The sequence below is a fragment of the Capricornis sumatraensis genome, chromosome 1 (assembly GCF_032405125.1).
Source record: "Capricornis sumatraensis isolate serow.1 chromosome 1, serow.2, whole genome shotgun sequence".
In the NCBI taxonomy this organism is placed as follows: Eukaryota; Metazoa; Chordata; class Mammalia; order Artiodactyla; family Bovidae; genus Capricornis; species Capricornis sumatraensis.
In genome coordinates, this window is record NC_091069.1 from 227,922,413 (window position 1) to 228,066,591 (window position 144,179).

The following is a 144,179-nucleotide window of genomic DNA, read 5'->3' on the forward strand; positions in this document are numbered from 1 at the left end:
GCATATGTATGACAAAGTAGCTCCACTGTGCACCTGAAACTATTACAAGATTGTTATAGTTATCAGCTATATGCCAATAAAAAACAAAATGTTTTTTAAAAAAAAAATGGGGCACAGTCTACAAAGATTTAAGAGGAAATCAAGAATTATCCAGGAAAGTTATATGCAGCCAATCTGCAATCTGTCAACCATGTGTAAAGACAACAACAAAAAAGATTTTTTTTTTCAGATACACATGAATGCAATGAATCCATGAGGCCTTACAACATATGGAGCCCCCCAAACATAGTAAAGTTGTAGCAAAGAACTTAAGGTAATTACTGAAAACTTTATATAGAGAACTGAGGCTAAATGTTAAGGTGTACTATAGAATATAACTTAAGAATTTCTTACATACACATGATCAATATATAAGTTTAGGCTTTATAGACTAGAAAAATAATCTATAAATTCCAAGTCAAGAGAGGAGAAGAAAGAGGGGTAGTATAGGAATATATAAGCAAACACGTTAAGTGAAATGAGGGGGTTTACCTGCAAATATCTTGAAGAAGAGAATTTCAGAGAGATGTTACTGAGCAAGGACTTACTGCCTGATTTCCATAGGAGCCAGTAATATGGTGCCAGCTTTTGAGAAAAGAAAGAACTTTATTTCAACTTTGACCAGCAAAGACTCAGAAGGCAAGGTTCTAAAATCTGTCTGGCGATCCAAGGTTAGGGATGAAATTTAAGAGCTTAGGGGGAATTTTAAACATGGAAGCTGATTGGCTAACATTGAATTAGTTTATATAAGCTATTTGTGATAATGAAAGCTAGATTTTCCTTAATGAAGACTTCTTACTTTGTAAAAGGGCTCTGGTGGCAACATTCATATTCTTTGAGTTTCACAGACTGAAGATTCTTGGCTTTGGGGTCACCCTGGAGACAGGGGTTCCCATCCTGTCCCTATGCAGTACTGCCTATGTAAAATAACTCAAGGTTTGTTTAATCAACAACCTATTTAAGGAAGCAAAACCAGTTTAAGATGGAACTGTTTCAATTTGGTTAATCAACAACTTATTTACACAAGCAAAAACAGTTTAGCCTGATGCTATTTCATAGAGGAAATAGTTAGAAAAAGCCCTAGGTGTAAGGATCCTGTGCATGACAGCAAGGAGACCAGCATGAGTAACATAGATCATGGGGAAGCGTATCGGAAGATGTGATAAGATATTACAGCTTCTATGGAGCTCATTCTAAAGATTGAAGAGCAGGATAATATGACCTAACTTATACTTTCAAAGTGTCATTCTTGCTATTGAATCAAGAACTAACTCTATGGGGTAAAGGTAGAAACAAGGTGTCTATTTATGAGATGATTGCAACAATCCAGGCATGAGATTATCATGGCTAGACTATGACAGAGGAGCCTGGTAGGCTGCAGTCCATGGGGTTGCTAAGAGTCGGACACAACTGAGCGACTTCACTTTCAATTTTCACTTTCATGCATTGGAGAAGGAAATGGCAACCCACTCCAGTGTTCTTGCCTGGAGAATCCCAGGGATGGGGGAGCCTGGTGGGCTGCCATCTATGGGGTCGCACAGAGTCAGACCCGACTGAAGCGACTTAGCAACAGCAGCAGCAGACTATGATGGAAGCAGTGAAAGTGAAAATAACTGGTGTGATTCTAGGTGTATTTTGAAGAAAGAACCAAAAAACTTCCTGTGTGAAACACAAGGTGTGAGATAAAGAGAGGAGTCAAGAATGACCCACAAGATTTGACCTAACTGGAAAGATAGGGTTGCCAAAGAATAGACAGGTAAAGCACATTAGGAGTTCAGTTTGTACATGTTTAGTTTGAGATGTTATTACATAAATAGTTAGACATACTGTAATCAAAATTTTTATTATATTTAAAGCTGTAAGACTAGAGACGATCACCAAAGAAGTGCATGTATAGGGAAAAAAAATGACTGGAGTGAGCAATGGAGTACTACAAAAATAAACCTTTGAAAGAAATGTCACCAGCAAAACAGCCTGAGAAAGACTGATGGTTAAGGATATGCTGAAACTTATTAAGAAAAGTGTATGAGCAAACGAACTTATCTACAAAACCGACTCACAGACATAGAGAAAAGACTTGTGGTTTCCAAGGACGAGGGGAAGTGAGGGACTGGGAGTTTGGGGTTAGCAGATGCAAACTATTAAATATACAATGGAAAAACAGTAAGATCCTACTGCATAGCACTGGGAACTATATTCAATATCCTAAAATAAACCATAATGGAAAACAACATGAAAAATATATATATATGTGTGTATAACAGAATCATTTTTGCTGTACAGCAGAAATTAACATCGTAAATCAACAATAAATCTTTAATAAATTTAAAAAAGGATCACCAGCAGTGCATAAGAGCTACCACTGCTCCATGTCCTTTCCACACTTAGTACGGTCAGTCCTTTTAATTTCTGCCATGTTAGTAAGTATATCACAGTATCTCATTTAATTTTTCTCTTTTTCTCACTGAAGTTGAGCACAGTACAGGTCTGTTTGTATAAGATTTGTATGTGTAGAAGTTTTTAATATATTAAATATATTCCCATGTTATACATACAAGCATTTTTTTTTAACCTAAAAACATACATATAAGAGTTAACAGTAATGACTTGGTGGTAGAGGGTGAGGAACTGGTGCAGGGGGAAAAGATAATCTTTTCATTTATGATTTTCAGTATAATTTTGATCTGTTTGCCCTAATCAATGTGTTGTTATTGTTCAGTCACTAAGTCATGTCCGACTCTTTGTGACCCCATGGACTGCAGCATGCCTGGAATTTGCTCAAACTCATGTCCATTGAGTTGATGATGCCATCCAACCATCTCATCCTCTGTTGCCCCCTTATCCTTTTGCCTTCCACACTTCTATTTTAAAAATATAAATTAAAATTGAAGTTCAAAATTATTTTAAAGCATATATTCTTAAACATGTAAGATTAACATACAACTTTTAATATGTCACCAGTTAACCCTTTTTCTGGATAAATATTCTAGAATTTCTATGTCCAACATAGTAGCCACTATCTACATGTGGTTATGGAGCACTTGAAAGCTGACTAATGCCACATGTTGGAAGTATAATATGTTTGAAATAGTTAAGTAAAATATATTATCTAAATTAATTTTACCTGTTTCTTTTAAAATTTTTAAGTGGCTTCCCAGGTGGTTCAGTGGTAAAGAGTCCGCCTGCTAATGCAGGAGATGCAAGAGTTGTAAGTTTGATCTCTGGGTTGAGAAGACCCTCTGGAGGAGGAAATGGCAACACACTCAGTATTCTAGCCTGGAGAATCCCATGGAGAGGAGCCTGGTGGGCTACAGTCCATGGGTCACAAAGAGTCAAACATGACTGAGCACACACACACCTAGAAAATTTTAAATTAAGTATGTGTCTTAAAATATATTCCTATTGACGATATTGTACTCGAATCTATTGCTAGAGAAAAACATGACTAAGGAGATTTCCAAAGAAAAATAATCATCTATACAAAGCATAAATACACTTCACTTTAAGCCAACGCAGTTATTTCTTGTTATGTCAGAAACGCAAAGCACACTTGTACACATCTTACTCAAATCACGACTGACTATAATTTGAAGTCAGGAGCAAGATGATAATTCTCATCAATTGTCACAGTTCATACATTTTCTTGTAGACGAAATAAAAAAAGAGAGAAGTCCCAAAGCAGAAACAACGTTTTTGGTAACATCTATTCAGTCATTCTTGGAGTCAATATTTCACAAATGCCTACAATGCGTCAGGACCTGCATGAGACAACAAGATCAAGGATGTGCAGCAATAACAAACACAGGCCTTCCTTTTCCACCCCCATTCAGTGAAGCAACATTCTCCATGGCTTATAGGATACGTGCCACTCTTTTCATTACCACTTTGCAAAGCATGCATTTAAATGCAGTAACATTTTCAGGGTGATCTAGCCTATAAACAGCACCAGACGAAAATACTAAACATGCACTGTTTGACATAAATTAACTCTAACATTTGTGTTGTTTATATGTTTAATGTATATTTGTTGTTAACAATTATCTCAATTTCTTGGGAAGGTAGTTCTTGGGGGAGGGGATGGTCCAAGCTTGGGGAAGGTGATTTTCCAGGCTGGAGATGTGAAGGCAAGGTGCTGCAGAAAACAATTGTCTCCTCTGGCTGGCACTGAGTCGCAGCTGCACGGGCTGTGCGTGATATGGCTGCTGTCAATGAAGGCAGTTGTATGCAGAGCACTGCTGGGCTGTCGGCTGCAGCTACCGAAGGGCTTGCCGCAGTATTTGGGTGATGTCTGAAGATGAAGGCAGATACTGGGAGGGCAGAACAACCACACTGAGCAAGGCACAAGGACCCAGGCACTCAGTAAGTATATTTAAAATAATGGGAGAAATAAAGAGATTTTCAAAATGGTAAAGCAGTTTTTGGTGGGAGCACTGGGGTTTGTGAAAATTTTTAATGTCTTAACTCTCCCTGTCAATCTACTTGGTAGCTCCAATTTCTTCTCTCTCTCTTCTAAGACACACACATAGACATACACCCTGAAAGACATCTCAATTAATAATTGCTGATTTGTCATATGTCTGCAGAGTATAGTTTTCTGATTATAATGCTCTTTTTTTCTACTAAGATAGCCTGGAATGAGCCAGAACCTTTCAAAATACTCCCATTACTTTTAGACTCTTTAAAGGATTTATTATTAACTGTTAAAAGTTTGCATTGTACACAACAAATCAGTCAAATGCCAGAAGACAAAGAACAACAAAGATGGGTTACTAGGGAATTCCATTTGACCTAACTTCATCTAACCTGAAGAAAATGTATAAGGCTAAAAATTAAAAAAGAACTTCTATACACAAACTAAACTTTTGTTTCTGCCTTGGACTTTACAATCTACTGATTATGGGATATGCCTTGTTCCAGGGAATATGTGTACAGGACTCTAAATTAGGAGTCTTTGTTATGTCATCTTGGTGCACCGGGTCCTCTCTAGATATATTTGTGTCAGAACCAGCTTATCTTAGTTTCACATAGATTCTTCCCTGTATCTAGGATTCTTTTCCATTTTTCTCTAGTCCTTTAAATCAGTATCTTTTTAAGTAGGCAAAAAGAGAGTAAGAAACCTCTTATTGGCAACCAAGAAGCATGATCCAGGATACTATTCTTTCATTATTCAAAAAAGAATAGTTGTTATTTTTCTGTTTTAAGCATCAGAGGAAAGTAAAATTAGACATGTACCTGTGAAACAAAGAATTGCTCATTTGAATGACACATTACTGATTCTGAAGAGCTTTGCTTTTCAGAGAGCAGACGAGTTGCATCATTTTATTCTCAAGAGGTAGTAACTGATTCTTTTGAAAAGTAAAAGGAATATTGCATCTCTATGTTGTGATCCTCCACTAAAATGAAGGCCATATCAGTGCATCTCAGTGGGCTCCATAATGCTATGCACATAGTAAAAAGTCAATGAATGATTATTAAAAGAATGAATGAAGCACTGTTTCAAAAGGGCAGATTGAAATAAGATACTAAAGAAATGCACTTTGAGAGGAATTTGGAAAGTGCGAATAATTTACTGCTGAAATAGGAGTTGCACATTCCTAGAGAAGAAACATCTAATTTACATTAAGAGTTTGGATAGCTTACATTTAACAGTGTAGTTTCCAATCAAATAACTCTGGAAAAAAAACATTTATACTAATGATATTTCTTCCCATATTTGCTTTTAACTAATTAATATACACCCTGCATTATTTCACAATGACCTTTAGTATGGGAAATTACAAAGCCAGAGATAAGATTAACGCATAGATCATGCATGCCTTAAGTGCTGCAAGGTTGTTAAAAGTGGATTCACAGTTTAGCAGATGATAACATGAGCCTCACTGAATGAAAGGAGTTATTTATCACTAAATTACAGTCCATATACACACCATTCCCCACCTGCAGCAGTTACTTTTATGACCAGCTATTCATAAAATTTGCTCTTATTCTTGTATGATATAGGATGATAAGAATAGCTGGAAACAAATATACACAATCATGTTTATATTTCTTACGTATAAAGTAATTAACATGTATAGATGATTCCTTTTCAGGAATCATTAATACTTAGGCGTTCCCTAGATATTCCCTGCTATGATGACCAGGCTGTGTTGGCAGGGACATGTGGATAGGGCAACTCTTATCCTTCACTGTTGGGAATGTAAATTTGTACAGGACTATTGGAGATCAATTCAGTGATACTTAGTAAAGATGAAGATCTACATATCCCATTAGCCAGCATTTTCACTTCTGGATACATGTGTCTTCAAAAGAACTGCTGTATGTGTATCTAAGAACCACTGTCTTATATAATGGAAACAACTAAATGTCTATTAAAATGGCAATGAGCAGAAATTATATTAATTATGTTCATAGAATGTAATGATATGCAGAGGCTGAAACAATGTGAAGCTATGCATTATCATTAAGTTTTAAAAACATAATTTTAGGCGACCAAAATGTGTTTTAGAATTATACCTAAAATAACATTCATATAAAAAAAGTAATTCTCTTTCATTTCAAATATATATATATTTAGTTACCAGTCAGTTCATTTCAGTTCAGTCTCTCAGTCGTGTCCGACTCTTTGTGACCCCATGAATTGCAGCACGCCAGGCCTCCCTGTCCTTCATCAACTTCCGGAGTTCACTTAGATTCACGTCCATCGAGTCAGTGATGCCATCCAGCCATCTCATCCTCTGTTGTCCTCTTCTCTTCCTGCCCCCAATCCCTCCCAGCATTAGAGTCGTTTCAAATGAGTCAACTCTTCACATGAGGTGGCCAAAGTACTGGAGCTTCAGCTTTAGCATCATTCCCTCCAAAGAAATCCCAGGGCTGATCTCCTTCAGAATGGACTGGTTGGATCTCCTTGCAGTCCAAGGGACTCTCAAGAGTCTTCTCCAACACCACAGTTCAAAAGCATCAATTCTTCAGTACTCAGCTTTTTCACAGTCCAACTCTCACATCCATACATGACCACTGGAAAAACCATAGCCTTGACTAGACAGACCTTTGTTGGCAAAGTAATGTCCCTGCTTTTGAATATGCTATCTAGGTTGGTCATAACTTTTCTTCCAAGGAGTAAGTGTCTTTTAATTTCATGGCTGCAGTCACCATCTGCCGTGATTTTGGAGCCCCCCAAAATAAAGTCTGACACTGTTTCTACTGTTTCCCCATCTATTTCCCATGAAGTGATGGGACCTGATGCCATGATCTTCGTTTTCTGAAGGTTGAGCTTTAAGCCAACTTTTTCACTCTCCTCTTTCACTTTCATCAAGAGGCTTTTCAGTTCCTCTTCACTTTCTGCATAAGAGTGGTGTTATCTGCATATCTGAGGTTATTGATATTTCTCCAGACAATCTTGATTCCAGCTTGTGCTTCTTCCAGACCAGCGTTTCTCATGATGTACTCTGCATAGAAGTTAAATAAGCAGGGTGACAAAATACAGCCTTGATGTACTCTTTTTCCTTATTTAGAACCAGTCTATTGTTCCATGTCCAGTTCTAACTGTTGCTTCCTGACTTGCATACAGATTTCTCAAGAGGCAGGTCAGGTGGTCTGGTATTCCCACCTCTTGAAGAATTTTCCATAGTTTATTGTGATCCACACAGTCAAAGGCTTTGGCATAGTCAATAGAGCAGAAATAGATGTTTTTCTTTAACTCTCTTGCTTTTTCGATGATCCATCAAATATTGGCAATTTGATCTCTGGTTCCTCTGCCTTTTCTAAACCCAGCTTGAACATCTGGAAGTTCATGGTTCGGTACTATTGAAGCCTGGCTTGGAGAATTTTGAGCATTACTTTACTATTGTGTGAGATGAGTGTAATTCTGCAGTAGTTTGAGCATTCTTTGGCATTGCCTTTCTTTGGGATTGGAATGAAAACTGACCTTTTCCTGTCCTGTGGCCACTGCTGAGTTTTCCTAATTTGCTGGCATATTCTGTGCAGCATTTCATAGCATCATCTGTTAGGATTTGAAATAGCTCCATTGGAATTCTATCACCTCCACTAGCCTTGTTTATAGTGATGCTTTTTAAGGCCCACTTGACTTTGCATCCCAGGATGTCTGGCTCTAGGTGAGGGATCATACCATTATAATTATCTTGGTCATGAAGATCTCATCTCTTCTATGTATTCTTACCACCTCTTCTTAATATCCTCTGCTTCTGTTAGGCCCATACCATTTCTGTCCTTTATTGTGTCCATCTTTGCATGAAATGCTCCCTTGGTATCTCTAATTTTTTTGAAGAGATCTCCAGTCTTCCCATTCTATTGTTTTCCTCTATTTCTTTGCACTGATCACTGAGGAAGGCTTTCTTATCTCTGCTTGCTATTCTTTGGAACTCTGCATTCAAATGGGTATATCTTTCTTTTTCCTTTGCCTTTCACTTCTCTTCTTTTCACAGCTGTTTGTAAGGCCTGCTCAGACAACCATTTTGCCTTTTTGCATTTCTTTTTCTTAGGGATGGTCTTGATCCCTGTCTCCTGTACAATGTCACGAACCTCCGCCCATAGTTGGTCAGGCTATGGATTAGATCACATCAGATCTAATCCTTTGAATCTATTTCTCAAGAAATAGATTTCCACTAGATTTTTTCCACTTTGTTTTAAAATTAGTGGTCTGTTCAAAGTCAAAATTAGCTGGTCCCTTATGACTATAATTTAAAATATCATGTTAGATAGTTCTAATAACTACTTACTTGCTTTTGATCAAAGTTTTTTCAGATGCCCATGGGAAACATTAAGAAATTTAGTAAACATAAAATGTAATTTAAAATTAATAGTCATATTTATATACCTTTTATTCAAAATGATAACTCAAATAACTCAAGTAGCTCATTTCAACCTCGAACACTTCAAAACAACAACAAAAAGAACCACCTCTTTGCCAAATAGGAAGATCCTACACTTTTGTTGCTCTACAACCTGTGAGCTGACTTTATGATTTTTCATAACTATCCATGCCTTCTCAGGCCACTTAATATTTTTAGAAGTAGACAGTGTGGCTGATAAAGTAGTAAATCCAACTAATTCAACCTCTCCAAATTATATTAACTAGGGCACTGACTTGGTGAGCAAAATCTCCATGGGCACTGAGAAATATGAGTTGGTTAGCCAAGGTTACAGTTATTTTTTTTCCAAGGGAAAAAAAATTTAAATGCAATGCAGTTAAATATTACCTCTATGTTTCATTTAACTTTAGATTATTAAAGGTTTGCATTTTCAAATTCCTCTCATTAATAAAATTCAAATAAAAATAAACTATACATATATTTATGTATATAAATAGCATAAAATAATTTTCTTGTTTGTTACAGGGAGACAGAGTGGGAAGAAATCCTGAGAAAACATATGACTGTCCAAACATTTACAAAATTAAAAAAATATCTTTAGAACTGTCAGAAACCTACATGTGATAGAATGTTTATCACAGATTCTGTTACAGGAGATTGCTAGAAATTAGAAAAACAAAATATTTCTGCTATAGCAGTGAGGGAAAAAATACATATTTCAAGAAATAATTTTTAAACATTAAGTGGAAATAAGGCCCATAAAAATAAGTATTGCATTATTTTCCTTTCTGGGTTTTTATTCTTTTCCCATTAGTCCTTCAGCCACCAAGTGGGATGATGGTTTGTGAGTAGTGTTTATTTTTGATGATAGCTTTGTCTCCCCCTGTTGTTCAAAATGATAAAACACAGCACTCCAGAAGCTACGAGGCTCTCCCTTGCTCTGGTGTTTGTAAGCTGACAAGAAGCAGACACCCTCTGAAGTTCTATGCCTGCTGTGTTTCTCTTTGCTGCAACAAGAAGAGCCTTTCTTTTAACCTGGCTGCCTTTGGATCAGTGACTCAGACATATTCATGGCCTCTAAAGGTAAGAGTAAATATAGGCAGCTAATAATATTTCCCTTATGACTGAAAATATAGGTTGTAAGGTTTTACAATCAGTGAGATTGATACTTTAAAACCTGTCATTTAGTTCTTTGGAACTTCGAAGTTTTTAACTTTCAATGCCAAAGAGCATGTTGCATTAAATAAATTAAAAAAAAAACAACCCACTCTACCTAAAAGAATCCAAAAGTTAAGATGTAAACAATATTTTTGTTATCATAAATATAAACCTAGTGACTTAATGAGAAAAGTTGCAGAGAAAAATTTAGAATGGAAATATTTAATGCCAAACACAAGTTGATATTTCCAGTTAAAAGAGATTGGTAGAAAACTTTTCACATATAAGTTAAAAGTGTTATAGTTCAATATTTTAAAATTTCCTATCTGCTATTTAAAACATGTGATACAGCCATTTATTATAGAGAATTAAATGTGTGTTCTCAGGAGATCCTAGTAAATTTAATGGACTAGAAGCAAATATTTCTGAACAATGAGGCAAAAGTCTTTGAAAATTTATTTGATGGTAAATTATATATAAAAGCTAAACAGAAACTAATTTAGGCAGACAGATTAGTTAAAGACTTTGGGAGGGGGGACTGGTAAATTCTCCTCACATCCCTGAAAATGTAAATCTCATTAGTGCTGTCTCCCTTAAAGAACTTTTCAGAGGAAAAGGGATATGCTGCTTTTGGGTAATGAGTTGCAATCTCACTAAAAACACTTGTGAAATGATATAAAAATGAAATTATAATGTGTTTTCATTCCATTATCAAAAGAAGCCATTAAACTCTAGGCTCTAATGAACAGTTTTACCATGAAGAATTGTGATCAGTATAATTGGTGGAAACCTTTTAACCTAATTACAAATAGGATTAACAGAGTCCACCGATTTAAAATATCCTAAATTAAATTAATGATCCACATCAGAGAAATATGTACACTTATTTGCTTCCTTTGTCAAAACACACTTAGGCTGCTTTTTAACTTGAAACAAAGGAAGTATTTTTTTTTCACTTTTTGTCACTGTACACTAGTCTCTGAGTATCACTGGGAAAGTTCAAGCAAATTGTAAAATATAGACATAAAACTTCAAAATCATGAATTTTAATATATGTGTCTCATTTTTATATTTGAAGACAAAATCTTGGCACTTTCTTTCCTTCATTTAAGACACTAAGACTCAGTCCAAAACATTTCATCACTTTATCAAGTAAGAGTTACAGCAACAACTGTAGCCTGTAAGGTAAAGAGTTGCAGAGGATGTGAAATATTTATAAGCTAGTTATACATTTTTAAAAGAGTAGATAGAAATTCAAAGCCAGATAGAAATTCAAAGGAGTTTCTTCTTCAACTGGTGGTCGTAGTCTTTGAAGAAACTTGTGACTAGAAAGCAATATTATGATCAAAATATGATTAATCTACCAAAAAAAGCAGTGATGTTCAGTAATGATAAGGGCTCAAGACTAAACTTTAGAGGTAAAATTTTAAGTAGAAAACTAACACTGTGTCTGCAACCCAGTCAAAATATTTAACAGATAAAGTGGGTAAAATATTTATGAGAAGACCCTATAGAACTTAAAAGAAGTGAAAAATGAAATTTCCTTTTGAATTAGGAATCTTGTTTCAGGGGGCAAGTCACTTTATCATATTTTTGTGGAGTTTTATTCAAATAGATTTAAAGACATTATTTATACTGTCATGATGTCCTCTGGCATATTAATCTGTATTGGCAGTTAGCATTTTCCCAGGGAATACAGGCATTCGCAGGCAGTTCCATCAGCACCACTAAATCAAAGGATAGTCTGGGCATTGGATGTCATTAGAACTGAAGAAATATTTCTGTGGTCTGAAGTCCCCTAGTCTAGCATAAACAGACACAATTTATGAACACGTTTGTCTCAAACTTAAAGTTTGAGAAAAACAGGCATTTCCAGGATGATCTAAACTGAACAGAAGCTTTTCAGTTTAGATCTTCAAAGGCTCTGCTGATCCAATGTAAGCCGAAATCCCAGGAGAGCAAGCAAGTGATCTCAGAATGGTGTTCTCAGCAGTGTCTGACTGAGCCTCTACTTGCTAATAAAGACTTTGGACGTGATCTGGGCCATGGTGCATTAACGCCTTGAAATCTAAAGACCTATGTGAGGAATGTTGAACCAGTTGCCAGACATTCAGTAACCCACCACATTCTGTCACAGCAAAATAATTTACAAGATAAAATTGGAGTAATTTGCTAATCTTTTTAACAGTAAAATTGACAAAAGATAATCTGATAAACTTTTATCAGTTGTTATTAGAAATTAATCCCTACATGCATATATATATATATATATATATATATATATATATTTTACCAATTGAAGGATAATGTGTGTACAGTTAAGTGCATAAAAGGCACCATACTTAAGCCCTGTGATTTTTAAAATCAGGATGCACTTGTGTAGCCACTACCCAAGATTAAAATATAAAATATTTCTGGCAGCTCATAAAGGTCCTTTACTATTCAATAGCCATATACTTCCATTTCTGAGATGAAACACTATTCTGAATTTTATTATTTTAAACTAGTGTTCCCCAGATCACAATTTTGTCTCTGTTCCTCTGAAAGTCAATAACAACAGTGCTTTGGGCACTACTGCCAATGAAAGGATGTGTGTACCCCTTTATTATTTTCCAGGTGCTATTGCTAGTGTGGCATTCGCTCTTCTCCCACTGACACAGGGTTACATAGTCTCCCTCTCAGTCTTCTCAGCTACTCACTCTTGAGAAGAGGTTCCCATTCAGGCCCCTTTCCCTAGAGCAAGAGGAATTCTGAAGCCTATATCCTTGGTGTCTATCCCAAATCTGAGAGAAGTTCAGGATGGGGCACGTTAGGGAAGCAAATTGCTATAATACTGTCAGTATGGGGGTCTATTTTCATGGGGCCAAATGACAAGTTTGTTTCCATTCAGTCACACCCCTAAAGCATGTCCAAATTCTAAATGTTACAGACTAGCATAATCTTAGAGATCCATTTTGTCTACTCTCACAACCTTATGGTTAAATAAATAATTGGACCATCTGGCAATTAATGTCCCTCATTAACATCAAATGTACACATGACCTTAATGAGCCAATTGTTCCTAGTAACAGTTTATGTTAGTTTCCAAAGGACCACACCTTGGAGCCTATATTCGTTCACCATTTTTTTTTTAATCTCTCTCAAGTGCTCATACAGGATATGTTTGGGAAACAATTAATGAAGAGGAATGAATACTATTCAAAAGAAAATCAGTCCTTTCTTCAAATTTACTCTTTAAAGGTTTAAAAGATTCAGAATAATACTGCCCCTCAACAGACACGCACACAAATTACATGGACTTGGGTGCCAGTACTTAAGAGAGACCATTTAAATCTACTGTTAATTATAAAGCTGTTACTCCGATTTTAGTATAAGTACAATGAATGCTCATCCAAATCCTTGTGCAGCTGTCATACATATCTTCCTCCTATTAATCCAGAACCAGTTTTCCTTGTCCTTCCCATTCATAGGTCTTCAAAACAGTCTGTTTGTTGTTCATTGTTGTTCAGTCGCTGAGTCTTGTCTGAGTCTTTACGACCCCGTGAACTGCAGCATGCCAGGCTTCCCTGCCCTTCACTATCTCCCAGAATTTGCTCAAACTCATGTTCACTGTGTTGATGATGCATCCCACCATCTCATCCACCAAGTTACTTTTCTTCATAATGGCTCCTCTCATATTTGAAAACACCTATCATGAACCTTGCTCTACACATACATACACTCAATCTAAAATAGCAACGTGTAAATGAAATGAATGCACATGTGAGATGTCTGACAATTTGACTTGATAAAGATGAGAAATGAGAACACAGAAAGTCTTGAAAAAATTAATGGTATCTAATGAGGAAGAGAGTCAAAGTGGTCATGTGAGAAGAAAAGGGAAAAATAATAGTAGAAAGGTAATAAAGTATATTTTTAATGAAAAAGAAGAATTTTGCATGTACCACTTATAGGTCATATACATAATATCACATGGGCTCCAGACTAATGCAGGATAAATAGTAAATTTCCAAATTTCAATCTAATAGATATCTACCTAAGAGACAATGAAAATAGTAACAATTTTACCTGGCAATAATATAGAAAACAGGTGATTATTTGAAAAATCAAAGCCAAACATTTTAGAATTTTCTAATTATTTTATCTTTTATAATGTTGGATGAGCTACAAAGGGATTTACACTGTCAAAAAAGATTTTGGATGCATATTGAGAAATCACAGCTAAATTTAGATATTACATTGCCTTTAAGAATCTCATAAATTAGTTTCAAACATTCTCATTAGTTCTCAATGTATATATTGTCAGTCCTGCAGCATTAGTTTACCTGGGAACTTACTAGAACCGCAAATTCTCAAGCTCCATCCCCACTCCATCCACTGAATCAGAAAGTCTGGAGTGAGCCCAGCAATGTGTGTTTTACTAAGCCCTCCAACATGGTTTATTGGTCTTCCCAGGTTACCCTAGAGGTAAAGAACAATGCAGAAGACATAAGAGACGCAGGTTCGATCCCTGGGTTGGGAAGGTCCCCTGGATAAGGAAATGGCAACCCACTCCCTTAACTGGCAAAACCCATGGACAGAGGAGACTGGTGGTCTATAGTCCATGGGATCACAAAGAGCTAGACACGACTGAAACAACTTAGAGGCAGGCCAGGTGGTTCTGCTGCAGGCTAAAGTACAAGAACCACTGAATTAAATCTATGCATAGTGGAATGACTGATGAAAAGAGACAAAATAATCTTGGATATTATGAGGCAACTTCATAATATTTGAGGAAAGGAGAATATACTCAAAAATCATTAAGTATGATTCAAAACCTATGTCTAAGGTCATCCTTTTATGAGTAGAGAATGCCTAGTTTCTTTGGTCATTGATTTTCCATTTGTAGTTTATAATCTTTCAGTTCTTTGAATAGAAGTTTCACTTGCTTTCAAAATGCATGTTTTCTAAAATGATTTATTTTGCCCAAATTATCCAACTTTTTCTCACCACTACATTCCTTTCTCTCTGGCTTCAAGATGAAGTGGTGGTGACAGTGAATATAGAAAATGAAGGAGGGGGCACTGAAGGGAGAGGCTAGGAGATACTGAGGTGAGAGGCTAAGTGGGAGGTACTCTACCTTGTGAATTAGGCAGGAGGAAATATTATAAGACAGACTAAATAAAATGGCCTACACTTACATATCGGCTGGAACTGTCATTCTCTTGCAGATGCACAGAACCAAAGAAGCAGAGGTCCGCCTGGCTTTCTTCCGGGAGCTTCAGACCCAGATCATGGTCTTCACATCTTACCTTCCAATCCAGGGGACCAAGTATGGCAGCGGGGTCCCCCTCCACCAGGGAATCTCCCTCCTGGTCTAGAATATTTAAGCCAGGTGCCTTTATCTCTATATTTCTACAAAGTTTTTTTCCCTTTAAGACAAATACAAACTTGGTTTGTTCCCCTCCAATCAAGACTAAAAACTTCAGCAAATAACTTATTGAAGCGAGAAAAGCATTATACAATCTGTCTTTTACTTATTTCTATTACTTGGCAAGAAACTTTCGCCTTCTTTTATAACCACTTCTATTTTCCTTATTTACCTGACGCTGAGAGAAGACTAAACATTTTTGATTGAGCTGTTTAGCATCTTATCCTTCTCCTCATTGCTCAAGGTGTCAGCAAATTTAAATCCTAGAGGAATTGTCTAATACTTCTAGTCACCTACAGTTATTTAATTAAAGGATATTAATTGAGTACCTTATAATTAATTAAGTGCCTTATAATCAAGGCACTTAATGGTATAAAACCTAGTTCCTCTCACCCAAACATTCTGCAACCTCTTTGGCAAAGACAAAAAATGTTGACAAAAAATGCAAGGCTGGGTAATAGAGCCAGAGAAACACATACATTTAATTTGGACAGGTGTACAGAGAAGAGAGGGTTTTCTTGGTGGCTCAGGGGTAAAGAATCCACCTGCAAGGCAGGAGACACAGGTTCAATCCCTGGATCAGGAAGATCCCCTGTGGAAGGACATGGCAACCCACTACAGTATTCTTGCCTGGGAAATCCCATGGACAGAGGAGCTGCCTGTGCTACAGTCCATGGGGTCGCAAACAGTTGGACAAGACTTAGTAACTAAACAATAAAAGAGCAGAGAAAGATTGCTAAAGATCAAAGTACTCAGGAGAGACTTTCTCAATGAGTTGAGAGCTTAACATCGTCAACTGAATCTCAAAAAGTGGATGGAAATCCAAGAGAAATCAAACTATCAAGTTAGCATTACTGTCTTCTGATACTGTTGTCATTTCTGAGCCAATTTGCTTGAAAGATCATATTACTATAGTCACTGTTCTAGTCATTGGAGGGTAAGCAGTGATTCAACCCTTATAATAAATCAGTCAAGAAATATCATCTGAATTTTATGGCACATAAGTTGCAATTGATACTTGTATATATTACTGATGCTTTTATATTTATCCTACACACGATTAGAAATACACTTACACTAATATTGAGATGTCAGCACATCTGCTGCAATTTTCAGCTTGTTTGGCACTCTTTCTAACTATAAAGTCTTTCTCCTTTATCAAAATCAAATCTCTGTGTTAATTCCCTTAAGGTGCAAGAGATTTCTGTTATGCCTGATAGGGTTTAAGCTGCACACAGCATATGTTCCTGGGAAAATGTTTATAATTGCAGATGCCTTCTCCAGAAACCCACTGGCAGACAAATGTACTTTAGAGACTGGAGAGCTCAGGGAGATATGTAAAAGAGCTGGAAAAGCTAACCTACCATCTTCCATCTGCAGAAAGGATCAGCTGTAATAGCTGACTAGAGTTGATTAACTGCTGCAAGCTGTTTGGGAATGTTGTCAGACAAGGTTTTGCCAAGTATAAAAGTGATATACCAGTGCCAGAGGGCTGGGGTTTGATGATCACATATGGCCATCACATATTCTTCTTCCATCCATGAACGATGACATACCCAGAGCCAGATGCTTGACATGAACACACTTTTTTTTTCATATTTGATAGAGATATGAGCCCACTGGCTTCAGTTCTAAAACAAAGTCAATTTTCCAAATGTATACCTTTGGTACTCTTTTTTCAGAAAACAAAAATATTTCACAAATTGGTAGGTATTTTCCTTCAAAGGGAATGGATTTTATAGTCTTTATACTAAAAGAACACATTTGCTTTAAAGCAGTGCATACAGAACAGGATGAATAAGCACTTAAAAAGTTTAATACTTCCAGTTTGAGAAACATAGATATATGAAGAATTTTGTGAGCTTTTATCTAAAAACCACAATAAAATTATGAATATTTGAAAATAGTGCATGCTTCAATAAACAAACAAAAAGTAAAAATGCTTCCAAATTAAAATCTCAATGTAAATATTTAAAAAATCACATACTCTTTTAATCATGATTATCCAGTAACCATTGATAATCATGTTTTCACTAACAAATTGAAAATAAACTCCCAGGTGGAAGGGGATATGTGTGTCTGTGTATATGTTTATATACACATACATATAAAAATATTTGTACAATGTATATATTTACATATGTATGTGTATACATATATGTTGTTCATGTATTATAGATTGTCCTAAGTCACATCAGTCATGTCTGACTCTTTGTGACCGCATGGAAAGTAGCCCGCCAGGTTCCTCTGTCCATGGAATTCTCCAGGCAAGAATACTGGAGTGGTTGCCATTTCCTTCTCCAGGGAATCTTCCCAACCCAGGGATCAAACTGTATTCATTCCAAGTTAAATTAACATATTCATAATAGTCAATAATATTTTATCCTATAAGCATCAAAGGATGACTTTTATTTAGTCACCTACAGATCAGAGTACTCAGTTAAAATTTATAAAGGCACATGTAAGATTCCATTATTTTGTAGAACTGGGTTGACCAAAAGTTTCTTATGGGTTTTTCTATAACATCTTACGGAAAAATCCAAAGGAACTTTTTGGCCAACCCAATACATATATTAAATGGAATCACTGATACCTGTCAACCTGATAAATTATACATATGGATTATACATACATTTCCAAGGCTGTCATTTGGTGTCCATTCTGAAGCTTTCTTACTGTAGGAATGCTCTGCTTGTCTAACACCTGAATACAGGATGTAATCTGTTTAAAGTTTCCACCAATTTCTGGTCCATCAATTAATAGCAAAAGATGAAAACGGCTCTTTTGGATCACAGTTTATAAGTGGCCCAGGGCACTTAAAGGAAACTAGAAGAACAACCAAAACCAGGACCCTCATATATAGGAGGTTTGTCCACAGAGAGAGATCACATTTGAGGTTATTAGAGAGAATGGGTGAGTATACGAGTAAATAGGGAGGAAAGGTACTCAGAAGTTCCACAGTGTCACTTAAGAATTGTTTCTCCCAGTCCCTAAGATTAGTTAAGTTATGCGGGTACAGCAGAGTAGAGAGCAAGCTGAAATCCATGGTATCACTGCCTGGGTTCATATCCCAGTCTAACCCACTTACAAGCTCTATGATCTTGAGCAAAACCACTTTCTTTCTCTGGGATTGTTTCCTCACATGTTACATGTAATGATAACCTGTTCTCTGATGTGTGTGAGGACTAAGTCAGACACTATGTCAAATATCTAGCACAGTGACTACCTCAAGGTAGTCATTAAATAAACAACCACTATTATTAGATGTTAGAGATGTACATTGATCCTTTTCAACCAATAGTCTCTAAAGTTCAGGGCTGAAACTTGATCCATGACATAAATAGTCAAAGTTCCTAAACTCAAACCTTACTTTCACACCCCAAAACTTCTTCTCCATCCCTAAGTTACGCCTACATAATGGGGGAAAAGAAAGTGTTAGTCACTTAGTCGTGTCCAACTCTTCAATACCCCATGAACTATAGCCCACCAGGCTACAGTCCATGGAATTCTCCAGGTAAGAATACTGAAATGCGTAGCCATTCCCTTCTCCAGGGGATCATCCCCACCCAGGGATCAAACCTGGGTGTCCCTCATTACAGGCAGATACTTTACCATCTGAGCCCACATTAATCCACTGCTAAATAATCGTGCATGTCCCTTCTCTTCTGTCAACCCGCCTTTTTCCTCCAAAGAGGAAAACAGAACTAACAACACTACATAACAAAGACAAACTCCTATTTCTTAAGGCTTTAGTCATAGTTGTTTAAATATGTTCTAGAATATCTTATATCATAAATTATTTTTTACAAAAATATGTCTGTGAATCTTGGAAAGGAGGGCATATGTACACTCTATCAATAATAAGAAGAAGTGATACTAGTTTTTACCTCTACCTCAGGATATACAAGAAGAATGAAGGAAATAAGATAATATTTTCAGGGTTTGTGATTGCCCAATCAATTCCAAATGTTAACAATTACTACATTTATTTGAAAGTTATCAGTGAGTTTGTTAATGTGAAAGGACAATAAAGTGAAAATTTTAAGGCAAAATAGAAAATGAAGCATTCAAAAAGGCAATAGTCAGCACTGTATTCAGTGTTCATGATTTTACCTTAGTGAATCTTTAAGTGCTGAATATGAAAATTAAAATATACACAGATAAAATTTATTCTAAGAACATATTTTAAATATTTCCTTTAAAAAACCATTTGTATTGTATTCTATTTAACACAGTCATGTCTCAGCTACCTGCGACTAATTTATCTCTGTAAATTAATTTCATTTCTAATTGCATAGGCAAGTTTTAATATGTCATGCATTTAGAAGCTAACTCTTTTCTGCTTAAACTGGTATTTTGTTGACAGGATTGATGGATTTTTTTCCCTTAGTTCAAATAAAAGTGTGACTGAAAAAAGAAATTAAAGAATAGCCTTTCTCAGCTTTAACAGACTTTTCATCCCAATCAGGAATGAGTTACTACACGGCAGAGTGAAAGTAGAGCTAGGGCTGAGAGGAGAGGCCAAGCGTGCAGACCATTACTGTTTGTATCCTCTGGGTTCATTTCTTTTAAAGAAAGAGAGAGTAAGAAGTTTAAAACCTTATAGGCATTCTTATTCAGCAACTGTTTAAAAATATTCTCAAGGGTATTGGTATAATTTCCAAGAGCTATCTTATTACCACAGGAAAAACACAGAGCTAACCACAGTTCCTATTCTTATTTAGAGCAATTTTGCTTTGAAATTTTCAAGGTTCTTGTAATTTTTACTTGAGTAAAAACCAAGTTAGCTTTTTTTTTTTCCCTTCATTATAAAATGTGAGTTGTTTTCCACCATTTCCGCAGAGAACATGAAAAACACCTAATTTCATGTAGTCCAGTAAACAGGTTAATAGTAATAGCTGGAAAGGTTTTCAAAGATCTGTGATGTAATACTTTTTATTTCCTTCATGTCATCTTTTAACAGTTAGACCTGATAATTATACACCAGCAGGTGGAGCTTCTTGGAAGTAAGTACATTCTGTAACTATTAAAATTGTTAAACTAAGTATTTTATAAAGTTAAATGTTTAGGATAGAATTAAATCAAAAAGAGCACTAGGTCTATTTTTTTTTCTGGGAAAGGTTTCTCTTTTTTTAATTTATTTTTTAATTGAAGGATAATTGCTTTACAGAATTGTGTTGTTTTTCTATCAAACACCAACATGAATCAGCCATAAGTATACATATGTCCCCTCCCTCTTGGACCTGTCTCCCACTGAAAGTAAAATTATTAGTCTGATATAGATAAGCCTAAAAGCATAAAACTCCCCAAGTCTTTGATGATATTGTCATTAGGAATGTAACATTATTTTTAATCTTGAAGTAATAAACACTATTTGGTCATTTCCATGGCTGCTAATAATTTAAATTTTCTTAACAATTTCAGACATGGAAATTGAGGCTGAGACCAACAAAAAACCATCAAAATAAAGTTCTATTGTTTTATCATACTGTCAGTGATTCATCAAAAACCAAATCATTTAACAGGGCACAAATTTATAATGATGAATACTCAAATTACTTGAGTATATTTGTCCTTAATATTATAGATAATGCCTAAAATATGTCAAAATTGAAATAAATAGATAGCATGAAGCTGTAGATATAGTACCAGATAGATTTTTAGACAGAATCATTAGTATCACTGTGAGTTGTCCCAGTAAATTCTATAACAATGACAGAATAATTTGAGTATGATCCTTCTTTAGAGCATTGCTTCCCTAGTTGAAAAGTACTACAAGTGTCCAAGTAGGTCATATAACTGGAATCAAAATTTATCAGTTGCACAGCTCTGTTCACAGAGTCTACTTTGATTTCTATGGCTAAATCCTCAAAATTTAGAGTACAGAAATAGATTTGTCTGAAGAAGATACCATGTACTTAATAACTAATCAATCATGCTGCTTTCTTCTAATAACACTATCATTTTTACTCATATAAAGTTTTGATAATAAGCAGTAGCATGATTTTAATAAAATTTTTTTTCTCCATCAGTGATACTAGGCACTGAGACCGCCAACAAATATGAGATTAAAAACAGCCTGGGACAAAGAATATACTTCGCAGCGGAGGAAAGCATCTGCTTCAACCGTACTTTCTGTTCCACTCTGCGATCATGCATTCTGAAGATCACCGATAACTCAGGTCAAGAGGTGATTACAGTCAACAGGCCCTTGAGGTGTAACAGCTGCTGGTGCCCTTGCTACCTACAAGAGGTTAGTCACTTACCTGGGTGTGCTTTTATTTTCCACAGTTGGAAAGGTTAGCAATTATTTCTTTAATAAATGACATTCAGCTGGTAATAAAAGGCCATTAACCTTTCAATTGGTTGGATTAGAATGCTGCTCCTTTAAGATCAGAACAGTTTAAGGATTTGGTGATTCACTAATTTTTTTTTTCCATTTCCAATGAAAAACTATAGTGGCTTCTGTGGTGTTAATTTGGAAAGACAGCTCATGCATCACATAAATGAGACACATCCTCCTGAATCTCTGTATTGGCTATGTAACATCTGTAAGTTCCACCACTAAGCAGATCTATTCTTCGTCTTCTCATTGGTACAAAGTTCAGGGAGTGCTGAGTGATACTAAACTCTCCTAAAGGAATCTCTTGGGTCAGTAATATTTTTAGAACAGAATCTCATGTTCCATTTACCCATTTATGACAAACTTCAAGGTTCAGCAAAGACTATGCTAGTCTTCTAGAGGGAATCATTTGATTATTATATTTTAATATATAATAGATTTTCATACCTTTTAGTAAATCTATAGTAATAACTTTTATGGACATGATGCAGTTAAGTTTATGTGGAATATATACTTTGATCTCTTTGATACCAGGAACCTCTAAGTGAGAAGAAATAGATTTTATTTTCTACATTTTGCAGTGGAGGAAACTGAGGCTTAGAGGTGCCTCACCTATGATCTCACATCTGGAATATATCATAAGAGGGATTTGATCCAGGTATTTGTTTTCAAACCCATTTCATTATTGAGGACCAGTGTATAAATACTCTACCATGGAAAGTAAATATTAATATGGAACTTTCCTTAAGTAGAGAAGTTTCTAACAATATATGTTGAAGCTAATTCTGCAACTCTTTATAGGCAATTATCTGGTCAAGTGATAGGATTGCTAAGGTACTCAAATTCTTGCAGCCCAAGAATTTTTATTCTTCTACTGGGGATATTCAATATCTAATATGCCCCAAGATGCTAAACTCAGTATAACCCAGAATATACACCCATTATAACATTTCTGACAGTTAATCCCATCACATAAATTAAACATAAGATGCATCCTAATACTGATTAGTATATTTTTAATTCAGTTGAAATCAAATCAATTACTTTAGAAGTGATCCTAGAACAAATCTATGTAATTCTAAGAAGTCTTGTTGAAAATACCTTTGTCTATCCAAAAACACTACAGACATGCACATAAAACTATGAACTTAACAAATAAGAAAAGACAAAAGGAAATCAGATGATGGAGACTTGGCTTGATTTAAAAGCAAACAATATTCATCATTTTCACCCACTTCCAGCATATTTTATTAATACAAAGTACTTGAATTGGCTAAATAAATATGTTGAAATACAGCATTATGGATAATTAAGAAATTAGGGGGATGAATGATAATGGGGCAAAATACTAGTCAGCTCTGAAAATGCAAATGATATTCTTTTAATGCTTTGGACAAAATGAAACAGAAATCACATTGGTGTGTAACAATTGTAACTCTGCAAGAAGCATTTGTTAGCACAGAGAAGCTGAAGTTGACAAATAGAAGAGGAAAAAAAATTATAAGAATCGAGAAACGAGGCTTAAAAATAGATGTGTGCTGTGACAACAACCAAGAGGGGATAAATATGAAGTATATCATAAGAAACAACTTCAATGCTTGGCCAACTATTGTACTTGGAACAAACATGGCAAAGAAGCCAGTATCCCAGGGTCAGAAGACAGGCCTGGGATAGGTTTTCCTTAGGGAATGAAGATCAAAGACATGGATTTTTAGTGGATCATGAGGAACACATATCTATACGGTGAATTTCGTTGTTTCTAAAAATTATTTTAAAAATCCAGTATAGCATAGAAGCAGATATTTAGAATCTTTTATATACTGTTTAGAAGTAAGCAGACATTATGATAAAATTAAAATACAATAACCTTAGGAAATTTTATTTTATTATTATCTCTTCCTACAGTTAGAAATCCAAGCCCCTCCTGGTTCTATAGTTGGTTATGTTGCACAGAAGTGGGACCCCTTTCTGCCTAAATTCACAATCCAAAATGCAAACAAAGAAGATATTTTGAAAATTGTTGGTCCTTGTGCAACATGTGGCTGTTTTGGCGATGTGGATTTTGAGGTACGATTGACAAATGAAGGACTATTTCACTTAGGTCCTGATTTTTTGCAACATAATTCAATTTTTTAAATGTACAAATCATGAAATATTTCTGAAATAAATTCAGAAAATAATATATTGGTGAAATAATGGAATAAGTAATATTGTACATGCCAAAAATAACTCATAAATCCAGAGACATAAGTTCAAGAATTTTTTTTAGAACATACTACAAAAATTTGATGTATGTGGAATTACAGCACCTATGGTATAAAGCAAATATATTTAGTTAGAATCACTGAAATTACATCTTCTTTCCTATATGCCTGGTGGTAACATATCCCAATTCTGATCTCAAGAGCACACTCCATTAAAATATCATTAATTTAAAAGCTATGTAAATAAGACTTGCTAACTTCATTTTGTAAAACAATCTATTCTCATATAAACATATGTGTGTAAATCAGAAAACAGTAAGTACTTGCAAATTCAGTGTGCAAGAATATGAAATATCTTAACAGCTTTGTTCAGTCGCTAGGTGGTGTCTGACGCTTTGCGACACCATGAACTGCAGCATGCCAGGCTTTCGTATCACCTTCGCGATCTCCCAGTTCAGTTCAGTTCGGTTCAGTCGCTCAGTCGTGTCCGACTCTTTGCCACCCCATGAATCACAGCACGCCAGGCCTCCCTGTTCATCACCATCTCCCGGAGTTCACTCAGACTCAGGTCCATCGAGTCCGTGATGCCATCCAGCCATCTCATCCTCGGTCGTCCCCTTCTCCTCCTGTCCCCAATCCCTCCCAGCATCAGAGTCTTTTCCAATGAGTCAATTCTTCGCATGAGGTGCCCAAAGTACTGGAGCTTCAGCTTTAGCATCATTCCTTCCAAAGAAATCCCAGGGTTGATCTCCTTCAGAATGGACTGGTTGAATCTCCTTGCAGTCCAAGGGCCTCTCAAGAGTCTTCTCCAACACCACAGTTCGAAAGCATCAATTCTTTGGCGCTCAGCCTTCTTCACAGTCCAACTCTCACATCCATACATGACCACAGGAAAAACCATAGCCTTGACTAGACGGACCTTTCTTGGCAAAGGAATGTCTCTGCTTTTGAATATATTATCTAGGTTGGTCATAACTTTTCTTCCAAGGAGTAAGCGTCTTTTAATTTCATGGCTGCAGTCACCATCTGCAGTGATTTTGGAGCACAAAAAAATTAGTCTGACACTGTTTCTACTGTTTCCCTATCTATTTCCCAAGAAGTGATGGGACCAGATGCCATGATCTTCGTTTTCTGAATGTTGAGCTTTAAGCCAACTTTTTCACTCTCCTCTTTCACTTTCATCAAGAGGTTTTTGAGTTCCTCTTCACTTTCTGCCATAAGGGTGGTGTCATCTGCATATCTGAGGTTATTGATATTTCTCCCAGCGATCTTGATTCCAGCTTGTGTTTGCTCAAATTCACATCCATTGAGTCTGTAATGCTATCTAACCATCTCATCCTCTGCTGCCCTCTTTTCCTTTTTCCTTAACGGTTTTTCCTAGAAATAAATCTTAGAGGAATAAAGTATGTATTTCTTTTTTGTTTATTCACTCTAGTCATTCATGTATATCTCATTTAGGACATTAAGTTTACAGGATTTCAGGGAACACAACTCACCTATAATACAATGTACATTTTACAAAATGGGCTGTCATAACTCCAAAAACTCTTGGCATAACTTTCCTAAGAGTAAAGAATAAAAATAAGCCCTATAATTGAGGAGTACTTAAGAGTTTTAATATTCATGGTATTGTTTTGTAGTTGCTAAGTCGTGTCCTCCTGTTTGGCAAAGAGACTCCTCTGTCCATGGGATTCTCCACTCAAGAATACTGGAGTGGGTTGCCATTTCCTTTTCCAGGGGATATTTTCGATCCAGGGATCAAACCACATTTCCTGCATTGGCAGGTGAATTCTTTACCACTGAGCCACCATAAATCCCATTTATGGTATAGAGATGACCTAAGTAACTTCCTTTATTTTCTATCTTCTACTTCCACAGAGAAAGTGAAAGTTTATATCACTTTAAACCTTTGAATGAGAAACAGGGCAAGCAAATGAATACTGGATAGTTTAATTCTAGATTCCTTCTAGTTGAAAAGAACTATAGACTTTTTCATGTCAAATTATTAGTCTGAATTTATGTGGTACATTAGTCAAGAGAAGTTTTTCAAATGAAAAATAGGACTTGTTAGTTATAAAGGAATGACCTTGTAAATGTCTGAGTATAACATAAAAATAAAATTAAGTAATAACTGATAATATCTTCAAGAGATGGGAATGCCAGACCACCTGACCTGCCTCCTGAGAAATCTGTGCAGGCCAAGAAGCAACAGTTAGAACTGAACATGGAACAACAGACTGGTTCCAAAGCAGGAAAGGAGCATCTCAAGGCTATATATTGTCACCCTGCTTATTTAAGTTCTATGCAGAGTACATCATGAGAAATGCTGGAATGGATGAAGCACAAGCTGGAATCCAGATTGCTGGGAGAAATATCAATAACCTCAGATACACAGATGACACCACACTTATGGCAGAAAGTGAAGAAGAACTAGAGCCTCTTAATGAAAGTGAAAGAGGAGTGAAAAAGTTGGCTTAAAACTCAACATTCAGAAAACGAAGATCATGGCATCTGGTCCTGTCACTTCATGGCAAATAGATGGGGAAACAATGGAAACAGTGGCAGACTTTATTTTTTGGGACTCCAAAATCACTGCAGATGGTGATTGCAGCCATGAAATTAAAAGATGCTTGCTCCTTGGAAATAAAAGTTATTACCAACCTAGACAGCATATTAAAAAGCAGAGACATTACTTTGCCAACAAAGGTCCATCTAGTCAAGGCTATGGCTTTTCCAGTAGTCATGTATGGATGTGAGAGTTGGACTATAAAGAAAGATAAGCACCAAAGAATCGGTGCTTTTGAACTGTAGTGTTGGAGAAGACTCTTGAGAATCCCTTGGACTGCAAGGAGATCCAACCAGTCAAATCAGTCCTGAACTATTCACTGGAAGGACTGATGCTGAAGCTGAAACTCCAATATTTTGGCCACCTCATGCGAAGAACTGATTCATTGGAAAAGATCCTGATGCTGGGAAAGACTTGAAGGCAGGAGGAGAAGGGGATGACAGAGGATGAGATGGTTGAATGGCATCACTAACTCAATGGACAAGAGTCTGAGTAAACTCTGGGAGTTAGTGATGGACAGGGAGACCTGGCATGCTGCAGTCCATGGAGTTGCAAAGAGTCAGACACAACTGAGTGACTGAAATGAACTGATAATATTTAAACAAATTATCAATTATAAAATCTTAGCAATAAAAAATAAATTATACTTGGAAATTTATTTTATCTAAAAAATTTCCTCTAAAATCTTTCTCAAAAATATTTTCTTTCTTTTTTTGCATGAAGAATTCAGATTTAAAATGCGGACCTCAGGTAGAAGGATTATCATCATGGTTAGACTATGTAATTGAAACTATGTACCTGCTGCCATCTTGTGGCAGTCCGGCCTTAATTACTTATTGAAGTTAAATTCTCAATCTGCATACAGAAAGGAGAATAAAAGAGATTATGATGGTTAAAAAAATGTCAGAAAAGCAAAATTCCTGAATAATAAACTTGAAAGTTAAATTTACAAACCTAAGATTATATAAAGGAATGATTGCCATTGAATTGTCATTTAAAGATGATGAATAAAATTATTCTTATATCTCATGAAGTAAACATGGAGAAATGTAAAATCATAGGTTTCACGTATACATTTACAGCCTCTTATTTTCTTTTCAAAGGTGAAGACCATTAATGAAAAACTTACAATTGGAAAGATTTCCAAGTACTGGTCAGGCTTCGTGAATGATGTTTTCACCAATGCTGACAACTTTGGGATTCATGTTCCTGCGGACCTCGATGTGACAGTCAAAGCAGCCATGATTGGTGCTTGCTTTCTCTTTGTAAGTGTGGTCTTAAAGACTGAGGTGGTTTATTTCTTGCCTTTTCACTTGTCAGTTATTATAGAGCCATCCTGTTTCACATAGTTTTTACCCCACGGAGTCAGTTTTATACACGAAAGGCTAGTTTGTGGCCAACAGTGTTTAGAAGTCAGAATGTAACAGCTTGCATTCATATTGGGTAGCCTTCCTCCAGTGGCCCTCAAACTCCCTCTTCTCAAGGATGGATTCCCTATCTACATCCTACTCATCATTTCTCAATATTTGAGTTAGCCTTCTCTTTTGACTTTTTCTTATTTTCACTTTCAGTGAAAAATATGTAAACACAAATAATCACATTATTTATCCTGGGTAAGGTTCAAGGTTGTTTAATTGCTTACCAAGGAGTCAGGTGACATTCAAAATGTGAAAAGTACAATTTTCTTGCCCTTCCAATAACTGCACAGGTACTTAAGTAAACAGAGATGAGTTAATATGTAGCAGTTTCTATTATTACAAAGGTATGATGTCTTTATCTTTTCTTCTCAATTCAACAATTTCATCAAAAACATTTTCTTCTAGATTGGTGATGAAAGAATAGAAGTCAAGTAATTCTTGTGCCAAACCCTGACCTGATTTTCTCTGTTCCCCACTTTCCTTCTAATTTTTCCCTCATTGCTTACATTTTTCAGGTTTTGCACTCAAAAAAGTTCATGGAATTTTAAAGTAAACCTTCATTCTTCCTCTCATGTTATTCTTCAAGGCTTTAGGCTCCTAAATCTTACAGTTATGTTAATACGTGCTACTGTGGGCAAAAAATGTAGTCCTATTTACTTAGGCTCTTCTAGAGACATTTGAGAGTTATATTAACTAAAAATAATTCTTTGGTGATGGCACTCATAGATACTTAGAGCTTAATCAAAAATAAATATAGTAGCATTTTTTCTGACAGCAGCTTTAGAGAAATTAGTTTAACTTATTGATTCCCTATCATGAGTAGAGGCAGAGTGAATATCAATACACAGAGTGCAAGGCTTTTATACTAAGCTGTCTCACTCTTAATTTCCGTTTTCATCTATAAATGTAACCAAGTTCAGTAGATCTTTCCTGTCACCACATACAATTTTCATTTTTCCATTCTCCTTATCTGTTTGCTGCTAAGTCACTTCAGTCATGTCCGACTCTGTGTGATACCATAGACGGCAGCCCACCAGGCTCCCCAGTCCCTGGGATTCTCCAGGCAAGAACACCGGAGTGGGTTGCCATTTCCTTCTCCAGTGCGTGAAAGTGAAAAGTGAAAGTGAAGTCGCTCAGTCGTGTCTGACTCTTAGCGACCCCATGGACTGCAGCCTACCAGGCTCCTCCGTCCATGGGATTTTCCAGGCAAGAGTACTGGAGTGGGGTGTCATTGCCTTCTCCAAGGCTTTTAATTTGTCACTTCCTACTCCCTTCTATTTTTTGACCATTCTGTATTTTGACACCAAACATACCAATGGCGACCCACTCCAGTAAGTACTCTTGCCTGGAAAATCCCATGGAGGGAGGAGTCTGGTGGGCTGCAGTCCATGGGGTTGCTAAGAGTCGGATACGACTGAGCGACTTCACTTTCACTTTTTACTTTCATGCATTGGAGAAGGAAATGGCAACCCACTCCAGTGTTCTTGCCTGGAGAATCCCAGGGACTGAGGAGCCAGGTGGGCTGCCGTCTCTGGGGTCACACAGAGTCGGACACGACTGAAGCGATTTAGCAGCAGCAGCGGCAGCATACCATGCACATAAACATACTCCACCCTTTTCCCAAAGCCTTAATTTGGCCTTCTGGTTAGTCTCCTTATTTAATGTTTATATTAAAAATATATCACCTTTAATCTGCCCTGCTGCTGCTGCTATTTTGTTGCTAAATTATGTCCAATTCTTTTGCATCCACCTGGGCTGTAGCCTGCCAGGCTCCTCTGTCCATGGGATTCCCAGGCAAGAATACTGGAGTGGGTTGCCATTTTCTTCTCCAGGGGATCTTCCTGACCAAAGAATCAAACTTGTGTCTCCTGCTTGGCAGGCGGGTTCTTTACCACACTGAGCCACCAGGGAAGCCTTTAATCTGCCCTACATATATATTTTATGTATTAATAACAAGCTGATGGCAAAAATGCCAACAATTCCTTATCACTGTAGCACTGATTGAAGTAACCCCAATTATCTGAAAAGATAACTTTTTCACTCCAGGGTCTGAGAGAGAAACATACTCACTGAGACTATCAGACAGCATTCCATCCATTGCTTTTCTTTTCCTTTTTACCATAATATTATAAAATATTTGCACTTTGCTCTTGGCCAATATTGAAGAAGAAAATGGCAATCCACTCCAGTATTCTTGCCTGAAGTCCATGGACAAAGGAGCCTGGCAGGCTACAGTCCATGGGGTCACAAAGAGTCAGACATAACTGAGTGACTATCACTCACCCTTGGCCAATATAGCTTTTAAAACAATTTGTCACCAACACTTATGTTCTTAATTTGTAAATGCTGTCTCCATTTTATTACCTTGTGGTCAGAAATCTTTAGAAAGTTGCTGGTGGGAGGATATTCCCTGATCCAAACAGCAAAATTCACAAGTATTCACAAGTAATTTGGTCTTTTGTTTGAGACTGCTGCTGCTGCTGCTGCTAAGTCGCTTCGGTCGTGTCCGACTCTGTGCAACCACATAGATGGCAGCCCACCAGGCTCCGCTGTCCCTGGGATTCTCCAGGCAACAACACTGGAGTGGGTTGCCATTTCCTTCTCCGTTCCAGGTTACTTAAACTCTGCTAATTAGATATGTGAGTGTCACGAAACTTAAACTTTCTGATTTTTCTCCTCCTGATAAATCACATGTTCCTGGAACACCACTGGGAAACATAATTGCCTTATATAATCAAAGCTTCCATGTAAGACTCTTGATCTTAATTGTTGGTTTTTTGTCAATTCACTCATATTCCATTTATGTATTTGTAGGATTTTATGTTCTTTGAACATTCACTGGCTGGATTATAACAAGCAAGATGACAAAAACAATAAAATATGCAGAATGTATTTCAGTAAGTAAAAGGCAAGTTTAAATGATCTCTTTCCCTTTGAAGAGGTCTATATTTGACGCTGTCTAATTCTTTTTCATTTTCTTTTAGAAATCCCCTGGGCTCTGGATTTCATTTCTGAATGGTTTGACTATTGGCTTTTTTCTCTTTTTGTAACAAAATGTTAATTACTATATTTATTAAAGCATAATGTAATGAAGCAATTATCTGCTTGCGAATGCATGATAACTAAAGACAAGATGACTGACCCTAGCACAGTGGTGCTTTGAGAGATTACCACTCTTTCTTTTTATCCTTTTGAAGTTATTGCATGGTAAGCATGAAAGATGAGAGCTAAGGCTTGCAGCATCACTGATGAAAATTCAATGTTTAGAGAGCACTTTGAAGTTTTTCTGATAGAAGGACTGGTTACTAATCAAAAGGACAGGGTTTCTAAAGTATTTTTTTATAAGCAGTCTTTTCTGCTTTGTTTATGAATCTTCTTATAGTAGTGAGACATTTTTACATTATACTGAAAAAGCTAAAAGTTGAGTAAACAATAGGTTTAAAGATGAGACAGCAGATGAAATCAATTTGTTCTAGTGGCAAAAGGCACAGTTACATTCCATAAAAAAGGTAATATTTACAAATCAAAGTATGCTTTACATACATGTACGTGCTAGGGATATAAATAAGCATATTAATAAACTTCTAAGCTAGTAAAAGCAATGGTACAGAGCAGGAACTTTATCTATTTGCAGTAAAAGCTCAGTCAAAAAAGGAATCTAAGGCTCTGAAAAATAAACAGCCTCAGGCCTCAAGAACAAGCAGACAAAAACTAACAAAGCCTTACTACATGAGGCAAATACGGAAGTCAGGAAACACAGCCAATGCAATTAATACCTTCCATTTTAATGTTTTTCAGAGTCTTCCAGACTTCTAGCCTAGTTGTCCATAAATTTCCAAAGCCCATAAAAAAGAGAAATTTTCTTTTTACGAATGTAACAGTCCTTCTCCCTTTCTCAAATTGAGGAACAATTTTGTGCTAAGCAAAACATCATGTAAACTCTACTTTAGAATTACACAAATATGATCCAAATTTCTATCTACATATAAAGATGTTTGGGGAAACTCTAGATAACACCCCACTTCGTAAAGAGATGTGTTCCAAGCATCTGTTACTAAGTTAGTTGTTTGGAATCTGTCATCTAGCTATACAATTGTATATGGTAGCTAAGTTCCCTAAATAGCCCACACATTATCTATTTAGTTCTGGGTTCTGGATTAAGAGCTTTAGGTTATGTAAGATGGAAAGAAAAAGAGTCTCTCCCATTTTCTGGTTCAGTTTCCTTTAGCATTCTTCATTCTTGTTGTTGTTCAGTCGTTCAGTCATGTCCAACGCTTTGTGACCCCATGCTACTTTGCACCTTACCTGAGTCTCCCTCCCAAACCCAAAGGGCATACAGGAACTATGTATTTGCCTCAAACAAGCACCAGTGACCAACTTGTGAGGAAGATCATCCAAAGTACATCATGAGAAAAGCTGGGCTAGAGGAAGCACAAGCTGAAATCAAGATTGCCGGGAAAAATATCAGTAACCTCAGACATGCAGATGACACCACCCTTATGGCAGAAAGTGAAGAAGAATTAAAGAGCTACTCAATGAAAGTGAAAGAGGAGAGTGAAAAAGTTGGCTTAAAGCTCAACATTCATAAAACTAGGATCACGGCATCTGGTCCTATCACTTCATGGCAAATAGATGGGGAAACAATGAGAGACTTAATTTTGGGGGGCTCCAAAATCATTGTTGATGGTGACTGCAGCCATGAAAATCTTTCATTTTCATGCTTGCTCCTTGGAAATAAAAATTATGACCAACCTAGACAGCATATTAAAAAGCAGAGACATTACTTTGCCAACAAAGGTCTGTCTAGTCAAGGCTATAGTTTTTACAGTGGTCATGTATGAATGTGAGAGTTGGACTATAAAGAAAGCTGATCGCAGAAGAATTGATGCTTTTGAACGGTGGTGTTGGAGAAGACTCTTGAGAGTCCCTTGGACTGCAAAGAGATCCAACCAGTCCATCCTAAAGGAGATCAGTCCTGGGTGTTCATTGGAAGGACTGATGCTGAAGCTGAAACTCCAATACTTTGGCCACCTGATGCGAAGAGCTGACTCATTTGAAAAGACCCTGGTGCTGGGAAAGATTGAGGGAAGGAGGAGAAGGGGACGACAGAGGATGAGATGGTTGGATGGCATCATCAACTTGATAGACATGGGTTTGTGTGGACTCTGGGAGCTGGTGATGGACAGGGAGGCCTGGCATGCTGCAGTTCATGGGGTCGCAAAGAGTCGGACACAACTGCGTGACGGAACTGAACCAAAGAATAAGCATGCTTCAAATCACACACAGCCTTCTGCCAGTCGTATCATTCACTCCTTCAGCAGAACTGGTGTCACCTTCATGTTGGGAGCAGTGTGGTTATGGTTATGGAGGGAACAGAAGTCCTGTGAGCTATGATAGATGTCACCTGAGTCTAGCTCTGCTGTGTGCTAGCCACACATCTGTGAACCTGGCATGCAGTCTTTCTGAACCTACTCAGTTTTCCGTTCTACTACCTTGCAGATCTCTGGTGACGGTAGAGAAGCATGGCATTTTCTCCAATTATCCTTTATCTATTTTAACTAATAGTTTTCCCTGGTGTCTTAGTGGTAAAGAATCGGCCAGCCAAGCAGGAGACATGGGTTTGATCCTTGGGTCAGGAAGATCCTCTGGAGAAGGAAATGGGATCCACTCCCTTTCCAAGGTGGCACCAATGGTAAAGAACCCATCTGCTAGTGCAGGAGACATAAGAGACATGGGTTCAATCTCTGGGTTGGGAAGATCCCCTGGAGGAGGGCATGGCAACCCACCCCAATATTCTTGCTTGGAGAATCCATTGGACAGAGGAGCCTGACAGGCTACAGTCCAAGGGGTCACAAAAAGATTTGGACACAACTTAGTGACTAAACAACAATGGAAATGGCAGCCTTCAAGCTGATGCTTAGTAACCAATAAAATGGAGAAGATGGCTACCATTTTCTGTTGGTTTATTCATGCCAGACACTATGCTTGCTCCGAATTACTGGTGGGGTAGGTAACAAAACAAAGTGAAACGAAGGGAAATCAGGCAGTATGTGGAAGACTGCCTGCGAACCTATCTTCCCTGCTCTCTACCCTGCCCTCCGTGTCTCAAAAGTTCTCCAGAAAGATGATGATGCTTTCATAGCTTCTTCTTGTCCTTTACTCTGATTTCCAAAGTGAAAGACATTTGTAACTGATGTCACCACAGTAGTGGTTGAGACTTTCACAGGAGAGAAAAACGAATGGGAAAAAGAAAACACAATCTGTAAATACTGCTTTTTAATATAACAAATTGTTTTAGTTTTTTTAAAAAAAATATTTAAATGAACCCTAAAACTAGTGAAAAGAGACACAATACTTACATCTAAGGGAGACTTCTCAATGATAAAAAAGCTGACCCTATTAAATAATAACCTTCTATAGTATTTACCTGGATTTGGCGTACTCCAACAAATTAGGACCCATCCTTTCTCTCCTTCATTAAAGATTAAAGATGAAATTGATCTTTAAATGTCTTCTATGTACCACCTCTCCCTTTGCCACCAAACTTCAGCCCATGAAAGACCAAGAAGACTCTTGTTTTGCTGTGAAAATTTAAATGAAAAGAATGAAGCTCTAAAATAAGGTTTTTGCTTTGTACATCATTGCCTTTTATTGGCCCATTAAGCTTCAGAATGCAGGCTCCAACTCTGTTTACTCTGAAATATACTTGGAAAGTCTTGACCAAGTTCAAATGCCCCCCATTCATTGATTGATTCATTCACTGATTCATTTGTCTGTTCTTTCATTAATTTAATAAAGACTTATTTACTGCCTCCTATATGCCAAAAATAAAGTCCCCTTCTTAGGAAGATTATAGTTTAAAGATATGGCTATTAATCCAACAATGACAAAAACAGAACTTAGATTTCCAACATGAGAAGAGTTCATAGGAGACAGACAAGGTTGTAAGTAAGGTAGAGGTATGTGACTTGATCAGGGAATGATGGTGGATTTAATATGTGAAGGATAAGTCAGAACAAGAGGAAGAATGTTGCAAAAATTGCAAAAGTTCTCTTATGGATGAGGTGAAGGCCATGATAATATCAAATGACTTGAAAAAAGCCAGTGACTAAAGTTCAGACAGTGAAGAGAAAGGTGGTAAAAGAAGAGAACAAATGGGGTCCGGAGGATATGTTGAAAATTTTAGACTGTGTCCTATTAGCAAAGCAACTGATGAGGGTTTATAAGGAGAGAGTAGAGTGATGAAAGATTAGAATGGTGAGAGGCCTGGAGAAGACACTCATGGACCAATCAGTGTTACTGAAGTAGTTCAGATGACAGCTAATGGTAGCTTGGACTAAGGTGGCACTCATGTAAAGGGAGAGAAGTCAGCAGATTCAGGATATATCTGGAAAGTAAAATCACCCTTACTTGATGCTGGATTGAAAAATAGAGGTTCAAGGGAGAGAGGGGAATTTCTGGCTTATAGTAACAGAGAGAACATTAGAAGAAGAATTGGTTTGGTGGTAGAAGAAGTACATGGGTTCAGCTTTAAGCACATTAAACCTTTAATATCTCTAAGTCTTCTAAAAGGCAATGTCAAATAGGCAGGTGAGCATCTTTTCATCTGGAATATTTTTGAAGAGAGAGATGAATTTATGAGAACTAAAGGGACCCACAGAGATCTGAGTAACCTCTAGTTTACTTCAAAGATATCCCTAACAATATTTTAAAACTTACATGGACAATGAATTCATTCATTCAATCATCTAAATAATATTTTATGGGATTATTTCTGTGAACTAGGTACTATATTAGGCAGTGGGAATATTATGCTAAGTGGCCATCATTTCTACTGTAAAGATGTAGTCAACAAATATTTGTGAAGTTCATACAGTGTGCTAGGCACCTATGTCAGCAATAAGTTGCAGCAGCAAACAAAGCAACAACGTTTGTGCCCTCTTAGAGCTTATATAGTAATACAGATAGAAAATAAACCAATGGATAACAAAAATATCATGTAATCACAGCTGAATGTGTTGCATGTTCAATAGGCAAGGGAGGACTGAGCTTATAAGATAGTTTATAAGCAAAGAAGAAAGCTTATAGGTTTGGGAAAGCATGGTGTTTATAAGCTGGAATTGTTGACTTCAGTTATGGAAACATGTTTACCAGAGTCAGACTTTTACTGACTGGCTGACTCTCAGAAATCTGTTCACTGGATCGAAGCTGCCACTGATTATCTGATTTTCAGCCTGATTTTAACATTTGATTGCAGGGGATGTTGCTGATGTCTTTTCAGAAATGTGTGCACTTTCACAATCCCTGATTGACTAAACAAGTTTAGTGCAAGCATACCTCATTTTATTGCAGTTCACTTTATTGCATATTTGACAAATTGAAGGTTAGTGGCGACCTCATGTTGAGCAAGTCTCTTAGTGTCATTTTTCCAATAGCATTGGCTCAGTTGATGTCTCTGTGTCAACATTTGCTCATTCTCATAATATTACAAACTTTTTCATTATTATTATATTTGCTGTGATGATCTGTGCCTAGTGATCTTTGATATTACTCTGGTAGTTGTTTGGGGCACCACAAACAGGGTCCGTACAAGATGACAAATTTAACTGATAAAGGTTGTTATGTTCTGACTGACCTGCCAACAAACTGTTCTCCCATCTCTCTCACTGTCTTCAGGTCTCCCTTTACCATGAGACACAACAATATTGAAATTATGCTAATTAATTACCCTTCAGTGGTATCTAAGTGTTTGATGAAAGGAAGAGTTGTACATCTCTCACTTTAAATCAAAAGCTAGAAGTGGTTAAGCTTAATGAGGAAGGCATGTGGAAAGCCAAGGTAGGTTGAAAGCTAGGCAGCTAACACCAGTTAGTAAAGCTGTGAATGCAAAGGAAAAGTTCTTCAAGGGAATTAAAAGTGCTGCTCCAGTAAACACATGAATGATAAGAAAGGAAAACAGCCATATCAATGGAGAAAGTTTTAGTGCTCTGGCTAAAAGAGTAAACCACCCATAACATTCCTTTAGGCCAAAGCAAAGGCCTTAGCTCTTGTTTAATTCTATGAAGCCTTACAGACGTGAGGGAGATGCAGAAGAAAAGTCTGAAGCTAGCAGAAGTTGGTTCATGAAATTTAAAGGAAGAAACTGTCTTCCTTCACAAGGTAAAGCAGCAAGTGCTGATGTAGAAGGTGCAACAAATTATCCAGAAAATCTGGCTACAAGCATTAGTGTTGATGAAACAGCCTTCTATTGGAAGAAGATGCCATCTAGGACTTTCACAATTAGAGAGTAGGAGTCTATGCCTGGCCCAAAGCTTCAAGGGACAGGCTGAATCTTGTTAGACACTAAAGCAACTGGTGACTTTAATTTGAAGCCAATGCTCAGTTAACGTTCTGAAAATTTCTATGTCTCTTAAGACTTATGCTAAATCAACTCACCCTGTGCTCTGTGAATGGAACAACAAAGCCTGGATGACAGAACATCTGTTTACAACATGGTTTACTAAATATTTTAAGCTCAGTTTTGAGACCTACTACTCAGAAAGAAAAAAAGATTCTTTTCAATACATTTTATTTCTTACTGACAATCCACCTCACCCAAGAGCTCTGATGGAGATGAATGTGTTCAGGCCTACTAACACACAACATCCATCCTGCGGCCAATGGATCAAGGAGGCATTTTAGTTTTCAAATTCTATTCTCTAAGAAACACATTTTAGAAGGCTACAGTTGCCACAGAAGGTGTAAGGATCTGGGCAAAGTAAATTGAAAATCTTCTGCAAAGCATTTACCATTCTAGAAGTCATTAAGGACATTCATGATTCATGGGAAGTGGTCAAAATATCAACATTAATAGGAATTTAGATGAAGTTGATTCCCACCCTCATGGATGACTTGGAGAGGTTCAAGATTTCGGTGGAACGATTAACTACAGATGTAGTGGAAATAGCAAGAGAACCAGAAATAGAAGTAGATAGAGCTTGAGACGTGATTGCACTGATCCAATATCATAATCAGACTTTAAGAGATGAGGAGCATAATGATGTTTCTCATGGATGAGCAAAGAAAATGGCTTCTTGAGATGGAATCTACTCTTGGTGAAGATGCTGTGAAGACTGTTAAAATGACAATAAGGCATTTAGAATATTACACCAACTTAGTCGATAAAGGAGCAGCAGCAGTAGAGTTTGAGAAGACTGACTCCAATGTTGAAAGCAGTTCTACTCTGGGTAAAATGTTATCAGATAATATGGCGTGCTACAAAGAAATCATTTGTAATAGGAAAAGCCAATTGATGTGGCAAACTTCATTGTTGCCCTATTTTAAGAAATTGTCACAGACACCCCAGCCTTCAGCAACCGCCACCCTGATCAATCCATAACATTTGACATTGAGGCAAGACCCTCCACCAGCAAAAGATTACTGCTCACTGAAGGCTCACATGATGGTTAGCCTTTTTTATTAAGCAATAATGCATTTTTATATCAAGGTATATACATTGTTGTATTAGGCATAATGCTGTTGCTTATTTATTAGGCTGTGATACACTATAAACATATATTTTATATGAACTGGGAAAACAAAAAATTTGTGTGACACACTTTACTGCTTTATTGCAGTGGTTGTGACTGAATCCAAAATATCTTTGAGGTATTCCTGCCCTAGTTCTGATTATCATCTTTTGCTATAATGAATAATCAGTTATTTCCTAAGAGGGTGAAAAATTCATATTTCCAAAACCATGAAAATAATTCAAGATAAAAAAAATAGAAATGAAACTGCTGTTACATTTGAACAGGGAAAGGAAATAAGGCAGAAATTCATATGAATATTTGGGGAAAGAGTTCCAGGTAGATGGAAAAGCAAGTGCAGGAGTTCTGAGTCAAGAGGCTGCTGGACAAATTTGAGAAACATAGGAAGTCAGAACAGCTGAAGTATAGTAAAGTAAAGGTGGGTGGGGGGCAGGGGAGGATTTGAGCTGCAGTAGGAAAAGTGGCCAAGGGTGGATCACACAGAGTCTTGTTAAGCAAGATATGGAAGAGAAATTGATAAACCCTGGAATTTGGTTGCATGCGGGATGTAAGGAATACTAAGAACTCAAGCATAAAGTCCCAGTTTTTATTGTGGCCATACCACTCATCAAAACAGGTACAATTTAGTTTCATGTGCTCAGCTGCATCTGACTCTTGCAACCCCATAGACTATAGCCCACTAGGCTCCCCTGTCTGTGGAATTTTCCAGGCAAGAATACTGGAGTGGGTAGCCATTTCCTTCTCCAGTTTCACAAGCACTATGCTCAAAGAATATACCTGAAAACGCAAAAATACAAATAATTAAATACATTTAGGGTGGGAGGTCAGAACCCCTAGTGAGTACATTACAACACCTAAGATGAGTGTGTGTCCTCCAGGCAGGTGTGGTAAAAGCCAGGAAGTGTATTGGCTGGGAGAACATTCCAAGCCAAGAACACAGCACAGAGGCACAGAAATGAGAAATGACATTCTCAGCACGGAGAGTAAAAATTGAAAAGCACCCAGCAGTTCAGCATGCACCTCGTAAGTTCAGAGCTTTCTTGGATGATCAGGCCACACTTCGCCCCTCAGCTCTCCTCCAAACTGTAGCACTAGCTCATCATTTAAAGAATAGCTTCTTCTCCTAGATATATGTTCTATCTCTATTCTTGACTAAAGCACCGTCTAAGGGCTGTGAAGAATTATCTAGATGCTAGATTGAACTCAGAAACTGAGTCTGAGTGAACCAACAGATATGAGGAAAAACAAAACAAATAGAATCCTTGAATATTCTTCCCTATTCATAATATCCTGCGGGAAAGAAAGTAAAACTCATCAGACAAATCATCTCTATTTCCCTACAAGATTTTGATAGGTAATCTGAAGAATGAGAGTGTAGCCCAGACAGCATGCAGTAGTTCACTGAAATTCCGATTCACTGGAACCTTAATTAGAGGTTCATATATTTTTATTTTAGATTTGGTGTATTTTTTAAATCAGAATAAGAATAACCTAGGAAACAACATAATATTTTAATACTTCATAATTTACTCTTATATTCTTCAGTTCTGTCATGATTTTGAATTATTAAAATTAGAGGGAAGAAATTCTTATTTACAATAATTTGAGTTCTCAAGTTCAGCAATTTTTCCTTTATATAAGTGATGATCCTGTCCTTTATCCTAAGATTTTGTTTTGGAATCTGCAGGTTAACTTAAAAAGAAAAAGGCTCTTTTTTTAAATAAAAATTTTCTAAATGCAAATGGATTTTGCCTATTTCTTATACTTTTGCCATGAAAACAAGTGAACATTGTCCATGGTGACATGTGTGATAGTTCATCCAGCTACCAGGTGTTAAATATAGATGTCACAGATTTAAATAGCTTAAGGAATCCATGATTTCTTTTTGAGAAAAAAATAATTAAAATCTCATTAAGAAAAGGAGCAAAATCAGATTATGTCTTGCTGACTGAGCCACTATTTTATGACCATCTGCTAATATATATTATCAAAATAATTGAAAATTCATTTTCCATTTAATTATAAATATTTGGTTTCAAAGTTCAGTTACAATAGAAATAGGAGATTTCAAATATGAAAGTATGGCATTTTGCCTAAAACAAAACATGAAACAATTTGTCTTATGAATATGTAAAAGCTAGTATTAATAGGCATGTTTCTTTCACACATTGTGCTAGATTTGTCACATATGAGTCTCACCTAATTTCAGTGCAATGCAGAAAGTGATTATTATAAACTCAGAAGCACAGAAGAAGAGAACAATGCTCAGGAAATTTAAGTAACTGGCCAAATTTTACAGATTTGTTAGCCTTCTCTCTACCTTCTATGATGAGAATATGAATGGACAAGAAATGACAAGAGGAGAAATTTTAAAATACACAGGATGAAGATTCAGAAACCTAGGACAGAAGTATTCTCATCCCATCAGGACCTGAACAAATAATATTCTCATCAACACCATGCACTATCTCTATTTGGAAAACAACATATAAACAACAACTTAAAATCTTTTATCCATTGACAACGTATCTCTGACGTTGTTTTTGTGGATGCCTCTGGTTACTATTCTAAGTGATAGATTAAGGGGGTAACAGGTAAACCTGAAAAAAAAAATCTCTTGAAAAAATGTTTAAGTTCTATGGAGGAATTTTCAAAACAAACTTTGTCAAACATAAGAGTCAGAAAATATTTCCTAGCATCAATACATCACAAAGAAATGAAGTGAAAGTCACTCACTTGAGTCCGATTCTTTGTGACCCCATGGACTGTAGTCTGCCAGGCTCCCATTCTATGGAATTCTCCAGGCAAGAATACTGGAGTGGGTTTCCATTTCCTTCTCTAGGGAGTCTTCCTGACCCAGAAATCAAACCCAGATCTCTTGCATTATAAAGCCCCAATACGTCATAAAGGCTATTTTAGTCTGCCATTTAATTGCTTTTTAAAAATTAATTTTAGCATAATCAAATAATAAATAAATCTCAGGAATCATTCTGGCACCTATACTGTATTCAACTTTGTAATGTAAAATATACTACATTTTTAAGTAATGGTGAAAGCTAGCATTGAAAATACATAGAAAGACTAATGGAGAAATTAAACAATTCTTACTTAAGTAAGCAAGTTCTTCAAAATCCAATTATATACACACAGGTAATACACACTTTTCGGAGAAGGCAATGGCACCTCACTCCAGTACTCTTGCCTGGAAAATCCCATGGATGGAGGAGCCTGGTAGGCTGCAGTCCATGGGGTCGCTAAGAGTCGGACACAACTGAGCGACTTCACTTTCACTTTTCACTTTCATGCATTGGAAAAGGAAATGGCAACCCACTCCAGTATTCTTCCTGGAGAATCCCAGGGACAAAGGAGCCTAGTGGGCTGCCGTCTATGGGGTCGCACAGAGTCCGACACTACTGAAGCGACTTAGCAGCAGCAGTAGCAGCAATACACACTTTTAATGTCTTTCAATCTGCAGGTGGCAGCAACACTTCACATTTTCAGCTCTGCTAAGCTACACCAGATTTATAGAAGCGCAAATATCTACTGAATATTCCCTCTCTTCATCCTGTGATCTGGAAAAGAAAATGTGCTTCTTTTGTATGTAGGAGGGTGAAATTTGATGTTATTCTTCCAATTAAACAAGAAACAGACTATTACGATTGCAGTATACACAACACAAACATTCAGTAATTACTATTTTTGATCACCAGACCAAATACAATTTCACAATTTCGACCAATTCTGTGAATGTACATAATCCTATTTTCTCAAGAAAACTGAGTAACAGTGCATTATCAAATAAATTATAGGCATCCTTAAAGATTAAGCATATAATTAAAAATAGATCCTCAAATCTGATTTGCTATTTCTCACTTAAGAGAACTAAAATTATTCAGAATCATTCAAGAAATCTCTTCCCTGTGGTCATTCGTATGTTGCACCTTGATCATCTTCACAGATAATATATAGGCAAAGCCACGGCACATACATGGAGTCAAACACTTCCAGAATTGCTGATTCCAGGTCATCAAGCAAGGGTGAGTAGTTCTGATCATGGAGAAGAACATCCCACCATTTAAAATAGGGTTTAAGATGATAAAATGACAGGAATTCAAAAACTGTAATTAATATTTTATAAAGAATGGTGACAGGAAGAAGAACAAAAGTAAGGGAAATAAAATGTAAAATATAGAGAACCAACTGTATCCTCTATCGGTCATTTTCAATTCAGGCTGAATGTTCAGTGTGGACAGATGTTTTAAAGTACCAATGCAGAGGCCTCATTTATAATCTATGAAGTCAAAATTCCTAGAAATGTCCCTTGGCCACTGTATTCTTTGTTACCAATATATCCAGTCATATAAATGCTCACCTATTACTGTAAACAATTTCATATTCAGTGCTGACAAAGATTTATTTTTAAGTCCAGATCCCAAATTTAGCATTCAAAATTTCAGTAATTTGGCTTTGATTTTCTTCATAAACTTCCTGGCAGTCTAAGCCCTTTATATTACAAGCCCACTCATGTCCCTTATGCAGACCCTCAGCCTACTATCCTTAACTCATGTTTCCAAAGTACCGACTGACTGCAAAATCATAATGACAATAGTGGTATCATCTATCCCTGGTGGCTCAGTGGTAAAGACTGACCCTACCAATGCAGCAGATGCATGTTTGAACCCCGGATTGGGAAGAAAATCGGAGGAGTAAATGGCAACCCACTCCAGTATTCTTGCCTGGGAAATCCCATGGACAGAGGAGCCTAGCGGGCTACAGTCCATGGGGTCACAAAGAGTCAGACACAACTTAGTGACTAAACAATAATAACACCTATACAGTTGTAGAATTTTTTAGAGCATTTTAAAGAACTTCCACAGAGAGCCTCAATAGAAAACCAAGAGTTTCAATTGTGTAATTTGTACATGACCAGGTACAACCTCCATACGTTGAAGTTATAGAAAGTGAGTAGAAAAATGACTTTTTTTCTACTTCATGTCAACAAGTCTTTTCATCATAGTTGACACAAAAAACTATTAATAAATATGTGAAATGTTCAATGATGATTAATAAACTAATAAATTATGTTTCACAATCACATAGTATTCTCTTTTCTTAAAATTAGATTGTAATTTAGATAAAAATAGAGAGAATACATAGATATATGATTAGACACAGGACTGGAATATGTCAGTTTTTATTCCAGTCCCAAAGAAAGACAATGCCAAAGAATGTTGAAATGACCACACAATTGTACTCATTTCACATGCTAGCAAGGTAATGCTCAAAATCCTCCAAGACAGGCTTCAATAGTATGTAAACTGAGAACTTCCATATGTGCAAGCTGGATTTAAAAAAGGCAGAGGAACCAGAGATCAAATTGCCACATCTGTTGGATCATAGAAAAGCAAGAGAATTTCAGAAAAATATCTACTTCCGGTTCACTGACTACACTAAAGCCTTTGACTGTGGATCACAACAAATTGTGGAAAATTCTTAAAGAGATGACAATACCAGACCACCTGACCTGGTTCCTGAGATACCTCTATGCAGATCAAAGAGCAACAGAACCGGACATGGAAAAAATGGACAGGTTCCAAATTGGTAAATGAGTATGTCAAGGCTGTATATTCTTATTTAACTTACATGCAAAGTACGTCATGAGAAACACTGGTCTGGAGGAAGCACAGCTGGAATCAAGATTGCTAGGAGAAGCATCAACAACGTCAGATAAGCAGATGAGACCACCCTGATGGCAGAAAGCAAAGGGGAACTAAAGAGCCTCTTGATGAAAGTGAAAGAGGAGAGTGAAAAATCTGGTTTAAAACACAACATTAAAAAACTAAGCGCATGGTATTTGGTCCCATAAGTTCATGGCAAATAGATGAGGAAACAATTAAAACAGCGACAGATTTTATTTTCCTGGACTCCCAAATCACTGCAGACAGCAACTGCAGCCACAAAATTAAAAGACACATGTTACCTGGAATAGTCGTGTCTAACTCTTTGCAAAAACCCCATGAATCATAGCACACCAGGCCTCCCTATTCATCACCAACTCCTGGAGTTCACGCAGACTCACGTCCATCGAGTCAGTGATGCCATCCAGCCATCTCATCCTCTGTCGTCCCCTTCTCCTCCTGACCCCAATCCCTCCCAGTATCAGAGTATTTTCCAATGAGTCAACTATTCACATGAGGTGGCCAAAGTACTGGAGTTTCAGCTTTAGCATCATTCCTTCCAAAGAAATCCCAGGGCTGATCTCCTTCAGAATGGACTGGTTGGATCTCCTTGCAGTCCAAGGGACTCTCAAGAGTCTTCTCCAACACCACAGTTCAAAAGCATCAATTCTTCGGCGCTCAGCCTTCTTCACAGTCCAACTCTGCCATCCATACATGACCACAGGAAAAACCATAGCCTTGACTAGACGGACCTTAGTCGGCAAAGTAATGTCTCTGCTTTTGAATATACTATCTAGGTTGGTCATAACTTTTCTTCCAAGGAGTAAGTGTCTTTTAATTTCATGGCTGCAGTCACCATCTGCCGTGATTTTGGAGCCCAGAAAAATAAAGTCTGACACTGTTTCTACTGTTTCCCCATCTATTTCCCAAGAAGAGATGGGACCAGATGCCATGATCTTTGTTTTCTGAATGTTGAGCTTTAAGCCAACTTTTTCACTCTACTCTTTCACTTTCATCAAGAGGCTTTTGAGTTCCTCTTCACTTTCTGCCATAAGGCTGGTGTCATCTGCATATCTAAGGTTATTGATATTTCTCCTGGCAATCTTGATTCCAGCTTGTGTTTCTTCCAGTCCAGAGTTTCTCATGATGTATTCTGCATATAAGTTAAATAAGCAGGGTACAATATACAGCCTTGACGTACTCCTTTTCCTATTTGGAACCAGTCTGTTGTTCCATGTCCAGTTCTACTTGTTGCTTCCTGACCTGCATACAGGTTTCTCAAGAGGCAGGTTAGGTGGTCTGGTATTCCCATCTCTTTCAGAATTTTCCACAGTTTCTTGTGATCCACAGTCAAAGGCTTTGGCATAGTCAATAAAGCAGAAATAGATGCTTTCTGGAACTCTCTTGCTTTTTCCATGATTCAGAGGATGTTGGCAATTTGATTTCTGGTTCCTTTGCGTTTTCTAAAACCAGCTTGAACATCAGGGAGTTCACGGTTCACATATTACTGAAGCCTGGCTTGGAGAATTTTGAGCATTACTTTACTAGCATGTGAGATGAGTGCAATTGTACGGTAGTTTGAGCATTCTTTTGCATTGCCTTTCTTTGGGATTGGAATGAAAACTGACCTTTTCCAGTCCTGTGGCCACTGCTGAGTTTTCCTAATATCCACAAGGCTATTGCAAACTCAGAGAAAGATCTTAAAAAGTTAGTGTGTACTCACAGCAGTTATACCCTTGGAGCAGAAGCAGCAATAAAAACACAATCACTCTTTTCAGAAAAGAGGCCTATTTTCATATGCTAATAGCTGTATCCCAAGAAACAGGCTTTTATTTTAACACACAGAAACAAGCTGTTTGCAAGACTCTCCAGAGACCAATTATCCAGTGTTATGAAGCTAGAAATAAATTACAAGAAGAAAATTCACAACTATGTGAAGATTAAACAACATGCTACTAAACAACCAATGTGTTAAACAAGAAATCAAGTGAGAAATCAAAAAATATCTTGAGACAAATGAAAAAGGAACTACAGCATTCTGAAACTTAGTGTTCAGCAAAAGCAGCTCTAAAAGGAAAGTTTAACCTACATTAATAAATGAGAAATATCTGGAATTAATAACACAACTGTACACCTTGAGAAACTAGAAAAAGTGGCACAAACTAAGTAAAAAGTTAGTAAAAGGAAGAAAATAAAAAAAATCAGAGTGGAAATAAATTATAGAGACTAAAAAAATAAAGTAAAAATGATAATTGAACAGCTGATTTTTGAAACAAAATACAAGGGAAACAAAACTTTGTCTAGACTTACCAAAAAACACAAGAGAGATCTCAAACAAAATTAGAACTCATAAGAAAATACTATGAACACATATATGCTAAAAAAATTATATCAGTTCAGTTCAGTTCAGTTGCTCAGTCGTGTCCAAGTCTTTGCAACTCCATGAACTGCTGCACGCCAGGCCTCCTTGTCCATCACCAACTCCCAGAGTTTACTCAAACTCATGTCCATTGAGTTGGTGATGCCATCCAACCATCTCATCCTCTATCATCCCCTTCTCCTACTGACCTCAATCTTTCCCAGCATCAGGGTCTTTTCAAATGAGTCAGCTCTTCGCATCAGGTGGCCAAAGTATTGGAGTTTCAGCTTCAGTATCAGTCCTACCAATGAATATTCAGGATCAATTTCCTTTAGGCTGGACTGGTTGGATCTCCTTGCAGTCCAAGGGACTCTCAAGAGTCTTCTCCAACACCACAGTTCAAAAGCATCAATTCTTCAGCACTCAGCTTTCTTTATAGTCCAACTCTGATATCCATACATGACCACTGGAAAAAACATAGCCTTGACTAGACAGATCTTTGTTGGCAAAGTAATGTCTCTGCTTTTGAATATGCTATCTAGGTTGGTCATAACTTTCCTTCCAAGGAGTAAGCGTCTTTTAATTTCATGGCTGCAATCACCACCTACAGTGATTTTGGAACCCCAAAAATAAAGTCTGCTACTGTTTCCCTACTGTATCTGCCATGAAGTGATGGGACCAGATGCCATGATCTTTGTTTTCTGAATGTTGAGCTTTAAGCCAACTTTTTCACTCTCCACTTTCACTTTCATCAAGAGGCTTTTTAGCTCCTCTTCACTTTCTGCCATAAGGGTGGTGTCATCTGCATATCTGAGGTTATTAATATACCTCCTGGCAATCTTGATTCCAGCTTGCCCTTCACCGCTGCGGGGGACCGCCCGTGAAGGGTTAAGTCTTGGGAGCTGCCCGGCAGGTATGCAGAGCCTTAGGCACGTTCCTAAGCTCCCTGTCCCGCCCCCCTTGAAGAATTTTTATAGCCCTTAAGGTCAGGATGTCTTGCAACATGTCATAGAAGATAGATTACTTAGTATACACTGTACACAATGGTAAGGGTCTAGTGATTGTATCCTGAGGTTAAAAAATAATCCTGTACATGTCTTAAGTCACGTACATTATCCTATAAATACTATAGCCTAATAAAGAAAGGCATCAGCCAATTGTGGTCTGATCCTCTCAACCCCATCTTTTGTCTCTCTCTTATTTTTCTTAGCGGGGACACTCCGTTCTCTCCCTGTGCAGGTGCAACTCTTGCTTGTGCTGGCTGCGGCAACCCAGCCAGGCATTTCTCATGATGTACACTGCATATGAGTTAAATAAGCATGGTGACAATACACAGCCTTGATGTACTCCTTTTCCTATTTGGAACCAATCTGTTGTTCCATGTCCAGTTCTACCTGTTGCTTCCTGGCCTGCATACAGGTTTCTCAAGAGGCAGGTCAAGTGGTCTGGTATTCCCATCTCTTTCAGAATTTTCCACAGTTTATTGTGATCCACACAGTCAAAGGCTTTGGCATAGTCAATAAAGCAGAAATAGATGTTTTTTCTGGAACTCTCTTGCTTTTTCCATGATCCAGCGGATGTTGGCAATTTGATGTCTGGTTCCTCTGCCTTTTCTAAAACCAGTTTGAACATGTGGAAGTTTATGTTTCACGTACTGCTGAAGCATGGCTTGGAGAATTTTGAGCATTACTTTGCCAGCCTGCATTGGCAGGCAGATGCTTTACAACTGAGCCTCCTTGGAAGCCTATAAAATTAACCTAATGATGTGTTATTTCCACCTAGAAAATCCACAAAGTCTTATACAGGACTGGCTACGTGCTGTTCTACTTTGTGTGCTTATATATTTGGGTTAGTAAGAAGAACTATGCAGAGAACAAGTTGATTTTTATATTAAAATAATTTTATTAGAAGAAGTAGGGCTTCCCAGGTGGCACTAGTGGTAAAAAAAAAAAAAAAGAAAAAAAAAATCTGCCTGCCAATTCAGGAGATGCAAGAGATGCAGGGTGGATCCCTGGGTCAGGAAGATCTGCTTGAGTAGGAAATGGCAACCTACTTCAGTACTTTTGCCTAGAAAATTCTATGGACAGAGGAGCCTGGTGGGATATAGTCCTTGGGGTTGCAAAGAGTTGAACATGACTGAGCACAACACAAAGAAATGACATCAGAGACAGCAGGATTCTACACAGCAGAAAGAAAGTGAGCTCAAATAATTCTTAATAAAGGTAAAGCCCATGTCATAGGCTCAGTCATTACACTAAAACTATTCATTTGAAGTTAACTTTTCATAAATTCTGTCTCAAACAAATAAATCACTTAAGGATGAAAGATTTCAAATAAGTTATTTTCCATCCTATATTTGACAAACATCATACTTAACCCAATTTTAGTCTCTACGTGTGACACCTAAATTTTCACCTAATTAGTTTAAATTTTCACCTAATTAAGCAATATCTACTATATATTAAATGATGTAGTAGAATTCTTGATAGCAAAAAAAAAAAGAAAAAAGAAAATCCACTCTGGATAGTTAAAGCATGAAATTAATGTATTAAAGGGTATTAGTTTGCAGGGTCTTGGGGATGGCTAGTGTGTCTGGCACCCAGAACGAAACAATGCCCTAATCCTTCAAGAAATTCTCCAGAATGCAGGAACAACTCCACAGGAGTTGTAGAAGAAAATCAGGAATGGAGAAATTAGAAATTCGTGAAGAAGATGAAAAAGTGTAGCAGATTTGTTAGAGAGGACACTCTGGCATCAACATATGGAAAATGCAAACTCTCACAATATTTTCTTCTTCCATATTTTTCATTCATAAACCTCAACCACCAGGGCTAGAACTTTGGAGAATCATTAATTTGAAAATAAAATGTGAGCATTCAACAGTTAAAGCAAAATGTGAAGAGAAGTCACAGCTCCAACAATGCAGATACAGCTAAACTGTGAGAGTATCTGAAGACTTCAAGTTTTAATTCAATAAAGTTAATTAGAAATGGCTATGAACACAGGGCCCATGAAACAAATTATGCTTGTTATAGGAGTTCAAATGATCCAAGTTACACAGAGACTGGAGAATTGCTGTCATTGTGACTGAGAGACTGATGCAGCCTACTGAGAACAAGTACTCAGGGCACGGGGTTTGAGATGCTTAGAATCACGCTGAGTAAATGCCTTAGTGATACAGATGATAAATAATATAAATGTTGTCACATAGCAACAAAGACAAGGGAAATTATATCATGATTACCTTTCATTATCAGTTTCCCAGTTTTCTCCAGAATCTATTTTAAAGATAAATCAATTTGAGGGTAAAGTTAAAATCCTAGCTTTTTGTTTTGTTCCACTAGAAACTCTTATTTGCTACATGATATTTGCTAAAAATTTGGATAAATTCCTTTTTATAGAGAGAAAACATCTTTCAAAAAACAACACTGACTCTCAAAACCTTGAGATTAGGCAGAGACTGAGAGAGAAAGAATAAATCAGAACATGATTTGCACTTTAATTTGGAAGAAAGCTGGAAATGCCAAATAAACTTTTTAATGTCCCAAAATAAATCTCTGTCCTTGTGTCCACCCAACACCCTTCATAACACAAAGTTATTAACTCTGTAGTTTAATCCTAACCGCAAAGAACACAAAACAGAAGAATATTATAATAACCATACTCGGGAGCTCTTTCAAGGAGCCTCACCTGTGAAGCATGCCAATTGTAGAGAGCCCTATTCTTACCTTTTTCTTTTTTCTGCAAAAAGCTTCATTTCTTCCCTTTGGTCCACAGCTTAGGCAGGGCTCCTGGGTGTTAGAAAAGCTACCTAGAGGCTGCAGAGAGAGTTTCAGGCAGAAACCCCTGGTTATAAGGCATGCAGAGCAGCCCCTCAAAGCTGCTTAGGTTCTGGAGGCTCTAGCCTCACTTGAGGGTGAGCCTTTGGAAGAGATCCTCGCCCCGCCCCAACTGGGGCTGCCAGCCTGGGCAGGGCAGTCATGGGATCACCATCTTCTTGGTGAGCTTCACCTGCTCATCTAGGACAGGGCTTGCCAATAAGTCACAGAAATAGGGGTCTATGCAGGAGGAACCCAGGGCATGCACATCCCAAACTGCCTGGTTCAAGTTCTTTTCCAGGGCCACTGTGGCTTCCATCATGTCCAGGGCTTTACCTCACTTATTATGGGGGTGGCTTCTGCCTGTCCTAAAAAGTAGCTGTGGCCTTTGCATTGGTTTTGCGTCTTCAGGAGATACTAGGCGCCCTGAGCTTCTCCTTGGTCAAGTTGAGGAAGTAGTGGCCCAAGCCCTCTGGAGCTGCAATATCTTGGTGGAATCGGAAGTGCTAAGAAGATTTGTGTTGATGAGGAATGGGCTGTGGCAGCTACTGTTAATGGCAGGCAACAAAGGCACAGCTCCACTCACCCATTTTGGCTGCTGAGTGTATTTCTTCATTAGTAAGCAGAAAGGAGTATCTACCACCTTTTTTTGTTGCAGCACAAGCCTCAACTTCCAGGACTGTGTATCCCTTAAAGCAGGGGTCCTCAACTCCCCCACCCCCACCTGCCATCATGGACCAGTACCAGTCTATGGCTTGTTAGGAACCTGGGAACCTCGAAGTGCAGCTGGAAGTGAGCAATAGATTGGCAGGTGAACAAACCTTCAGCTGTTTTTATAGCTGCTCCCCAGATGGGACATTCTAGTTGCAGGAAAACAAGCTCCGGGCTCCCACTGATTCTGCATTATGGTGAGTTGTGTAAATTCTTTATATATCACAATGTAATAATAATAGATATAAAGTACACATAAATTTAATGTGCATTAATCATCCTAAAACCAGCCCCCAACTCTCAGTCAGTGAAAAAAAAAAAAATGGTTTTCCATGAAACCAGTCCTTGGTGCCTAAAAGGTTAGGGACCACTGCCTTAAACAGAGTACCAGCACCCTCATCTCCCTTAACAAAGCTGTTGTGAAGGAAAGCAGAGTGCATGTCTGGCAGTGCAGCTTTGAAACAAGTCACAACATAGTCCCTCCCTCCACATAACGTATTGTTTATTTGATACACTGCCGGGAGCCTACAAGGGGAACCCTGCCCGTGGCAAAGGTCATGAGGAAGGGCCTGATAAACAAAGGCGGGATCAGGCGTCAGGTGCTGGGGTCCAGCCCCAGTGGATCCAGGGAATTCGAAGTGGGGACAGCGTTGGTGAGGGGAAAAACTTATTTATTTATTAATATAAGATTAGATTAGGAAGAAATAGTGTAGTAGGAAAATTTAGTGGAGAAAAGAGGCTGATTAACTTGGTTTACGTGGAAAACCAATAAAGTTCCAGACAAGGAACTTGCACCGTCTACGTTGGGCCACAGGCACCCACTTGAATATCAGAGGGTGCCCCGCCTTGGGCTCCCTCTCGCGTGGGTCTCAGCAGCCCAGGCAAGTAAGTAGACTCAGTGAGCCTCCACATTCCAAGGGATCAGCCTGAAAAGGAGAGGGAGGGAGCAAGAGAAAAGAATCGACAGGGGGAGGCCAGGTTCATGCAAAAACCCCCTCCAACTTTATTATTCAAAAGGTGTTTATATACCCTAAATTTTACATAATGGAAGATACAGAGTCACACAGGGGCAGCAGTCCTGACTCTTTCTGTATATCTTTTTGTATACAAAAGGTCTCAGGTGATTTACATTATCTTCTGGCCCAGAGGCTTGCTAACGCTTTCTTAATGAATGTTAATCTCGTTTCCCCTGAAGTGTTTTTCTTTAATCTGCATCTCCTTAAAGCACTAAAGTTACATCTCTAGAGAACAAAGGTGCAGTGGGTTATAACAAAGAAGGTACTTAACTCAAAGATCTAATGTTGCTAATACCAGGTCTACTACTTGTTTTTCTATATACCAACTATATCTAAAAATAAAGGATATGAAAATTTGGCAGCAAGTATTGGCTCAAGAAATGAAACCTTTAATCAGTCCTATTCTAATGATTTTGACTCCTCGGAAGTCCCTACATTCCTAGGATATTTTAAGCTTCCTGTGCCTCCTGCGGTCAGGAGGCCTCAAACAATCACATGTACAGCTGTTCGAGTCCTGCAGGCAGGCTAGAAAGCCATCAGAGGGGTTTTTGGATTGAAACACTCGTATTATGCCCAGGAGATATATTATCTAAAGCTCTAATTTTTTCCAGAAAAAGGTGGTGGGGGGACAGCCCCCTGCTAATGACAGAAGAGTAGGTGAAAAGCATAACACAGTAAAGCAGGCAGACTCTGGTCTTGAGGGGTAGATGCTCAGGAAATTCCAGGGGGAACCCCTGAAGTCTGATCACGTTCTTGCATTTTGTCAGGCTTCCTTCCACATGACATTGTCATGGGTGGGATTCCTCACGCTGGCCCCCGACACTCAGGGGTCCCCCTTGGACTTTCTTGAGCATCTACCCCCAAAAAACAGAGTCTGCCTGTCTTACTGCATTATACTTATCACTCACTCTTCTGACATTAACAGAGGCTATCCCCGACCACTTTTCTCCAGAAAAAGTTGACTTAGAGCTCCAGTTTACAGTCTCCTGCATATAAAAGGAGTGTCTCAGCTCAAACCCCCTCTGTTAACATTCTGGCTTGCTTGGCAGATCTATCCAGACTCTTGCAGCTACGCATGTGATTATTCACAGCCTCCCAACTGTGAGAGGCACGGGAAGCCTAAAACATAGAGCCTTTCAAAGAGTTAAAAGTTATTAGAATAGTGCTGGTGTAAGATTTCACTTTTGAGCCAATGCTTGTTGCTAAGTTCCCATATCTCTTGTCCACTGTGCACCTGGGAATGCATTAGTTAACATAGTGAGAATGTAAGAAAAACAAGTGAAGGCTTGAATTTAACCACATTAGATCTTTGAGCTAATTGGTTCTTTCTTGTAACTCACTACACCTTTACTCTGTGAAAAATGTAACTCTGTTTGGCATTTTCTGAAGCTGACATAGATTAGAAATATAAAGAAAAAACATTTTGAGGGAAAATAAGTTTTCTGGTTGAGCAGCCTTTATCAAAAGAAGGTCATAAGATGTTCACAGGCCTCCAAGGCCAGAAGATAATGTACATAACATCATTTGTGGGAAAGGTATGCAGAAAAAATCCTGGTTTTGATAAGGGCAAAACTGCTGGAATGTTTTGGCAGACTCTGTATGACCTTGCATCTTTCATTTCCCTCTATGTATAAGTAAAGGTATAAAAGATCCTTTTTAAAAAATAACAAATGGGCCTTGCTCAAAGAAGCTTGGTCAGCCCACATCAATCATTCTCCCTCCCTCTCTCTCTCTCTCTCTCTCTCTCCCCCTCTCCCTCTGTTTTTCAGGCTGATCCCTTGGAGCATGGAGGCTCCCTGCGTTCACTTATCTGCCCGGGTTTCTAAGACCTGAACGGGAAGACGTTCTGCATCTTCACTCCCTCAGGAGACCAGGAGGGCACCTGTGGCCTCCGTGAACAGGGCAAACTCCTTGTCTCAGAGTTTTATTGGTTTTCTATGTAAACCAAAGAATATCAGCCTCTTTCTCTCCTCTATTTTCTTATCTACAACATTCTTTCCTTCTCTCTCTCTAAACCAATCACTGACACCATTTCTCCTTTGAGTTTCCCTGGATCCTGCAGGGGCCGGACCCCGGTAATACACTCTAAAGTTTATATATAGGTATATATATGAAGTACATATTCATATATACAGTGTGAATATAATTGTATACATATACATATATAAAATATAATAGCTAGGACATGGAAGCAACCTAGATGTCCATTGGCAGATGAATGGATAGGAAAGCTGTGGTACATATACACAATGGAATATTATTCTGCTATTAAAAATGCATTTGAACCAGTTCTAATGAGGTGGATGAAACTGGAACCTATTACACAGAGTGAAGTAAGTCAGAAAGAAAAACACCAATACAGTATAATAACGCACATATATGGAATTTAGAAAGATGGTAATAATGACCCTACATGGCGAGACAGCAAAAGAGACACAAATGTAAAGAACAGACTTTTGGACTCTGTGGGAGAAGGCGAGGGTGGGATGATTTGAGAGAATAGCATTGAAACACATATATTACCATATGTGAAATAGATCGCCAGCCCACATTTGATGCATGAGACAGGGTGCTCAGGACTGATGCACATGGATGACCCTGAGGGATGGGATGGGAGGGAGGTGGGAGGGGGGTTCAGGATGGGGAACACATGTATACCCATGGCCGATTCATGTCAATGTATGGCCAAAACCACTACAATATGGTAAAGTAATTAGCCTCCAATTAAAATAAATTAATTAATTTTAAAAAAGAAAGAATAGTGAGGGAATACTATTATAGATATCAAAATATACTGTAAAGTTAAATCATTAAAACAGAGTACTACTGCACATGGTACTTGAGGAAAATGGTAAATAAAAACCAATGGATCAAACTAGAGAAGCCATGTACATATGAAATTACACATACAATAAAACTGGCATTGTCAAATACAAACTGGTATTTGCCAAGGGCATTTGCCATCTGGCTCTGTTGGAACTGAATTTCATGCTGCTGCAGCTGCTGCCCTTCACCACACCCTGAATGGAGTTCAGTGTGGAGAATGAGGCACTTTGTACTTCAGGGAAATTGGTGGAATGGTCTTTGGATAGATATTTTCAAGAACTTATTTCACGATCTCAATCCTTGTATCTCCTCATATCTAGAAAAGCACTAAATCCCTTCATGGTGACATCAGCTCCTCGAGACTAACAGAAAACCTTTTGCAAAATGAGTGCTTGTTTGCACTGAACTCCTCTTCACCAAAACCACATATATGACCGTCCCCCACCACCACCTCTTTGATTCCCCGGTGACTCAGCCAGTAAAGAATCCACCTGCAATGCAGGAGACCCTGGTTCAATTCCTGGGTAGGGAAGATCTGCTGGAGAAGGGATAGGCTACCCATTCCAGTATTCTTGGGCTTCCCTAGTGGCTCAGCTGGTAGAGAATCTGCTTGCAATGCAGGAGGCCTGGGTTCAATTCCTGGGTTGAACAGCTACCCACTCCAGTATTCTGGGCCTGGAGAATTCCATGGACTGCATAGTCCATGGGGTCTCAAAGAGTCAGACACGAATGAGTGACTATCACATTCACTACCTATTTGGAACTGTTTCTCAGAGCTATCTGAGGTGCTATCTCCAGGGCTGCAGTCCTCATTTTGCCCCAAAGAAAACAACTTGCAACCCTCACATTGTGAATCTATTTTAGCCAACAGCACCTTAAAGCAGTGGAGAAGAATTAGCTATTTTTAAAATGGTGATAGAATAATTTGAGAATATTTAGGGAAAAAAGGATCAGTTTATATGATATATATAAAAGCCATTATCAGATGAAAAATAAAATGCAAAAAACAAAAATATAAAAAGATTAGAATAACCAGAAGAGATCACTTTCAAAATCATGATTTGAGGACAGTGTTCCAGAGGAAAAAATCAGGAAAATATTTTCAAACTTTAACCAGCTCAAAATTTAGAATCCTCATATTGTTGGGGGTAAATGTCTTAAAAATTAAAAGTCTCAAAGAAAATATTAATATCAGTGGGCTATAAGTTTCTAGAAATCTATAAAAATTATATTCCATAAATTGATGGAAATCATATACAATATGAGCATCCAAGGTATCTATAAATATATATTTGTTCTCAATAGCAATCAAAATCATATAGATTACTAATTTTGTCACCTTGAAGTCAACATTAATGCATATTCATTATTTCAAATGATGTGTTAAAAGAGGTTATTTCTTTGAGAAGTTTCAGAAATGAAAGTTTTATATACTTATTCAAAAGTCTTAACTCTCCACTTTTGCAAAAATGCAATCATCTTTGAAAAAAAGATTAGATAACCTTAAAACTCAATTAAATCACAATACCTTTACACAATTTTAAACCTCTAAAGATATAGCTAAATTTCTCATGTTTAAAACACAAGAAACAAAATGAATTAACTTATTCACAGTTTTTAAGTTATTATAAGTTAAAAATGTTGATATACAGATTGTCAGCATAAGTATGAAACCTGTGTGTCCCTGCCCCTAAATTCTGCGTACTTTCAAGCAAGCTCAGTCTTCATCTGCTTCTGAATACTTATAAATTCTGATATATATATATTATCATATGTGAAACGAATCGCCAGTCCAGGTTCGATGCATGATACAGGATGCTCGGGGCTGGTGCACTGGGATGACCCAGAGGGATGGTACGGGGAGGGAGGTGGGAGGAGCGTTCAGGATGGGGAACGCAGGTACACCCGTGGTGGATTCATGTCAATGTATGGCAAAACCAATACAATATTGTAAAGTAATTAGCCTTCAATTAAAATAAATAAATTTATATTAAAAAATAAAAAATAAATTCTGATATTGTGATTTAACAAAGCTGCACCTATTAAACACTGTGGATATATATCAAACTAATTCTCCAGAACTCAGTTGAATATAAAGAGGCAATCTGGAGGATTCTAGGGGTTGTAAAAGAGTTGGACATGACTTAGCAACTAAATGACAACAACACAACAACTAGTAGTAAACATTAAGGAAATTTTGAAAGTTTTTTTTTGAAATTTTGTCATGGCCCATGGGACAATTAGCTCAGTGAATGTAGTTGCAAATATACATATATCCTCACATATATTTTACATGTGTGTGTATGAATGTGTGTGTGTATACCTATATACACATAAGGTTGTCAACTTAGATTTTTCTTTTAGAAAATGAGAAGCACTAATGATGTCATCTAGTTGCTGGGATCACAACAAAGATTAAGGCATCCACTGACTGATCTGCTCTCAGCTTTTCCTTTCCTTTGCCTGTGTCACATGCCCCATGTAGTAAAGGAAAGGGCAAAGTAGCTGTGCTGAGATGGTGGACATTTATCTCATGTAGAAATCATTTTCTCTGAGTGGCATGATGGAAAAGGACTTCTATTTTGTTTCAGAATGAGCCTTTCAAAGGAACACATCCTGAACCCAGTTAAATCCAAAATTTTATATGTGCAATCATGACTACAGTCCTTAATAAAAGAAGGGGAAAGTTCAACTGGTAAGTCTCATAAATAGATATATTTGATGTCATTTGAATGAAGAAGCAACATAGAATGTTTAAAATACTGACACTGGAGATAGAGTGACTGACTTCAATCCTATCAACTGTGGTCACATTTCTTAACTCTCTACAAATATCCATCATCTGTAAACTTGGGGAAAGTTTACCCTTAAGTATAGAGAATTAAATCTTAATTATAGCAAATTAAATAAGCATATATGTTTAACCTTAGAGAATTAAATAAGTATATATATATATTAAACTTAATTCACAATATAGTACTCAAACCAAAGCCTACTACATAATAAGTGCTCATTGCTGTTTTATTTATAAAAATATGTAGATTTGTCCATTTATGACATTTTAAATCTCTTAACGTTTGTGAGGGCTCTGATTGTTCCAGATCTAATCACCTACTACATATCTGGAAACTGACAAGAGTAAAACATTAGTAGAAAAATATGAAGTGGCATATTATCTCTATTTGTGTTTTTTATTAACATTTCAAGTATATCCTGAAGTAATTAAAGTTTCATCTTAAAAGAGAAACTGAATTTATATAATTTGATATCTAGTTTGATATCTAAGATTGAATATCATATATCTACAATTTAATTTTTACTAACACAATGGTACTGTGTTTTTTTCCATTTGGGGGCTTATAGAAAGGATATCTTCATCTATGAATTTTAATAGATATTTACATCAAAGAGCTCCTCAGAAATACTGCCTATTGGGAAACAGATTTGAAAGACTGTAAAATTAATCCAGTAGGTTCCCTATATCTCTTCTCTCTTCATATGCAATTTGCATACCAAAAATGATTATTAAATTCCACACAAATATCAAACATTTAACATAGCTGTAATTGTAATCCTGATTAAGTATCTCACATGATGCACAGTTCATAATGTTCATACATGTATAAACATATATACTCAATATGCAGTATAACACAAAAGAATAAGAGAATTCAAAAAATATCCAACAATTCTAAATCCAGATGAGATGGAGTAAGCACACTGCTCCCTGTGCTTAACACAGCTATAAAGCCCGGGTTGGCAAGAGATCTGCTATTTAAGGACTCCAAAAATTTAATAGTAAGTTGCAGATTAAGTGAAGACCCCAAAGAGCTTTCATTTATGCAGGTTTTTATCTCCTGATACTTACTGTATTAGAATTTAAAACTAAGAAATTGTTAAAACACAAGTTATATTCCATCAGAACTATGGAATATAGCTAATATTCCATAGCTATCAGATTAGTTATGTCAATACCACATATCACAGGCTTCTGGGAATGTTCACTGTTCATTCATATGAAGAGGAGTGAAAAGTGCAGGTAACATCTTAATGATACAGGAAACTATTTTTACCACACTTTGAGAACTGCTCTCTTGCATGTGATGGATAAAGAATACATATTATTTTGATACATACATACAATATTCATCTTAGTGAAACAAAGATTCACACATATTTTAAACACTAATTTCATACTAAAAATTAAAAAAGAATACTCTATGTAAAAGCTAAAAAAAAAAATGCTTAAAAAATGACATTTCTAAGTAATACAGACACATGTCATTTGATGTCTTTTCCCCAGTTCTGGTTCCCAGCATTCCTTTCTAAGGCTTTCCATTTACAGAGGATCATGGTAAAGTTAAGGAAGATATCAAACCCTTTTACAATTGGGATTACATTGCCACTGAGAAACAACTCACTTTAATCAGTTAGGTTGTTTATATATAAAAAATTCTGCATCAGGCTCCCCTAATTTAGGGACCAAATTCAATACTAACAGGGTCATGTCTCAGATGGTAGAGATGACTAAAATCAGTATTCAAATATCCTTGAACAGTCTTAAGTTTTCCAGAGTTTCAAAGAGAAAACTTGTCTGTTAAATTTCTTGTTATCCAATGGCTGTATTTTGGAAAAATACAAATGGTTCAGCATTTATTGAGGAACACCTGTGAGAAGATATCAGATATTATGTCTATTAAAAATTACAGACTTAAGATGATCTATCTAGAGCAATATTTTTGAAACCTGCTGGAAAGAATATTATGTAGATTACCTTTGATTTTTTTAAGGAAGCATTGATTTTTAATATTTTTTTTTAAAAATCAGTAAAAATCATTTTCCTCACTTGGCTTTAAAAATGTCAGGGACTAGGAATTTTCAATACTCAAATAACACTTTTGATTTTTTTCAAAGAAAATTTAACTTCAGCAGAAGATAAATTATACATACATACATGTATACAACCATTTTAGAATTTTAAACAATATAAACAAATATAGCATACATGATAACATAAGTGGGTTTGGAAAATGTTAAAATATAAATGTTAATTTATGACTTTAAAAGATCTTAAGATATTTTAGGCATGGTCATGGACTTTGGCATCAAGGGAAGGTATAATCTCTTCAATAAATGATGCTATAAAAATTGGATCTCCACATGGACCCTGATACTGTTCACAAAAATCAATATAAAATGGACTAAAGAGTTGAACAAAAGATCTGTAATCAGAAAACTAATAGAAAAAAACAAAGGCAAACTTCTTGAGGTTGGTCTTGGAATTCATTTCTTGGCTATGTCACCAAAAGTATAGGAAACAGCAGGAAAAATAAAAAAGTGGGACTTGTATCACACTAAAAACTTCTGCAAAGCAAAGAAGTAACAAAATGAAATGGCAACCTACAGAATGAGAGAAAATATTTGCAAAATATATGTCTCATAATGGTTAATTAATATTCAAAATATATTTTTAAATTACATAACTCAATTAAAAATAATCCAGTTTAAAAATGGGCACAGGAAATGAATAGCTATTTTTACAAAGAAAGCATACAATTAACAGGCATACAAAAAAGATGCTCAGTGTTACTAACATCAGGGAAATGCAATGAGGTATCTCACCTTACATCTGTTAGAATGGCTAATATGAAAAAGACAAAAGAGAACAAGTTTGGCAGGTTGTGAAGAAAAGGGAACACTTGTACACTGTCAGTTGAAATGTAAATTAATGCAACCACTATGAAAAACATTATGAAGACTCCTCAGAAAAATTAAAAATAGAAGTGTCATATGATCCAGCAATTCTACTTCCAAGTGTATACCAGAAGGAGTGAAATAAGGATCTCTAAAAGATATCTGCACCTCCATGTTCATTGCAGCATTATTCCCAATGGCCAAGAGATGGATGCAGCCTAATGTTTCTTGATGAACAAGATGATAGAGAAAACATGGCATATAAACATATGGAATATTATTTGCCTTTAAAAAAGAAGGATTTTTTGCCATTTGCAACAATATGGATGAATCTAGAGGACATACGCTAAGTGAAATTAGCCAGACACAGAGAGATAAACACTAGGTGATACCACTTACATGAGAAATCTAAATAGTCAAACCAATAAATGCAGAGTAGGTGCTGGCATAGAGGGGGAAATAGGGAGGTATTAGTCAAGGAGTACAAGTTTCAGTTATGTAAGATGAATTAAGTCCTAGAGGTCTACTGTAAAATATAATGTCTATAGTAAATAATACTGTAGTATATATTTAACAATTCACTGAAAGTAGTACTATATTAAGTGTTCTTATAAAAATTAATAATGATAAATAAAGAGGGCAGAGTGAGATATTGTAGGCAATGAATATGTTTATGATATTGATTTTGGTGGTTCTTTCACAAATGTATGGTTGTGGGCTAAGCTGCTTCAGTCGTGTCCTACTCTTTGGTGACCGCAAGGACTTCAGCTGCTAGGCTCTTCTGCCCATGGGACTCTCTAGGCAAGAATATTAGAGAGGGTTGCTATGCCCTCCTCCAGGGGATTCAGGTGAGATATTTCAGGTAATGAATATGTTTATGATATTGATTTGGATGGTCCTTTCACAAAGGTATATTCATGTATAAACTTAAACACTTGGATACATTAAATATGTACAGTTTTTTATATTCAAGTATACCTCAATAAAGCAGCTTAAAAAACATATTTTAACTGTCTAATTTTGTTTCTAATCAAACAGGTAAGTTATTGGTTCACTGTCATAAGGTCTAAATGATATGTACTCACTAATCTGATAATAATTCCAGAGGACAGGAAAAATCAAAACTGGTAGTATGACCATAGCCCTATTTTGCCAGATAAGTAGTAGAAATAGGGAAGAAAGGAATTAAAGTCCAAACACATTACATATCTTATCTTGGTTATCTTTGTTATCCTCAGTGAAGAGACTCATGTCACTTTTGGCAGGTTTTTTTGCAATTTGATAGTAATATTAAGTTTGCACAAAGTCAAACGCAGACCTTCCCAAAATATTTTCAGTTCAGTTCAGTCACTCAGTCGTGTCTGACTCTTTGTGACCCCATAAATTTCAGCATGCCAAGCCTCCCTGTCCATCAGCAACTCCTGGGTTTCACCCAAACTCATGTCTATCAAGTTGGTGATGCCATCCAGCCATCTCATCCTCTGTCATCCCCTTCTCCTCCTGCCCCCAATCCCTCCCAGCATCAGACTCTTTTCCAGTGAGTCAACTCTTTGCATGAGGTGGCCAAAGTATTGGAGCTTCAGCTTTAGCATCAGTCCTTCCAAAGAACACCCAGGACTGATCTCCTTTAGAATGGCCTGGTTGGATCTCCTTGCAGTCCAAGGGACTCTCAAGAGTCTTCTCCAACACCACAGTTCAAAAGCATCAATTCTTCGGCGCTCAGCTTTCTTCACAGTCCAACTCTGCCATCCATACATGACCACTGGAAAAGCCATAGCCTTGACTATGCCAAAGCCTTTGACTGTGTGGATCACAAGAAACTGTGGAAAATTCTGAGAGAGATGGGAATACCAGACCACCTGACCTGCCTCTTGAGAAATCTGTATGCAGGTCAGGAAGCAACAGTTAGAACTGGACATGGAACAGCAGACTGGTTCCAAATAGGAAAAGGAGTACGTCAAGTCTGTATATTGTCACCCTGCTTATTTAACTTATATGCAGAGTACATCATGAGAAACGCTAGACTGGAAGAAACACAAGCTGGAATCAAGATTCCTGGGAGAAATATCAATAACCTCAGATATGCAGATGACACCACCCTTATGGCAGAAAGTGAAGAGGAACTAAAAAGTCTCTTGATGAGGGTGAAAGAGGATAGCATATTCAAAAGCAGAGACATTACTTTGCCGACTAAGGTCCGTCTAGTCAAGGCTATGGTTTTTCCTGTGGTCATGTATGGATGTGAGAGTTGGACTGTGAAGAAGGCTGAGTGCTGAAGAATTGATGCTTTTGAACTGTGGTGTTGGAGAAGAGTCTTGAGAGTCCCTTGGACTGCAAGGAGATCCAACCAGTCCATTCTGAAGCAGATCAGCCCTGGGATTTCTTTGGAAGGAATGATGCTAAAACTGAAACTCCAGTATTTTGGCCACCTCATGCAAAGAGTTGACTTATTGGAAAAGACTTTGATGCTGGGAGGGATTGGGGGCAGGAGGAGAAGGGGACGACCCAGGATGAGATGGCTGGATGGCATCACGGACTCAATGGACGTGAATCTGGTTGAACTCCGGGAGTTGGTGATGGACAGGGAGGCCTGGCGTGCTGCGATTCATGGGGTCGCAAAGAGTTGGACACGACTGAGGAACTGAACTGAACTGACTAGACGGACCTTTGTTGGCAAAGTAATGTCTCTGCTTTTCAATATGCTATCTAGGTTGGTCATAACTTTCCTTCCAAGGAAGGAGTAAGCGTCTTTTAATTTCATGGCTGCAGTCACCATCTGCAGTGATTTTGAAACCCAGAAAAATAAGGTCAGCCACTGTTTCCCCATCTATTTCCCATGAAGTGATGGGATCAGATGCCATGATCTTAGTTTTCTGAATGTTGAGCTTTAAGCCAACTTTCCAACTCTCCACTTTCACTTTCATCAAGAGGCTTTTGAGTTCTTCACTTTCTGACATAAGGGTGGTGTCATCTGCATATCTGAGGTTATTGATATATCTCCTGGCAATCTTGATTCCTACTTGTGCTTCTTCCAGCCCAGTGTTTCTCATGATGCACTCTGCATAGAAGTTAAATAAGCGGGGTGACAATATACAACCTTGACATACTCCTTTTCCTATTTGGAACCAGTCTGTTGTTCCATGTCCAGTTCTACCTGTTGCTTCCTGACCTGCATATAGGTTTCTCAAGAGGCAGGTCAGGTGGTCTGGTATTCCCATCTCTTTCAGAATTTTCCACAGTTTATTGTGATCCACACAGTCAAAGTCTTTGTCATAGTCAATAAAGCAGAAATAGATGTTTTTCTGGAACTCTCTTGCTTTTTCCATGATCCAGTGGATGTTGGCAATTTGATCTCTGGTTCCTCTGCCTTTTCTAAAACCAGCTTGAACATCAGGAAGTTCGTGGTTCACGTTTTGCTGAAGCCTGGCTTGGAGAATTTTAAGCATAACTTTACTATTTAGCAGGTTGCAAACACTTTGAAGATTAACAGGGACCAATCTAGCTTGAGGCTGTTCAGTGAGAAAATCATTCCTGGAGAAACTGAATAGTCAAAGGGAAAAAACAAACAACTCTAGATTTTGGGGGTATCTGCAAAAAAAGTTCAGTTACAACGCATTAACACTACAGTGAGGCACACAGATCAACATAGCCTGTGGCTGAAATCTGCTACTTCACTGCATCTTAAATATATAAAATTAGGCTATCTAAGAATCACCAGATACTTCTCAGACAACAGAGACAAAAACAAGAGAAAAGCAAAATGTGGAAAAAATAGATGATAAAATGGAAAAAATTAAGTGGAAAAAATAGTTGATAAAATATTGGGGAAAAATAAAAACCCATAATTAATATCCTCTGAGACATAAAAAACTATTTATAAAACATGAATATAAAACTGTAAGAAAAAGTATTTGATGTGGTGGGCAGGAGTTGAAAACATAAATAGCAAAAATTTTAAATCAAGTTTAGGTATGAAAGAGAAATTGAGAAAAATCTCTGAAAAATGAAAAAAAAAAAAAAAAAAAAAAACCAAGAGGGGAAATAAGGAACAATAGGTATGAGAGGCTAGAGGGGAAGGAAGAGGGAGAGAATTTAAGAGAAAGGTGAATTTTGAACACTCTATTAAGAAGGAATAAAGGTTTGCTTTGGCTATTGTCAAAAGTTCAAAAATAAAAGAAATAAAACCAATTCATCACCAAAGTAGTAAAAGTTTTCTGTGCACACACTGGAAAGACAGTTTGAGAACTCGAAACACTCAAACACTGAATGAGGCTCTGGGTAAATGATTAAAGGCAATGACTATTTTTTGTTCACAGTGATTGGTTACAATCTTAGAGTTTTCTTAAGGAATAGAGAATAGGTTAGTGGCTACCTCATATCAATTTTGGGAAACACACTATGTTGTCCTTGTGATATCAAGACACATAAACAAGAAATTTAATGACCTAGACAACTATGATGGTGTGGTCACTCATCTAGAGCCAGACATTCTGGAGTATGAAGTTAGGTAGAGCCAGACATCCTGGAGTATGAAGTCAGGTGGGCCTTAGGAAGCATTACTACTAACAAAGCTAGTGGAAGAGACAGAATTCCAGCTGAGTTATTTATAATCTTAAATGATGATTCTGTTAAAGTACTGCAGTCAATATATCAGCAAATATGGGAAATTCAGCAGTGGCCACAGGACTGGAAAAGGTCAGTGTTCATTCCAATCCCGGAGAATGGCAATGCCAAAGAATGTTCAAACTACTGCACAATTGTGCTCATTTCATGTGCTAGCAAAGTTATGCTCAAAATCCTTCAAGTTAGGCTTCAGCCGTACATGAACCTAGAACTTCCAGGTGTACAAGCTGGGTTTCAAAGAGGTAGAGGAATCAGAGATCACATTGCCAACATTTGTTGGATCATGGAGAAAGCAAGGCAATTTCAGAAAATAAAAAACATCTACTTCTGCTCCATTGACTATGCTAAAGCCTTTGACTGTGTGTTTCAAAACAAACTGGAAAATTCTTAGAGAGATGGGAATACCAGGCAAACTTATCTGACTCCTGAGAAACCTCTATGCAGCTCAAAAAGCAACAGACCCAGACATGGAACAACTAAGTGGTTCAAAATTGGGAAATCAGTACGACAAGGCGGTATGTTGTCACCCTGCTTTTAACTCATATGCAGAGTACATTTGGGCTTCCCTGGTGGCTCAGTGGTAAAGAATTCATCTGCAATGTAGGAGATGCAGGAGATGGCAGTTTGATCTTTGGATGGGAAATATCCCCTGGAAGAGGAGATGGCAACGCACTCCAGTATTCTTGCCAGGGAAATCCCATGAACAGAGGCACCTGGTGGGCTACAGAATCATGGGGTCGCAAAGAGTCAAACAAGACTTAGTGAGTAAACAACAGCAACAAAGCAAGAAATGACCCGGGTCAAGTTAATATCATGAAACAAGCTAAATTAAGCTTTGTAAAACTAAACTACCTTTGTGCTCTGGAATTTTCAAGGCTGCTTTTCCATTTGTGCTTAATACCATTGAAAAAGAGACGTTATACATGCAGACAATGTTGGACTCACTAAACACCAAGGCCCCTATAGTCTAGAGGAAACTAACTTAGGTGGTTGTTATATATTTTCCAAGAATGGAGGAAGGATAAAGGGAAAGGGAAAAATGAAGCATGCCTACTGAATCTCTATGTTCAGTTTCACAGCTCATGAGTGCTAACCATCTCTTCTATGAAATACAGACATTTTTTTGAGAGAGTCCTGAAAGTATGATTTTCTAAGTTTGGCTCAGTTTTAATTACAAATGGAGATAATGCTCTTATTTTGAGAGACCACTCTGTATCCAAAATTAATCAACCCAACTCTTTGGTTATTCCAGGCCTCAAAACTTCTCTAAAGAATGGATTGTGAATTTTCAAACTCTAATCCAAAACAGCTAGTGCTGGGAAAGATTGAAGGCAGGAGGAGAAGGGGATGACAGACGATGAGCTGGTTGGATGGCATCACCAACTCAATGGACATGAGTTTGAGTAAGCTCCGGGAATTGGTGATGGATAGGGAAGCCTGGTGTGCTTCAGTCCATGGTTGCAAAGAGTTGGACACAACTGAGTGATTGAACTGAACTGAACTGAATTCAAAACAGGTCTCTCCATAATATACAGTATTGAAACATCTTGATATCATTTGAAGCTAAAGCAGACCTGTATATTTTTAAATTTTTTATGAGTCCAAGCTTCCATGCTCAGTTGCTTCAGTAGTGTCCAACTCTTTGAAACCCTATCGACTGTAGCCCGCCAGACTCCTCTGTCCGTGGAATTCTCCAGGCAAAAATACTAGAATGGGTAGGGTGTAGCCCCAAGAGACCACCAAATAAACAAGCAGCTTTCTTTCAAATCTCAAAGCTTAAAGTATTTTTTTTTTAAGGCACAAGAGATGATAAAGTTTAATTTGATTGCTCTCTGAGAATTTGGTCTCTCAATGAGGGAGTTAACCTTGCAGAACTGCTGGGAGGGTGCTATGGGGTGGGAGGTGATCAAGAATGGTTCACAAGATAAACTAGCTATGGCTACTAAATTTGGATCCCATTATGATAACCAACAGAGAAGGCAATGGCATCCCACTCCAGTATTCTTGCCTGGAAAATCCCAAGGACGGAGGAGCCTGGTAGGCTGCAGTCCATGGGGTCTCGAAGAGTCAGACATGATCGAGCGACTTCACTTTCACTTTTCACATTCTTGCATTGGAGAAGAAAATGGCAACCTACTCCAGTGTTCTTGCCTGGAGAGTCCCAGGGATGGGGGAGCCTGCTGGGCTGCCGTCTATGATGTCAAACAGAGTCAGACACGACTGAAGCGACTTAGCAGCAGCAGCAGCATGATAACCAACCATGGCAGAGGAATAAGTGGTGCTTCCTCAACCAAGATTATTGAGAAAAGAAATAGGGCTGACCACCAAGATTATGACACCTCTCACTGCTGTTAGCATTAGATTACATTCAGGAATGACAATCAAAAGTGTAACTGGTATGGCATGAGGCCAGTGTAATCAGAATAGATGCTAGAAATAGAAAGAATTCTAAAGATTTCTCCTCCAGTTGGCCCTAGTTGGCTAATCAAGCCCAAACACTTGTCTTGGTACTGCTATGAAAGTTATTAAGGTTACTAATTAGCTAAACTTAACATAGGGATATTTATAATCAAATAAAGCATAAACTGGGGCTTCCCTTGTGGCTCAGCTGGTAAAGAATCTGCCTGCAATGTGGGAGACCTGGGTTCAGTCCTTGGGTTGGGAAGATCCCCTGGAGAAGGGAAAGGCTATCCACTCCAGTATTCTGGCCTAGAGAATTCCAGGGACTGTATAGTCCATGGGGTCGCAAAGAGTCAGACACGACTGAGTGACTTTCACTTTTCATCACACTTTCCAAAGCATAAATACCTGAATATTCACAGTCCATGTAGATTGGTCCCATTTTGTACAGGTATTTAGTGGCAAGGGCCAATAATACTGATACATAATTCACTACATACCTAGGAGTCTAACACACCTAAAACATTCTAGACACTTGTATGTTTGATATAGGACCCTTCACAGCATTTTACATAATAAAAAGAATAAATAAAATATATCATGACACAATTATCATATGAAGTATTATACAACCCTCAAATAAATTTTTGAATGAAATAATTTCTATATGAAAGCAGGATACTAAATTATGCAGGATGCTAAATTATGTCAACTATCTGAGTCTAATTTTATTAAAATTACAAATACACATGGACATACTAGAAAGAAATATATTATGTTATAGTGTTCATTAATGTGTGGTAGGTTATTAGTAACTTTTACATATTTTATTTGTAGTATCTTATCAAAATCCTAAGTATTATTATTATTTCTCAATTTGATACTTTTTAGAAACACTGAACATTAATTTATACAATTAGTTTGCTATTTATACATATGGCACTAATTCTATATGTTACTTTGCCAAATTGACCTTTTAGTACATTGGTTCCCTCATCTTCAAACATCATTTGACTTAAAGGATCTAATATCTCTTTAAAAACAAAAATTCTCAGAATATCTAAATATAGAAGAGTCAAGAAAGCCCTAGGTTTATAATGTATTGCCCTAGAATCACTGCTTGGACTTGGCACTTTGCTATTTTGCACTCTGAACATAATCATGTCTTAAATCATAATAAGTGATCTTATTTTTCATCTTATCATTACATGAGTTTTGAACACAGCTAAGAAAGTACAAACAAGAGCACAAACTGTTGGGCAGTTGCTCTCTTAATTTTTCTTTATATTATTTTAAGTAATATTCTCATATAAAAGTCCATATTGTCAAAGCTATGATTTTTCCAGTAGTCATGTATGGATGTGAGAGCTGGACAATAAAGAAAACTAAGCACCAAAGAATTGATTCTTTTGAACTGTGGTACTGGTGAAGACTCTTGAGAGTCCCTTTGACGTCAAGAAGATCAAAGCAATCAGTCCTAAAGGAAATCAACCCTGAATATTCATTGGAAGAGCTGATGCTGATGCTGAAGCTCCAATACTTTGGCTACCTGATGCAAAGAGCTGACTCATTGGAAAAGACCTTGAGACTGGGAAAGACTGAGGACAGGAGGGGCGGGGGCAATAGAGGATGAGATGGTTGGATGGCATCACTGATTCAATGGACATGAACTTGGGCAAACTCCGAGAGATTGTGAGGGACATGGATGCGTGGCATGCTGCAGTCCATGGGGTCACAAAAAGTGGGACACAACTTAGTGACTGAACAACAACAACAAGTAATATTCTTATATAAATGACAACTATATGGAACTGTTTGACTTTCCTTTTCAAAATACTTATGCTCTCATCATTGATTTATATTTTAATATTCTGCATACCAAAGTAAGGTTTGTATATATGTTTGTAAGAAAGAGTTTTTAATTGAATTTATTATTTTTAAAATTACATATAGAGAATACACTTATCAAAGCTATTTTGTATGCTTAGAACAATATTTTAGCCATCTACCTTAAACCAATAACACCATGCATATATTTTCATTTTTTAAAATCTAATTTTCATGTAATTCATTCTATAAATAGAAGTATAAATAAATGCTTGCATGTGTGTTAAGTCACCTCAGTCATGTCCAACTCTTTGCGACCCTATGGACCATAGTCTGCCAGGCTCCTCTAATCCATGGGATTCTCCAGGCAAGAATACTGGAGGGGTTGCCATGCACTCCTCCAGGGGATCTTCCTGATCCAAGAATAGAACCCATGTCTCTTACATGTTGAAGCAAATTTGGTAAAATTATTTTGGAAAGCATTTAGGCCTGATATACAAAGGGAATTAAAATGATCAAGCACGTTGACATTAAAATCCACCTAGATTATATCTTTCGGAAATGAATCGAAATAAAGGATCAATGATAGATATTTACATCCATTTTAAAAACTTTCATTAAATTATGAGTTTAAAAAATGTATTAGCACCTATCATGAATTATTTGAATTTATCATCTATATAACCCAGATTAAATTTATTATTAATTTCTTTATGCAATAATTTGCATTATCCCTATGTCTAAAGAATGGATTTGAAATTTAGTACTCCATAAAGAAATAATTTGGAATCTATTTACCAGACTAATAAGTGCAAATGACATTCCTTCAAACATCACAATATTTGTTATTACATAGCTATTAAACTGGTCCTTAGGAAGTATCACTATGAACAAAGCTAGTGGAGGTGATGGAATTCCAGCTGAGCTGTTTCAAATCCTGAAAGATGATGCTGTGAAAGTGCTGCACTCACTATGCCAGCAAATTAGGAAAACTCAGCAGTGGCCACAGGACTGGACAAGGTCAGTTTTCATTCCAATCCCAAAGAAAGACAATGCAAAAGAATGGTCAAACTACCACACAATTGCACTCATCTCACATGCTAGTAGAGTAATGCTCAAAATTCTCCAAGCCAGGCTTCAGCAATGTGTGAACCATGAACTCCCTGATGTTCAAGCTGGTTTTAGAAAAGGCAGAGGAACCAGAGATCAAATTGCCAACATCTGCTGGATCATGGAAAAAGCAAGAGAGTTCTAGAAAAAACATCTATTTCTGCTTTATTGACCATGTCAAACCCTTTGACTGTATGGATCACAATAAACTGTGGAAAATAAACTGAAAGAGATGGGAATACTAGACCACCTGACCTGCCTCATGAGAAACCTGTATGCAGGTCAGAAAGGAACAGGTAGAACTGGACATGGAACAACAGACTGGTTCTAAATAGGAAAAGGAGTCCATCAAGGCTATATATTGTCACCCTGCTTATTTAACTTACATCCACAGTACATCATGAGAAATGCTGGGCTGGAAGAAACACAAGCTGGAATCAAGATTGCCGGGAGAAATATCAATAACCTCAGATATGCAGATGATACCACCCTTATGGCAGAAAGTGAAGACAAACTAAAGGGCCTCTTGATGAAAGTGAAAGAGGAGAGTGAAAAAGTTGGCTTAAAGCTCAACATTCTGAAAATGAAGATCCTGGCAACTGGTCCCGTCACTTCATGATAAATAGATGGGAAAACAGTGGAAACAGTGGCTGACCTTATTTTTCTGGGTTCCAAAATCACTGCAGATGGTGATTGCAGCCATGAAATTAAAAGACACTTACTCCTTGGAAGGAAAGTTATGACCAATCTAGATAGCATATTCAAAAGCAGAGACATTAGTTTGTCAACAAATGTCCGTCTAGTCAAGGTTATGGTTTTTCCAGTGGTCATATATGAATATGAGAGTTGGACTATAAAGCAAACTGAGCGCCAAAGAATTGATGCTTTTGAACTGTGGTGTTGGAGAAGACTCTTGAGAGTCCTTTGGACTGCAAGGAGATCCAACCAGTCCATCCTAAAGGAGATCAGTCCTGGGTGTTCATTGGTAGGACTGATATTGAAGCTGAAACTCCAATACTTTGGCCACCTGATGCAAAGAGCTGACTCATTTGAAAAGACCCTGAGGCTGGGAAAGATTAATGGCAGGAGGAGAAGGGGATGACAGAGGATGAGATGGTTGGATGACATCACTGACTCAATGGACAAGGGTTTGGGTGAACTCAGGGAGTTGGTGATGGACAGGAAGGCATGGCGTACTGTGGTTCATGGGTTGCAAAGAGTCGGACACAACTGAGCAAGTGAACTGAACTGAACCGATGAAACTTTTTTCTTCACCATTATCTTATTACAAATGAATATATTTGTGATCACGCTAATTCACTTCAGTTGTGTCTGACTCTGTGACCCCATGGACTGTCACCCATCAAGCTGCTCTGTCCATGGATTTCTCAGGCAAGAATAATGGAGTGTGATGCCATTTCCTCCTCCAGGGGATCTTCCTGACCCAGGGATAGAACCCACATCTCTTATGTCTCCTGTATTGGCAAGTGGGTTCTTTAGCACTAGTGCCACTAGCTTCATCAAAATTCTGGTGCAAGAGTTCCCATTTGTCAAAAGGCAGGCTGGTAGAGTACAATCTTCCCAGAAGAATAAAGGACCACACAAATAAATGCAACTCCTGATCTGGTATGATTTTAAATGATACTACTTTGCAAATGAATTCAGTTCACCATCTGAGTTTGCAAATATGTTTCTTTGCATATTTCTTCAATATCAAGCAGTTTCTTCTTTGTACCACAAAACAAAACAAAACAAACAGAACTAAGTTTACATCATTACTGGAAAGATTAACACTAAAGTTTTCTTTTTTTAAAAAAATGTACATAAAATGTCGAATTACCATGAACACTAAACTAATGAAAGTAAGGGTGACATCTAACAAAATCATAAGTAGCTGCCATATGTTATGTTTTCAATGATGAATTCATTGGTGACTTGACTGCAAGTGATAACAAGTAAGCAGTAAAGTGATCAGAGGAGAAAGCAAGGAAAGAGCAAACATGATAAAGTGTAATTAAGTAATTGAGACTTTTCTCTATTGACTTTATATGCTATCAGTAATGATCTCAGATTAACATGTGACATTCTTACTATAATGACTCATGAAGAAGAGGAAGGTATTATTGACCTTCTGTGGGGGTTTGTCTAGTGGTTTTCCCTGCTTTCTTCAATTTAAGTCTGAATTTGGTAATAAGGAGTTCATGATCTGAGCCACAGTCAGCTCCTGGTCTTGGTTTTGTTGACTGTACAGAGCTCCTCCATATTTTGCTGCAGAGAATATAATCAATCTGATTTTGGGTTCGTGACATTGTGCAGAAGACAGGGATCAAGACCATCCCCATGGAAAAGAAATGCAGAAGAGCAAAATGGCTGTCTGGGGAAGCCTTACAAATATCTGTGAAAAGAAGAGAAGCAAAACACCAAGGAGAAGAGGAAAGATATAAGCATCTGAATGCAGAGTTCCAAAGAACAGCACGAAGAGATAAGAAAGCCTTCTTCAGCGATCAATGCAAAAAAATAGAGGAAAACAACAGAATGGGAAAGACTAGAGATCTCTTCAAGAAAATTAGAGATATCAAGGGAACATTTCATGCAAAGATGGGCTTGATGAGGGACAGAAATGGTCTGGACCTAACAGAAGCAGAAGATATTAAGAAGAGATGGCAAGAATATACAGAAGAACTGTACAAAAAGGATCTTCACAACCTGGATAATCACGATGGTGTGATCACTCATTTAGAACCAGACATCTTGGAATGTGAAGTCAAGTGGGCCTTAGAAAGCATCACTACGAACAAAGCTAGTGGAGGTGATGGAATTCCAGTGGAGCTGTTTCAAATCCTGAAAGATGATGCTGTGAAAGTGCTGCACTCAATAGGCCAGCAATTTTGGAAAACTCAGCAGTGGCCACAGGACTGGACAAGGTCAGTTTTCATTCCAATCCCAAAGAAAGGCAATGCCAAAGAATGCTCAAACTACCACACAATTGCACTCATCTCACATGCTAGTAAAGTAATGCTCAAAATTCTCCAAGCCAGGCTTCAGCAATACGTGAACCATGAACTTCCTGATGTTCAAGCTGGTTTTAGAAAAGGCAGAGGAACCAGAGACCAAATTGCCAACATCTGGTGGATCATGGAAAAAGCAAGAGAGTTCCAGAAAAACATCTATTTCTGCTTTATTGACTATGCCAAAGCCTTTGACTGTGTGGATCACAATAAACTGTGGAAAATTCTGAAAGAGATGGGAATACCAGACCACCTGACCTGCCTCTTGAGAAATCTGTATGCAGGTCAGGAAGCAACAGTTAGAACTGGACATGGAACAACAGACTGGTTCCAAATAGGAAAAGGAGTCCATCAAGGCTGTATATTGTCACCCTGCTTATTTAACTTCTATGCAGAGTACATTATGAGAAACGCTGGGCTGGAAGAAACACAAGCTGGAATCAAGATTGCCGGGAGAAATATCAATAACCTCAGATATGCAGATGACACCACCCTTATGGCAGAAAGTGAAGAGGAACTAAAAAGCCTCTTGATGAAAGTAAAAGAGGAGAGTGAAAAAGTTGGCTTAAAGCTCAACATTCAGAGAATCCAGTCCCATCACTCCATGGGAAATAGATGGAGAAACAGTGGAAACAGTGTCAGACTTTATTTTTCTGGGTTCCAAAATCACTGCAGATGGTGACTGCAGCCATGAAATTAAAAGACGCTTACTCCTTGGAAGAAAAGTTATGACCAACCTAGACACCATATTCAAAAGCAGAGACATTACTTTGCTGACTGAGGTCCGTCTAGTCAAGGCTATGGTTTTTCCTGTGGTCATGTATGGATGTGAGAGTTGGACTGTGAAGAAGGCTGAGCGCCGAAGAATTGATGCTTTTGAACTGTGGTGTTGGAGAAGACTCTTGAGAGTCCCTTGGACTGCAAGGAGATCCAACCAGTCCATTCTGAAGGAGATCAGCCCTGGGATTTCTTTGGAAGGAATGATGCTGAAGCTGAAACTCCAATACTTTGGCCACCTCATGCGAAGAGCTGACTCACTGGAAAAGACTTTGATGCTGGGACAGATTGGGGGCAGGAGAAGAAGGGGACAACTGGGGATGAGATGGCTGGATGGCATCACTGACTCAATGGATGCGAGTCTGAGTTAACTCCCGGAGTTGGTGATGGACAGGGAGGCCTGGCACGCTGCAATTCATGGAATCCCAAAGAGTCAGACACGACTGAGTGACTAAAATGAACTGAACTGAACTGTGGGGGTTTATTTGTAATGAGTTACTTTATTTTGTTTAAATTTGGGATTCATAAAGGGGTATAACACTCAAACTCACCCTCTGACTCAGTAATCAAAAATTTGTTTCTCGTAAGCATGAGACCTTATAATCTGAATATGAAGTTCCTCCATTAACAGGGGTTCAAGTTGTTCTTAGAGTTTTATTAAAGTGTCTCTTCTCTTGTCTTTGCTTGTGATACATCCAAAAAAGTTAATGTTTTCTATTAAAAACTGTTAGTCCAATGAACTTGATTCTTTTTAGGGCTTTTCATTACATTGTTTTGGTTAGTAATCTTATAATTGCTTATGCTTACTTTTAAGTAAGCTTGATTAGTAGTCATTTTATTTACTTTTTAAAAAGTCCTATATTTGTCTATTTTTCATTACTTCCTTTTTATTCTGTAAACCATTGAAATATGGTGTCCATTCCTAGCATTCCAATAAAATTGTCCTTGCTAAGATTGGTAATGGGCTTTTTACTTATTAGACCCTCTGGAAACTGTTAAATATTTAACTGATAGCAAGAACAAATATATATTAAAATGTCTCTTGTGCTCAGATTTCCTGGATTTTCTTTGAAACCAAACAATTATCTCTTTAGTTAACTGTTTGATATTGGCTAAATAAGTAGAAATTTTATGGCCTAAATTTAACTCTTTTGTTGGTTTAGATATGGGATAAGTAAAAATTGTTTGACTTGTGTAAAGTGAAGAATCAAAACAGATAAGCTCATCAGATGGTGACTGATAAAGCTGTAGCTACAAGTTTAAACCTCAGGAAAAGATTTAGCCCTGTGCCTCCTCCCAGGGCGACAGTAGCCAGCAGCAGCCTGGTCACTCCCTTCCTGCTCACTGAAACAGAGCTCTGGAGCACTCCTTCTCTCTCTTTCTTGTCTACCCCTTGTCCCTCAACCCCCCCAAAAAGGGAACTACTATACCACAGGGTCCTGGAACCACATAGCGAAACACCACTTTATTTCCACTTAACTCATATCCACCTACTAGGCTTTGGGTTGTGGTTAAGATCATGGGATATATTTTCTGTTTAGTGACTTCCTTTCCCTTCTAGGATAGGGAAGTAGAGGGCATAATAAATTAGACATTGTATTGAACTTGAATGTCTGTGTAAGTACTCTTTTCCTTGTCATTAGATGCAAAAAATAAGACAGGATCTTATGACCTAAGTGCTATGTGCAAGACTCTGCTCCCAAACCACAATTTCTCATACCTCCTACAGTTGTGACACCACTGATCACTTCCTCATTAAAAGTCTCTCCCTCCTTAGTTTTAGAAATATTATACTTCTGTTATACATGGTGCTCTTTGTCCTTCCCCACTTTCAGTTTCACCAGTGTTTAATGAGCTCATTAAACACTGGGGTCTCTTATTTCCATGTTTGACCCACTCCTCATGCTCCAAACTCAATACTGTAAGTCTGTTTCAATATATTCAACTATTGTGCATATTTCAAGTTTCCTCAACAGGTATGTAGGATCCACTGTCTCAGGCTTGATACCCCCAGGCATCTCACACTTGCCTAATCTAACTAGACTTTACTCCTAATCTCACTCTGTGATGTCTATATGTATGCACTGTCATCTATCCAGTTTTTCAAAATGAAGCCATTCTTAAAATAATCCCCTCTTTTTTTCCTCCCCCAAATCTGCTGTCACCAAGCAATATCTATATTTTTACTTTTTCCTATCTCTGGAATGCATCTTCTCCTTTCCGATTCCACTAAACATGATCTCTCTCATTTTTCAGGAAAGTATTTTTGTCACTAAAATGACCTCCTTTCCCTTCCTATTCTACAAATCACTCTGTCACAATTTAGTCCTTCTTAAAGCAAGAAGTGACTTAGTATGTATGCAAAGCAAGAGCTTAATAGTGTCTTTTTCATACTTAAAATTGTATCATACTTCAGTCTCCAAGATCAAACCCAATCTCTTCAGCACAGTGTATGACCTTTAACTTGTGGTTCCTGCCCAACTTTTCCAGAATTGATTAGTCTGGATGCTGATAGGTACTGTAACAAATTGTAATGACTTTTCTCAATCCAACTTTCTTTATCTTTCCCATAACTGACAAGGTGAAAATTTCTAATCCATGGGCAGCTTTCATTCACACAGTGTTTTAGGGCCACAAAACCTCTGATTTGTAGTTCTGTCATCTCTTAGAGTCTCAGCATAAACCAATGGAAGAGAAACAGTATGGTGAAGGCTCACCTGCTACTTAAGATTCTTAGCTTGGAAGTAATAACATTTGTTTCTTCTCAAACTCTGTTGGCTGAAATTCAGTCATATGGCCACGTTAGTTGGCCAGTTCTCAGTAACAGTTCTATACCAAGGAAGAAGGAGCACAAACTTTGGTGAACGGTTTACTCTCTGCGTTAACACAGACCATCTTTCCATTCCGTGTCTTGCTCCCTCGTGCACTGCAGCCATACTTAACCCTCATAATCCTGAAACACACTATGTCTCTTGGCATATATTGCTGCCTTTTGCTCATGGCTATCTTCTACTCATCTTTAAAAACATAGCTGAGAAATCTTTTTGTGTAGAAAACCATTACAGAACTCTTATTTTTGGATTAACAACCTCCTTATGTATTCTACATTTTTTTGTTGCAATAGGTTCTTGGAAAATCTTGATAGATGCAGTTATGTACATCATAATTTCAAAAATGTCCATTTCTCTTCTCAGTGGGACCTGAAAAAATATGAGTATTAAAAATGAAGCCTGACTCATTTAGACCACTTCTTATTAAAAATTTTTGAAAATATTTTTTAGTAAAGTCAAATTTATGATTTTATAAGTAGCTTTTATTATACATCTGGCAATATACAGTTTGTTAAATAGGGGTATTTTGCTTATTTTTAATCATATGTAAAAAACCTGTAGAAGATGGTATAAAAATGATTTCCTTAGTAACTCATTACTTATCTTTCTGAAGAGACACAAGTGAGGCCATATAATTGAGTTCTGCACAAGGAAATGTAGACAGAAATATGTGTGTCAGTTTCAAACTTGGCCCGTAAAAACCTTTCATAGGTAACAACTTCTCCTTTCTTCTGCAGACTCAATGTCAAAGCTCAGAAAAATCTCAAAAACCATATATGAAATTTCCATGAGCCTGGGTCCTTGAGTGATGCTGTAAAACAGAGCCCCAAGTCCACCAATAGGGAACACTTCCATTTGGCTCTTGTGTCATGAAAAAACAAAACAAAACTATGTCATTGAAATTTTGAGGTTGATAATACCATCAGCATTATCCAAAATTATGCCCAGTGTTAATGACTAAAAAATTCATATATGGTGACCTCTTGGAAAATTAAAAATCTTTGTTTACATTAATAACTCAAAATAGAAAATTTTGTCTAATGGTGAGCCTTAGGTACCCATATGTCAAGACCTCCTCATGCTGTTTCCCAGGAAATCTATTATACCAACTTCACTTTGGGGCTGCGGCACTTTCTTGGAGCTACTGTTACAGCAGCTGGCCTAAACAGGAAAACAAAGAGCAAAAAAGAGGATTTTAGAATATGTTTAAGATTTTCAGTGGTACAATGCTAAGATTACTTTATATTAATGCTGTGCCGTGCTAAGTTGCTTCAGTCACGTCCAACTCTTTGTGACCCTAAGGACTGCAGCCCACCAGGCTCCTCTGTCCATGGGGTTCCTCAGGCAAGAATACTGGAGTGGGTTGCCATGCCCTCCTCCAGAGGATCTTCCTGACCCGGGGATTGAACCCATGTCTCTTAAGTTCTTTACCACTAGCATTGGCATTGGCAGATGGGTTCTTTACCACTAGCGCCATGTGGGAAGCCCACTTTTTATTAATAAATACTCTTAAATAGTTTAAACAGAAAGCAAGAATCATGAAGAGTTACAACCATGGTGTAAAATTATTAAGACATAAACCCCATCCAGGTAGAAGGGGATAGCAATATAGAAACTTGCTCATTTTGAGTAAGAAACCAGTTGAAAAACAAAATCAAATAGTCTTGGTGAATCTACAACCACAGGCCAGACTCCATAAAATAAAACATCTGGAACTATGTAAGTCAGGGTCAGTGCTACAACTCAAAGGGGTCATCAAGTTCTTGGGATCTTCCCACAAGTCCTATATATATGTGTATGTATGTGTGTATAAATAAGTGTGTATTCTCTGGAGGGAATGATGCTAAAGCTGAAGCTCTAGTACTTTGGCCACCTCATGCGAAGAGTTGACTCATTGGAAAAGACTCTGATGCTGGGAGGGATTGGGGGTAGGAGAAGAAGGGGACGATAGAGGATGAGATGGCTGGGTGGCATCACAGACTCGATGGACGTGAGTCTGAGTGAACTCCGGGAGATGGTGATGGACAGGGAGGCCTGGTGTGCTGCGATTCATGGGGTCGCAGAGTCAGACACGACTGAGCAACTGAACTGAACTGAACTGATATATGTATTTGTGTACGTATGTACAAGCTTCCCTGGTAGCTCAGCTCAGTTCAGGAGCTTAGTCATATCCAACTCTGTGACCGCACAGACTGTAGAATGCCAGGCTTCCCTGTCCTTCACCAACTCCTGGAGCTTGCTCAAACTCATGTCCATTGAGTCAGTGATGCCATCCAACCATCTCATCTTCTGTCGTCCCCTTCTCCTCCTGCCTTCAATCTCTCCCAGCATCTGGGTCTTTTCCAATGAGTCAGTTCTTCACATCAGGTGGCCAAAGTATTGGAGTTTCAGCACCAACATCAGTCCTTCCAATGAATATTCAGGACTGATTTCCTTTAGGATTGACTGGTTTGATCTCCCTGCAGTCCAAGGGACTCTCAAGAGTCTTCTGCAACACCACAGTTCAAAAGCATTGATTCTTCAGTTCTTGGCGTTCTTTATAGGCCAACTCTCACATCCATACATGACTACTGGAAAAACCGTAGCTTACTAGACGGAGCACATATATATATGTATGTGTGTATATATACATGTAAATATGTGCATACACACAATTATATTTAAAATTAGGTAGGAATGCTTTTATAGAAATCTTCAAGATTTTTCCTCAGCCAAATCTGAGAAATATGCCAACATATGCGCCAATAACAGGCAAAGGAGACAGGCTAGTGTCACCATGATTGCCCACCAATCAAAATTCATGCTTCAGACTAGGACCTTTGTTCCATGAATGCACTGCTCCCCAGTATCTGACCAAAATAGGATATCTTAACCAAGTGGTTCTTAAAGTGAGGTACATAGGATAACATTATCAACATCACATTTGAATTTACCAGAAAAGCACAGTCCAGGCCCCATCCCAAACTATAGACTGACTCAGAAAATTGAAGATAGTGCTTCACAAATTGAGCTTTAACAAGAATTTCAGCTGGTTCTGATGCACATTAAAGTTTGAGAACCACTACTTTACCCTATAAAAGCAGATGCTGAGTTTTGGGTAGGCAGCTAATAGTTTATGCTATGCTTAGACATTTTCTAATTAAAGATGTTTTCTAATTAAAAGTACTTTTCTTTAGAGATCATAATAAAATGAAAGCAGATGTAGTTAAAACAAAAACCAAAGCTATTAAAAGTACAAGAACAACAAGAAAATGTTAATGTACAGAGGGAAACAAAATCTTAACATGTTTGAGAAAATAGGAAGAAGCAGATGTAACTATTTTATAATAGGAAGTTATAGTGTGCAAAGAGGGGTGTAAGAAGAAAGAGATCCAACTTAGCACCACAGAATCTCAGCGAGACTGTCCTAAAAACTGAAGACTTCCTGATTTCAAACAAAAGGGTGAATAAAGCTGAAATTATAGATCAAAATAAGAAATGCTTGGAAGTCCATATTCAAGAGGCCGAAGCACCAACCCTCGTTCTCTATTGCCGTGGAGAGAATGTGGCAGTGGTATAAACCAACCGTAAGCAAGATGATGGAGACATAAACGGCAACCCACTCCATTATTCTTACCTAGAGATTCCACAGACAGAGCCTGGTGGGCTGCCGTCTACGGAGTCGCATAGAGTCGGACACAACTGAAGCAACTTAGCAGCAGCAGCAGCAGCAAGCAAGATGATTTCTTCTGTTAAGAGAAAACATAACGTCTAGAGATTCAAGAACAATAGTCATAGAAGAGGGGAGGTTGAAAAATAACATTATAATGCAACGTACTGGATCTCTACAGTTTTCCTATTCCTTCTGCAATAGATAATTAGCAATCAGAGAGCTAAAAGGCAAGGTACATCTCACTTCTTTTTTCCATATTCAGCTTTAATTGTTTAGAAGGTCATGTGTCACTTTGGTAAATGAAAGTGTGAATTGAAAAACAACAATGAATCTTTTATTTTAACAAATATTTTCTTAGTGTGCCTGTTTGCTAGTAGGAGCGCTGTAAACAGTAAACATTCTAAAGTGAGTGAGTGAAAAGTGAAGTCGCTCAGTCGTGTCTGACTCTTTGCGATCCCATGGACTGTAGCCTACCAGGCTCCTCCCTCCATGGGATTCTCCAGGCAAGAGTACTGGAATGGGTTGCCATTTCCTTCTCCAGGGGATCTTCCCGACCCAGGGATCAAACCCTGGTCTCCAGCATTCCAGGTAGACACTTTAACCTCTGAGCCACCAGGGAAGAGCTCTTCAAAGGAGTTAAACGTCATTTAGTGGAAAGAGAGAGACAGAGAGACAGGAGCAGAGAGAGCAGAGAGCAAAACAGAAAAAGGCTTGTTTAAAGAGAGAAACAATCTCAACTCGTTGCCCTGTGTACTCTTTAGTGCCTTCTGCTTCCTGGCTGGAAAGCCACGGGACTCTAAGGGAAGGAGGTCGGTCAAGGCAACGGTAAAGGAAACTCCGCACCCAGAGTCCGCCCGGAGGCGGCCACTCCCTGTTAATAACTTTGTAAGTTTCCAGCTGATTTCGACCTCCCAGTTACTCGCGGACCTGAACTCAAGACCCAAGTATTTGGAGCCGCTCTAGGGGCAAGGAAAGTAGTCTACAGCCTCTCCTCGCCGCACCGGGGCGTCGGTCCAACCCCCAGGTCTCGCGCAGAGACGCGGAAGCCCTGCCCAAGTGAGGAAGAGGGCGGGAAGCCCCTTTGTTACCCAGGATTTAGGAAACGAAACTAGAAACCACGGGTTTCGTCATCCACATCGCTCAGAAGCCTCGGTAACTCCAGCCAAGGTTGTGTGTAAGGAGCAGGCTCGATCGCCAAGCGTTGGAAGCAGAGCACAGGCCCCGCGCCCGGGTTCCCGCAGCTCCTCTCACCGCAGGTAGCGCCGGAGCAGCTGTGCCGACAGGTGGACGAGCACCCGGCGCGGGGCAGCGCGTGTTTCCAGGGTGGGCGGAGGGGCGCTGGGGCACTTGGGAGCGAGGGGCGCGAGGGCAGGCGGGTTGCGATTGCGCTGAGATTGGGGGTAGGGGGTGGAGGCTGGGGGCCTAGAAAAGCGACCGCCGAAGCTGAGCAGGGACTGAGCCCGGGGCCCGGGCGTCCCAGTCCCATCCTGGCCAGTCTCAGAATCTTTCCAAGGTCAAGGTATTTCCTGCCTGAAACCGCCTTGTAGGTTCGAATTAGTTTAGCCCATCTCTTAACGACGCGCAGCGGCGCTGGGTCGTGACCAGAACCTGGACTCAAGGGTTATCTGCCAGCATTTGAGGGATATCAAAGGGACGATTAATAGAGTCTGCTAGCTGCCTTTGAACAGAAGTATGAATTAGGATTGTGGATGGAGCCAAAACTATGCTAGGCACCCTGAAACACAGGAAGAATTGCCAAGACAGGTGGTTTATCACGTAGAAGGTAAAGTAGGAATCCACCTGCCTGACTTGAACGTGTCTGTACTACGTGATATCTGTGGAATCCTGGGCGCTTTCCTCCTACACATTCCTTTCTTGGCTCATATCTGAAATTGGGTAACGATCAAAAGTTACAAGAGTTAGAGTATAATGTAGAACTTCAGCACTGCAGAATATGCTCAGTAACGTTAGATTTATTACTTTTAATATCTGACCAAGCCCCTGCTTCTCCAGGCTCACTGTCTGGTTCCCATGTGGTTTATTTAGACAGCTCTTCCAGCAAGTCCTGGAACAGCCACTTCCCAGTTCCAGGAACAGGCAGGCAGTATTTCTGTTAGTTTAGCAGTCTGAGATGCATGGTTAATGTAGGTGCCACTTGCTTAGTGGGAAGTATCAGGCGACTCAGGAAACCCTTCTTCTTCCTGGAACTTTCTTGACAATAGAACTTTCTCTTAATAGCACACTGGCAAGTATTAGGATTGTAGGACATTGAACGCTGAACAAGCACAAAGAAATGGGGAAAATAAATGGGGGCTTTGAATGCTGAACAAGCACAAAGAAATGGAAAGGGAAATGAGTAGGTTTCTGCATTTGGGTAGAAATATCAGACAAGATGGCTGAATCACAGGTTAGCCAACCTTCACATCTGATTGGTAACTGTTCTTTCTGACTGAAGGGAGTGAAATAATACTGAACACACTGTTGAATCAATCAACAAGCACCAATTAAGTGTCTTGTCCTGACAATCCATGTGCTGGCTTTTGAGAGTTTAGAGAGACAGAAAACCTGTAAGAACTGCTCCCTGTCCACCTCTCCATTTTCTTGTCTAATGATCTCTTTCTTTGCTCTGCCACCCACAAATCTTCATAACCTTGAATGAGCCAAGCTCTCTCACTCCAGCCGTAGGATTTCTACCCCTACAGTTCCCCCTGCCTCAGTGCCTCACCACCCACCCCCCCACCCCAACACACACACACAAACACATACACACCTCCCTAGCCTGGTTGATTTTAAACTGCCTTTGGCACTCAGATCTCACTTTTTGACAACCCACCACCACCATCTAAATTAGTGCCCCCATAACTCTTTTTATAGAGCCATTATTTTTATTCATAACACTAGTATTTGTAATAATATATTGTTAATTGTCCATCATTTTGTCCTAATGATTGTTATAGTGCCTTCAAGCAATATTCCTGGAAAACAGGCACAAACTATACTGAGTGAATATTTACAGACGTATGTATACACATATATAATAACACATATTCCCATCCTGGGACTTGGAGAAAAATGTTAACTGGCTTGGTTTTAGGCAATTAAGAAGTGGATTTGGATAAGTAATCCAAATCTAGTTAATGCCTAGTTTATAGGCATAGTAGTTTCAGAATCTTTCAAAAATTAGGGATATTTGCTCTTTGAATTGCAGGTTATACTTTAATATTTCTTGATACAATAAGATAGAAACTTCAGAACCCCAAGAGATTGGTCAAAGGGTTTCCTGGAATATGAATTGTGGGAATATAAATGTATATGACCTGCACTATTTCTCCTTCTCCCTGGTGAAAGTGAAAGTGAAGTCGCTCAGTTGTGTCCAACCCTTCGTGACCCCATGGACTGCAGCCTACCAGGCTCCTCCATCCATGGGATTTTCCAGGCAAGAGTACTGGAGTGGGGTGCCATTGCCTTCTCCCTGGTAGGAGAGGTTTATGATTAATATCCCAGAGCACCAATAGAATAGTTCTGATAGAATAAATCTGACAGAGATATGCTTATATATGTATAGTATATGATGCTTTAATTTCCTCAGATGCTCTCATTTAACAGGTTAGGAGTGCGTAGTAATCCAATTATAATTTGAAGTTCTGTATTTGTCCTGAAGCAGTTATGATTCCAGTGGTACAGTATATACTATGATTTCATTAGAGATCTTTTTCTACTTCCAAGATTTTCTTGGAAGTCTTTCTGTGATTTGTTTCTTACTAGGAGCAGTGGAAGACATTATTTAAAAGTTATATTGAATTAATTAACTAATTAATTCATCCAGGACACACCACCCAGTCATTTCCAAAACTGAGTGATGTTATATCTTGTAATAGACCCATTAAGTTTAAGAAAACCAAAAGACCCTTAAAACAGCAAGGGAGACCAGACAGGGATGAACATGGGGGATGTCTTTAGTCCACAAATACGTTGTTCTAGCTGGCACACATACAGGTTCCACTGTTACTTCACATTTTGTACCAGAGCTTATAACATACCATTTTTCCTGCTTGAGATATTATGAAATTGTGAAAATTCTAAAACCTACAGAAAATTGAGGACACAGATTTTGTTCTGTCATTTTACCAATGGATACTCATCCTCACAAAGCTATACGTTAAGACTCAAAGTTCATTTCAGATGGATAGACTTGCCCTCCAGAAACAATGAATTTTTTTTTTTACTAATTCAGTGATTTTCTCATAAAAATAAATTATTTAATTCTAAAATTAATATCTCCAGGTATTATTTGAGATTTTTCCTTGAACTGAGTTTCCTTCTGGCCTTTTAGGAAAAGGAAGAATGACTGAAACAGTACTTCCTTAAAATTGCTTAGTTGATTAAAGAGCCATATAACATTTTTAAAAAACTAATCATACTTATAAAGTGATCCTATGAGAAACAATGGTAAAGTAAAAACTTGAGCTGTTTAGACTAGTGTGTTAATTAAGGGATACTACCCATTTCTACTCCAGAATTTATTAGGTTTTAAATTTTTATATATGTTAAGGAACTCTTAGTACATTTGAAGATAATGAGTATAAATTTTAATATATACTCTTTGATCACAGAAATGAGTGTTGACAAAAGTAATCATGGCTTATTGTATATAAGAATTTAGTCTTCTTTTTTAGTTCATGTGATAGAACATAAAACACTAATATGGCCTTTGAAAACTTTTGGCATACGTTTGTTACTTGTGTTTTTTAGTTTATTGTTCACTGTTCTAGAATAACTGCAGAAAAACATAAGATGTTAATTTTTTGTTCTTTTGGCCTGAGGAGGTCCATAGCACTTGGTTTCTGACCAGTTAATGCTAACAGGGGTTATTATTGTTCTAAAAAAATCCAAAAAGTCAACATTGCAACAAGAAACATATTTTTTTAATTTTTCCAAGGCTAAGAAAACCCATTACTGAACTTCTTGAGTATATATAATAAGAGGTGACTATAATTGGAATATATTTAAGAGCTTTGCTGTATTATAAAAATTTATGCTTATGACAGGCAATGACAAATCAATAATTTGGAAGAGAGGAAGGATGTGGTTTCTTCTCGGGAACACCAGATTTTAGTTAAGGATATGGAAGGATCAGTTGGCTTTTACTTATCATTTAGGGTAACACAGTAGTTGGAGTTATTAAAGGGGCAGCAAAGACTGGAGATGGCCTGGAAAGGGCTCAGCTGATTCATATTAGTTTGCAGGTCCCAGATAAAACAGTCAAGTAGCAAGTTTTTGCCTAATGTGTTAATTATAATTAACATGCACACCAGGGTTGGGATTTAAGGTGGAGAAATGGAAAAAGTAGTGACTAGGTAATAGTGGGAAAGACTAGGATGGGATCAAGTCACTAGAAGACAAAAACAGCTTCTACAACCTCTGGGTGTACATTTTTAGGCTAAAAATCATTTATTGATATACAAACAGGGGGCCAGGCCTTCTCAAATTTGCTGTTCAAGCTGGGCAGAAAATATCCTCAGGCTCTGGGATTCCAGAGATATCTGCAATAGTGTGACCTGATAGCTAACCTTTCTCCCTTTCATGGTGGACCACAGCTGGAGCGCAGTACTGTAGCTCGGTCCTGGATTGCATGCTCTCTGTAGGTTGTGTAGATTGCAAGGCTCAAGTTTTTAACTGGAGGGCCTTGGGCTCACAGTGTTTCTTTTCTGTCTTCCTTCCTCTTTGGACCCTCTCCTCCCAAGATTTTTAGAAATCGTTCACCATCCTGGACTGACCCACAATTTCTAAAATCCTACTCAGAAACACAGCAGTGGGAAACAAGAGTCAAGACCGAAGGGTTCAAATGACCAGATTCTCAATGGTTAGATGAATAGAGGAGTATCTTGTGTGTATATAGTTTCCGGGTATCCTTTTACATATATTTGACCTATGTATTTATATCAGGTCTTCTTTTTCAGAACTGTTTAAATCATGGACAAACAAAGTAAGTAATCTAAGTGTTTATTTTCCTCCTATAATATTAAATCTCGTGTTAATGTATTATTTGTCAAAATGTTTTATTCAGTTTCTGAAAGAATAGAATTTGGTTTGTGTTGTTTATGTTCCAGAACCCTCAGTCTGGGGCAGTGTTTTGACTATAGAGAAGATATACACAAATATCCACTACCACTAACTTTCCCTTTAAAAGTAAAAAAGCCTTAGATAAACCTATGAAATCTTAGGCTTAAAAAAAGTGAAATCTTAGGCTTACTGGAAAATATATAATTTAATATTACACTTCATCTGAATCAGGCTTCCCTTTTCTTTGTACATTTTATATACAAAAAAAAAAAAAGACTATTCAAGTCATATTATTCAATAAACAATGGACTTAATATGCCAGGGCATTGTAATAAAATGCTCTGATACATCCCCAATATATATCTCATAAAATACACATTTGAATAGGTTTAAATAAATATGTCTTTATTTTCTGGCTTTTTTTTCCTCAAGAAAATTCTAAGTAAGGTGAGTATTGGCCAAACATGTAATAAAAGACTTTCTTTTAAAAAGTCGAAGTTTCTGAAGAGGAAAAAGAAATCAAATGGGAAAAAAAATCCTGTCTTCGGAAGGCTCTCTATTCTCTATCTTTACTCAGATAACCAAAGAGATGTTTATCTCTACCACAATGCCAGCCTTGCTACATATATATCAGATCCTCTTTAGGGCCAGAAACCTTGACTTTCTTTCACAAAGTTTCTTGATTTTTCTTAATATATGCTATATTAATTTAATTAACAATACTAAAAACTTTCAAAATGTAAATTCATATAATATTAAGCTATTTTCTTTGCTGTAAGCTTTAAGATGCTTCAGATCACTTAAATAATTGATTGGGTCATGGTCATAATTACCTTTTAACTCTTCAGCTTCATATATACAAATGTATGAATTTGTGTGTATATGTGTACATAAGTAGAATGTATATGTGTGTGTGTGTGTATATGTATATATATATATACACTGATATAGAGAATTAACAATAAAATGACTTGTTGACAATATGAAAGTCCTATGATTTTTTAAGTTATTCTAAGTCTGCCAGGAGAAATATCAATAACCTCAGATATGCAGATGATACCACCCTTATGGCAGAAAGTGAAGAGGAACTAAAAAGCCTCTTGATGAAAGTGAAAGAAGGTTGGCTTAAAGCTCAACATTCAGAAAACGAAGATCATGGCATCCGGTACCATCACTTCATGGGAAATAGATGGGGAAACAGTAGAAACAGTGTCAGACTTTATTTTTTTGGGCTCCAAAATCACTGCAGATGGTGATTGCAGCCATGAAATTAAAAGACGCTTACTCCTTGGAAAAATAGTTATGACCAACCTAGATAGCATATTCAAAAGCAGAGACATTACTTTGCCGACTAAGGTCCATCTAGTCAAGGCTATGGTTTTTCCCGTGGTCATGTATGGATGTGAGAGTTGGACTGTGAAGAAGGCTGAGCACCGAAGAATTGATGCTTTTGAACTGTGGTGTTGGAGAAGATTCTTGAGAGTCCCTTGGACTGCAAGGAGATCCACCTAGTCCATTCTGAAGGAGATCAGCCCTGGGATTTCTTTGGAAGGAATGATGCTAAAGCTGAAACTCCAGTACTTTGGCCACATCATGTGAAGATTTGACTCATTGGAAAAGACTCTGATGCTGGGAGGAATTGGGGGCAGGAGGAGAAGGGGACGACAGAGGATGAGATGGTTGGATGGCATCACTGACTCGATGGACGTGAGTCTGAGTGAACTCTGGGAGATGGTGATGGATAGGGAGGCCTGGCATGCTGAGATTCATGGGGTCACAAAGAGTCGGACACGACTGAGCGACTGAACCGAACTGAAGTTGCATTGCACAAATACATCCATAATTCATTTGCTCTTTGATCTACTTGAGCACTTACCCATTCACTTATTGTTTTTCTTTTTATAACTTACCCCTGGAATTCCTGAAACTGGGATTGTTGCTCTGATACTGAAACCCCAGAGATTATAGCCTCCTAATTTCTTGACTCTGTGAGCTCCTTGATTTGTGTGTGTATTTACTATTGTTCAAACAGCGATACCTGGTAAGAAGTGCCAAAATGTGACATACCATTTAAGGATGGGTTTCTAAGTCGAACTTGTAGTGTGTTTCCTTGAGATCTGTTGAGTCTTACCCTGTGAGGGGGCTATGGGCAGAGCCTGAGGAGCTAGAGAACTGGAGCTGGCCCACTCACCTGAAGCCGAGACAGAAAAAGAAGAGATGGTTAGGACAGAATGACTTGTGATATTGCAGTGATGTATGATAATTTGGGGTATGCTGTGGTCCATATGAGGAAAAGCCCTAACTCAAGTAGAGGATTTTCTGTTACCTGAATTTGCACAGTATCCATTGACTCCATTCAGCTGAAGTTATTATGAAGCCAATAATGGGAAAAAAAGGGTAGGAGTGGGGCATGACCAAGTCTTCCTGTGAAATCATATGACTTGAGTGGTCTTTCAAGGTACATAATAGAGAAACATACAGGAAATGTTTCAGATTGAAAGTCTGGTCAACTTTTTCTTCTACATTCATTCTTCAGTTCAGTTCAGTCACTCAGTCGTGTCCGACTCTTTGCGGCCCCATGAATCGCAGCACGCCAGGCCTCCCTGTCCATCACCATCTCCCGGAGTTCACTCAGACTCACGTCCATCGAGTCAGTGATGCTATCCAGCCATCTCATCCTCTGTCGTCCCCTTCTCCTCCTGCCCCCAATCCCTCCCAGCATCAGAGTCTTTTCCAATGAGTCAACTCTTCACGTGAGGTGGCTAAAGTACTGGAGTTTCAGCTTTAGCATCATTCCTTCCAATGTCCCCATTATTCAAAAATAAACTATTTTGAATTTACAGTTAATAAGCCATAGGAAAGAAAGGAGAACATTGCATAAATGGAGTGTCTGAAAGTGAAAGTGAAGTCGCTCAGTCGTGCCCAACTCTTTGCGACCCCGTGGACTGTAGCCTACCAGGCTCCTCTCTCCATGGGATTCTTCAGGCAAGAATATTGGCGTGGGTTGCCATTTCCTTCTCCAGGGGATCTTCCCAACCCAGGGATCGAACCCGAGTCTCCCACATTGCAGGCAGACACTTTAACCGAGTATCTACTAGACCATAAATTCCATAAAGGCAGAGCCAGTGTAGCCATTGAACATAACTGAGGTGTGACACAGGACATGCTAATAAATACTTATTTTCTGGCCAAGGTGGTTGCTAAAGAATGACTAGACAAATGCAGATATGAAGAAATAGGAAACTGACAAATTTGTGCATACATTGAGATTATTGAAAGCACACTGATTACCATATAGCAAAATGTAATATGTTTGTTGTAATTAACTCAGTTATGATTTTTGTCAGTCAAAATCAGTCAAATACTAGGAATTTCCTATGGTATAAACTTAATGGGGTAGTTCCAGAGTAAGTATTAAAAGGATATTTAAATACTGAAGTACATGTATAATTTTAAATATTTAAAACATATACAAGCAACTTATGCAGCTCAATTCCAGAAAAATAAACGACCCAATCAAAAAATGGGCCAAAGATCTAAATAGACATTTCTCCAAAGAAGACATACGGATGGCTAACAAACACATGAAAAGATGCTCAACATCACTCATTATCAGAGAAATGCAAATCAAAACCACAATGAGGTACCACTTCACACCAGTCAGAATGGCTGCGATCCAAAAATCTGCAAGCAATAAATGCTGGAGAGGGTGTGGAGAAAAGGGAACCCTCCTACACTGTTGGTGGGAATGCAAACTAGTACAGCCACTATGGAGAACAGTGTGGAGATTCCTTAAAAAATTGCAAATAGAACTACCTTATGACCCAGCAATCCCACTGCTGGGTATACACACCGAGGAAACCAGAATTGAAAGAGACACATGTACCCCAATGTTCATCGCAGCACTGTTTATAATAGCCAGGACATGGAAACAACCTAGATGTCCATCCACAGATGAATGGATAAGAAAGCTGTGGTACATGTACACAATGGAGTATTACTCAGCCGTTAAAAAGAATTCATTTGAATCAGTTCTGACGAGATGGATGAAACTGGAGCCGATTATACAGAGTGAAGTAAGCCAGAAAGAAAAACACCAATACAGTATACTAACACATATATATGGAATTTAGAAAGATGGCAATGACGACCCTCTATGCAAGACAGGAAAAAAGACACAGCTGTGTATAACGGACTTTTGGACTCAGAGAGAGAGGGAGAGGGCGGGATGATTTGGGAGAATGGCATTCTATCATGTATACTATCATGTAAGAATTGAATCGCCAATCTATGTCTGACGCAGGATACAGCATGCTTGGGGCTGGTGCATGGGGATGACCCACAGAGATGTTATGGGGAGGGAGGTGGGAGGGGGTTTCATGTTTGGGAACACATGTAAGAATTAAAGATTTTGAAATTAAAAAAATAAAAAATTAAAATTAAAAAAAAAAAACAGATAAAAAAAAAAAAAGAAAACAGAACAAGGCAAGACAAGATCTTCACACATGGAATCACATGAAATAAGAGTGATACAAGGTAGAAACACAATATTGTGAGGAGGAAATTGGAATATAAAAAAAATAAATAAATAAAACATAATTCTTAAAGCAACAATTATAGATAGCTTTAAAATCACCTATAATCCTTCCATTACCAAACCCACATCCAACTAGTTTCATTTATCTGTTTCTCCACAGTCTATATGTGGTTTTAAAACAATCTATTTTTTCCTCATAACAAAATAAAATATGGAAGAGAACACTCATCAAACTTTTTTGAGAAATAGAAATTCAGTACCAGTAACTTAGCTGCATATTTTATTCAAAGAGAATTTGAACCAGGATTCTACTGCAAATTACCTTTGATAACAGGCACCACTTTTGTTAAGTGAAGAATCCACACTGTTTCAATACAGCACAAGCGCATGTAAATGAAATTACCTAAGAACTATACATTTTTCTGATATGTATATATATGTTTAAGAAGATATATGTTTACCTTTTGTTGAATTACAGATATGCAAATAAATGCTCCACACCTAGGAACAAATTTAACAGGTGAGTATACCCTTGAATATCCATCAGCAGCATTCCCAAGTAAACACTGGCTTAAAGAATAAAAAAAAAAAAAATTATCAGTTATGGACATTCCCCAAAGGATGTGTGTGTGTATGTCTGTATGTGTGTGCCTATCTCTGTGTGTATTTTAGTAGTGTCTTTTATTAAAGGGGCAAAAATGAAATTGACAGTGTAGTTCTTGATTTTTTCTTTGATTATATGTTATAAAGATCATTAAAATATTTTTTCTATACAGGATATAGCGTTAATAAAAACAGTAGTGACTTGACAGCAAATGAAATATAACATTGCACATAAATTAAAAACCAAAATATACATATTAAGTAACAGATTTTATTCATTCTCCATTTGTTTAGGAGATTTGTCTCTGGGTATTTTTGAGTTATTTATTATCTGGAGTTAATTGTGTTCAGTGATTGTCATGCAAAAGAGATGACTGCTAAAACATGGAAGAAGCTTCACGCAACGGAAACATAGCTACCCAGGATAATTCTCACTTTCATTTTGAAACACAAAAATGTGAAAGCTTTACTTTTATATACATACTCAACTGTGCCTTGCCTTTCTCAGAAAAGTAACTGAGTCATATCACTACATACACCGAGGAATATATTATTTCTTTTGAACCACTGCCCAGAAGACTTCAGAGATTTTCATTTAGCGAAACGCAGTCATCAGCATTTCCAGAACTTTACCAGATGGCAGAGATCATTTGCAAGTAGGCAGGCTACATGTTGAGAGACCAGGACTTAGGATCAAAAGGGATCCAGTTTGGCCACAAGGGTTTATGCATTTTGTATTCTACTCTGAGCAAACATATCTCCTTGGAGCTGAGTGACTTGTTTAGCTGTCTAGCCAGGAACCTCTCAGTGGAGCCTGGATCTCCTCCAGATGTTTGTGTTTAAAAAAATGTGAAGTAGAAAGACTGTCAAGGTTCTAAGATGATAGTTCTCAGAGGTGCATAGGCTGAAGTATTACTTGTTAACTACAACAGTAGTACCAGGGCACCATCCCAGGAAGACTGAAGCAGAAGCTCTGGTTGTGGCACCCTGGGATTAGTAATTTTTTAATTTCCCAGGTGATTCTAATGTGCAGCCAGGGCTGAGAACTGTTACTTGAAAATTTTATATGGTTGGTGTTTAGAGAATTATTAGCACTTGGGGGATATTTTAATCCACCCATGGCTAAGTAACAGTAGATAGTACATAACTAGGTTATAACCAGACTGGCGAGCTTGTGAGAAAAATAGCTCAACTTTATTTCTCAAGTCTAAGGCTCATGTAATACAGGTCTTTTATGATAATGATGCTAACAACAGTGATGGATTAAAATTGAGAGTTTATCATGCTGACTGTGGATTAACTCATTTAATTGTCAGACAATATTAACAGGGTAAACACTATTAATTATCCCAATTATGCAAGTGCAAAAACAGGTATAGAGAGACTGGATCAGGCTTCAAGTTTTGGCTTCTATATTTAATCATTGTGTAATGGTTTTAAGCAAGTTGCTATACCTCCAAGCCTCAGTTCTTATGTATAAAATGGGCATCATATTTTTAAATTCAGGTGGTCTGAAGATTAAATGAGACTATGTGTAAAACACCCAGCACAATGCTTTACAATTAATAAATGACAAATATTTGCCATTATATTAGTAATATATTAAATCAATTGGGCTTTAAGTAAATGAAATATTATTTCAGGTAATTCCATATGCCTATTTAATCCATTGATTTGGAAAATAACTATTCTCTCAAAGAATCCTGTGAAGATTTAATAATGCTAATAATGTAACCAGTTAATTCACATCTCTCCCTCACTGGCTTCCTATGGTTTAATCTTTTCACTATAGTTAGTGCTGTTTAAAAATAGATATGTTAATGTTACAGACAGTACCTAATGGGTGAGGCTTCCCTAGTGGCTGGCTCAATTGTAAAGATACCACCTGACAATGCAGATGATATGGGTTCAATCTCTGGGTTGAGAAGATCTCCTAAAGAAGGAAATGGCAATCCACTAAGTGTTCCTGCCTGGGAAATCCCACGGACAAAGGAGTTTGGTTGGCTACAGTCCATGGGGTTGCAAAAATGTTGGACATGACTTAGCAACTGAAAACAACCAACAACTATTAAAATATTGTAGGACATAGAATTTTCTTTGAAGTTATATTCCATTCCTATGGAACAGTTCCTCTGTGGACTATTCATTTAAATTATAAAGTTACAAAGCTTCATATTTGTAATCACAAATTCATGTGGAATAGAGTAAATACTTATTGAATTTCTTCCACTACTGTGCTTAATAAATACTTGAGACAATTTTGCCTGCTGAAAGTTTTTACCTTCCTTGATTCTCAAGTTATATTTTCCAGAAAGTTGCTAAATTGTGAAATTTAAATTTGGAATGTAAGTATCATAATTAAACTTTTTTTTTTTTTCCCTATGTGGAGGATTTTAGGAATGGAATACACCATGAGTTAAAACTTCAGGCAAACTGTTAACCCAAGGGAGTATCTGGACAGTAGTGGGAGGAATGACATGCCTTTACCTCTTTATGAGGGTTTGTCAACAAAGGCACCATAATATTTTCGGAGGGATAATTCTTTTTTTTTTCAGGGCGCTGTTCTGGTGCTTTTAGGCTATTTAGCAACATCCCTGGCTTCTACCCACCTGAGGCTAATTCTACCCTCCAATTGTAACAGCCAGAAGGGTCTCCAGATGTTGTCGAGTATACAACAAAGGGGCAAAACTACTGTCAGAAGTATACGTATAGGAAATGTCACTTGTTAGAATTCTGTAATCATTTTTTCACAAGGTGGTTTGGCCATAGAAATGCTGACTCAGAGCCTCTATTTGGGGCTTTCTACACAATGCCATCCCTCTTTTTCAAGAAGCCATTTCAGAAGTTTTATGTACCTGACTCTAGATTGTTGTTGACTTTATTTTACTTCCTTAGTTTTCAGGCATATTTTCATCTGAGTTTTGACTGATAAGGGTAAGTCTGTGTGGCAACTCTGTACACAGAGCCTAAAGCCCTCAAAATAGGAGTGGACATGAAACCACAGATACCTCATTGAAAAATCACTGAAAGATAAGAATATCTTAGAATCCTAAGAATCTTAAATATCTTAAGATTTAAAAATATCTTAGAAGTCCTGTTTCTTCTGAGTAGAAATTGTAGTTTATAGACAACTGGGGTGATCCTAAAAGACTTGGTTTGCATTTTTCTGTGCAGTTATGAATTATTTCACATGTTCATATTTCAGGACCTCCAGGACATATTGGCTATTCTGACCCCCAGGCTGGCTATCCAGTGCCACCACCTGACTATGCAAGTCCTGGCCCAGTCGGCCTTCCTGTCCAATACCAGCCAGTGACTGGTCACCCAGGAGAGCCCACACAGGTACCATGGATGCCAGCACCACTACCTCCATTAAACTGCCCACCAGGACTGGAATATTTAACTCAGGTAATTCAATACCTAAAACACTCATTAAAAACAAAACAGTGCTCCCAGTTTACTTAATGAGATTAACAATTAACTAATTCACAGAAGTGTGAAACAGTAAACAACTTTACTAACAAATTACTCTAATTCTTCTAGGTCAGGTTTACTTTTACAGCAAAATGCAAATGTCTTAGGAAATTGTGTGTTCTATGATCTTGAATATAATCTGCAGTAACAACCAATAGCAAACCTTTAGTAAGCACTATTTTCCATGCTTTATTCCTAAGTGTAATACATGTAGTAACTCATTTAATTCTTTTTAAAAAAATACTGTGATATGTAAGTATTATAATTATCACCATTTTACAGAAGAAGAAACTTAGGTACAGAGAAGTTATATAATTTGCTCAACATCAAAATGCACAGGAAGTAGGAACAGATTTTTACTTCCGGGACCTTGGCTCTGAAAACTGTGCCCTTTAATCGCAACACTGAATAATTTCCCAGGAGTTGGAAAGAAACAGCAGACTCAATTTAGTGTTCGTTTTCCACAAGTGGTACTAAGAAAGGAGTTAATAATCTGTGTATAATATGACCTACCCTTTATAATAATTAGAAAATTACATTTTTATGTTGCTTGTTCTTTGGAAGACCAAATTTTATTAATGCTACCAATAAGGAAAAAACTGTACAGCATAATGGCTTACCTCAGCAATGTGAGGTTTAGTATTTGTTTGGCATTAGAAATCTGGTAAGTTAGTTTTCAGCAAATGAGCTGTCTCTCTTTCACTCTGCACTAATTTAATTTCCCATAATGCACTTGGGCAGCATATAATATAAGAATTTGGTAGTTCCTAAATTCTCTAAGAAATACCCTAAGTATATTATTTTTTAAGAAAAATTAAGCCCTTACAATATATTTGGGGAAGTCATCACTACTATAAATGATATTAAGCACACTTGAAAAATGTTTTTATTTGTAGTAAAAAGCTCTTTAAATGGATGAAAAGGTCTTAATATTTCTTAGGCCTTTTATGGAAGGAACATTTTTTTCTAATTTTATAGGGATTCCAGTGTAAGTCAACTTTGCTTGACTTGAATTTGCCCACATTAAAAATAAACACATTTCAGTAGTTGTTAAAAATATACTAACTTTAATTTTATACCTAGAAGTGATACAAACAGTTATTAACTATTGATAAATGTTGATAACTGATTATATACATTCTTTTGAAACATACAAACACTGATGTTAATTTGTTTGGCTTAATAACATGGTTACAGCTCTCTCTTTTTTTTTTTTTTACTATAATAGATAGATCAGCTATTGATTCATCAGCAAATGGAACTTCTGGAAGGTATGTATTCATTGTATTTATCATATTTCTAGGAAGAGAGGACATTTATGCAGATAAAAGCGTATCATGAAACACAGATATAACACCTTCAGGGATGTTGAAATTAAACCTGGCTTTAAAAATGTCTCTGTGATAATGATAATCCTGATAAGGATTATCAGCAGCTCAGTTTTTGAAATTAATAGTCAAGTGCTAAAATACCATTAAGCTGGACATCTGTCCTCATGATACAGACCATGACTTGGGAGGAAACCAATCAAAACTTACTTTTGTTCAGTCTTCTCTCTAGAAATCACTTCAGTGATTCTATCAGTAACCACCCTAACCTCTATCTCTTCAACTTTTCTTTCCCCAGTTTGTGATGAGCTTGAGATTGTCAAAGAGTCACAAGCAGTAGTTCAGTTACCTTACTACATTTCCAAAGTAAATGAACTCTGAATTTGGATGGATGGGGATGTTTTGGAAAACCTCATTATTGTCCATGGTTTTTCTTGGGAGTTCAGAAGAACCCTATAAAACCTTTGTTCCACGGGCTATGAATTATCACCTTGGGCACAGGGCCACTGCACTGAAGGATGCTGACCAGTCAGCCAAAACACCTGACTTCCTAGAATATCACTGCTGTTCCTATCAGCGGGGCCTGACTCCTACAGTTGTTTCCTTTGGTCCAGGGCTCCTCAGGTGCAAAGTAAACTTAAGAAAGCCAGTAGATGTTTTAGGACTGCTGCCAGGGAAAGAGAGCCTGGGTAAATTCATGAACCAATGTATTTTCCTTATAGACAATTCAGTGAAAACTCTAATAGATTTTAGAATATATCTATTAAATCTTTCTTCACATCTCTGCAAAGTTCTTTACCACTGATAGGAATAATAAAGTGAATTGTACTACTATAGTAATATGGTTAATATTTGGTTAGAATATATAATTGCTTATTCTACTTAAATTACTTGTGATGTTCACTGTTAGAAATTTAATGTTCTCTTTTTTGGGGTGGGAGGGGGGCGCAGTCCTGCTGCCCAGCTTGTGTGATCTCAGTTCCCTGACCAGGGATTGAACCCACCCACTCAGCAGTTACAGCATGAAGTCCTAACAACTAGAGCACCAGGGAATTCTCTGTGGGGAGTTTTATTTATTTTATTTTTTTTTTTACTGTCTGGTCATGCCTCTCAGCATGGGGGATCTAAGTTACCCAACCAGGGATCAAACCCACACCCCTTGAATTGGAAGCGTAGTCTTAACCACTGGACCACCAGGGAGTCTCATCATGTTCTCATTTTTATTAGTTTGTTTATACTATATTTTCTCTGGAAAGGAGTATGGTAATTTGAATTTTCAGTTTTTTTAATGATTCGTTTTAGAGTTTATTTTTGATATTATAAAAACCAAAAAATCAGACACTGTACATTATATAGCACTCCATTTATAGTTTTCAGATTTATAAGTTTTGCATATATTTAAAAAAATATATATGTATTAGTCATGAAATACAAAGTAAATTTCAAATTTAATAATTATAAATTCTTCAGTTTTTAAAAAGGATATCTAATTTTCTTATTTTTGTCTTAAATTGCAAGTTTATATTTTAACATTATAAATGGTATAGAGAAAAGATTACTCAGTTTATTTTTTAGCACCTGAGACGTGTCCCAGTTCAAAACTTAAGAGATAATAAAGACAAAACCATAGAATTCTTTTATTTGTTTTCATTTTTTAAGTAACTAGAAAGAAACAGATTGTGTAAGCTCACTTATCTCACCTTACAGATTAACAAGCTGAAGAATTTTGAGATTACTTTACTTAAGAAGCACTTAGGTAATAGATCCCATTTCATGATTACTTTAACTTTTTTTACATAAAATATTTGACAGGTGGATATTGAGGTAAAGGCTGGCTCTTTTAAAGGCAGAGTCAGGGTCTGCCTAAGTCATAGCAAAGACACCTAAGGGAGGTCATGGTGATGAAACCTGTGAAGAACATTTTTATCTAAATCCATCTACACCAATATTAGAGACTGATTTTTGTCCCTCTGTTTTTTCATTGCTCAATATTTTGATGACTTCTAATATCCTACGACTCGTGTTAATGAGGGCTGTGGACAAGTACGTGCGTGTGTGCTCAGTTGCTCAGTTGTGTGCCACTCTTTGCAACCCCAGGGATGGGAAGAGTGGGATTCCTCTGTCCAAGGGATTTTCCCAGCAAGCATACTGCAGTAGGGTGCCATTTCCTGCTCTAGGTGATCTTCCTGACCCAGGGATTGAACCCCCATCTCTTGCCTCTCCTGTGTTGGTAGGCACAAGAAGCCCTTGTGTCTCATATAGAAATTCCAAATTTATCTGTACTCTAATACCCTCTCCTCCATCCCCTTCACTTTTTTTCTGTATTTAGATCATTTCTAAACACCTTTCCTTTTCTTCCTCCTGTGTTAAATGAAGTACCATCTAAAAATGGTACAGCTAGACACTATAGCATCTTAGGATGGACTGATTATTCTTTTAATGCTGTAGACATAATGAGTCCCTCTTTTTATATTTTTAGTCCTAATAGGTTTTGAAACTAATAACAAATATGAAATTAAGAACAGCCTTGGACAGAGGATTTACTTTGCAGCAGAGGATACTGATTGTTGCACTCGAAATTGCTGTGGGCCTGCTAGGCCTTTTACCATGAAGATTCTTGATAATATGGGTCGAGAAGTCATAACTCTGGAAAGACCACTACGGTGTGCCAGCTGCTGTTTTCCCTGCTGCCTGCAAGAGGTGGGTGAGCGATTAACATGGTAATTTTTACAAATACTTTGCAAAGTAGTTCTGTAGGAATTTTCACCTTATCAGTGAATTTATATAATAAAGTGAGATTTAAAGGTGAAGTGGTTCACCAGCTATCAGTTTATCCTTGAGAGTAAATTGTAGGAAGGCAGGAAGGTGGAAAGGAGTGATCAGTTTGGCCCACAGTCCTGAGCAGTGTGCCCTCTGGGGTGAGATCAGAGATCTCAGAGACCAGACTCCTTGGTCTTCAGGGAGAGCTGAGAATGTAGGGTGCCTGGGTCAAGGCCCTTACCTGAAATGACCATGAGAGCTTGGCCAAAGCCAGATGAGGGCCCCATAGGGAATATCCTCAAATGCCATCCCAGTAGCAAGTGGACAGAAGAGTGAGGAAAAGAACACATATGTTCATCTCATAATTTTAGCCAACCTACAGGGAGCTAAGGAGGGCTTCCCAGGTGACACTAGCAGTAAAGAACCCTCCTGCCAATGGAGGTAGATGTAAGTGACATGGGTTCGGTCCCTGAATTCGGAAGATACCCTGAAGGGAGAGCATAGCAACCCACTCCAGTATTCTTGCCTGGAGAATCCCACGGAGAGAGGAACCTGGTGGGCTACAGTCCACAGAGTCACAAAGAGTCTGACACAACTGAAACAACTTAGCACAGGTGGCTTAGTGGTAAAGAATCTGCCTACCAGTGGAAGAGACCCAAGAGATGCAGGTTCAGTCCCTAGGTTGGGAAGATGCCCTGGAGTAGGAAATGGGAACCCACTCCAGTCTTCTTGCCTGAAAAATCCCATGGACAGAGGAACCTGGTAGACTACAGTCTAGGGACACACAGAGTCAGACGTGACTGGGCACGAATGCACACACAGGGAGCTACCCTAGAAGAGGCTCCCTCTGAGAAATTTCAATTCCTATGTTTTTCAGTTCTCCATTTGAAAGAGTAGTATACTTGAGTTCCTGTAATTCCTATTACAGGATATTGCAAGTTGTGAGTACCTTCAGGCCCATAAAGATCAGGTGTCTCTTCCATAGCACTTGACAGCCCTCTGACAGAGAACGTGGGTCTCGGGCAGGACACCAGGGCACAGAGTGTTTATAGGAAGCTGACCTTTGCCTGTATCTCCACTGGCCTGAGACCAGTGCTGCTTGGGTTCCCCAGTCGTCCTCACGGGTAGCTGTGAGAGCAAGGCAGACGGAGCTACAAGCACATGGAAATTTGGTGTCTAATACTGCACTGATTTTGAAAGGATAACTGAAGTTGTTCACACTGAATTATTTTGTTTTCCATGTCAATTAGTTTAGATATAATAATACTCTAGAATAGCTGAGGTAAAACAGAGTTTGATAGAATATGATTTACAATTTATAGAGCATGTTAGCATATAATTGGCCTTAATAAACAGATCTAGGAAGTCCTCAGTTACAGATGAACATGCCAAGATGCTTTCAAGGTTGCGGAGTTGAGGTTCAGCTTCAAGATTCCAGGCCCCATCTTCTTTCCATCCTAGCACTACTGACCTTATTTGAAGATTGCTCCGGTGATCTGGGCTCTGTCCATACATCTAAACCCCTATTTTTAAAGGAGTTTAAAAAATAGCTTTTAATAATTTAGACATTTTTCATAAGTATGAAAATTTAAAAATATACGAGACTGACAGAGCAGTACCTCAGAGTAGATACTGGGCATGCAGCCTCCCTGAGTTGGTGTCTCATCTCTTCCACTTTGCCGCTGGGGAATCTGATACAAGTTAATTTACTTCTCTGTTCCTCCCCTTACTTACTCTATAAATAGGGATAATAGTAACAACCTGGTAAGGACATAGAATGAGTTAACTGATGCTTAGAACAGTGTCTGACAAACAATTCATATATTCTTTTGCTTTTGTAGATAGAAATCCAGGCTCCTCCTGGCGTCCCAGTAGGTTACGTTACTCAGACCTGGCACCCTTGCCTGCCAAAGCTTACAATTCAAAATGAGAGGCGAGAGGATGTACTAAGAATTTCTGGTCCGTGTATCGTCTGTAGCTGTTGTACAGATATTGATTTTGAGGTAAGACTTGATAATGTTTATAGGTTTTGCTTTCCTAGTTAATAAAATAAGCTGGGAGGATGTTACAAATATATTAAATGAATATTTATGTCCTGATATTCCAAGAGGGACTCAGTGTGCTCATACATTTATCTTTGGTCAGAGAGATGTTTATTGCTCTGATTAAGTGTTAGTGCTGATTATGCTAAGTGGAAAAAGAGAAGCAGAGATTTGTAGTCAAATAAATATAAACAAAGCATCTAACATTTAAACATGGTGGTTTCTGTATATTATCCCTTTTGAGTGGAACATTAACCTTGTCATTAATGTCTGGTTTCCAAAGCATATGGTCTTTCCTTAGTCTGAAACACAGGCTATCAGTTCTCTAGGCCCTCTTCAGAATCTCTGGCATCTTTGATTTCCACAGAAGGGACAAATTCTAAAACTGAGCAGGGCTGGCCCCCTTATGATGAACCTATAGATTTCTTTTTAGAATAGTTTATCGGTTATTTGTATTAAATTTGTAAGTTAATCAATGTAATAGTAATATAATACAAGTTTATTATTTCTAGAAATTGAAATCATTTTATTATATAGGTTTTTGTTTTTAAGATTTTCTTTTTAGTACTTAGTTAAAAATCATCTAATCCTATTGACTTTCCAGTTGTACATCCGTATATACTTTTCTGTTCCTTTCCATTAAAAATTTACATATTCTTACATAAATTTTTAGTGAATTTTTAAATTTCTTTCTGTAGGAATCAAAAAAAAAGGAAATCTTAATATCTTGTAAGTCTAGTAGTAGGATTGTGGTGGCTGATAAATTATTTTTTGTATATTTAATTAAAAAATTTTTTTTAATTAAAAATAAAATGTAAGGTGTTTAGATGACATCTATTAGCAGATGAAACATGTAAGTGTGCAATAGGGAATTTGTATTAGTCTGTTTTGCCATTGTAGCATAACAAACAGCCCCTAAAACTCATTGGCTTAAGAAAACAGGAATTTATTCTCATGCTTATGGAGCTCAAGGTTAGCTGTGTCTGGAGGATATATACCTAGGCTTAGACAGATGGCCCTGATTTAGGCTGTAAGTTGGCCTCAGGTCTGCTCCAGGTATGTTCACTCTGGAGTTGCATCAACAGCAGCTGCCTGGATCATGCATTTTTAGTGGCTGATCACTGGAGAGCAGGATGAAGGCCAAGATCTCTGCTGGTGTCACATCCACTAACCCTCCATTGGTTAAACAAGGAACATGGCCAAGTCTTAATTTCAGTGTGCAGGGAAGTCTACTGGATTTCAGAGGGAGAACACTGAAATGACTATTTGATGAACAGTAATCCAGGCTATCACAGCATTCATGCTGCTAAGTCACTTCAGTCGTGTCCGACTCTGTATGACCCCATAGATGGCAGCCCTTCAGGCTCCCCCATCCCTGGGATTCTCCAGGCAAGAACACTGGAGTGGGTTGCCATTTCCTTCTCCAATTCATGAAAGTGAAAAGTGAAAGTGAAGTCGCTCAGTCGTGTCCAACCCTTAGCATGGACTGCAGCCTATCAGGCTCCTCCATCCATGGGATTTTCCAGGCAAGAGTACTGGAGTGGGGTGCCATTGCCTTCTCCAAAATCATTCACAGTAGAAGTTTATTTCAGGTTTTTAAAGAATTTAACTATCTACATTCAAATAAAATGAGTCAGCTGTTTTTAATCTCCCCACATTTACGTAGCTGGTTTCAACCTGTTACCAGCATGTGTGGTAACTTGTGTACATTTGAAAAGGACACATCTCTTCCTGTTGTGATACAGCCCTGCCTATAAATACCCTGGTCAGTGTGGGCTACATTCAGCCCCCAAATGCCCACTTTGTGAGGTTCATTCCACTGGCTACAAGCTGTTCCGTTCCTTATCATGGGCCTGAGCTTTACTCAGATAGAAACATAAAATTAGAAAAACTTTACTTTGGAGTCCTTCTGTTTCATACATCCTTCCTCTTTTATTGTTCAGTCCCATTCTGTTGTCCAGTCTTACCCCAAGCCTTGACCTGGGGCATCCCATCAAATTACTTATTGGTTAGTTTACTTCACTCAAAACTGCCAGTCCTCTTTTCCAGCCTCTTGGCATTTTATGTTTTCCTGAGTCCTTCCATCCCCTTTAAACACTCAACCTATGTCAACTTTCTGTACTAATCTTAAGCTAAAGTCAGATTAGAGTTTCATTTACTACCCACTCCCCCGACCAGATGGCTTCTAGAAATTTCATTCAAAGAATCATTTCACAGTTGTATCTTTTCCTGCTTGAATTTTATTTTGGATAGACTCAACTAATTTATTACTGTATATCTTAATGGAGAATAGAAAATGTTAACTATTTCAGCTAAACTACTTTCATATTAGTTCTCTGTAGCAAATAAAGTTTTTAAAATGAATCTGTAAGTAAACATAGGAATCTACCTGCATCTACTGAGTGATATAATGTTCACTGTTATGATGGCATATATATAATTTTAATATTGGTTTCATTTTACTTCTAGTTGGAAAGTAGCTTTATTAGTTTGCTAAAAGTTTTTGTCCTTTTTCTTTTTTCAATTTAGGTTAAATCTCTTGATGAGAAGTATGTGGTTGGCAAGATTTCCAAGCACTGGACTGGCCTTATTAAAGAGTTATTTACAGATGCTGATAACTTTGGCATCCAGTTCCCGTTAGACCTTGATGTGAAAATGAAAGCTGTGATGCTCGGCGCATGTTTCCTCATTGTAAGTTTACCCCTGCTAATCTAGGGTACAGATGGTTTCTCTAGTTTTATCCTGAAATAATTTTTTAAATTTTATATATTTAAATGACCTTAAATTTGTAGGTTTTATTGAAAGTGGTCCTGTTTAATCTTAGCTCTGAAATTCCATTTTGTTCTGCTACTCTTGGTTCACAGGTGACTAGCTTCTCTCTGGAGGGTCTGTGTAGTTTCACACTGTACCAGAAGGATGTTATATGTTAAGGAGAAGTTCTGGTTTTAGTGGTTAAAAAAAAAAAAGCCACCACCACCACCAATAACAAACAAACAAAAAAAAAATTGGTACTTTGGAGAAGAGTTTGAATCTTCTAGTGTGTTTAAATGAAATAAGTCTCAGTGAAACAAGGACATTTTTTTCCTTATTCATTATTAAACCATCTAATACAGAAATACAAACTGCAGTAAGAGTGTACATTTGATCAAGTCTTGGATGGAACTATCAATTGAGAGGAAATATATGGAATACAGCATTGATTCTGAACTTGTCTTCACATTAAATTAGCTAGGAAGTTTTTAGTAGTAAGCCATACCCCAGTTTAACTAAATCAGATGCACACCATTAAAAGTTTGTGTAGCTCCCTAGATGATTCCTTATGTTGCCAATGTCAAGGTCTCTGGGGACAGAGCAGTGGTTTTTCACCTTAGCTGCACAGTAGAAACACCTGGGTAGCTTTTGCACTCCCTATGTCAAGACTGTACCCAGATCCAGTAAACTAAATCTGGAGATGGAACCAAGCCATCAAGTGTTCAAGCTGTCGTATGATTGCAATGCAAGTGAGGTTTGGAGCCACTAGATTATCTTAAACACTGATATGCAGAAGCAATCAGAAAAAAAAAAAAAAAAAACACTAAAAAGTGAGAGAACATACAGAAAAAGATTCAGTTACTTCAATAAATAAATATCAGGAAGATAAAAATGAAAAGAGAAACACCAGCTTAATATCGTTTGTAGACTCTGTTTGGATACTGGTTTAAACAAACCAATATAAAAAGACATTTATAAGACCTTCATGCATTTGTGAACACAGGCTATTTGATGATATTAATGAATTATTAAGGTTTTTAAAATGATGTTATTATGGTTATGCAAAAACAAAACAGTCCATATTTTTTAAGGGTATATACTGAAGTATTTCAGTATGAAATGATATGGTTATTTATCACAGATTTGCTTTTAAATAACGGAGATGAAGCCAGGGGAACATAAGGGATAGATTAATTGGTGAACTAAGCTGGGTGAGTAGTCACTGGGACTTTAATATGCTATTCTAATTTGGGATAGATGATATTTTCTATACAACATTTTAAAGATAACCACAGTTCTGTTTAAAAATTGTGCTTTCAACAAATGTTTATTTCACCTGAGAAGAAAACTGTAATCTTAATCTTAGGGAACTGTTTAACCAACGGTTTACACACCATAACCAAAGATATGATGTGTATAGGGCAGAGAGAATAGTTTGGGATGTCTGCTTAGATGAGATATGGGACTGGAGGGTGTTGGTGGGGTTATGAAGTGAAAGTCCCTCAGACATATCCAACTCTTTGTAACCCCATGGACTATACAGTCCATGGAATTCTCCAAGCCAGAATACTGGAGTGGGGTTATTAAGAAGTGAATATAGGGTAGATAGGGCAACTTCTTATAGACCTTGGAAAGATACTAAAAATTGTTTAGTTAACTGGTTAGTTTTAAGCTACGTATAAATAAAAATAATTATAAATCCAAATTTTAGAACAATAAATCCTGATGACCAACTGTATTAGTGCAACTACAAGTGAATGGTTATAAAGATTCAGTTATTTCTTTATAAAGGGATAAAGGAAAATGACAGATGTGAGAGAGCTAAAATCCATACAATTTGGACGTCATAAAGATGAAGATTTGGTTAGAAACTGATGGAGTAAGACAAACTGAGGAATAGAGAGACAGGCTTGGAAGAGAAGTCATAAAATTGGGCCCCAAAATTCTAAGATGTTATTCTAAGTCTAAGATGGCTGCCATTCTCCTGAAACAATCTAAACATTGTACATGGAGCTCCATGTACAGTCACAACACAAGTTATGTTACTAGAGAAGGAGTTCAAAAAGTTGAAGAAAGATTGAAAGAGGAACATTCTAAGAAGCATGAAAAAAAGTGAAACTTACAGAAATTACCTGAGAATTACTTAAGTTCATGCAGGTATCAATAAGTTAACAGAATTGTAGGATTTAATTACCATTAAACTGGAAAGTTAAAGCTATCAATTTTTCCTAGATCTACGTATTACAGTTGATTTTTCTTGTTTAGCAAGTATGTTATTGTGTTTCATCAGATCCCTTAGTATTTATGCATCTGAGACCTGATCTCTGCTTGGTGCTGAAAACTCATTTCTGTATTTTGTTTTTCTCTAGGACTTCATGTTCTTTGAAATGACTACTAAATAGAGAGCAGGAGTGTGGTAGTACATTTATGAAAGTCTCAGAAAATCTGAAGTCCGTATATTGATTGGGACTATGTAAAAGAAAAACTGGGTGGATTTTTTCTTTATGTAAATGATTTATTATAGCATGTGTAAATTATACTAGGATACCTGAAGCTTCAGGCATATGATTTTACTTTTCAAATTAAAGAGTTTGTTTTCTATATCACTTACTTATAAATGTTTTTATACATTTTCTTTTTCATTGTGCATTTTGGAGAAAGGATATAGAAATTTTTACATTTAAACATAACTTCCTATGATGAATTACTTTAAACTAGAGTTTCTGCTTTGTTTTCAATCTGTACAGCAAAATTAATTAAAGTCTTTTTAAAGTACTACTAATATAAACATATATTATTTTATTAAATCTAGCTATTTCCTATGTAACAACTGTTATTTTGCAAAAATGGTATATTCAAAAAAGTTCAAAATGAATGTAATTTTCAGTGTTTATTTTTACAATTATGCTTAAATAATACTCAATATTCATATTGTCAATTGTATTTTTTTGTTCAGAAAATCACACTATATTTAACTTCTATAATCTGCAACTATTAACATTTTTATATTGACAAGACTATAAATTACCAAATTTTAATGATTTTTCATGATTAAAAGAATGATTGTGTACCAAAGAAGGACACACTTAAAGATTCACTCACTCTAAAACTGGGATACTGTAATATTTTGAAGTAATTATATATAGAATAATTAGCTTCTGTTCTATATTCTTTCATTCTGTCTGAGTATAAATGTTTATAATGGTCTATATTAGATTATTTTTGCCAATAATTAAATAACTAAAATAAAACATTGCTGATATAGTTCTTTGAATGTTTGATTTTTGTTTTTAAATAAACTGTGAACAGTCAATTCACATGATATTCTGAACTTTACACATTTACCTCACTTTCCCTTTCAAATCTTTAAAGAGCTAAAGCGTATGATAATCTTTGGTAAAATATGTATATGCCTGTGCTGGAAACTGAGTTTTCTTCCTGTCAGAAAGTTAGTGCAATTTTTATACACTATTTTGTAGGGAAAACTGAATCAAGTGAGAGATATCCAACCCACCATTTACCTCATGGAAAGGAAAAGTGTGTTTAGGAAATAAAGAGCTTAGGGGAGATTTTCTTTTATCCACAGCAGAACTCCAGCACCACTAGCTCCTAAGGATGCCAGAGGAGCTGGAGGAGTAGTCATAGCTAGACCACCTTTCACTAGCCTAAATAATTCACCAGTTTTCACATCCAATGATGAGGTATAACCAGGCACTAACATTCAGTTTATAGTTGGTACAGACAGCATGCCAGATATAGTGAGGTATTTGCACAGCTGGATTCTAGTGGCATTAGTTATGCCAGTTAGAGAAGGGAGGCTTTCCAAGCTAGCTGTGATGCCAGAGTCAACCCAAAATGAGGCTAAAAGGACTAACATTATCCCTGTCTTGTTTTCACTTTCCCCTTCCTCCTCCCAATCTCCCCTACTCCTCCTCCTCCTTGGGACAGAACTCAAGATCTCTGGGTAAGCAAAGTAAAACTATAACTTATCTGAACAGTTCCTTCCTTCTTCAACTACACAAAGAAGATCTGAGCAGAAACCCACACATTATCTGTAGAACCCATTTAATTTTAAATACTAGAAGAATAAGGTGAGGTGAGGTAAGGTGAAGTCGCTCAGTCATGTCCGACTCTTTGCAACCCCGTAGACTGTAGCCTACCAGGCTCCTCCGTCCATGGAATTCTCTAGGCAAGAATACTGGAGTGGGTTGCCATTTCCTTCTCCAGGGATCTTCCCGACCCAGGGATCGAACCCAGGTCTCCCACATTGGAGGCAGATGCTTTAACCTCTGAGCCACCAGAATATGCTCTCATTAAATATTTAGAAAGAGAAGACTCATCATACATGGAAAGCTGCAAATTTATAAAAAATACTAGGACTTGCAATAAATCTCTTCATTGGTAATCTCAATGAGATTTGAAGGAATGTTACATATTTATTTCTGGAACAGGCAGGAGAGAAAAAGAAACACTCTGATGAGGAAAAGTTTTAATAAAGTTGAAAAGTATGATAACCACCCTTTAAAGTATGATGGAGACACTGGAACAATAGATTGCATTTGGTAGAAAGATAACATGATACAATAAAAGATATTTTAAAGAATAATCCCAGAAGTCAGATTAACACAAAGTACAGAGAGAAAAGGTAATTCCTGAAGAACACATAAATCCACGTCAAGTCACACACAACATAAATTCCAGAAGCAGAAATTAAATGGAGCGAGGAGAATGTTTCCAATCAAAACAGACTGCTGTCTCTAAGGAAATGGATTTATCATATACAAGAAAATTAATGAAAATGACCTATTTGTTTGTAACTTTTGAAGAATAATTTCATCATATACAAAATTCCGGGTTATTGGTTTTTTCTCTCACTAAATATTTCATTCCTCTCTCTTCTTGCTTGCATGGTTTCCAAACAGAAGTCAGATATTATTCTGATCTTTGTTTTTCTATAGGTATGATTTTTCTTTCCTGGCTCCTTTTGCAATCTTTTTTAATCTTTGATTTTATGTAGTTTAAAAATAATATGCTAGGGTAGGGTTTGTTTTTTTTTTCTCATTTTTTTCCTGCCTCATGTTTGCTAAGCTCTCTGAACCTGTGGGTAGATGTCTGACAATATGAGAAAATTCTGTTATTGTTTCAAACATTTCTCCTGTTTGTTCATCTCTTTGTCTTTCTTCTGGTATTCATATTACATTTCAGTTCAGTAGTTCAGTCATGTCCGACTCTTTGTGACCCCATGAATTGCAGCACGCCAGGCCTCCCTGTCTATCACCAACTCCCGGAGTTCACTCAAACTCACATCCATAGAGTCCGTGATGCCATCCAGCCATCTCATCCTCTGTCGTTCCCTTCTCCTCCTGCCCCCAGTCCCTCCCAGCATGAGTCTTTTCCAGTGAGTCAACTCTTCGAATGAGGTAGCCAAAGTACTGGAGTTTCAGCTTTAGCATCATTCCTTTTATGTTACACTTTTGTGTTTTTCCCACAGTCCCTGAATTCTGTTTTTTTTTTTTTTTTTTTTTTTTTCAGTCTTTGATCTACCTGCTTTTCAGTTTTGAAGCTTCCTGTTGAGACATCCTCAGATTATATCTTGAGCTGTATCTAGCCTACTAATAAGCTCATCAAAGACATTCTTCATTTCTGTCACAATATTTTTGATCTACAGAATTTCCTTTTGGTTCTTTCTTAAGGTTTCCATCACTTTGTTACCTTCCCCTTCTATGTTTGCACGCTGTCTACTTTATCCATTAGAGACCTTAGCATTTTAATCGTGCTTGTTTTAAATTCCTAGTGGTAATTCCAACACCTCCTTCCATATCTATTTCTGATGCTTGTCTCTTCAAATGTGTTTTTTGACTTTTGGTATGCATTGTAATTTATCCTGATAGCTGGGCATGATATATGAGATAAAAAAAATATTGTAAATAGGGTGTTTTGTACTCTGATGGTGACGTGTGGGAGAATGGAAAGTGTTCTGTACTCTGATGATTACATCTCAGTCTTTTACTGAGCTTTCCGCTGTGGACTGGAAACTTCACACGTGTGTTTTTTTCAGTATTTTTTTTCTCCGTTCTTTGATGGATCAGGAAGGCTATCAGTGAGCTGGAGTTGGGTATTTCCCTTCTATCACGTGAAAGGCTAGAGCTGAATGGAAATCAGTATTTCCTTGCCACCAGGTCATTTAGGCTATGGTTAACTACTTTTTCCTAAGGGCAGACCTTGTTAAGAACAGAATGCTCTGGTGTCTTTCAAAATGAACCTTTTCCCCTCCCCCTGTAGGAAGCACAAGGGCATTTAATTGTTTTAATTTACTGTGAGAATCTGATTGAGCTCCTGAGGGAACCTGTCACAAAATTGTGTCCCATCCTCCCCACACCCACCAATGACAGGGTTCTTATGGAGTTTTTAAATCCCTGACTTGTCCACACTGAGTGTCTGTGCACCAATACATTTTCCTTCTATGGCACTGGTTCCTGTAGGTCTTAGCTCCAATAAGCCCTGATTCCCTGTGTTTACCTGTCTCTTCAGTCTTGGGGCAGCAGTTGGCCTTGTGACCTCACTTCTGTTACTAAATCCTAGATTTAACTTTTCAGTCAGTTCAGCTTTTTATTTTCTAGGATAGAAGGGCGACTTCCAAGCACCTTCATGCAAAACCAGAAGTCGTGAAAGTGAAAATCTCTCAGCTGCGTCAGACTCTTTGCGACAACATGAACTGTAGCCTGCCAAGCTCCTCTGTCCATAGAATTCTCCAGGCCAGAATACTGGAGTGGGTAACCATTCCCTTCTACAGGGTATCTTCCCAAGCCAGGGACCCCAGGTCTCCTGCATTGCAGGTGGATTCTTTATTGTCTGTGACACGAGGAAATCCCAAGAATACCAGAGTGGGTAGCCTATCCCTTCTCCAGTGGATCTTCCTGACCCAGGAATTGAACAAGTGTCTCATATATTGCAGGCAGATTGTTTACCAGCTGAGCTACTAGGGAAGGTGGAAGTGGCCCTTTAATTTTTTAACGTCAGAATTGTTGCTACAATCAAATTCTTCTCTAGCTTGCATTTAGGCTGTTATTTTTCCTTTTCATGCCATAAAATAAAATGGTAATTTTATTATGAATGTGAGCACATTTTACCCTATATTTATCTATCTTCTGTTTGTGATTCATCTTCTTTACTGGAGTGTGTGCTCCTTCTGGGTAAGCTCTGCGTCAAAATCATTTTCTTATCTATCCCCAATAATGACAGAAATGCTGTCCATTGCATATAGTTAATGTCAATAAATACTTCTTTTCATGTTGTGGAACAAATGAAAATTTTACACAGATACATGTAACATCTCAGATGACTAAAAATCCTCAAAATTTCAAAACTGAGAATATATTAACATTTCATGTAAAAGGAAAACAATAGTTTATTTCATGATAGACCCAAGAAACCTCCAAAATGGCTAGAGTTTTTAAAGATGAACTGACAGAAATACAATATCCATAATGAGAGTGGTAGCTCTGGCACTGTATGTGTCAATGATACTCATCCTGGTGGTCATAAATACTACAATAACAGAATCCAAGCTCTTAGAACACTGGCAAAACAGGACCTCTGAGAAACAGGATTAAAGGAAGAGTGTGAAAACCATGCTCTATGAAGAATGACTATATAGCCTCAAGAGAAGACGTGGGTGCTGAACTATGGAAGTGGAATATCTTTATTCTTATATATGTGCTAAGCCGCTTCAGTGTTAAGTCATTTCAGTGTTAAGTCGCTTCAATCGTGTCTGATTCTTTGTGACCCTATGGACTGTAGCCCACCAGGCTCCTCTGTCCATGGGTTCTCCAGGCAAGAATACTGGAATGGGTTGTCATGCCCTCCTCCAGGGGATCTTCCCAACCAAGGGATCAAACCCACGTCTCCCATGGCTCCTTGCACTTCAGGCAAATTCTTTACCACTGAGCCACATGGTACGCATAAATTTAGTCTTAATTGTTCCATAATACCACAGATTTCTTAGCTATAAAACTGATGCCATAATTGTATAATTCTCATAGAGGTGTTATAAGAGTTAAGTCAGTACATGTTAAGCTCTTAAAATATGTTCTGGCACACTGTAAACACTATAAAAATGCTAGATAATATTATCATTATTATTCTTCCAAAGGGTTGAACAAGGACCAATGATTACACATAGACAGATTTTTCTTTGTATAAGAAAGAGCTTCAGCATAAACAGAATTTTACAACCTCTCAAAATACTGAGATAGTTCATCTTTCAGCCTAAAGGCTTCTAGGTCAGAAACAGAGAGAGTTTCAGTCGTGGAAAGAAGTCAAACTGCACAACCTCCCAAACTCTATATAGGAACTACTGATGAGCTGAATACAGCTGTAATCATAAATGACAAGTGTCTTGGAAAGTCAGGAGTGAGGAGTCTGCAAGATGGTCAAGAGCATTCCAAGCTGCTCTCCTGGCACTAAGCTGAAATTACTTACACTTTCAGTCAGCAATGTCTTCATGTTGGTGAGTATATTTTCATGATGAAATGTATGGCCATATGTACAGAACACTAAAATTTGGATTCTTTAGACATAAATAAAAATAAAAGTATGAGTTTAGGAGAAAAAGAGAAAAAGTCAGGCATTGGCAAAGCGTCCACTTCACGACTCCAAAATGCTGCTGCTGCTGCTGCTGCTGCTAAGTCGCTTCAGTCATGTCCGACTCTGTGCGACCCCAGAAACGGCATCCCACCAGGCTCCCTCATCCCTGGGATTCTCTAGGCAAGAACACTGGAGTGGGTTGCCATTTCCTTCTCCAATGCATGAAAGTAAAAACTGAAAGTGAAGTCACTCAGTCGTATCCAACTTCTAGCGACCCCATGGACTGCAGCCTGCCAGGCTCCTCCGTCCATGGGATTTTCCAGGCAAGAGTACTGGAGTGGGTTGCCATTGCCTTCTCCAGACTCTAAAATACATATTTTTAAAAAATAGAGGGTAGTCAGTTTAGTCACTCAGTCATGTCTGACTCTTTGTGGCCCCATGGACTTCAGCACACCAGGCTTCCCTGTCCCTTTACCAACTCCCAGAGCTTACTCAAACTCATGTCCATCGAGTCGTTGATGCCATCCAACCTTCTCATCCTCTGTCATCCCCTTCTTCTCCCACCTTCAATCTTTCCCAGCACCAGGGGAAAGATTTGGTCAAGATATCCCTCCCAGTAATCTTGACCCAGACTTGCCAGTGAGTGTCCTGGAGTCTCTGGCAGAGGCATGGGTCTGCGGAGGCATTGGTCAGAGGTGGCCTGGTGCCGGGTCAGGGGAACTGAGTGCAGCAATGCTGCATGGTACCTTTTGAAGGAGGTCACCACTATCTTCATTACCTCCACCATAGTTTGGCCTCAGGTCAAACAATAGGGAGGGAACACATCCCCACCCATCAACAGAAAATTGGATTAAAGATTTACTGAGCATGGCCTGGCCTATCGGAACAAGACCCAAATTCCCCCTCAGTCAGTCTCTCCCATCAGGAAGCTTCCATAAGCCTCATCCTTATCCATCAGAGGATAGACAAAATGAAAATCACAGTCACATAAAACTAATCAAACTGATCATATGGACCACAGATCAGTTCAGTTCAGTTCAGTTCAGTCGCTCAGTCAGCCTTGTCTAATTCAATGAAACCATGAGCTATAAGTGTAGGGCCACCCAAGGCAGTCGGGTCATACTGGAAAGCTCTGCAAAATGGTCCACTGGAGAAGGGAATGGCAAACCAATTCAGTATTCTTGCCTTGAGAACCTCATGAACAGTATGAAAAGGCAAAAATAGAGAGTAAGCAAAGGTATTAATTGGAGAATATACCATTGAAGGCATAATGTCCCAATGAGCGTGGCATGTGCTGATCATCGATAGGAGATAGCCACCTAGAGCACCTGCCAGTGTTTTGTTTCCACCGAGGAAAATCCACAAAGTCATGTAGAGCACTGTTTATGTACTATTGTGCATCATTCGTATGTGAGAAGGCAATGGCACCCCACTCCAGTACTCTTGCCTGGAAAATCCCATGGACGGAGGAGCCTGGTGGGCTGCAGTCCATGGGGTCACTAAGAGTCAGGCATGACTGAGCGAATTCACTTTCACTTTTGACTTTCATGAATTGGAGAAGGAAATGGCAACCCACTCCAGTGTTCTTGCCTGGAGAATCTGAGGGACAGGGGAGCCTGGTAGGCTCCCGTCTCTAGGGTAGCACAGAGTCGGACGTGACTGAAGCGACTTAGCAGCTGCATGTGTGCCTATGTATTGTAGTTATTAAGAACTATGAAAGAACATGTTCTTTTTCCATATTACTCATTCTATAGTTACAAAGGATGACCTGAGAGACACTAGGATTTGATTCAGTACTAAGAGGTTCAGCCCTAATTTTTCATAAGGAAATAGTTTATATCATAGGCTCAATATTTACACACTAAAGTCATTAATTCCACTTAGGTAGCTCAGTCAGTAAAGAATCTGCCTGCAATGCAGGAGACCCAGGTTTGATTCCTGAGTGGGAAAGATTCTCTGGAGAAGGAAATGGCAACACACTCCAGTATTCTTGCTTAGAGAATCCCATGGATATGAGTTTGAGAAAACTCAGGGAGATAGTAAAGGACAGGGAAGCCTGGTAGGCTACAGTCTATAGGGTCTCAAAGAGTTGGGCACAACTGATATGACTTAGAATGCATGCACAGTCATTATAGACATTCTACTTCTGTGTCCCAGTCACTAGATTCTGCACTACTTTCAGAGAAGAACAGAGAGCCCCTTTCAATTTTTATTCCCTAAGGCAATGGCACCCCACTCCAGTATTCTTGCCTGGAAAATCCCATGGATGGAGGAGCCTGGTAGGCTGCAGTCCATGGGGTCACGAAGAGTCGGACACAACTGAGTGACTTCACTTTGACTTTTCACTTTCATGCATTGGAGAAGGAAATGGCAACCTATTCCAGTATTCTTGCCTAGAGAATCCCAGGAATGAGGGAGCCTGGTGGGCTGCTGTCCTTGGGACTGCACAGAGTCAGACATGACTGAAGCGACTTAGCAGCAGCAGCAGTGCAAAGCACAGTTCCTGATGGGATAAAAGAAGTCTGATGAATAGCTACCGAATGAAAGTCAATCTTACTCAGAAATACGCACCAAATTTTCATTATATTCACTCCCTACGATATAAATGGAACAGTTCCCACAGACAGACTTATTATTGGATTATGTAATAGTGGAGAAATATATATATATATATATATATATATTAGTTAAGTCACTAAGTCATGTCTGACTCTGCAACCCCATAAACTGTAGCACACCAGGCTTCCCTGTCCTTCACTATCTCCCTGAGTTTGCTCAAACTCATGTCCAACGAGTCAGTGATGCCATCCAACCATCTCACCCCCTTATGTCCCTTTCTCTTCCTGCCTTCAATCTTTCCCAGTATCAGGGTCTTTTCCAGTTTTTTGAGTCAGTTTTCTCAGTCAGTTTTTTGCATCAGGTGGCCAAAGTACTGGAGTTTCAGCTTCAGCACCAGTTTTTCCAATGAATATTCAAAGTTGGTTTTGTTTAGGATTGACTGGTTTGTTATCCTTGCTGTCCAAGGGACTCTCAAGAGTCTTCTCCAGCACCACAGTTCAAAAGCATCAATTCTTTGGTCCTCAGTCTTTTTTATGGTCCAGTTCTCACCTGCATATATATGTATATACTCACATAATATAATATATGACTATTGGAAAAACCATAGCTTTGATTATAAAGACCTTAGTCAGCAAAGTGATGTCTCTGTTTTTTTAATACACTGTCTAAGTGTATTATAGTTTTTCTTACAAGGAGCAAGCATCTTTTTTTTTATTCCCCCGTGTTTTTTTTTTTTTTAATTTTTATTTTTACTTTATTTTACTTTACAATACTGTATCGGTTTTGCCATACATTGACATGAATCCACCACGGGTGTACTTGCGTTCCCAAACATAAACCCCCCTCCCACCTCCCTCCCCATAACATCTCTCTGGGTCATCCCAGTGCACCGGGCCCTAAGCGTCCTGTATCCTGCATCGGACATAGACTGGCGATTCATTTCTTACATGATATTATACATGTTTCAATGCCATTCTCCCAAATCATCCCACCCTCTCCCTCTCCCTCAGAGTCCAAAAGTCCACTCTACACATCTGTGTCTCTTTGCTGTCTCGCATACAGGGTCATCATTACCATCTTTCTAAATTCCATATATATGTGTTAGTATACTGTATTGGTGTTTTTCTTTCTGGCTTACTTCACTCTGTATAATCGGCTCCAGTTTCATCCATCTCATTAGAACTGATTCAGATGTATTCTTTTTAATGGCTGAGTAATACTCCATTGTGTATATGTACCACACCTTTCTTATCCATTCATCTGCTGATGGACATCTAGGTTGTTTCCATGTCCTGGCTATTATAAACAGTGCTGTGATGAACATTAGGGTACATGTGTCTCTTTCTATTCTGGTTTCCTCGGTGTGTATGCCCAGCAGTGGGATTGCTGGGTCATAAGGTAGTTCTATTTGCAATTTTTTAAGAAATCTCCACACTGTTCTCCATAGTGGCTGTACTAGTTTGCATTCCCACCAACAGTGTAAGAGGGTTCCCTTTTCTCCACACCCTCTCCAGCATTTATTGCTTGCAGATTTTTGGATTACAGACATTCTGACTGGTATGAAGTGGTACCTCATTGTGGTTTTGATTTGCATTTCTCTAATAATGAGTGATGTTGAGCATCTTTTTATGTGTTTGTTAGCCATTCGTATGTCTTCTTTGGAGAAATGTCTATTTAGTTCTTTGGCCCATTTTTTGATTGGGTCATTTATTTTTCTGGAATTGAGCTGCATGAGTTGCTTGTATATTTTTGAGATTAGTTGTTTGTCAGTTGCTTCGTTTGCTGTTATTTTCTCCCATTCTGAAGGCTATCTTTTCACCTTGCTTATAGTTTCCTTTGTTGTGCAGAAGCTTTTAATTTTAATTAGATCCCATTTGTTTATTTTTGCTTTTATTTCCAGAATTCGGGGAGGTGGATCATAGAGGATCCTGCTGTGATTTATGTCTGAGAGTGTTTTGCCTATGGTCTCCTCTAGGAGGTTTATAGTTTCTGGGTCTTTTAATTTCATGGCTACAGTCACCATTCACAGTGATTTTGAAGCCCGATAAAATGAAATCTGACACGGTTTCCATGTTTTCCCCATCTATTTGTCATGAAGTGATGCAACTGAATACCACAGTCTTCATTTTTTGAATGTTGAGTTTTAAGCCAGCTTTTTCATTCTCCTCTGTCACATTTGTCAAGAGGCTCTTTAGTTCTTCTTTGCTTTAGGCCATTAAAGTGGTATCATCTGCATATATGAGGTTGTTGATATTTCTCTCAGTAATCTTGATTCCAGCTTGTGAGTCATCTAGTTCAGCACTTCACATAATGTCCTCTGCATAGCAGTTAAATAAGAAGGTGACAATATACAGCCTTGACATACTCCTTTCCCAGTTTGGAACCAGTTGTTATCATGTCTGGTTTTAACTGTTGCTTCTTGGCCTGCATAAACGTTCTCAGGAGGCAGGTAAGGTGGTCTGCTATTCCCATCTCTTTAAGAATTTTCCACAGTTTGCTGTGACCACATAGTCAAAGTCTTCAGTGTAGTCAATGAAGCAGATGTAGATGTTTTTCTGGAATTCTCTTGCCTTTTCTATGATCCAACAGATGTTGGCAATTTGATCTCTGGTTCCTCTGCCTTTTCTAAATCCAGCTTGTGCCTCTGGAAGTTCTTGGTTAAGTGCTGTTGAAGCCTAGCTTGAAGGATTTTGAGCATTACTTTGCTAGTATATGAAATGAGTGCAATTGTCTGGTAGTTTGAATATTCTTTGGTATTGCCTTTCTTTGAAATTGCAATGAAAACTGACCTTCTCCATATAGATGGAATAGATATCAGTTCAGTCAGTTCAGTTCAGTCAGGGTAAGTGCTCCCTCAATTCACAGATTCTAGATTTGCTCACAGCATACATCGTAGTGCATTTTCTTAGCAAAACTCTATTAGTCTTTGCCCTGCTTCATTCCTATTTCAAGGCCAAATTTGCCTGTTACCCCAGGTGTTTCTTGACTTCCTACTTTTGCATTCCAGTCCCCTATAATGAAAAGGACATCTTTTTTGGGTGTTGGTTCTAAAAGGTCTTGTAGGTCTTCATAGAACCGTTCAACTTCAGCTTCTTCAGTGTTACTGGTTGGGGCATACACTTGGATTACTGTGATATTGAATGGCTTGCTTTGGAAATGAACAGAGATCATTCTGTAATTTTTGAGATTGCATCCAAGTACTGAATTTCAGACTCTTTTGTTGACCATGATGGCTACTCCATTTCTTCTAAGGGATTCCTGCCTATAGTAGAAGATATAATGGTCATCTGAGTTAAATTCACCCATTCCAGTCCATTTTAGTTCACTGATTCCAAGAATGTGGACATTCACTCTTGCAATCTCTTGTTTGACCACTTCCAATTTGCCTTGATTCATGGACCTGACATTCCAGGTTCCTATGCAATATTGCTCTTTATAGCATTGGACCTTGCTTCTATCACCAGTCACATCCACAACTGGGTATTGTTTTTGCTTTGGCTCCATCCCTTCATTCTTTCAGGAGTTATTTCTAAACTGATCTCCAGTGGCGTGTTTTGCACTTAATGACCTGGGGAGTGCCTCTTTCAGTATCCTATCATTTTGCCTTTTCATACTGTTCATGGGGTTCAAGCTCAACATTCAGAAAACGAAGATCATGGCATCTGGTCCCATCACTTCGTGAGAAATAGATGGGGAAACAGTGGAAACAGTATCAGACTTTATTTTTTGGGGGCTCCAAAATCACTGCAGATGGTGACTGCAGCCATGAAATTAAAAGACGCTTACTCCTTGGAAGAAAAGTCATGACCAACCTAGATAGCATATTTAAAAGCAGAGACATTACTTTGCAACAAACGTCCATCTAGTTAAGGCTACGGTTTTTCCAGTGGTCATGTATGGAAGTAAGAGTTGGACTGTGAAGAAGACTGAGCACCAAAGAATTGATGCTTTTGAACTGTGGTGTTGGAGAAGACTCTTGAGACTCCTTTGGGCTGCAAGGAAATCCAATCAGTCTATTCTGAAGGAGATCAGCCCTAGGTGTTCTTTGGAAGGACTGATGCTAAAGCTGAAACTCCAGTACTTTGGCCACATCATGCGAAGAGTTGACTCATTGGAAAAGACTCTGATGCTGGGAGGGATTGGGGGCAGGAGGAGAAGAGGACGACAGAGGATGAGATGGCTGGATGGCATCACTGACTCGATGGACGTGAGTCTGGGTGAACTCCGAGAGTTGATGATGGACAGGGAGGCCTGGCATGCTGCAATTCATGGGGTCGCAAAGAGTCGGACACGACTGAGCGATGAACTGAACTGATACATCCTAGACAAGCCAGCTCACAGTATAAATCTTAGACAAGCCAGCTCCATCACCATTAGTTCCTTAGCCAGGAGATCTGTAATTAGTATATTTACATGAACTTTTGACCATGTCAGATTTTTTCTTGAGGGCCAAAATGGCAAAATGAGACACTAAATTACACAACTGCTACTTATATTTTTCCATGCCAGACTTATTAGGGACTCGCAGATAAATATTAGCACCTTTGATCTTGGAGAATTATTAAAAAAAAAAAATTATCAGCCAAACTCTCAGAATAGTTGTTTGGGGATTTTTTTAATTGAATTTTATTAAAACATTTTATTTTTTATTATCTTGTATTCTATATTTTAATCAAATAATCTTCAAATAATTATTCAAGCAGCCCTGCATTTATTTTCTAGAGCCTTGAAAAAGCTTTTTATATGCTGAAGACCAGTTGAAGTGGTTTTGTTCTTACTTACAAGTCTGATTTTTCTAATATGTGAACCAAAGCACCTCACAAATTATCCATTTTTCAGTTTCAAATTTTTCAAAAAGGTTGATTTTAATTGCATTAGACTCTTCTCTAGATTAAGAATCCAACAAATTTTTGTTCCAGTAGTGTGAGACAAATGATGATATTTCTAATTTCATTGTATTTAGTTAAGATAGGTCCTCTGAATTCTTATCAAAATGAGTTAGTAAGGGAAATAGTCATAACAATAATAGTCATGGTAACTGTAGCCATAGCGGAAAAAGTAATTTATTGCCATTTCCAAATCTATAAATGTGATTATCTCTTACATTCCAGTTAGTGGTATCAAACACTGGAGTCTGAGATGAGCCTTTTAAAGTGGGTGAGATGGGATAGCTGAAGAATGTCTCCTAAATTTATGTTAAAGTTAGTGGGAAAACTTTTTAAAAAATAAAATGGACCATCACTTCTATGAGGACTTGTAGACAACTTGTGAGAGAGCACTCAAAGTATTATTTTGCAAAGAGTGATTCAACTTATTATATTAGGAGACAATGCTTCTATTTTGAGTGATCACTCCATATTCCAATTCACTGAGCCGAATTTTATGGTTATCCTAAACCTCAGTTCTTCTCTAATGAGTGGATTCTAAGTTTTCACAAATTCTAATTCAAAATAGTACTGTCCATAACACACTACACTGACTGCTTTTGGTGTCATTTGGGGTTACAGAAGACTTGTATCTATTTCTTATCTATGATGCCAAATTTAAGCCCTGAAAAAAGCAGCAGCATGTTTCTAAATCTCAAAGCTTAAACTAGAGATTTTTTGTAGGCACGGCAGATGGTAAAGTTTAACTTGAATGACCCTGAGAACCTGAGAACCCTGAGAACCTCCTAAAGCAAGAGTGAAAAGTGAAAGTGAAGTCGTACAGTCCTGTCCAACTCTTTGCGACCCCATGGACTGTAGTCTATCTGGCTCCTCTGTCCATGGGATTTTCCAGGCAAGAGTGCTGGAGTGGATTGCCATTTCCTTCTCCAGGGGATCTTCTTGACTCAGGAATTGAACCTGAGTCTCCCGCATTGCAGGCAGACGCTTTACCATCTGAGCCACCAGGGAAGCCTTGCAAGAGTAAAACTTCCAGTACAAGATTGATAGGGAAATCAGGACTGGCCCATGTGTAAATGCCAGGGGAATAACTGGTGCTACCTCCATCAGGAGTAGTGAATAGAGTAATAGGGCTGAGAACCAAGGATCTGACACAATTCACTACTTTCAACATCAGATTATATTCAGGAATGACAATCAAAAGAATAACTAGTATGTCATGGGCCCAGAGGGATCAGAATAAATGTTAGGGTAGTTAGAACTCTCAAGAGTGAGAACTACTTTCTTCACACTGGTAACAGCTATCTACCAAAATTCAGATTTTGGATAAGATTGTAAAGTGTGTCTTCTGATGGGTGATCTCCCTTCCCTTCTGGAACTGGGGAAGTGGAGGTGTTGCAGAAAGGGAGAACCCTTCCAGGGCCCAAAAGTGTGCTCTTGTCTAACACTCAGAATTGATTGTAGGAGGAGACACATGTGCTGACAAAGCAAGAGATTTTATTGGGAAGGGGTGCCTGGGTGGAGAGCAGTAGAGTAAGGGAACCTAGAACTGCTCTGCCAGCCTTGGCTTTTATGGTGATGGGATTAGTTTCTGGGTTGTCTTTAGCCAATCATTCTGACTCAGAGTCCTTCCTGGTGGTGCAGCCTTGTCAAGATGGATGCCAGCAGGGGTTCTGGGAAGTGGTTGGACATGTGGTGTCACTTTTTGACCTTTCTTGAACTCTCCCAGTTGGCGGTGGCTTATTAGCTCTGTGTTCCTTACCAGGACATCCTGTCATAAAACAACTGATGCAAATGGTTACTATGGTACCTGGCCAGAGCGAGTAGTTTCAGTCAGTGTGCTTCCCCTGACAGTGTTAGGAAAATAAAATAGAAGTAGTTTGTTCAGGCTTCAGAGGCAAAAGAGCACAGCAGGCCTCTGACCTTGCTTCTGACCTTCCTGGACTGTCCTGACTATTGCAGTGAGTGTCAGCCACATCTGATGTAAGTTTGGAGAAGAGAAACAGGATAGATAGATAGGGAGGGGATTTGGGAATTTGTTAAGTCCCTGGAGCAGGTCTGGCCAATCACTCCCTGGACTTAGCAACATTCCAAGATTTGCAGAACAAAGCAAACAGCATTGTAAAAAATTAACATAGGAGTTTTGCTCCCAGACTAATAATGATACCTGTTTGTGACTTGGGGATTATAAACAGAGGGGGCCAGACACAGCAGTCCAAAGTCTCACCCACACAGTAGATGCACTGCCTGGGACCTTTTCCCAGTTGGAACTCCAGACTGTCACAGGATACTTCCCAGCACTGTTTAAGTCTGAATGTCGGAAAATTCAATTTGGTGATATATATATACTGGTAGGCACAGGAGAAGGCAATGGCAACCCACTCCAGTACTCCTGCCTGGAAAATCTCATGGACGGAGGAACCTGGGTGGCTGCAGTCCATGGGGTCGCACAGAGTCGGACATGACTGAAGCGATTTAGCAGCAGCAGCAGCAGCATACTGGTAGGCTGCAGTCCATGGGGTCGCTAAGAGTCAGACTCGACTGAGCGACTTCACTTTCACTTTTCACTTTCATGCATTGGAGAAGGAAATGGCAACCCACTCCAATGTTCTTGCCTGGAGAATCCCAGGAATGGGGAGCCTGGTGGGCTGCCGTCTATGGGGTCGCACAGAGTCGGACATGACTGAAGTGACTTAGCAGCAGCAGCAGCAGCAGTACTATTGCTCTCCTCTGTTGTTTCTATTTCATTTTCCTTTTAATGTTAGTATATATTGAAAGTAGACTAGATAGTTCTGTAATATTTGTATTGTTTATTTGTATATAAAGAGTGGCTTATTTTGTTAACAAATCCTTTGAACCTAAGAAAAAAGAGAAAACATTTGATGAAACAGGAGGGCACAATGAATTAGGCATTATATCTAACCAGAAGGTATGTATGAGCACTGTATCTTGTCACTGAGTACAAACAAAAGGACACAGTCTTGTGACCTGAGTAGGACCTGGCCACCATAGCCACAACTTCTTTTACTTCCTGCATCTTATGCCTCATTTGATCACCTCTCATTCAAAGTCACTCCGACCTTAGTTTCAGAACCATCACACATCTGTTTTACAAATCTTCTCTTGTCCTTCTTTTCAATCCTTTTTTAGGCAAAAGATGAAGAATCAATACTCATTGCTTAACAGTTGTCTCTTCTTTGATGCCCCACTAGCATCTCAAATAGCATCTCTGCTTATTAAAAAGCAGAAATGTTACTTTGCCAACAAAGGTCTGTCTAGTCAAAGCTATGGTTTTTCCAGTAGTCATGTATGGATGTGAGAGTTGGACTATAAAGAAAATCGAGTGCCGAAGAATTCATGCTTTTGAACTGTGGTGTTGGAGAAGACTCTTGAGAGTCCCTTGGACTTCAAAGAGATCAAACCAGTCCATCCTAAAGGAAATCAGTTCGGAATAATCACTGGAAGGATTGATGCTGAAGCTGAAACTCCAATACTTTGGCCACCTGATGTGAAGAACTGACTCATCTGAAAAGACCCTGATGCTGGGAAAGATTGAAGGTGGGAAGAGAAGGGGAAGACAGAGGATGAGATGGTTGCATGGCATCACTGACTCAATAGGCATGAGTTTGAATAAGCACCAGGAGTTGGTGATGGACAGGGAAACCTGGTGTGCTGTAGACCATGAGATCACAAAGAGTCAGACACGACTGAGTGACTGAACTGAACTGGGCATCTCAAATTCATTAATCTAACTGGAATTTACCCCAAATCACATCCTGTGATCCCTCCTTATATTTGTGAGCTGCCACCCATACAACTGCTTCCCTGGTGGCTCAGAAGGTAAAGAATCCACCTACAATGCGGGAGACCTGGGTTCAAACCCTGGGTTGGGAAGATCCCCTGTGACACTGTTATCTGGAGAAGGAAATGGCAACCCACTCCAGTATTCTTTCCTGGAGAATACCATGGACAGAGGAGCCTGGCGGGTCCATGGGGTCGCAACAGTTGGACATGACTAAGCGATTAAACCAACACCACTCATACAGCTGCTCAGTTGAAAACCTTCTTAAAATAATCCTCTTCCCTTTCTCTCTCCCAAACCTTTTTATTCACCAAACATCACTTTGCTTCTATTCCTATTTCTCCCCCTCCACTTCTTCCCTGTTCACCTCTGAAACCCCTTCCCTTCTGGTTTTACTAAACAATATCTATATTTTTAGGATTACATGATTTCATGTCTGAAATTGTCACTACCTGATCTCTCAGCTTCTATTTGACAAATCATCCTTCATCCTGTCACTAATTTAGTTTTTCTAAAGCAAGAGTTGTTCTCACACTAAAAGTGCATCATTCTTCAACCCATCCTCCAAAATAAAACCCCTCTCCAGTACAGTGTATGACCTTTTATAAATGCTACCTGCCTGACTTTTCCAAGACTGATTATGTTGAACAGTGGTGGCTACAGTAAGAAAATTTCAAAGGCTTCTCCTAATAGCATTGTATGTCTTTACTACAAACTCTCAAGGTGAGGTTTCTGATCTGTGGGTAGCTTTTATTGACATGGCTTCAGCACCACAATAACCTTTGGTTTTGTTTTCTCTTTCTCTACATCTTATCACCTTTTGCATTAAGCCAACAGTGGGGAGATAGCATGGTGAAGGCTCATCTACTTCTTTAATATTATTTATTTATTTATTTTTGGCTGTGCTGGGTCTTTGTGGTTATGTTCAGGCTTTCTCTAGTTGTGGGCTTCCCATTGTGAGGGACTCTCTTGTTGCAGAGCACACACTCTAGGGCCCGAGGGCTTCAGTAGTTGAGGCTCATGGGCAGGCTCAGTGATTGTGGCACACAAGTTTAGCTGTCCTGCGGCAAGTGAAATCTTCCTGGACCAGGATCAATCCCATGTCCCCTGCATTGGCAGGCAGATTCTTAATAACTAGACCGCCAGGGAAGTCCTTCATCTACTTCATAAGAACCCTGGCCTGGAGGTTATATATTTGATGCATCTCACATCAGTTGCCAGAAATGCAATCACATGTCTCATCTAGACACAAGACACTATAGTTGTAAGCTAGACATCAAATTCTCAACAACAATTCTATACCATGGAAGAAGGAACACAAATGATGCTAGTTACCATGCAATTTCTATTTGACCAACAGAATGTGAAGAGCAATGATGTGTGTGTCAATTCCAGGACTGGCCCATAAAACCCTTCCATATGCAACTCTCTTCTCCTTTCTCCTCTCTGCAGACTCATTGTTAAAGCCCAGAAAACTTTGGAAATCACATACCAAACATGCTGGTGCTTCCATTAACCTGGGTCCCAAATAATGCTGGCAAGCAGAGCCCCAGTGCACCAGAAGGTAATATTTCCATTTGGTTTTTATGTCATGAAATAAGAACAAGAATAAAAAGCCTGTGCTATGCTATAAAAGCTTTATGTTTGCTAATGCTACCAGTATTACTCCTAGATTTATAGCCCAACCTGATGATTAAAGAATTAGTGTTAGTAATCTAAGTGAAAATTATAATACCCTGCTAAGCCAATTTCATCAAAACAGAAAACTGGGCCCTACTTCAGGTACACCTGAGGCACCCAGCTGTCAGGACTTTTCCTGTTGCTTCTCGTGAAGCCCTATTATACCAGTTCTACCTCAGGACCAAGGGACTCTTGGAGCTACTAACTATAGCAGCTGGCCAAGAAAAAAATGAAAAACAAAGACATAAGAGCAAAACAGAGAATTTTAGAAGAAATATGTTTAAGATCCTCAGTGATACAATGATTTGACTAAAAAGAACCTAAATAACTTAAACAAAGAGCCAAATCAGGAGAATTACAACCATAGTACAAAATTTTAAAAAGACTCAAACCCCATCATTCACACAGGAGAACAAAGAAATCTACTTTGACTATGAAATCAGGTGAAGAACAAAAATAAATTTCCTCTAAGGGTTCCTAATCACACGCCAGCCTGCATGTAACAAGTCATGGGGAACCATATGTCAGGGGTGTCATCAAGTTCTTGGGCTCTTTCCACAATTCAGTCCTACCATCCACAAGACTTTTCACAATGTCTTAAGATGCTGTCACAATTTCTTTAAAGTCCTCAAGAAGATTTTCCCTTAGCCAAGTCTGGGCAATATGCCCATAGGTACACCAAATACAGTATAAAAGAAGGCTGTTGTCTACAATGGTTGTATACTAACAAAAATTCATCTTTAGGGTTGGGATCCTTGTTTCATAAACATATTGCTCTTCAATGCCTCACCAAAACAACATTGCTTTACCCACGCCTCTAAAGTGAGTTTCATAGTACAGCATCATCATACTGCATAAAAATGCTGTGAAACGAGAGCTCCTGTCACCCAAATTTCATATGTTGAAGTCCCCCCACCAATGCGATAGTATTTGAAGATGGAGCCTTTGGGAGATACCTAGGTTTAGGTGAGGTCATGAGGTGGGCAGTGTTTGATGGGCTTAGAAAACTTATAAGAGGAAGAGAGACAAGAGCTAGTTCTCTCTGTCCTGTGAGCAAACAGTGAGAAGCCTGCTATCTGCAAGCAGGAAGCAGTCCTTTACCAGAAACCAAATCTGCTGACACTCTGATCATGGACTTCCCAGCTTCTAAAACTGTAGGGAAGAAAAAGAAGTCTGTTGTTAAAGCCACCCAGTCTACAGAATTCTGTTACAGCAGATAAGCTAAATAAAACTGATGTTAAGATCAAAGATAAATTTCAGAACCCATCAAGAAGAAAAAGCGAAGAGAAGATCCCCACTAAAATGCGTTCACAAAATGTTACCACCTTGTAAAATCTAAGACCATGAGGCATGAAGCCCCAAGCATGAAGAGGGAAGAGTACAGAGGAAACTCGACCCTCTTGACGTGTTTCCAGGTAAGAGAATATATCTATATTTATCTATAGATAAGTGTGTGAGTATATATATATACACATATATATATGAATATATTTATGAATTAAACATTAAATTCACACAAACTATATAAAAAGGAAAATAATACTAAAAGGAAAGAAAAATACTTCATCATGGTGAATGTTCAATTCATCAGGAATATGCAACATTCAGGTTTTTCCTAACCACATAACTTCAGAATGAATGGGAAAAAAAATCAAAGCATAAAAACAAAGAAATTCATAATTATAGTTGATATTTTAAAATCCCTTTGAATTAATGATAGAACAAAATAAAATGCCCATATAATTAACAAATTAAGTAAATCATAAAACAGAGCACTGTGTACCCACAACTGAAGACTAACACTATTTTTCAAATAACTGTAAAGTAAGTACAAAAATTGGGTGTGTACCAAAGGGCTAAAATACAAGTCTCAAAACATTTCAAAAATTGAAACTATTCCTAGCATGTTCTTATATTACAAACAATAATAAAAAAGCTAAAACTAGAATTCCCTCCCCTTGGAAATTAGGAAATAAATGGGTGTCAAGGAGGAAGCCATAATAAATATCCTGGGGTACAATCGTTTTTTTAAAATCAAGGCACAGAACCCAGAAGTCAAAAAAAAAAAAATTAAAATAATTAGAAACAAAAACTTACTAAACATAAAAGCAAGTTTAAATAAGTTATAAACCAGAGACCTACTGGGCAAAAGAACTGTATCTTATTTAATAGGTGAGGGATTCAACTTTATGATATTAATAAAGAACACCAATAAATCAGCAAGGAAAAAATACTAACACCCCAGAAAAACAGGTATTAATGTCAGATAAATCACATAATAAAATGGCCAATGACCAGTAATCATGTTAAAAATTACTCAGCTCTATTAACAATTACAAACAAAAACAAGAAAAATATTAAAAACTGCCAATCAGAGAAGCAAACAATTGAAATTACAGAACTGGAGCAATGTAAATAAACAAGCACTCTCATACTTGACTGGTAGAAGAACAGGATGTTTTTCTGTAACTTGTATAGGAAGATATATACAAAGATGATAACAACAAAATTTGTAATTGTGAAAAACTGAAAATAAAGGACACCTAGATTATTAGATCAATGATTCAACTCTGTATTAAAGGCCTGGAGATTTCCAAGATGCATCATCAGGGAACAGGCTGTATAAAAATAATTCTGTTTATTTAAAATAATAATCAAAAGCACCATGTAGATATGTATACATATGTATACATATATTTGCATATATTGTATTTACTTAGTGCTTACTCTATGGCAGACACCATTCTAAACCTTTACATATTTATCTTTCTTAATCTTCATAGAAATCCTATGGATATCATTACTAGATGATCAAGTAACTTTCACAAAGTCACAGAGACTGTAAGTGAATAAGAAGGGCTTCAAACCAAAGCGCCTTGATCTCCTCCCTTCATTTTCAATCTTCTCAGTTTCTCTCTCTATGCACCTTCCCTCCAATACTCTTCTCTCTTCCCACCTGCCTCTCTTAGTTAAATCTTCAAATGTCTGTAACTACAGTTAACAGTGGAATAAGAAGAAAAACAGAGAGTGGAGAAGGTAAAATTTCAGCCTATTGCTTGGAAGATCGTGTTACTTTTGTACATAACATTTGATAAGGAAAAAAAAAAATCAGTGAGCACACTGCAGTTCAATTTAACCAGTATGCATTTATGAATGGTTTGTGTGCCAGAAAATCCAACAGTCTACACACCTAGTAGCTTTGACTCTTCAATCATTTTAAAACATCATTTGGTAGAGAAAGAGGCAGAGAGCATGCGCTATAGAGAAAAATGAGACTGACCCATCCTCGTTTATACTTTTTACCACTGCCAGGATCCTGGCTTAAAAACAACAGGCACGTAAGAGATGGAGGTCAAGGCCAGAGCCAAGGACGTTCCCTTGAGCGGGTTACTCCCCTGTTAACGACTTCCAAGTTCCAGCTGGTGGCCGTGTCCTAGTTCCTCGCGAACCTGAACCTCAGAACCAACGTTTTTGGAACCTCTCCAGAGGCAAGAAAGGGAGTGGCAACCTCTTTGCTCCTTGAGCCTCACCAGGGCAGCGGTCTCATCTCCAAGTCTCCTGCCCTCCAGCATCAACGTGGGGCTGCAGGGCAGGAGAACCACCTCAAGTACCCAGGACCTGGACCTCACTCAGCTCACTGCATCCGTACTGCCCAGGACCAATGCACAGGCAAGGTGGCGCACGCGCAGGAGTGCTGTGGCTTGTGGGGGATCGGGGAAGGCAAGAGGTGGAGCTTGGTTTCACACGGTCGGGACCCAGGGTCCCCGTGGCCTTGGGAAACGACCGCAGAAGCAGAGTGGGGACTTGGCGAGCAGCCTAATTGACCTAGTCCTATTCCTAGATCTTCCTGTGCCAAATGGTCTCCTGCCTGAAACCAAGTTTTAGGCTGAATTTCGCCTAATCCATCTCTTTATAGCGCAGAGAAGCACTGGATCATGGGCAGAACCTCGGGTCAGGGGTATCGCTCAGTTGTGTCTGACTCTTTGTGACCCCATGGACTGCAGCCTACAAGGCTCCTCTGTCCATGGGATTTTCCAGGCAAGAGTACTGGAGTGGGTTGCCATTTCCTTCTCCAGGGATCTTCCCAACCCAGGGATCGAACCCTTCTCCTGCATTGTAGGCAGACTCTTTACCGTCTGAGCCACCAGGGAAGCCCAGCATTTGGGCATATTAGAAGGGATGGTTAATCGAGCACGCTAGCCGTTGTTGAACAGTAAGTATGAATGAGGGCTGTGGCTAGGGCCAAAACTATGCTAGGCACTCTAGAACACCAGAAAATTGCGAAGACAAGTGATTTATCACATAGAGGCTAAAACCAGTAGCTCAGGAGTCCACCTACCTGACTTGAACCTGCCTCTCCTGCTTAGTATCTGTGGACTCCCGGGCAGTTCTTCACTGTACATCCCTTCCTCTAGCATCTCTGAATTTGGATAATGGTCAAGTTACAAGAGTCAGAGTATGCTGTGTTTTAGTGTAACTTTGTTAGGGTCTGGCACTGCAGATGGGTTCAATAAAAGTTAGATTTGTAACTTTTAATATCTGATGAAGTCCCTGCTTCTCCAGGCTCACTGTCTGGTTCCCATCTGGTTTACTTAGACAGCTATTCCAGCAAGTCCTGGCATGGCCACTTCCCAGTTTCAGGAACAAGAAGGCAGTATTTCTCCTAGTTTAGCAATTTGAGATACATGTGACACTAAGCAGGTGTCACTTGCTAAGTGGGAAGTGTCAGGAGATTCAGGGTCCCCTTGTTCTCCCTGGAACTTTCTTGACAATAGAACTTTCTTTTAATACCATCCTGGAAAGCATGACGGTTATAGGGCTTTGACTACTGAACAAACACAAGGAAATGAAAAATAAACAGGAAATGAGTGGACTTTTCCAACTGGACAGGAGTGGCACATAAAACAGCTGAGTCACAGATTATCAGCCTTCACATTGGTAAAGAAGCTCTTCTTTCTGAAAGAGTGAAATAATACTGTATACACTGTTGACTGAATAGGCATCAATTAAATGTCTTGTTCTTAGAGAACTTACAGGCAGGAAACCTATAGGAACTTCCCTGTCCATTTCTCCATCCTATTGTCTAGTGATCTCTTCTTTGCTCTGTGACCCACAGATCTTCATTCCCTTGAATGAGCCAAGCTCCCTGTCTCTTACCTCAGGACTGCCACCTATATGGTTCCCGCTGGCTCTAATGCCCCACCTCATCTCATACCATCCCCACCCCCGCTCCCTGCCAATACCTCTTTGCTAAGTCACTTCAGTCATGTCCGACTCTGTGCGACCCCATAGATGGCAGCCCACCAGGCTCCCCCGTCCCTGGGATTCTCCAGGCAAGAACACTGGAGTCGGTTGCCATTCCCTTCTCCAATGCATGAAACTGAAAAGTTCAGTTGTATCCAACTCTTAGTGACCCCATGAACTTCAGCCTACCAGGCTCCTCCATCCATGGGATTTTCCAGGCAAGAGTACTGGAGTGGGGTGCCATACCTCCTTGGCCTGGTTGAATTTAGACTTCCTTCAGCTTTCAGATCAGACTTTCTTGAAAACCCTACCACCATCATCTTCTAAAATGGTGCCTCAATCTCTCTTATAGAACCATCATTTTAAATTAGAGCACTTAGAGTAATTATAATATGGTACTTAATTTTGTTTAATTGTCCAGTTCTCCATTTTTGCTCTACTGCTTGGTATGGAATATTGCATGTTTATGATATTTAAATGAAGAGGAGGGTCATCTTGGGAACACCAGATTTTAGTTAAAGATATTAGGGATTCATTGACTGCCTTTTAATTGAAATATATTTGACAATATTATGTTAGTTTCTAGTGTACAGCATAGTGAAGTTGACAATCTTGAAAGTTCATGAGAAAAATGGCTGTTTTTTTTTTAAGTCCAAGGCCACATATAGCTCATGTCGTAGGAGGAAAGTTTTGCTAACAATATTATAGCTTAAAATTGAGAATTTACTGTATTTTAGGCATTGTTCTAAGTGCCTAATGTAGATTAACTAACTTAATTCTCAATCATATAGAGTAAATACTATTAATTATCTCCATTATTCAGGTGGAAAAAAGGCAAGAAAGACTGGATCAGTCATCAGGTTCTGGCTTCTATATCTAATAGTTGTGTGGTGATCTTAAACAAGTTATAACACACACCTCCAGCCTCAGTTTTCTTATCCATAAAGTGGGAAAAATACATGTTCCATAGAATATTCAGTCTCACTGGCTTTCCATTACTTTTATAATGGAAGCCAAAATGCTTAATTTGGTCACCAGGTCCTATGAGGCTTCCCTGTCTTCTCTTCTGTTCAGGTAGATTGGTCTCTTTTCAGATTTTTAAAGGCTCTGTGTTTGTTATTATCCCAGGGCTTCTTTCTGAAATGTTCATTCCCTGCCACTGGCCTACGCAGCAAGTTTACATGCCTTAGATCTCTTGATGGTCCTCAGGGAGGCTGTCCCAACTCCCTTCCTTCCTCTCTGTCCCCTTTCAAACACTGCCCTTTGGCACATGTAGTCATAAAACCCGTGTCCCTCCCTTTAAAGGATTTGTTTCTGATTCTAGTTAGTCATTTCATCACACTGGTGTTCTATCTCTTTATGCTAAGGGTAAGTATAAAGTTCTGTTTCCCATCAGGCAGTTAGGACAGAGATTGCATTTGCACTTCTCATTTTAAATCCCAGGGCTTAGTTTGGGAGTGTTCCTTCCTCTGCAACTATTTGAAATAGTTTCAGAAGTATAGATGTGTGTGCATGCTAAGTCGCTTCAGTCATGTCCGACTCTGAGACCCCATGGACTGTAGCCTACCAGGCTCCTCTATCCATGGGATTCTACAGGCAAGAATAATGGAGTGGGTTGCCATTTCCTCGACCAGGGATCTTCCCAACCCAAGTATTGAACTTGCATCTCTTACTTCTCTTTGGCAGGTGGATTCTTTACCATTAGCGCCACCTGGGAACCCTGGATAGACTTTCATCTTCTCTAAATATTTAATAGAATTTACCTGTGAAGCTTACCTGATAGCTCAGTTGCTAAAGAATTCACCTGCAATGCAGGTGAATGGTTTGATTCCTGGGTTGGGAGGATCTGCTGGAGAAGGGATAGGCTGCCCACTCCAGTATTCTTGGGCTTCCCTTGTAGCTCAGATGGTAAAGAATCTGTATGCAATGTGGAAGACTTGGGTTTGATCTCTGGGTTGGGAAGATCCCCTGGAGAAAGGAAAGTCTACCCACTCCATTATTCTGGCCTAGAGAATTCTATGAACGGTATAGTCCATGGGGTCACAAAGAGTTGGACATGACTGAGCGAGTTTCACTTTCACTCACCGGTGAAGCCATCTGGTCCTAGACTTTCGTTTGTTGAGAATTTTTAATCACAGTTTCAATTCCCACAGTTGTGATTGGTCTTTTCATATTTTCTGTTTCTTCCTGGTTTAGTCTTGGAAGATTGTACCTTTCTAAGAATTTTTCTATATCTCCCAGGATGTCCATTTTATTGACAGATAGTTGCTTATAGTAGTCACTTAAGATACTTTGTATTTTTGTGGTGTCCATTGTAATGTCTCCTTTTTCATTCTAACTTTATTGATTTGAAACCTTTTTTCTTGATGAGCCTGGCTAAAGGTTTATTATTTTGTTTATCTTTTCAAAGAACTAGTTTTTAGTTTCATTGATCTTTTCTATTGTTTTCTTCTTTTCTATTTCATTTATTTCTGCTCTGATTTTTATGATTTGTTTCCTGCTACTACCTTTGAGTTTTATCGTTTTTCTTTCTCTAGTTGCTTTTCAGTATAAGGACAGGTTGTTTATTTGAGACTTTGCTTGTTCCTTGAGGTAGGATTGTATTGCTATAAACTTCCCTCTTAGAACTGCTTTTGCTGCATCTCTTAGGTTTTGGAACGTTGTGTTTTCATTTTAATTTGTCTTGGTATTTTATAAATTTCTCCTTTGATTTCTTCACTGATTCATTGGTTTTTAATAGCCTATTGTTTAGTCTCCACATGTTTATGGTTTTTGAATGTTTTTCTTGTAGTTGACTTTCGGCCTTATGGCATTGTGGTCAGAAAAGATGCTTGATGTAATTTAAATTTTCGCACATTATTGAAGCTTAAAACCCATAACCTATGGTCAATTAATCTATGACAAAGAAGGCAAGAATGAATATACAATGGAGAAAAAGTCTCCTCAATAAATGGTGCTGAGAAAACATGTAAAAAAACAAAATTAGAACATTCTGTACCACCATACACAGAAATAAAAATGGATTAAAAACCTAAATGTAAGCCTAAATACTATAAAACTCATAAAAAGAAAACATAGGCAGAACACTTTGACATAAATCTCAGCAATATCTTTTTCAATCCACCTCCTAGAGAAATGCAAATAAAACAAAAACAAATGGGACCTAATCAAACTTATAAGCTTTTGCACAGCAACGGAAATCATAAACAAAACAAAAAGACAACTCATAGAATGGGAGAAAGAATTTGCAAACAATGTGACTGACAAGGAATTATATTTATCTTCAAAATATATAATACAAACAGCTTATGCAGCTCAATATTTAAAAAAACCAACAATCTTATCAAAAATGGGCAGAAGATCTAAATAGGCATTTCTTTAAAAAATAAAAATACAGGTGACCAAAAAGCATGTGAAAAGATGGTTAGCATTACAAATTATTAGAAAAATACAAATCAAAACTATAGTGAGGTATCACCTCACACTAGTCATAATGACCATCATCAAAAAGTCTACAAATAATAAATGCTGGAGAGGATGTGGAGAAAAGGGAATCCTCCTACACTGTTAGTGGGGATATAAACTGGTACAGCAACCATGGAGAATAGTATAGAGGTTCCTTAGAAAACCAAAAACAAAGCTACTATATGATCTAGAAATCTCACTCCTGGACACATATCCAGAGAAAGCCCTAATTCAAAAAGATAAAATACACCCCAGTGTTCACTGCAGCACTGTTTACAAAAGCCAAGACATGGAAGCAATCTAAATGTCCATCAACAGAGGCATGGATACATACAACAGGATATTACTCAGCCATAAAAAAGAACAAAACAATGCCATTTGCAGTAAAATGGATGAACTTAGAGATTATCAAATGAAGTGAAGTAAATCAGACAAAGACAAATATCATGATTTCACTTATATGTGGAATCTAAAAAAAAAATGATACAAATAGACTTATTTACAAAACAGAAATAGACTCACAAACTTAGAAAACATATTTATGGTTACCAAAGTGAAAAGGGATAAATTAGGAGATCAGGATTAACATATATATACTACTACATATAAAAAAGATAACTAATAAGAATCTATTGCATAGCACAGGGACCTCTACTTAATACTCTGTAATTATGTATATAGAAAAGAATCAGGAAAAAAATAGATACTTTGTGATTGAATCACTTTGCTATATACTTGAAACTAACACAACACTGTAAATCTACTTTACTCCAATATAAAATAAAATAAAAAATTTAAAAATTCCAGTGGTCCATACTCCTTGTAATACATAAATCAGACCATGAAATCGTTCTTCTGCTTAAAATCCTCTAAGGCCTGTCAATCACATTTGGAATAAAATACAAATGCCTGACTTAGCAGTTCCCAAGATGAACTGATCCTGTATCTTTATGTCTTTAGTGTTAGCCATTTCTCTTTTTCTTCTTTATTTCCTATGAAATTTTATTGTAATTACAAATTCATGTGGAATACAGAGTACACACTTTTTAAATTTCTTCCTATACTGTGCTTATTACATACTTAAGACAAATTTTCCTAACATGCTTTTTACCTTCCTTGCTTCTCAAATTCTATTTTCTGGAGAGCTGAGGGTATGGAATTGTAAAGTTTAAATCTGTAACTCAAATATCATAATTAAAAATGTTTTAATGTACAGCATCTTAGGAATAGAATACATCATGGATTAAACTCCCAGGTAAGTTGTTAAGCCAGACAAGTATCTGAACAATAATAGATGGAATGACATGCCTTTGCTTCTATACCAGGGCTCTCAAAACAGCACTATAGTATTTGGGGATGGATGATGTTATTTCTTCAAAATGCTGTTCTGAGCATTTTACAATATTTAACAGCATTCCTGGTCTCTATCCACTAGCTGCCAGTGTTGCTCTCTTCTCTGCAGCTAGGACAATGAAAACATCTCTGGACCTTGGCAAACATGCCTTGAGGGAACAAAACCACTGTCAATTTTATACATATAGGAAGTGCCATTTGTTAGAATTCCAGAATTATCATTTATTGTAAGGTGTTTTTGTGCTAGAAATGCAGGTTCCAAGGCATTATATTGGGCCCTTTGTGCTGTGCTTAGTCACTCAGTCGTGTTCAATGCTTTGCGACCCCATGAACTAGAGCCCACCAGGCTTCTCTGTCTGTGAGGATTCACCAGGCAAGAATACTGGAGTGGGTTGCCATTTCCTTCTCCAGGGAATCTTCCAAACCCAGGGATAAAACACAGGTCAAATCCCATATTTCAGGCAGATTCTTTACCCTCTGAGTCACCAGGGCCCTTACCCAATTCTTTCTCTTATTTCCATGAAAACATTCTGGAATTTTTATGTACATGACTCTATCATGGGTTTTTGTTTTTTTTTCCCCACTTTCTTAGGTTTCATGCATATTTTCATGTGTATTTTAAATAGTAAAATAAGGCTATGGGCCTTACACACATTCCCAAAACCCTCAAAATAAAAGTGGACATGTAACCCCAGATATTTTATTGAAAATTACTGAATGATAAAAACACAAACTTTAAGCTTAATAGAAACAGGATTTCTGAGGGGAAACTGTAGTTTGTAGATAACTGAGGTAATCCTAAAAAAATTGAAGTTTTCAATTTTCTGTTCCAATAAAAATAATTTCATTTGTTTATATTTCAGCATCTCTAGAAAATAGCCACTACTCTGCCCCCAGAGATGACTCTACTGCCTGCACGGCTGTCTGTTCTGAGACCCAGGCTGAGAATACTGTCCCTGACCGTCATTCCACCTCTCAGCCTGGCACCTCTGGACCCCAGTCTGAATATATAATTATACCACCTGGCTATTCAGTGATTGGAGCAGTTGGCTTTCCTGTCCAACTCCAACCAGTGCCTCTTCAGCCAGGTGTGCCTGCATAGCTAGAAGGGATTCCACTTTCATCAGACTGTCCACCAGGGTTGGAATGTTTAAATCAGGTAATTTCAAATACATAAAAGACTCTTAACAAGTAAAACTGTGCTTCCAATTTACCTAATGACATTAACAAATAACTAATTCACAAAAGTCTGAAATGGTAAAACAACATTTCTTGCTAACAAACTACTCTAATTCTTCTAGGTGAGGTTTACTAGTAAAGCAAAATATAAATGTCTTAGGAAACTGTGTGTTCTATGATCTTGAATATAATCTACAACAATACTCAATGGCAAACCTTTAGTAAGCATTATTTTCCAAGTTTTGTTCTTAAGTGTAATACACATATTAATGCATCTAATCCCTTAGAACTTTATGATATGTAGGAACTATAGTTATCACCATTTTACCAAAGGCCTAGAAAAGTTATGTAATTTGCACAGCATCAAAATGCACAGGAAGTAGATGTGACTTTTTACTTCTGGAACTTTGGTTCTGGATCCTGTGTCCTTTAACCCCAACACTGAATGACTTTCTAGAAATTAGAAACAAACATCAAATAAAACTTAGTGTTCAATTCAACAACTCATGTATGACTTAACTTTTTGTTAGCATTAATAGAATTACATTTTACGTTGCTTTTATTTTTTTGAAGACAATTTTATAAATGCAACCTTAAAAGGGGAAAAAGTCCTGGATTTTAATGTACTACATTATAGCATATCTCAGCAAAATCATATTTTACATTTGTTTGATGTTAGAAATCTCATATGTAAAGTAGAATAGGAAGTTCCGTGTGCCCAAACTATATGAAACTAAATATTCCTGTGATATCCAATCAAGTTTCAAAAAGTGAGTAGTGTCTCTTACAAACTCTAACTAATTTTATATCCTAAAATGTACTTGGGCATCATATATAAGAATATTATTAGTTCATATATTGTCCAAGAAATATCCTTGATGGATATTTTTAAAATCAGGGACTCAAGGAATATGTAGGGGAAGTTTATCACCTACTAGAAATGATGGTATCATGTACACTTAAAAAAATTTTTTTGAGATTTGCAGTAATAATACTCTTTAAATAGATTAAAGTGATCTTAATAGTTCCTAAACCTCTTCTAGAGAGAGCAGTGTGTTCTTATATTTACAGAACTTTCAATGTAAGTCAATTTTATTTCACTTGAATTTTCTTGCATTAATAGTGAACACTTTCAATTGATGTTTTTGAAAAAAAATTACCATTATTTTTGCAACAAAAGGTAATATAAAGTATTATTGAACACTGACAGTATTGATATATATTGATGATTATTTATATTAATTCTTAAAATATAAAATATATATGCTTAACAGCTTAATTTATTTGTTTACTATAATAGGTAGATCAGATTCAGGTTAATCAGCAAATTGCACTTACAGAAGGTAAGTATTCATTGTATTGATTATGTTTCTAGAAAGACGGGACAGTTGATACATTGATAAAGGAGTTGGTGATATGCAAAGAAAAGTGTATCACCAACCACTAACTGCAAATAAAACACTTTCAGTGATATTGGACCATTAAATCTGTTTATTTACAAAAGCCACTGTGACAATGAATTGATAAGGTTTATCAGCAGCTCATTTCTTAAAATAGAGAGTCAAGTGTTAAAATACTATTTCTCTGGGTCTCTGTCCTCATGATAAGGACTCTAACTTTGAAAGAAAACAATCAGAATTTACCTTTGTTCCCTATGCTCTCTAGACATCATTTCAAGGAACTCATCTCTTTACCTGACTTCTATGACTTCAGCTATTTTCTTCCCAATTTCCGACAACCTTGACATTGGCAAAGAGCTACCAGCAATAGTTCATGTTAATTTATTATCATGTATTAATGCTAACAGTTGTTGTTTAGTCAGTAAGTCACGTCCAGCCCTTTTGTGACCCTGTAGACTGTAACCTTCCAGGCTCCTCTGTTCATGGGATTTCCCAGGCAAGAATATGGAGTGGGTTGTCATTTCCTTCTCCAGGTGTATTGTATCTGTATATTGTCACCCTGTTTATTTAACTTCTATGCAGAGTACATCATGAAAAACGCTGGGCTGGAAGAAGCACAAGCTGGAATCAAGATTGCCAGGAGAAATAGCAATAACCTCAGATATGCAGATGACACCACCCTTATGGCAGAAAGTGAAAAGGAACTAAAAAGCCTCTTGATGCAAGTGAAAGAGGAGAGTGAAAAACTTGGCTTAAAGCTCAACATTCAGAAAACGAAGATCAATGCATGTGGTCCCATCGTGTCATGGGAAATAGATGGGAAACAGTGAAAACAAGTGTCAGACTTTAGTTTTTTGGGCTCTAAAATCACTGCAGATGATGATTGCAGCCATGAAATTAAAAGATGCTTACTCCTTGGAAGGAAAGTTATGACCAACCTAGATAGCATATTCAAAAGCAGAGACATGTATCTGTAGACAGATGCAAATATTTGTATGCATCTAATGGACCATAATTGGAGAAGGCAATGGCACCCCACTCCAGTACTCTTGCCTGGAAAATCCCATGGATGGAGGAGCCTGGTGGGCTGCAGTCCATGGGGTCGCTAAGAATCGGATACGACTGAGAGACTTCCCTTTCACTTTTCACTTTCATGCATTAGAGAAGGAAATGGCAACTCACTCCAGTGTTCTTGCCCGGAGAATCCCGGGGACGGGGGAGCCTGGGGGGCTTCTGTCTATGGGGTCACACAGAGTCGGACATGACTGAAGCGACTTAGCAGCAGCAGCCAGCAATGGATCATAATATACACAGTTCCTTTTGGCATGTGATTTTAAGAATATATCTGTTTCATTTTTATCCAACTTTGAAAGTAGATTAAAATTTTCTAGAATTTTTTAAGACTGTCTCCTTTTTCAACTTAGATTAAATCTCTTGATGGAAAATATGTGGTTGGCAAGATTTCCAAGCAGTTTACTAGGATTATGAGAGAAATATTTACACACTACAGCAGCTTTGGCATCCAGTTTCCTGCAGACATTGATGTGAAAATGAAAGCTGTGATACTTGGCATGTGTTTTCTCCTTGTAAGTCTGTTCTCACTAATTTTGGCTGTAGATGATTTCTCTAGTATCAGGCTTAAATTATTCAGTAAATTGTACATTTTAGAATGAGCTTCTTAAATTTATAGCTTTTCCCCCAAAAAAGTATTTATTTAATCCTAGCTCTTAAATTCCATTTTCACCTGATACTGTGCATTTATAGGTGACTAGTTCTCTCTGGAACTACTTAGTTTCACATGTCAACAGAAAGACCTTATATGTTAAGGAGAGGCCCTAGTCTTTGGGGCTTGTATTAAAAAGTCAAAATTAGTGATATGGGAATACTTTAAATATGAGTTTACATAGGATAAAACTCAGAGAAACTGATAGGTTTCCTTTTGATTCACTATTAAATCATCTAATATAAAGTGTAATCTGCAATGAATATAAATCCAATCAAGTCATCAGATCAAATTGCAAATTGAGAGGAAGTACATGGGATAAACAATGAACCAGACCTTATCTTCACATTAAATCACATAGGGAAAATTCAGAAACCCCAAATACCATATCATACCCCAGTTCAATTAAGTCAGAAGCTTAGCATCAGAGGCTTGTAAAACTCCTGAGATAAATTCAAATCTGGTCAAAGTCAAAGACACCTGAGACGGAGCAATGATTTTTCTGTAATCCCTTACCTGTACAGTAGAAATACCTGGGTAGCTTTCACACTCCCTATGTCAAGATTGCCCACATCTAGTAAACCAAAATCTGTGGAGGTGGAAACAAGTCTTTAAGCTGATTAGGCTCCCAGATCATTCCAGTTTCCAAACAAGATTTGAAATCATTAGGTAACTATCTTAAACAGTCATTGGAGATGTAATCAGGAAAAACCAAAAGGTGAGAGGATATACAGCAAACAGGACCATTTCCTTCAACAAATAATTGTCAAGGAAGATAAAAAGAAAAATAATTTGAAAAAAGTAGAGAGACATCAACCTTACCCAGTTTGTGCAGCATGTCTGGATATTGATTTGAACAAATCAATGTAAAAACACATTAATAGGGAATCCAGGGAATTTGAATACTGACTGGCTATTTGATGATGATATAAAACTAAAGTTTTTTTAAGCTCTGATGATGATAATAATACCTATGTATTACTGTTGTTCAGTCGCTAAGTCATGTCCAACTGTGTGCAAACCCCATGGTCTGCAGCACACCATGCTTCCCTATCCTTCACTATCTCCTGGAGTTTGCTCAAGTTCATGTCCATTAAGTCAGTGGTGCTATCTAGCCATCCCATCCTCTGTTGCCCACTTCTCCTTTTGTCTTCAATCTTTCCCAGCATCAGAGTCTTTTCCAATGTTGTGGCTCTTTGCATAGGTGGCCAAAGTACTGAAGTTTCAGCTTCAGAATCAGTCCTTCCAATAAACATTCAGGGTTGATTTCTTTTAGCATTGACTGGTTTGATCTTCTTGCTGTCAAAGGGACTCTCAAGAGTCTTCTCCAGCACCACAATTCAAAGGCATCAGTTCTTTGGCACTCAGCTTCCTTATGGTCAAACTCTCACATCCATACGTTACTACTGGATAAACTATAGCTTTGGCAATATGGTCCTTTGTCAGCAAATGGATATCTCTGATTTTTAATATGCTGTCTACATTTGTCACAGCTTTCCCTCTAAGCAGCAGCATCTTTTAATTTCATGGCTGCTGTCACTGTCTGTAGTGATTTTGGAGACCAAGAAAATAAAATCTGTCACAGCTTCCACTTTTTCCCTGTCTATTCACCATGAAGTGATGGGGCTGGATGCCATGATCTTAGTTTTTTGAATGTCAAGTTTTAAGCCAACTTTTTCATCCTCTTGTTTCACCCTGATTAAGAGGCTCTTTAGTTCCTCTTCACTTTCTGCTACTAGAATGGTATCATCTGCCTATCTGAGGTTGCTGATATTCTTCGCAGAAATCTTGATTCCACTTAGTGGTTCATCCAGTTTAACATTTCCCATGATGTACTCTGCATAGAAGTTAAATAAGTATGGTGACAATATACAGCACTGAAATACTACTTTCTCAATTTTAAACCAGTTCGTTGTCCCATGTCTGGTTCTGACTGTTGCTTCTTGACTCATATACAGCTTTCTCAGGAGACAGGTAAGGTGGTTTGGTACTCCCATCTCCTTAAGAATCTTCCACAGTTTTTTTGATCCAAGTAATCAAAGTCTTTATCATAGTCAATACAGCAAGAGTAGATGTTTTTTCTGGAACTCCCTTGCTTTCTCTAAGATCCAGTGAATGTTGGGAATTTTTATCTCTGGTTCTTCTCCTCTTTGAAACCCAGCTTGTGAATCTGGAAGTTCTCGGTTCACGTACTGCTAAAGACCAGCTTGAAAGATTTTGAACATAACCTTGCTAGCATGTGAAATGAGCACAATTATGCAGTAGTATGAAAATTTTTTGGCATTGCCCTTCTTTGGATTGGAATGAAAACTGACCTTTTCCAGTCCTGTGGCCACTGCTGAGTTTTCCACATTTGCTAACATATTGAGTACAGCACTTTAACAGCATCATCATTTATGATTTTAAATAGGTCAGCTGGAATTCTATCACCTCCACTAGCTTTTCTTGCAGTAATCCTTCCTAAGCCCCACTAGACTTCACACTCCAGGATGTCTGACTCTAGCTGAGTGATCACACCATCATGGTTATCCATGTCATTAAGACCTTTGTTGTATGATGGCTCTGTATACTCTTTCTCCCTTACCTTAATCTCTTCTGCCTCTGTTAGCTCCTTACTGTTTCCGTCCTTTATTGCTGGCGACGGAATGAAACACCAACACTGCAGAGTGGTTTGAATCTTTTTATTTTTACTCCTTGCTTCTTACAGCTGCTTTACTTTATATCTTTTGCACAACAATCTACAGGGCAAGTTGCCAAGCACTATGATTTAATGACTATACAGTGCACAGGCACAGGGCGAGATAACCTTTACCTTAACTTATTTACTGCAGCTAAGACTTTGTTTTGGGGAACTTCCTTATCAACTTAGAATCTGTTTTGTCCCTGGGTCTGTTCCTTTTGAGGAATCAGAGAAACATCCTTGTGTGCAAGAAATGTTCTTTTCCCACGGGAACAAACAGAGGATTCTTAGCTGAACATCTTGTTTGCAAGAATGTTCAGCCCTGGTTGAGAGTCTCGTTTGCAAGCACTTCTCAACCTTCCTTATACGTTATTCCCTACACTGGGCAGAACATCTTGTTTGCAAGAATGTTCAGCCCTGGTTGAGAGTCTCGTTTGCAAGCACTTCTCAACCTTCCTTATACCTTGTTTCCTACACTTTATCTTGCCTATCCTTGCATGAAATGTTCTCTTGATATCTCCAGTAAGAGATCTCTAGTCTTTCCCATTCTGTTGTTTTCCTCTATTTCTTTGTACTGTTTATTGAAAAAGACCTACTTATCTCTCCTTGCTATTCTTGGAACTCTGCATTCAATTGGGTATATCTTTCCCTTTTTCCCTTGCCTTTCACTTCTCTTCTTTCTCTATTCTCTTATTTCTTCTATTTGTAAAGCCTCCTTAGATAACCACTTTGCCTTCTTGGATTTCTTTTTTTTTTGGAATGGTTTTGATGACCACTTCCTCTACAATGTTACAAATCTTCCTCCACAGTTCTTCAGGCACTCTGTCTATCAGATCTAATCCCTTGAATATATTCGTCATTTCTACTGTATAATCATAAGAGCCTTGATTCAGATCACACCCAAGTGGCCAAGTGGTTTTCCCTACTTTCTTCAATATAAGCCTGAGTTTTGCAAGAAGGAGCTTATGATCTAAGCCAAAGTCAGCTCCAGGTCTTGTTTTTTACTGACTGTGTTGATTTCTCCATACTTGGCTGCAAATAACAGTGTGATTTTGGTATTGACCATCTGGTGATGTCCATGTGTAGAGTCTTCTCTTTGGTTTTTGGAAAAGGGTGCTTGCTATGACCAAGATTTTCTCTTAAGAAAATACTGTTTTTTTTTTGTTTTTTTTTTTTTTTTAATTTTTTATTTTTTTAATTTTAAAATCTTTAATTCTTACATGTGTTCCCAAACATGAA

The 144,179-nt window shown here is 38.0% G+C and overlaps 2 protein-coding genes and 1 pseudogene across 4 annotated transcripts; all 3 read left to right on the forward strand.

Annotated features, from left to right (window-relative positions):
* Positions 1-9,940: 9,940 nt before the first annotated feature.
* PLSCR5 (phospholipid scramblase family member 5) lies at positions 9,941-30,822 on the forward strand. The gene is made up of 7 exons (XM_068973500.1): positions 9,941-9,953; positions 15,239-15,402; positions 20,402-20,444; positions 21,471-21,691; positions 23,687-23,848; positions 27,655-27,816; positions 30,784-30,822. Exons 1-7 carry the CDS (start codon positions 9,941-9,943, stop codon positions 30,820-30,822), a joined length of 804 nt encoding a protein of 267 aa, XP_068829601.1.
* Positions 30,823-33,950: 3,128 nt separating this feature from the next.
* On the forward strand, positions 33,951-81,940 carry LOC138076837 (tigger transposable element-derived protein 1-like; annotated as a pseudogene).
* On the forward strand, positions 81,749-107,598 carry LOC138084733 (phospholipid scramblase 2). 3 transcript variants are annotated; one of them, XM_068979142.1, is made up of 9 exons: positions 81,752-82,084; positions 86,789-86,814; positions 91,907-91,948; positions 95,237-95,439; positions 96,734-96,776; positions 99,313-99,533; positions 101,435-101,596; positions 104,165-104,326; positions 106,756-107,598. In XM_068979142.1, exons 2-9 carry the CDS (start codon positions 86,802-86,804, stop codon positions 106,786-106,788), a joined length of 879 nt encoding a protein of 292 aa, XP_068835243.1. In that variant the 5' UTR covers positions 81,752-82,084; positions 86,789-86,801; the 3' UTR covers positions 106,789-107,598. The 3 variants fall into 3 exon arrangements, with proteins under 3 accessions (XP_068835326.1, XP_068835243.1, XP_068835342.1); XM_068979225.1 differs by lacking the exon at positions 101,435-101,596 and having other exon boundaries at positions 81,749-82,084; XM_068979241.1 differs by lacking the exons at positions 86,789-86,814; positions 91,907-91,948 and having other exon boundaries at positions 81,753-82,084.
* Positions 107,599-144,179: the final 36,581 nt, after the last annotated feature.

Excerpts from the sequence above, each read along its gene's own strand:
- PLSCR5 (XM_068973500.1), top strand. Across the intron at positions 23,849-27,654 it reads TTGGCGATGTGGATTTTGAG|GTGAAGACCATTAATGAAAA; the intron begins GTACGATTGACA and ends TTCTTTTCAAAG. Across the intron at positions 27,817-30,783 it reads TTGGTGCTTGCTTTCTCTTT|GATTTTATGTTCTTTGAACA; the intron begins GTAAGTGTGGTC and ends ATGTATTTGTAG.
- LOC138084733 (XM_068979142.1), top strand. Across the intron at positions 96,777-99,312 it reads GCAAATGGAACTTCTGGAAG|TCCTAATAGGTTTTGAAACT; the intron begins GTATGTATTCAT and ends TTATATTTTTAG. Across the intron at positions 104,327-106,755 it reads TCGGCGCATGTTTCCTCATT|GACTTCATGTTCTTTGAAAT; the intron begins GTAAGTTTACCC and ends GTTTTTCTCTAG.